The 121,896-nt window shown below is 39.6% G+C and overlaps 2 protein-coding genes across 6 annotated transcripts; one reads left to right on the top strand and one right to left on the bottom strand.

Annotated features, from left to right (window-relative positions):
* Positions 1-7,264: 7,264 nt before the first annotated feature.
* TLK1 (tousled like kinase 1) lies at positions 7,265-78,307 on the top strand. Of its 5 annotated transcripts, none has more exons than XM_074829088.1 (21): positions 7,265-7,452; positions 33,263-33,381; positions 37,208-37,279; positions 44,652-44,727; positions 47,292-47,338; positions 47,673-47,759; positions 48,873-48,962; positions 49,797-49,889; positions 51,125-51,235; positions 52,936-53,072; positions 54,307-54,495; positions 60,619-60,685; positions 64,368-64,465; positions 67,733-67,814; positions 68,080-68,171; positions 68,258-68,347; positions 69,099-69,268; positions 70,453-70,588; positions 73,089-73,200; positions 73,486-73,593; positions 76,551-78,307. In XM_074829088.1, the coding sequence occupies exons 2-21, from the start codon at positions 33,268-33,270 to the stop codon at positions 76,725-76,727; spliced, it is 2,148 nt and encodes a 715-aa protein (XP_074685189.1). In that variant the 5' UTR covers positions 7,265-7,452; positions 33,263-33,267; the 3' UTR covers positions 76,728-78,307. The 5 variants fall into 5 exon arrangements, with proteins under 5 accessions (XP_074685189.1, XP_074685192.1, XP_074685191.1 ...); XM_074829091.1 differs by lacking the exon at positions 7,265-7,452 and adding an exon at positions 7,825-8,249; XM_074829090.1 differs by lacking the exon at positions 7,265-7,452 and adding an exon at positions 7,887-7,907.
* Positions 78,308-100,747: 22,440 nt separating this feature from the next.
* On the bottom strand, positions 100,748-117,689 carry GORASP2 (golgi reassembly stacking protein 2). Its single transcript, XM_074829086.1, has 10 exons — positions 117,513-117,689; positions 108,703-108,783; positions 107,719-107,922; positions 107,222-107,308; positions 106,628-106,758; positions 105,928-106,060; positions 105,678-105,801; positions 105,243-105,329; positions 102,591-102,686; positions 100,748-101,797 (listed from the first exon to the last, which is right to left on the bottom strand). Exons 1-10 carry the CDS (start codon positions 117,573-117,575, stop codon positions 101,478-101,480), a joined length of 1,326 nt encoding a protein of 441 aa, XP_074685187.1. The 5' UTR covers positions 117,576-117,689; the 3' UTR covers positions 100,748-101,477.
* Positions 117,690-121,896: the final 4,207 nt, after the last annotated feature.

Here is a 121,896-nt window from a genome sequence, read left to right as displayed (position 1 = left end):
GCTAGTATATTATTTATGTATGTTTTTGTTACCTTGCAACTCAGAGTTGCTAGCAAGTGCTATATTAAAAAAATTATAAAGCATGTAGTGCAGTATATGGCTCAGGGAGACAGCTCTAATTCAGTGAGCCTCAAAATTGATTTAATCAAGATCTAAATAACTTTTTCCTATAAAAATATTATTGCTCTAAATCAGTTTTAGAAAACTTTAACTAAACTTGAAAATTAATGTAAGTACAATTGCAACATTCCTATTTGCTCATAAATAGAAATGCTATGTGAGAATCAGGTGCAGAAGCTGTTACAATCTGAGATCGTGTTCTATCACAGCAATGCACTTGCTGTCACAGTCACTTGGCATTTTACCTTGTAGTCGTGCCAAAACTGCATTTTGAATCTTCTGAGCTACAGGACACAGACTGGAAGATTCTAGTCGTCATTCCAGCCCAGACTGGCCAGGAGCACATTGGCCTGATACAGGGAGGGTCCATACATATGATCATCTGGGTCAGAAGAAGGAAGGACAGAGTATTTGAGCTACAAACTTCCATCATTCACCAAGACAGAAAACATTATTTTCTTCTCCCAAGTTATGTTTTCCCAGCATACTACATTCCATCTAACCTAGAAATGTCATAAATACATCTTTCGATGATGAAATCATTTAGGCATTTTCTAAAGCTACTGTACCAGTATGTCTATTTAGTTACAAGAATATTTTTCTACTATGATAGTTAAATCAGATTGTCTGCTGATGTTGGCATAAGTTATAGGGTGTGTGTGTATGTCCTTCTATATATGGGGTAGGTGAGTGCATGTGTACATCTGTGTATACGTATATCCATGTATAATATTCATACATATTGACAAATATACTGGCAACTATACAGTGTGGCATACTGTAATAGCTTATGCTTTAAGAAAATACTGCTACAGGTCTATTATCCAAAGTGCTAGGATGACAGGGAACTAACAAAGAATTTGAAGCCTTCTTAACAAACAAAACCTCAGTTTCACTGGCATTGCAGAAAACTGATGGGCTAAATCAAAGGACAATGAAACACAGACCCACCGTCAGTGAAGAAAGAGTTGGTATGCACACTATTACAGGAGCTTGACCCCTACAAATCGATGGGCCCTGATGTTACCCACCCAAGGGTGTTAAGAGAGCTGGCTGATGTCATTGCAAGGCCACTCTCCATAATCTTTGAGAAGTTGTGGAGATCAAGGGATGCCTGAGAAGACTGGGAGAAGGCTAATGTCACCCTCATCTACAAGAAGGTCTTAAAGAAGGATCCAGGAAATTATGGGCCCATCAGTCTTACTTCAGTCCCTGGGAAAGTTATGGAACAAATCCTCCTGGAGGCTATCACGTGTCAAATGAAGCACATGATTGGGAAAAGGTGGCATGGACTCACCAAGGACAAATCGTGTTTGCCAAACCCAGTCACCTTCTATGACAGAATAACCTGCTTGATTGATGTGGGGTGAGCAGTGGACATTGTCTACCTGGATTTCTCAAAGCTTTTGATACAGTTCCCCACAGCCTCCTCCTAGAGAAACTGATGCGTTATGGTCTAGACAAGTGGTCTGTGTGGTGGGTGGGGAACTGGCTGCCAGCCCGCACCCAGAGGGTGGTGGTGAATAGCTCTTTTTCAAACTGGCAACCTGTCACAGGTGGGGTCCCCCAGGGATTGATACTGGGCCCAACACTGTTTAATCTCTTAATAAGTGATCTGGGTGATGGGATCATTTGTACCCTGATGAAGTTTGCTGATGATGCCAAACTGAGTAAACTGAGTGGGAAGTGGACACTTTGGAAGGGAGAGCCACCCTGCAGGAAAACCTGAATAGGCTAGAAGTGTGGGCTATCAAGAATCTTATGAAGTTCAACAAGAATCTGAGAAGACATAATCCAGGAGTGCAGCACACGCTGGGATCTACCTGGCTGGAGAGCAGCTCTGTGGAAAGGAACCTGGGGGTGCTGGTGGACAACAGGCTTAATAGAAGTGAACAGTGTGCTGCAGCGACAAAGAAAGCCAACAGGATGCTGGGTCGCATCAACAAGGGCATTGCCAGCAGAGATGGAGAAGTCTTTATCTAACTCTACTCTGCTTGTCGGGCCACACCTGGAATACTGTATTTGGTTTTTGTCCCTGCTATACAAAAAAGATGTGGACAGGCTGGAGAGGGTCCAGAGAAGGGCCCCAGAGATGATCAAGGGACTGGGAAGCCTGCTATGTGAGGAAAGGCTGAGAGAATTTGGTTTGTTCAGCCGTGAGAAGAGAAGGCTTAGGGGAGACCTTATCAGCATGTTCCAATATTTATAGGGTGGCTACAAAGAAGATGGAGTCTCCCTTTTTACAAGGCGTCACATGGAAAAGATGAGGTAATAGGTACAAGTTACTCCCAGGGAAATTCTAGTTGAACACAAGAGGAAAATTTTTCACAGTGAGAACAATCAGCCACTGGAATAATCTCCCCAGAGAAGTGGTGGATTCCCCAACACTGGACACTTTTAAGATTCAGCTGGGCAGGGTGCTGGGCCATTTTGTCTAGATCGTGCTTTTGCCAAGAAAGGTTGGACCAGATGATCCTTGAGGTCCCTTCCGACCTGGTATTCTATGATTCTATGACTTCAATATCACTTACAGAAGAGAACTCCTTGTTTGAGAGAAGGATAGAAACAAGGCTGGGTTGCAATACTGTGTCAAAGAAGATACGTTGCTCCAAGTCAAGATGGGATGCTACATAAATATTTCTGATTAAATATATGAAAAGGAAAAAAGAGATGTAATACCCTTGTTGGACATGTTTTAGAACTGTTAATCAAAAGAAGCAGGTGAAGGAAATAGATACCAAAAGCATCTGAAATAAAGACACTAATGATCTCTGATTCCTGATATTTTCCTGATCTCTAGCTGAAAGAGACTGATTTAAATTTGGAATCATAATATAGTTTAATACTTTCCCAGGGATGTTGTAATTTATCATAATTCTGGAAACTCTTGACCTTCATTCCTAGAAGTACAAGCCTGCTAAATCAAGTTCCCCTTCTACCTCTACTTCTTCCAATCATCCCATGAACTTGAGGCCTTCCTTCTAATTATAGACATAATTTTAAAATGATCTTATTTATAACCTACATGTAAACATACGTTATTCATATAATTGATTACCTGACCAGATCAGTCACTAGTCCCGGGTATTACAGTATCTGCTGCTTGCATGAAACCTAAGCCAACAAATATCAAATTGATTTTGGTGGGGAAAAGAGGTAAGACATACCCAGTTATTAAGAACATGTATTATTTTATGTTAACAGAGTACATATTTTTCATGAGGACACCAAAATTATTTGGTGCCTGTGAGAACCAAAGTGAAGGTCTCGGAATAGGGGAGAAACTATAATTTCCCTGTAATTGATCCCACAATCAATTCGCTCAAGAACATCTGGGATGTCTCTGTTCTGTAAATGGTGTATGTAAAGGTTTTGAAATTGACCTTTGACCTGAATGTATGGTTACCTTTATAGATAAAATGCAGATGTCTCCAGAAACTCGCTCCTGCTGTAATCATCCTTATTTTCACTATGCAGCCTATCAATTCTTTTCTTTAAGCCTTTTCCTTCGCTGTCTGGCAGTTAACTTCTCTTACTTTTCTAAAGATTTAGGAGCAGCTTGTGAACTTACTGTGATAAAAGTTTCTTGCACAAATAACTCCTGTGGCAAAGTTGAAAACTCTCACAATTTTAATGTTTTTCAGGATTTTTGTTGCTTGGCTTTTTTATCTTTGGAATAATGAAATTTCATTATTCTGTTCTTCAGGTGTCCTTGATTCAATGGTGATAAATCTTGCTAACCCCCATTTGACACATTCTTATGGGAAAAATAGCACATAGGCATTTCACTCCTCTCTGTTCTGATCTGAATTTTGAGGTCCTCTTCCTTAGCAGTTAGCAAAACTAAATGAGCTTTCTTGGACTTCACCTAGAGTCAAGCTTTCCCTTGTAGGTAGGTATGTGGCACTTTCTTCATTATTCAGTACAATCCCTGAAAGGGATTTCCCCATATCTACTACCTCAAGTTACGCCTGATGATGATATGCAGTGTTGATATAAGAAACCTTGATATCAGACTATTCTGCTCCTTAGAACTAGAAGAGAAAAATCTAATATTTATGGTATTTTTTCAAAAGAATGACTAATATTTATTCGGTACTATTTGAGTTGGATTTAGTTTTGAACATTCTGGGTCGGTGACACTGAGCTGACTGCTCACCATGGTGAGAGAGAGGTTATCCATCTGGCCACCGGACCATAAAGTTTTACTGCAAAATGAAGGCAGGGCATTCAAGGAAGAGCAGTATGTACATTTATGATGCTGTGCAATAAGGGAAGTCTTTTAGAGTATGTTTGGAAATTTCTAAAAGGTATTAATGAAGATGCTCCTGCTGTGATACGATAACTGGTAACACTGAAGCAATGTGGCTTCACAAGGAAGGGGTTACCTTCAAATCAGTGTCAGCTCTAACACATTAAGAAAGTAGGTTTTCTACGAACTGCAGAGGGGAAATATACCAGCTCCATGTATTTTTAAAGTTATATAGTCTCATCTGGAGATGATCTATAGAATTCACACTCTGCTTTCCTGTATTTTGCAGCAGGTACCCATTTCTGCCAAGCAGCAGGTGCTGTTTAATGAGTGCTCTAGTGGGGAGTCCTGCAGTACGTGCCCACTCCCTCCTGGTTCCTCAGTGATATAGGATGACAGTAGGCTTTGGCCTGCACCAGGCCTTAAACCTGGACATTTCTGTTGCTAAAACTTGTCCATGATTGTGACTCTTGATACAGGTCAATGGTTACACAGAGCTGGGGAGCTAGCTCGGTGTTACCTCCTAGAGGACAGAAGCCACAGTCATACAACCCTCCTGTTATATCAAGGTTATAACAGAGCTAAAGGGCTAGCTGAGTGTTACAAATGAGCCACAATTATGTAAATTAATCCATATATGAAATTGATCACAGCCATGTAGCTGTGTAAGACAACAAAACCACAACTTGTATAAACCACCCCCCCATGAACAAAAATCCCACAACTGTCTAAGTGTGTGATGATTACCAGATCTCCGTGCACAAGAGTGATGATTACCACATCTCTCCCCAGAGAGTATAAAAATTGGGTACAAAGACCCCAAAATTGTCAAGATGCTTTGGGGACACTTTCTGCACAGAAGCTTCCACCCTACCATCTGTCCCGGGGATTCCCTTCTTGCTTGCCGTAAGGATCTTAAGTATGGAACCCTGTACTCTTGCATTGCTGCTAACCGTTTTACTTTACTATTCTTTCTAATTTTCCATGTATTCATTCTTAATAAATGTTAGTGTTACCCCTTAGTCTATTTGGATATATGTATCTGTAACTGGGACTGGCACTGGGGAACGTCGAGCCAGGGGTGAGCTTTCTTGGTAGACCTCACCAGAGACTACATAGTTATGGTAACCCAGCTGTGCATTTCAATGTATGATCAGCTGGCAAGCCAGGTGCTTTTAAGGCACCGTCCTACGTGTGCGAGGTGCCTTCTAACATGTGACAAGATACTGCATAGGTCTGATTACTTTTCATAACTTATGACAGTTTAAAAGACATCTTGGTGTTTTTATGATATTTAAACTGCATGTCTGAGAGAAGATGTAATGAATGGGATCTTCCTCTTCATCTCCTGTTACCCTAGTCAAAGCGACTGATGCTTTATTTAAACAAGGAGCCCCAACCATATCAGTGGAATGACTTGTAGGCAACAGTTTGTAAGCAAAAGTGGCAGAAAGAATGCTTGTTTATATAGGTTTTTGTAAGGGTAGCAGGGGTTTGTATTAAGTGGATGCAAATGAGTATAAACAAAGCTACTGAATTTCTTTAACTTACTGCTTCTTGGCAGATTTTAAAAGCAGCATACTGCAGCAGGATATACTTACCAGGAAATGAGGTTGCACGTTCACTTATGCTATCGTATGGATTGTGGGATTACGAGTATGTTTTGTTTTTAACCTTGCAAATAGTTTCTATGCCAGCTGCTAAATATTAATATTGCAGAGTGAACTAGCGCTGGTTTACTTCATGCCTAAGTACTAGCAATTTCCTGGTGTAATTTGCTTAGGTAAAGTCTGAGAAGTCTTCTCTGAGATCAAGTCCTTAAATAAGTTTTGGTTGAAGTATCAGATCACTTCTCTCTGCCAAAAAAAATGTATAGCTGTTACTAAATATACGTCCTGGAACAGACTTATTTAGCAAGTAAACATACTAATTTTTACTTCAAGTTAATACCAAATTGCTAAGAAACTTGCAGCTATGCTTTGTACTTGTGGGAGGTGTAGAACTTAGATAATTTGACAGATGTCACTTTATAAGGAAGAGGCAGAATTGGTAATATCTGTGTTGTGCACAGATCTGCAACCCAGCATTAGTAATCTATTCCTGCCATTCTCAAATAGAGGGGAAAGTAGGTTAGTGGATGGCCAGGATGTCGCTGTGCAGCAACCACAAAATAAGCGCCGTGCCTGGCTGATGAATATACTTCTTTATATATACAGAATGCAATGTATCTGCAAACCATAGTATTTTTTTAAGTAATCAAAGTCATTGTCATACCTAAGTTGCACTCATAAATTAAACGGCTTTGTCCAGAACTTTGCCATGTATCTCACGTTCTTGCTGAAGACTGTTGGTTTTAAGGAAGGAAAAACTGAAAATTGGGTTTGAATTCTGCTACGTCTGCACTTTAGTCTAACTCAAGGCAGAGGGGCACGTTTCGAAAGACGCAGAGGTCAGGGCTGGTGCCCGGCCGGGAGCCTCGGCCCGTGGGGTGAGGCAGGGCCTTGGCACATGGCTCCTGGCCGAGTTTCGGATCCTCTGGTGGGAGCTGCTGAGCAGCGAGGTGGGTTACAGCTGCGAGCAACACCTTCTCCCTGAGGACAGCAGCTTCCCTCGGGTCCCCCGCGTCTCCACCGCCACACCGTCCTGTTCGGCAAAACAGCCGCAATCCGGCATACCCCTGTGCGCCCCGGGGGGAACAGCTGCAAAACCAGCGCTCACCCGGACCGTGCCGGGAAGTGCCGCTTCAGCCCCGCTGCTCCGGCCCGTACTTACCGCCGCAGCGGGCTGGGCTCGCCCCGCGCGGTCCCACGCCGGGGTGCTGCCGGGTGGCGCGGCCCCGGCCCCGGCAGCGGCGCGTACGGGCTCCGCTCCCGCCCCCGCCGCCGCGCCTTCCCCCGCGCCCCGCCACCATGGCCGTGGTGGCGAGGCGCGGGGGAAGGCGCGGTGGCCGGCGCGGGGGCCCCGGCTCGAGCGGACCGGGCCGCCCAGGAGACCTGGACGGAAGGAAGCGCCGGGGCCTCGGGGGAGCCACCTCCGGCCCCGCCGCGGCGGCCGGCGGAGCGCTGCCCGCGGCGCGGAAGGTGCGCGCCGGGGCGGGGGCGCGGAGGGAGGTTCCCGCCGTGGGACGGGCGCGCGTAGGGGGTGGGGGGTGGTGGTGGTGGTCAGCCGGCGGGCGGCTGCGGGCCGGCCCAGGGCAGAGGCCGGGAGCGGCCGCGGGGGCAGGGAGCGGCCGCGGGGGCCGGGGCCGGCCGCGTGCCCAGGCTGCGCGGCGGGGGGCGGCGGGGCAGGGGGGTGCGCGGGGGTGCCGCTCCCCGCCCGCTGCCCCTGGGCGGCCTCGGCGGGGCTGGGCGCCGCTGGGCGCCGGCGGAGCGCGGCGCTCGCTCGGCTCGCGATCCTGTTTGCGCATGACCCCTCCCCGCCTGCGCCCTCCCCTCCCCTCCCCGGCGGCGGCGGCGGCGGCGGTGGCGGCGGCGGCGGGGAAGGTTAGCCTCAGACACAGGCGGCTGCTCGGCGGCGGCGGCGACGCAGTGCAGAGGTGCGGGCAGGTTGCGCTGGCCCCGCGCCCCGTCTCTCTCGCGCCCCGCCTGCCTCCGGAGCCCGCTCCCCGCCGGCGGCCTCCCCGCGCCGGTGTCGGGCCGGCCCCCCGGCCATGAGCGCGGCGCTGGGTGTCCCCCCGCCGCGCCGCCTCCCCCGCCGCCCCCGGCGGCTGCCGGGCTCCAGGAAAGTAGCTTGATGAGTGTCCAAAGTAGCAGTGGAAGTTTGGAGGGGCCGCCATCTTGGTCCCGGCTCTCCACGTCCCCACCGAGCCTGCAGGGCTGCTCCGCGGCGGCGGCCTCCCAGCTCCACGGCGCGCCGCTCGGCAAGCCGCCCAAGGAAGGTAACCAGCGCGCCGCGGGGCTGCGCGGGGGGCCCGGCCCTCGGGGAGGGGCCCGGCAGCCGCCGCCGGAGGCCGGTCCCGGGCTGGCGGGGAGCGGCGGCGGGAGAGGCTGGTGCCCCCGGAGCGGCGGCGGCGGCGCGGGGTCAGCGCTGGGCCCGGTGGCGGCGAGGGGAGCCTGGGGCGCGGGGCGAGCGGGGCCGCGCCGCCCGCGCCTCCCGCCGCCGCTCGTCAGCGCGGCGGCGCCTCGTTGTTCCCCCCCTGCCGCCGGGCCGCGGAGGGGGGGGGGATCGGCCGCGCTCCCTCCGCTCCCGGGCCGCCCGCCCGCCGCCGCTCGCCTCTCCTCGGGCGGCCGCCTGCCGCCGCCTCCCCGAAATCGGTTCCCCTCCGCCGGCGGCAAAGTAAAAGTGCTGCGCCGGAGGATGCGGCCGTTGTTGCTGGATGGAGGGAGTCGGGCACTTTTGGCATCATGGAGGTGGGGAGGAGAGAGGGGCCGACACCGGAGGGTTCGTCCCCGTGGGGAAGGCGCCCTCGGGGGCGGCCGGTTTTACGGCCAGAAGTGACAGGGCGCCTTACGGCCACCACGGAATGACTGCAACTTTCTCCTGTCCTCCATCACGCCTTAGATGATAATATTTTTCTCCTCCCTCCCCTGCTCCTCCCCTCTTGTGTTACACCGACAGCGACAGCAGGGTGTTGTGGGTGTTTGCAGGGAATATCTGTATGAAGGTTATGAGCAAACAAGTCCCTTCGCGATTCCCTTTCGGGTATTGTCTGGTTTTCCTCCTTGCGTTGAAATGTATTGCCACAAGATGTAGCAGTTATACAGCTAGTGAATTGCTCGGTGCTTTTAGCTAAAATAACTACTTGCTGAACGCCGGTTAGTGGTGGAGGAGAACTTTTATACACGGATACTTGCATACCAAGCAGTTGTATAATTTTACTTGATTTACTCCAGTTTAATGAATACCATCTAGCATTTCTTGTAGCGTCTGGAAACCGTCATCACCCAAGCAGGAAACTTGCTAACTTAAAATAGAAATAATAGTGAAAACGGGGAGTCTTTGTTTTTCAGGTCTTCCTGTATCTGCTTGCTTGCCTTTTTTTTTTTTTTTTTTTTTTTTTGGTTGATAAGCGATGTAAGGACTTGGTAACAGGGATTCGACATCCTGAAAACGTATAACGCAGTCCATGTTTCTCCATTTTCCATGCCAGTAGTTGTCAGACTTGGATCACTATGTGTCACTTTTGCACACGCTCCTGCAGGTAGATTGACATGAAATGCTCTAGAAAATACCTGGAAAGGAATTATGGTATATGTTAAAGATGCTGAGTAAAGTGGCAGGCATTTTGTGCTCGTCTTCTCTGGGAAACCGAAGCTCATAGAAAAACAACAACCATCGGCCAAATACATAGTTTAAGTTTATCAAGAGTAGGTTTTCTCAGTGTTGCAACACTTGTTATGAATATGCGTGCAGATAATATTTATGTAGAGTGTATACATGCGCTATTTTTGGATGTATTTCAGATGCACAGTATACAAGCCTGAAATTATTATGCAGCACAATTTACCTATTTATTTTGAAGAAAAACTGTGTTCCTTGAGTACCTCTATTTAGACAAGGAAAAATATTTTTGTGAAATTAATTTTTAATGTGATGACGGTGATACTTTTTACTTTTTTCTTTCTTATGACTCATGCTATTGGATTTTTCTGGGTGCTGTAATTGACATCCTCTAGTACAGATTCAGGGGTTACAGCGTAATCAAAACCCTGGTGTTTGCTTGGTACTACATTGTACTGTATTTGCACGGTTTTCCTGGGTTGTGATAATTGTATATCCTCACTAGGTAGTTTAAAAATCGGCATAAGCCACCAGCCACGCTTGGGTTTATATTTTGCATTCATGCTCGTGGGATGTTATCAGCACACCTTACTTTATATATGTATGTTTTATAATGAAGTATCTTGCCTGAAAGCAATGGACCCTGAAATATAAACACGTCAGTATGTTCATAGACACTGTCCTATATATGTGAAAGAATTATATCAGATCACATTAATAAGCGTGCAGTATTTGCAGTGCAGTGTATTTATAGGAGTTTGAGCTCTCACTCATTCTGAACTTGTGATCCCGTGTGATGTTAACAGAGGTTATGAGCTTTGGAGCAGTGCACGGGGCTGCTGGATCCTGTACTGGATCAGAGCTACATCGCTGCTAATGCCCATGGTGTTTTTGAATGGGTAATATTTCCAGATGTGGTACATTCTGCGCTTGGCCTGAGCTTGTGGCCCGTCCTGGACTTGTCATTTGTGGATTCAAATCCCTTTGGTTGGCTTCTGTGACAGTTATGCCCATGTTGCCTTTGGATGCCCACGCCTTCACTGAGTGCACCACATGTGCTGTGGTTCATACGACCTTACCTGTGATTCAGTGTGAAAGTTTGGCATGAGCCCACATCTCTCATATGATCAGAAAATGATCTCTCATATGATCTTTTAAAGGTTCTGATTTATTACGAACAGAAACCCCAGCACCCTGATTTAGGAAGTCCTAAAGTTATTCTCTGAAGCTCTAATATGGAGAAAGCAAGAAGAAAAGCTCTGGCATATGTAACTATCGCACAAAGTTATATTTTTTTAAAAAATGCAATGCCTTGTCAGTATCAAAAAGGAACTACTTGGGAAATACAGGTGAAATTAAAGAAAATAATCTTTTTTGAAATGCACTATGACAGACATTGCAGCAACATTTTTAATTGGATGTTATCTTCCATATCTTGACTTACAGGGGCGTCATGGCTTAGCTTAGTATAGATTTGAATTTATGTTTTAAGGCTTTAAAATGAAAGGACTGATGTGGACTTGAATCCAGTTGCATCTGTACACTTTTATTATTGTACCAGGACTGTCTTTTATTGCATTTCAGTATAGCTTGTAAATGTCTGTAGTTCTGTCAACTGTTTTATATGCCAATAACTTATGTGTGGGATATGTGGTCACTTATTCAACAGCCCTGCAGTAGATGCTATCAGGAATTTAGGAGGACTGTTATGCAGTATTATTTTACATACAGTATGTGATTGTGTGGCTAAATCTTGTGCCACAGCTCACATAATTGCAGTCACGCAACTTCATGTTTGAAATTTGTTGACTTTTGACTGCTTTATGCATGTAACTAAAAAGACCAGAAGCACATAGCTGGAAAAGGCTGTTTTGTAAATGGGGGATGTTCAGGCCATTGCTGATGAGGCAGAGAGACAGAAGAGATTTTGGGAGATACAGATGGGTGTCTTGGAATAGCTTCTCTTTTGAGGTTGGGGGTAGTGCCACGGTGTCTGGTAATCAAGCATGATGCTTTGCAAGTTATTCTTTTGTGTGCCGTTGGGTTCGAACACTTTACTAAAAGCAAAACAGAATGCCAAATACAACTTTGAATTAGCATGACAGTAACGTGAATTTCAGTTTTCAAATTTGAGCCCCAGTTAACATATGATGACAAAATTGTAAACAAACTCATGACGTGTATTTGACACTCTTTGAAGAACTAATGTAGGTGTAGCAAATTTAATTGGTGACTTTTTAAAAATTTGATAAATGTGTATTATTTGTATTTATTGTTACCTAAAATGTGGTGGTAGTTGTTTGAGCATAAAGGTACAATTTATTTCCCCTTTAAGTTTCTAGTCTAGAAAATGTGTCTAGATGCCAGGTTGTGTCACATATGATACATACAGTACATGAACATGAAAGCTACGTGATCCTAATAAAACTTCCGGGGTTATTTTTTTCTGTTGTTTGCTTTTAGTGTAAAAACTCAAGTGCTTTATTTGCCTAATCAGCAAGTTCTCAGTAAGTTTGGGGTTTTTTTATCGTTCAACTGTAGATTGAGAATGTTATGGATTTGGCTGGTTTATGTGGGAGCAGAGAAGAATAGGAACACTTCACATTTAAAGATGATCTATTTTTACTTAGGATGAGCACAGCAATCATAAAAGATTATTTAGGCTGGCTGTAGCATGAGCAGGTATTGTGTAAGACTTCATGTTGTCCCACTGATAGGCATAGATTCCAGCTTGTGATACTATTGCTGGTTTTGTTGCAGGTGTGTTTCTCATAGTGAGCTGATGCTTTTGCCAGATTCTTATGAGATTTTATAGCATGCCCAAATGAGAAATGGGAAAAGATGACTTTTTTTTTTTTTTTTTTTTTTTAAATACAGGCCCTTGTTTGAATCTGGTTTTCTAAAAGGCAAGTGCTACAGAGAATAGAGCATATTAGTACTTGGGTGATTGTTTTGTTTTAATTCTGTTTTAACTTGCCTAGAATGGAATTTCCCATTAACTTATTCCATTTTAAATAGAGAGAGAATCAGTATCTTTCAGGACAGGCTGTATTTATTTATTATTATCTCCATTCAAATAAAAAGCTTGTTATTTCTCTCATTGTTTTTTTCCCATACTTTTTTCTTGCTTGCTTTTTCTTTCAGCAAGTACATTTTTTTCTTCAGCAAGCTGAAGTAAACTTGCTTCTTAGTAATAACTCTGGTCTGCAATTAGTCTTGACATTTCTTTGGATTTTCTTAGAGCCTGGTAATCCTAAATGATTGCAAAATACTGTTGGGACTCCTGGGAAAGGCTACTGTATATATGTGCATCACAGTCAAAGTTAGATCTATAGATTTTTGCTACCTGAAGAATGGAGATTATGGAACTATGACAAGCTTAAATAATCCTTTATGCTTTCTGCGTTCTTGATACAAGGTTGTGTTTTGAAGTAATACTTGCTCCCAGTCCAGATTACTCCCATACTAAAGTTCTTGCCCCCATGCTGAGTTTTTTTATACAAGAAAATGTTGAAGTTAGTAAATTGTGTTTATGCAGTAGAGTATTTCCTGAACTGTAGCTCCCCTAAAACATAAAAGCACATGAGGGGGGAGAAAAGCTTTGTCTTTATGAAGTTTATGAACTTCTTTCTGTTTGGCTGGGTGTCTTTCAACTGTAAAAGAGGAGAAGGAAAATTTGGTTTGCCAAATTGCTCTGAGTGGGGGTGAAGGTGGGTAGAGGAAGAAGCATGGTCAGGGTTTCTGTTGAGAATGCTGGTGCTCCGGTTGTGATTGCTGAAGAGTGGTTAAGCAGAAGCTGGCCGCCATAATACAACCCAGCTTCTCGGGTGGGCTTGCAAGTGGAAAACTTGTAATGGTTGCTGAAGATAATGTTCAGTACTTAAGGATTGAGTTCAGTAGCAGTAGAGAAGGGTTAGTGAGCATCAGAAGGTGTTTTGGATCCCACGTTTCCCTTCATCTTGACTCCATCCTTATCGAAATGCGCTGTTGGGGATAGAAACTAAGTGTCTGCTTCCTTCCCGGACACCTTCTCTCTGGAGGTCTTACTCCTTTCTTTCGTTCCTGAGCAAAGCACCAGGATATGCCAGCAGAAGAATCCCGGCAACCAGCCTCTCCCTGGGGAGGATGCAGTAGGTGGTGGGAACACAAATACTTGTAAGCTTTAATCGACCTCAGTCAAACTTAGTCCCAGAAGAGGGGTGCAGAAGGGCTTAAGTGAGGTTGCATGTGCTGAAGATTGATGGGGGGAAGGCTGGGGCTGTGAGAGCCTTTGAGGGTGGGTCCATGCTGGAGGGATAGACTGAAATCAGAGTGATTATATTACTAATTTTAATCATGACTTAAATCAGTGAGCAGGAAATCCTGATTAAATAATTGTTTTTAATTTTATTTTGCATTTGTGCTTAATTATTTTTCCTAAAGAAAAGTTGATTCTAATTGGTCTAATTTGATCATACCTCTTGCTAGGCAGGAGGGTACGCATCTATATGCATTTATTTAAGTAGTTATGTAGCTTAGATGCTTTTAGCTAACTTTATTAGCTAAATAAAGTGAATCCTAATTGTGCTAGATACATAAGAAGAAACAAATATATCCAATGTGTTTTGCATTTAAACCAGATTAAGTAGAATTGACTGTAGTTTGTGAAATGAATCGGTTGTTTCTGGTCATCGCGCATTGCGAGATTCAGAGTTAATAGATCAAATCCACTCACCATTCCTTCCTGTTCATCATTCGGAAACGAAAGTCAGGCTTTCTTGCTTTCCAAGTTGTCAGTTGCTCTTTAGCAATTCTGAATGAACCAAGTGTTGAAGTGGTTGAACCAAACGAAAATGGCAGAAGCGGTTGCTGGCAAAAACCAGTTGAGGGCTTCAGAGCTCCCATACGGGTGGCTCGCTGGCAGCTCCCGGCAATGTGATGGTTTGGCTGCCAGCAGAGCATTAAAGTTTATGTTGTTTGAATGTATTTTTCCCTTGTATGAATTTAATAGATCATAAACTTCAAACCTCACCATAGATTCTTATTGTTCCAAGTTTAGCTTAAACATTTAACGCTGGAGCATATTTTTAAAATATGCAAATAAGAAAAATTATCCACCCTGTGCTCAAAAGGCCTTTTTAGTTTTACCCAGAGAGGCTCTGAGGCCGACAAGTGTCTTCCAAGGATTTAGAGGGAAAGAGAGAGGTTGTTGGATGATTACACAACTGTAACGGGAATCTGGTCGCTTTGGAATGGGAAACTTAATTTACTGGAGTTTGTACGTCAACTGAACGTTACAGAGAAGGTCGGTATTGCCTGGGATCACCACCACTTCTGAGGGGTGGCAGCAGGAACATTAAGTAATGTATGTTGCCTCATCGTATCTTCACATTTTTAAGTGGGTGGAAACTTAAAGGCCATGGTGCTTTTTTAATAACGTCCTTAAGAACAAAGCACTCTGCACTTCAGATTTTAAGAGATAAGGATAGTGGTAAGAAACTCCAGAGTGCCTTTTACAGGAAATGAAGCCCGACCATAATTACTTGGAGACTGGCAAGTACTGGATTCCCTTTCTTTGGGCTTCTAAGACAGCTATACCTGTAAGAGAAAAGGAATAAAAATATATTTTTGAGGAATAACAGGAAGTCTTGATGCTTTTAGAAGAATCCGTTGTATGATGTCACATACACCCAGCCTTTTAGATATTTAATTTTATGACTCTGCCTTGAGCTCAGAGCATATAGATGCATCAAGCACTGTGTCCTGCAGCTGTAGCTTCTGGTTTGCAAATTTTTATTTATTATGGTGTTTTCCATTTCCCCACCACTGAACTCTCAGACCTCTTCATTCTATGGAGACAAACTGAGATGATGCTACAAGTAGTATTTCTAATACTTCCTTCTTTCACTCCTGTGTCTTGGGCTAATCAGGCCTGTACACTGCACAGCTTTATTAAATATTGTTTTTTCTGGTAATGCTGCATTCTTACAGGTTCCACAGTTTTGTCCTAAATTTTGCATCTGTACTTCAGCCAATGTGTTTTTTTTTTTTTTTCCCCCTTGTAATTTTTGTGCCCTAATGTACCCTCTTTCTAGTTATTTTGGCCCTCATGGAGGTTATGGTCTTTGCTGTTTCTTAGCTTATTCCTAGTAAAACTGATGAGAGAAGTAGTGTCCTTTAATAAGTTGATATTTTCATTGTAAAGCAGTTGAAAACAAAATCCACACATTATTGATATTCTCTTTAACATCAGTAGAAACATGTATTTTTAATATATACAGAATTATGATATAAAATATATTTATTTGTTTAGAAAGGACAAATTATTTTTGGTTGACACTGGTGACTTACAGCAAGCTTTGAATTTTTCTAAGGGGTATCATTGTGAAGACCAGCTGTATTTGCACATACAAGATCGTAGTGAAACCAGTTCTCGTAATAAATATGTTGTTTGTATGGTGAGAAATAGAGTAACTTTGAAATAGCTTTGGTTTTTATCTTTTACAAATACTATGTTAGTTTATGTAGGAAAGCATTTTGTAGGTATTACGCTGCAGGTCTTAATTTATTGGCCAATTCTTTTAGTCTTGATGGGGAATGATCTGTTTTTAACAGTTCTGTTAAAAGTTGTATTAAAAGATGTATCAGAAATTTTAAAACTTTTCAAAGTAAAAGTCCTTTATTATTGCTAAGGAATATCCAGGAAAGTGTCCTGCTTCCCTTTCGCAGCTCTTTTCCCCACCATGTGTTCCCTTCACCAGCGAAGTGAGAACTTACACTGCGGTGAGAAGAGTGGCGGTGATCATCTAAGTGGTGTGATTATCTTCATAAATTAACTTTTTGTTTGTTTTAGTTGTGGTAGTGGTGTTTTATTAAGAGTAGGTTTATCAGTATGAGTCACTAGGTTTTTTATTTGGTTTTTTGTTTCTTTTGCAGATCGGTTATTCCTTGAACTGGCTGTTTGGGAGTGGTTGCTGTGTCTTTGATACATGTTTTAGAAACTTTATTAGTGTTGCATTTCAGTTTCAGTAGTTTTATTCACTACTGAACTATGGTAAAAGGCTATCTTGCAAGTTTTCTACAAGCTTTAACTTTGAATGGAGTAGTTCTTGCTACAGTACCTTTGTATTTAGTATTATGAAGGGCCATTATGAAGAGTGGGATTTTCATATTTTAAAATTTACTACAGGATACAAATAGAACTAATTCCTAAAGATGCAGGTTTAGAATTTTTGAATGAGATACAAAAACCACTTTTTGCTGTGCATGTTATTGCCTCAGTATGTGATTGCTTTTTGTGAAGTTCATTGCCTATTTAATATACCTCTATTTATATAATCAGATTGCATATTACCTCTTTCTAATTAAATTGTATTATTAAATGATTGTGATACTAATAATGCCCGAGAGGGGTAACACCAGTATTCAAACTATGGAAGACAAATATGGTCTTTGCTTCCTTGTTAGATGGTATTTTGTGTTGTGCATCCATAGATTTTTATTTTTTTTTCAGCCCCTTGCTTGAAACATGCTGTTACGTCCAGAACATCCAAGTGGTTAGTATTAAGAAAGAGGCAGTTTTATAATTCATGCATGTACACACTTTTATATATACACAAAATGTGTGTGTGAAGTCATGATGAGCTGTCTGTTTAGTCATTAGGAATACTAATGTTGTTAGGACCCCCATCCCCCATAGCAGTCTCATAAACAATCTAAGTTTACACAAAAACTTAATCTGCTTTTTAGTAAAAATGTTGTAAATTCCTGTTGTCTCTTATTACATACTTCTTAAAAACTTGTTTCATTTTTTCAGATACGTAATTTTGTTAAACCTGCTGATGAGTATTGCAGATGATACAAAAGTTGGCTGCTAGATTAATCATGCTAGTTTTCCCATGTCTTGAGTTTTAGCTTTTTTATGTTGCTGTTTGCTTTTAAACAGAACAGAACATGTAGAGTTCACAAATCAGAATCTGGTTGTGTATTAGGTTAGATATTAATATTATATTTCTTGTATTTTTTTCCCTATTTGTTATACTTGCAACATATAATTTGGGAGTGGAATATTGAAGCTATGACAACAAAGTAATTCCAGTAAATGACCTTAATAGTGATTTCCCCCCCCCCCATGTCGTGTGATTGAAAGTTGACCTGATTTGTTTTCCTGGCTAAATCGCAACGTGCTGTTCTCTCCGAGCCTTTCACTTGTTTTTCTCTTCTAGAGAAGTGCAAACAACAGGCACCAGTCTCTGCCAGCGTCTGACACCACCTTCCTGCTGTTTTCCTTAAATCTCTCTTTTTCTTCAAGTTTGTTCTTACAAAAAAAGAGAGAAAGAACCCGCTATTTTTACTTTTTTGTTGTTGTTGTTCTTGTGACTTTGAAATCCCATCTTTCTAAGGGAAGCAAGCGATGAGGCAGTACCAGTGACTGTCAGAAGTTGCAGAATTTGGCGCTATGCCACCATCCCTCTGGCTCTCCGCGTGGGGTGTGTGCTCTCTCCTACACCAGGTCCCTTGGCCTGCCTCCTCCCACCGCTGGTTTCCCTTCCTGACTGGTGCTGGGCCACAAGGGTGACCTCCAGTCTCGTCCTGCTCCCCTGCTTCCCCTGTGCTTCTCTAAACTGTAGTTTTCTTCAAATCACAGTCCCCCTGCTCGGCTTTCATTTGTGCATGCTGTTGATTTTGCTGGAGGGGAGGGTAGTCATTGATGAAGGGAGCGGGTTGATGCGGTAGAAGCAGGAACCTTCTGGATGTTCAAGTGTTGATCGCCCACGCTCAGCTGGAGGTGTGCTTGGTGACACGGTTTTGCAAGGATGTAGCTGGGAGCCTCTCCTCTCGTGTCTTGTGGTGCATCACCGCACGGGACCTCTCCCGCTGTAGTGCCGGCAGCAATGGTGAATGCTTTGTACAGTCAGGAGGGCGTGGCTGCAGGCGCCGGTGTCTAGAAAGACTAGAGAGGAATGTTGATTTATCTGGCGTGTCAAAATGCTGCTGGACCACCAGTTACCACTTGAGAAAAGGTGAAGTCCAGTTTTAAGATGGTTGTGGATAAAGGTCCAAATGAGGGATTTTTGGGAAATAGTAGATTTTCTTAGTATTTTTTCTGTCTTTAATAATGGAAATTCTTCATACTTCTTAGGTTTAAGTGGACAGGTCATTACAGTTGCTTTTTGTTACATCCATTGAGTCACTGATTCTATTGGGTTTGTTGTGTGATTGATCCAAAGATACTGAGTGGAAGAGTTTATTTCTGGCAAAATAAGATATTTTTAGTATGAGCTCTCTCATTTGGTAAATAACTGTGCTAGCATATAGTAGTTACAGAACAATATTTTTTTGTGTGAAAGCAGTAAATTAAAATAGTGAATTAGTGATTCAGATAACTACCAAAATAAGGTAGTGTGACTAGCTGTTAGGGATGTAAAAGGGTTTCATTAGAGATTAAACTGATTTTTTTCTAACAGTTATAAAAACCTGCATGGTGTACTGTCATTTGTATTTGCCACCTTATATTTAGAAGTTTTCCTGTGTGTAGACTTTATCACGTGTGCATATTAACTGTGGCAATGCAGTATCTGCAACAGCCGCGGATGCTGCCTCTGGGGGCGCATAGTGTGCCTCGGCCGTGGCAGCTCCCGCTGGGTACAGGCAGGGCAAGGGGGACGGCCTACCACTCAACCTTTTTTTTTCTCCCTAGGAACTGCTGTTGGTGAAACTTTCTCCTTCCTGATGTGTTTTTATTCAGTTGCTTTTACTGGTTCTTACATTTCAGTTGTCTTTTCGTCACTGAGATAGCCTGCTAAAGCAGCGGGCTGGGGGAGGGAGTGTGGTGCATGTGGCAGGCACCCCTGTGCATCTGGAGACTCATCAGGGCTTTAGCCTTTTCTGACTGTACAGGCAGTGGTCTCATTTGGACTGTCTGCCTTTACTAACTGATGGAAATAAGCCTGGCTTGGTTCTGGATCCTCTCTAAGGCCATCACAGATTTGTTGATAGATTTACTCAGTGTCTTTAAAATTTCCCATGTGGTTAGCTTGATGTTTAGTTACCCCGAAAGTCAGGAGTGTGGAAGCAGTCGTGTTAAATGTACGCCAGGTGAAACGCATCCCAGTTTGTCAGCCATTGGCAAGGTGTGTTGCTGCCCTCCGGTAGCACTGGCTGTTCTGTCTCTGTCAAATTGGCTGTAGGAAGTAGGCTCCAGGAAGCCTGCTTCAGCTATCCAAGGAATTTCATGGTCCTCCCCTCCCTCTGGTGGGAAGAAGTCCTGCTTTATCTCCTGTCAGTTGGGGAAGAGAACTTGGATCACACTTGGTTTTGCTTGAATTATGGCCACAGTGGTTCACAGAAGCCTGTGTAGCATCCTTGTCCTTTAACTAGGAAGAAATGTGGTTAGTTTTGTAGGGCAACAAGTACTATGCAGCTGAGTATTTGGGTGCTTCTACATGGTAGATGATGTTAATTGCACGTAAGTAATTTTACTGGTGTCTTGAAATATGTTTTGAATGTATACCTGAAAATATTTTTTTCCCCAATTTGCAATATCAGAGATTTATAACTTTGCTCTTTCCTAATTTCTTGGTGCCCTCAGAGCTTTAACTGTATTAATGTTTGGAAATTTTATTCACGTGATCACAGACTTTGTTCCATGAAGCCTGTTCTTCACTGACCCTGCAAGATGGACAGTTCTCAGGAAGGGACTGTGTTGAAAGGAATAAGAATCCCTTCTTTCTTCTAAAACTTGAGTGAAAGTGATAATATAGCAGAAAATAAAGCTGGTTTAAAATTAGATGATGAGCACTGGATAGGATAAATGGCTGTAATGCAGATTTCTTTAATGATAATGCTGAGCAACACTAAAACCGAATTTTTGACAGATGATTACATAGGATGTTTCTTTGTCTGTGAACTGGGTGGGTGCTGAATTTTTAAAAATGTTCAGTACACAAAGTTGCAACTGAATTTAATGTATGCTATTGATATCAACAGGCTTTGTAGCTGTGCTGTGAGAAGTACAAAGTTTAAAATATTTTCCCCTTAGCCTTAAACTTGATTTTTTCACTGATTCATGTGTGATTTCATACAAGTCTCATTTTTTTCCCTATCTGTAGAATGGGAGCAATGCTGCAGGGTCCTAGGAAAATGTAGGTGTAGTCATTAACATGTCAGCTTTATGTGTGTGTAATTTACCTATTTAGAGCTGCATTCTGAGAGGTTCTTCTCTACTAGGGACTTTGAGGAAATGAGTTTCTTCCCCTATTCAGCGAAGTTTGGATTGTCTTGTCACTTCAGAGACTGATGGTTGGGTTATGAATTTTAAAAAAAAAAAAAAAGAAAACCCACAAAAACCTAAGGATTCTTTGCCTGATTCTTTAAGCACCACCTAGCCTCTAGACAGGGTGCCGACAGGAGAAAAATAATGAGTCATCTCCCAGGTAGCATCACCCTACTCAGCTCGGGGGGTGCAGGGTCCCCACTGCATGAGCTGCCTGGTGATACGGTGGTTTTTCACAAAGCTTGTGATTGTGCAGTCTGAATCTCTTAATGTAATTTTTTTGATTCAATTTTTAGTATTTTCTATGCTGTGTGCACCATATAGGTATTTTGAAAGGAGAAAATTGGCAGTGTTATTTGAGGTTAATAACTTTTTTGTTCCTTAAAATGGTGTAGTTCAAAAGCCAAAAGAGTTCATGAGTCTTGTGGTTACAGTTAGAGGTGAATTTACTGTCCCAGTTTAATCTAACTTAGAAGTATAATAAGCTTTTTTGCATGTTTGATGTTAAACTGTGGCCTCTTTTGTATAAGTGTATGGGGGTTGAAGTTCTAGTTGATCACAATGTTGAGTGAAATAGATTAACGTATTTGGAAAGACTTAGGATTTTTTAAATTTCTTATTTGTAGCAAGAGTTAGGTACTGTGATTGACAGTTCGTTATGTCCTGTGTGCTCCAGGGAGCAGAGCACTTGCCTCAGCCTCGAGGGCCAGTAGACTGTCTGCGCTGGGGAGATTTGGAAGATCATGAGGGCAGAAGTGGCAGTAGGAGCTACAGAAGTAAGAAGATTAGGAAGTTCAGGGAATTAATAACTGAAACACACTCCTATTGACACAAATACAGCTTTCAAATACCAAATGACTGGTATTATAACTCAGAAAAATAAGATAAATTTATTCTATGAAATTGTTGGGAGTTTTTGGACTGCCTTTCTACCCTACAGGTAACTTCCAGAAAAATTTATCTGGGCAAAAGGTGCACAATTTATATTTGTTCCTTCATGGTTTACTTTTTCTGAGGCATGAGGGTGAGAACCAAAAACCTTGTGGGAAGGGGCATTGCTTGCTCTCTTCCTGCTCAGTAGGTGACCTCTACTTTTAACTTCCTTTTCACTCCTTCCTTAGATAGCAGAAACTACTGTTTATTTTTGATATGTGGAGAAGGCCTGTGCCATTTTAAATTCTTGCAGAACAGCCATTTCGTGGACTCCAGCATTTAGAGCTCCAGGTTTGTTTCCTTATAACTGAATGCAGCGAATGAAATTTGCTGTACTTTCTGGTATTTCTCTAGATAGATGTTTCTTCTTCAGGACTGCTCCAGGCTTTTTGTCCTTTCCAGCATAGAAATAGATAGAGGAATGGAAAGTAGTGAGCTTTTGTTCAGAGTGTGATGCAATTTTTGAGTGTATCGTAAAACTGATGTTATCTTGTGACCTGTTAGTCTGCATCACCAACAAGCAACCCATGAACTTGCAATGTGCTTCTACTTGCTCGCAGCCTCTTCCTCAAGGGGACAGGGAGCGTCTGGTTTTGCAGCAAATGAAGCTGAAATGGGCAAATTCTGCTTCTCTCTTTCTGTTTAGATACCTTTTACAGAGCTGTCTGAAAGCACAGAAACTGCTACAGATTCCTCTACGTAGAGATGAAAAGGACACTGGTAGAGATAGGCAGCACGTCACCTGCATGTGTGCAGCCCAGACTATTAGTTTTTATCTCTTGACATAATGTGTTCAAGGCAGATGTTTGTTGCCTAGGTAGGCAGTCTTTTAGTGTTCCTGCCACAGATGTCTTGTGTAAATTTGGCCAATACCTTAGGTGCTTTCTGTAAAATATAAATAGCCTTTTCTTACCTTATAGGGGGATTGGAAGCATAAACTTCTTGTCTGTGTATTGTATATTTGTTTATTGATCATAGTAGTACAGTGCAATACAGCAACACTGATACTGCCCTATGGGACACTTAACAAGGATTTCTTTACTTTTGATTGACCAAGGATCTCCAGTAGGCTAAAGCAACCCAAAGGGGTGCCATCCTATTTTCTTCTAATCTTTCTTCTCACTTAGTAGCATGCAATCATAAAGCATTGCATTTAGTGTAGTTTTTCCTTAACCAGAACATTGTTCTTAACTCTGAAGAAATAAAAGTGACTGCTTTTGACCCTACAACTGTGTAAGGAATCTTCCCTTTCCAGGAGAATGCTGCATGGAACCTAGATGTGATTGTTTAAGGCTTTACAGGAGACTTTAGAGAGGTTAGTGTCACGTTTATGCAGGCACAGACTATAGTAATCAGAGACGACAAGAAACATCAGGAGGATGTATTAGTTGGTTACCCAGTTCCTGCCAAAACTGACAGTTGTCTTGAACAAACTTTATTAAAAGCACTTTAAATGAGTGCTTTGTATCTCTGATTATTCCGTCACTGTAGCAGATGTTCACATCAGATGCTATCATTAAAAAAAGAGTTTTACTGAAGATGCATTTATTTTTCAGTATCTATACATTTGTTCTAAATGGACTAAATACTTAGAGCAGTACTTCAGACAGTGAGATTCAACTAGTCAATAAGCCTGCTTCTCAGGTATCACTGTCTTTAGCTGTGAGGAGTGCAAAATGGTCAGTGAAGACTATGTTAACAAACCTGCTTGTTTCTTTGAAACACTCTGGCTCTGCCACTTCACTATTAAATGGTAGAAGTTGGTGGTATTGAAGAGCCACCAAAATCCTTCTGCTATATCAGAACCTGCTCTTTGGCTGCTCTTGGCAGTTCAGAATAATTTAGAGAACAATTGCAAGTGAGTAATCCAGGTTTTTGAAAAAGCAGGAAAATGGGACACTTGGGATTACAAAGTGACAAGTTTCAAAGAAATGGATGCAATTCCTTGTAACGAACATGTTCAGGATATCACCCATTTAGTTTGTGTATGTTCGGAGTGTTGACTTTGTCAGGCTCATTCTGCATATGGTATTGTAGCCAACAACTTGGGAAATCTGTTTTTAGCAATTTTTTTAAGCTCTTACTTGTATGAGTTCAGAATAAGCCTTTTAAAGTAGGACATTTCCAGAAGGGATATTACTCCTTTTCTGTGGAGTAGTTTTTGTAGTGGCTTTTCTGTTTGATTGATATAGGAGGGCTCTCACGATGGGGAAGACTCTTGCAGTTTGGGATTTTGATGTAGGAAGTACATTCTGGTCTTACCTAACTCAACTCTGGTCAAACCTAACTTGTTTTTAAGAGCCTAGAAGGGATAACTGGACATGGGTAGGGATTTTGGATGTGGGGAATTCTTTTTCCAAGTAGTCTGTTCTGCTCTTGGGCACAGCAGATGTTTCTGTTACTACGCCCATGAACTGATCTGTTGAATTCAGTTTTTGTCTAGTTAAGGTGTGCAGAGGAGAGGAGAAAATACAGTGATAACCAGTTTTCAAAATGAGCCTCCTGACTGCTGTTGTGGTGTGGCAATTCCAAGATAAGCAGCTTTCAAGATACTAGTAATGTACTGCATGTTCTTTCAGTTGTCCTTTTTACCTTCGTTCCTCATGCTAAAATATTATTCAACAGACTCAGGAAGGACCTTGCCGTGGTTCTGTTGCTCATAGCGGTATTTGCTATGCTAACGCTTCCTGTACATGGTGCACATGGAGTTATATTAGAAGTTTGGGAAGTGAATAGGTAGGTGCCATGTTGAATGTTCTATGCTGTATCTTATCTTCTCTTTATTAATTATTCTGTATTTGCCAACCCCTATCATTAATAGGGGAAAAAAAACCCACTGCAAAAATAATGGCATAATAATTTCCGGAGCAGGATAGGAAGAATTTGATCTGTGAATAATTCCTTCAGGAAGAGCTAGCATAAAGAGAAGTCTGGCTAAAAACCGACCCGTTACAAGGATTCACATGCCAAATAAAACTAAATGTTGTCTCCTTTTCTGAATAGTGAGCAGGATTGGTATGAGACACAGCATGCCGTTGTTTCAGTGAATATTGCAAAAAAGCTTCAGTAGCTTTCAGACCCATCAGCACCATTAATTGTTAGACAGACTTCAGTCTTGAAAACTGTCATAGGCATGCACGTTATCTTTTTTCTGGTTTGGGATGTAATTTTAAAAGGTGCTCAGTCAGTTGGGTTTTTGCTTTCAGATCTTTCAGTTGCCTACATTAGTGCTTATCTTAGGTACTGTGCTGCACCTCAAACACATTGTGTTTACACCTGTGCAATAGGTTTGTTGTCTGTGGTGTTGAAGGCAAGTGCAGTTATTTATAAGCAATATGTAGGGAAAATGCTGCCACTCAGAAATAAGAGCTCTTCGTTGCTTCAGGAGGCCGGTGCATTGCTTTTGAGCCATGTGTGGCTTTCAGGCAATTCAGCTGTACTTCCAAGGGGTAGAATTGGTAGAGGGACTCATCAGAAATGAGGCATCACTGGCTTGCCTTGGACATAGTTGCATGCCTGGTTCAGCCCAAATTACAACAGAATAGACCCTTTGGGAGCTATTGTCCTCTCTGTTGTATGAATCACTCCCTAAGCTCTGGATGAGCCATTCTGAGTTGCCATCCTTGTGGCATATACCCACACGCATGAGTATATGTTGTTGGTTTGTGGCCAGATAAAGGCATCGGTAGGCAACTTATAAATTCATTCTGTCTCTGCTGGCTACAGCCATCTGATGAGACACATAATGGCCAAGGGATCTTTAGAATAGGGTGCCCAGCTGAAAGGTGGGGAGAAGAATTAAACATTCTTAAATTGTTACCCACAAATGTTTCCTAGCTGATCTGGAGTCAGCCCAAGTGGTTTTTTTCATAAGTCTTTCTTCAAGGCATTAGCAGAGGTTCCCTCAGGAACATATTTCTCTGTAATTCATTTTTACTTTACAGGTTGTTGGCCAGACGAATGAAATCCAAAAACTGGCAGCACAGAGATGAAGTCTAAAGATCATTACAATTTTTTTAGCGTTAAATAATTGATTTCTGTTGTAGAACGATTTGCAGAAAATTATCTATCCAGCAGCCAAAGTTTTCTTTGTTTTCGATCAAATTTCTGGACTGTTGAACTGTTAGGAAAAGTGAAATAATGTTCAAACAGCATTTTTAAAAAGTGAGCTATGGTCCTTTCAAAAAACCTTTGAAAAAGACTTCCAAAAAGAAGTATTGACTGCATTTTGGGGAGAGAAGGGACACACGGAATATTTTCCTGTTCTTTCAGCACCAGAAGAATTAATGTTGGGTTACCTGGACTCTACCATTCAACAACCTATGCAAAGTGCACTTCCTTGTCAACTTTGTAGTTCATGGGAGATTGGTCAGAAGTTATTGTGTTTGGGTTTTTTTTTTCTCCCCGTCAGAAAAACCTTATTTTCTCTACTTTGTATTTGAACAATTTTGCATCCAACAATCATACAACTGTAATCAGCAGACACAAATTTTATATTTGTCAAAAACTGCTGTCTTCTGATGTTTATGGGGAAGATTTTTTTCCTTATAATTTGTTAGATTTACCATAGTTGTGCTTTTTTTAGGCCAACATTTGCTAGTTACTTTATTTCCCTCTCACAGGTTTTATGTAGACTAAAGCCTGATCTATCTGACTGCTAATTATCCAGCTTTTTCCCTCCTTTCTTTTACTCCCCAGCCTCCCATAAGCAGTAGTCACCTTTTGCTTGGTGGCATCCCTCTGCCCATTCTTTTGGATGCAGGCTTTCTCATTTAAGAGGATCAGTTTGTGGAATAAAAACTTTCTTTAGATTATTAAGAAAAGCACTTTAAGTTCACCTGAGCACCTTAGCAGTGGTAGGGGGTGCATTTGTTAGGAAACAGAAGTGCCTAAATAGAGAAGATAACGTCAGTGAGAAATACTGGTTTTCTACTACTTTTTCTGTGTTGTGTGCTTCAGTGTTAACTGCCTCAGGTATTAAGAACTGTTACCTTTTCACTGTGCATTTAAAGTGACTCTCAATTAATTAAATGGATTCTGTTCTTTCCTGACCCTGGGCTTAAATATGTGTCTCTCTCATGAGGAATTTCTTCTCACTTAAGATCTTTTCAAACAGCTAGTTTCACTTGATCAGTAGGATGTGTTTTTCCCTTTTTCTATTGTATCTACTGCTGCTGTTTGACTTTAGCTACAGCGAAGGTTTTTCAACTCGAATGTAGTACCCTGACCTTTTTCATGTTACCTGTTGTTCGGAGGTTATAGTAGCTACATAGTCCTCTGTAAAAAGTTAAATCCTCTTCATTGGAAAGCCAGTGTTTATACGCATTTCTAGGTTTCCATGTTAAGCTTTGTCATGGGTAATCTGTAGCTGGTGTTATTCTGTTAAGTTTTTTGGAAGAGCTGGAACCCTGGGGCCTTGGTAAACAGTGTCCTCTAGGCTTTGGTTATGTAGCTATTGTTAGGAGGTAAATACAGTTTTGGGATTTTTTTTGTTTGTTTTACTTTAAATCTCAGAGATTCTATCTTGCTGTCTGCCCTATTGAGTACTGATTTAGGTTGAGTGGGACCTTCTTGACTTCTGAGGCCACAGTACTGAATGACTGTGGCCTCGGGATTGTGATTCACGTGGAATAGTGATGCACTTCAAAGCCTTCTGCTAAGGGCAGGCTGTGTTTTTGCTGTTACCTTGGAATTGAACTCTTCTCAAATTACTGCTGCTTGGCTTCATGCCATCATCCTAGCATCTCAACTTGTTTTAGCACATTAGTAGTTTTCAAGGCTTGTTTCCATTTCTGTTTTCTGTGATTCCCCAAAATATGCTGTGGAAGAAAGACTATTCAAGACATGGTTTAGTGACACAGGTCAACTTTGTGTTGTTTTTTTTTTTTAATTCATTTCTCAATCTTGCAGCCCAGATGTTCTATTTTGAATGGAACAGGTGTAATTTTTTCCAATCTAAAAATCAAGAAATTTGTATTCACTCTTACAGTTTGATGTCTTACTGTGTTTTGGTTTGCAGTGCTTTTTCACTTTACACTTGTATTTTAGAGCTCTGTACGTGCCTTCACTGACAACTTGTTTTGAGTTGCTTTATTCCCCATTGGCTTTATAGGGTACTGAAACATATATAAAGTATAAGCTGTAATAAATAGAAAGTTTTACTATTAATAGGAAGAGACCTTGATCAACATGTCAATGACTTGCTAGTTTTACCTAACTACAAAATAGTTTGTTACCAAATAGCTTGTTTTCTTGGAGACAGAAATGTTAGCTTCATTACCATATTTTCCTGGAGAATTAAAACTTTCTGGTTGGTGCTGCAGCACCAACTTTGGTGCTGCAGTAAGAAAAGTCCAGAGTTTCAGAAAGGTAAGGGAGAAGAATGAAGTTGAGCGCATGGTTTGGTTGGTTTAGTTTTGTGTTTGTTTTTCCCCAAGTGAGACAAGAGATTAGCACGCTTAAAAGATAATACATGTGGATGCAGAGACAAGATGCATCTTCATGTGGGTGAAAGAAGAAAAGTAGTTGTTTGGCCTTTTTTTTTTTTTTTCTTTTTAGGAGACTGCTTAAGGATTTTAAAATCTGTATTTTTAGTAATTTTCTGTAGTCTGCTTTGCATTTGGTATTTTAAAGCTTTCCTTTTATCTGCTGGTACACGTGTATTCTAGAATGACAAGAGCTGTCATACTGAATTGTTACGAAGTTAAATTATTAGAGCATCAACATAATGGGATAAATACATATTTAGGATATTCCAAATAGAAATAAACAGTACTTAAGGACTTCAGGGATTACATTGCAATGCTGTTAAACAGTGGTTTCTATACTTGGAATTGTTACCATGCTTAAAAGTCTGGTGTTCGTAACTTCAAAGACTGCTTGATACCTTTAAAGGAATTTTGATTAAAAGAGGGAGGGGCAGTGGGGAAGGTGCTTTCCAGGCTGGTTTTTTTGCCATTTGAAATGTGTACTTTTTTCCTTTTAATTCTTTTCCCATCTCTTGCTCTTTTAGCTGGATATTTGTTAGATTTACTGATCTAAAGGATGCTGCTGTCAGTGAAGACACTATATGGTGGTAATATTATAAGTGTTAATGTGAAGTGTTCCTAAAAATATGTTGGACATAATTCTCATACCATGTGTGTTGCCTAACTAGTAGCACATCAGGAAATTTGATTTATATTTGGGCTATTGTTGAGCTGTCTTTTTCTCCTCAATAGATGGGTCTCCATGTTGAAGTACTTTGCTTTGGCATTAAAAGCTGTATGCATATAAGTCTGTTAAATAAACTAGACCAAACCAGTATGCCTTTCATTGAAGTGAAAGGTGGTTTGTGCTGGCCTTGAATTCAGGAGAAGGAGACCTCAGTCTAATCTGGAGGATTCTAAGAAGAATCTAGCTTCTGCATAATGAACTTTATCTTCATTGTAGAAAACTGACAATGTGTGAAGCTGTTGATCTTTCTTCATCTCGAAGCTGTAGTTGATTGCCAGATAACAAGAGTCCATTCAGCGTAATAAGAGAATTGAAGATAAAGAATGAGTCTTGGAGCTTGATTCCATATTTAGTGGAAAAGAAAAATATATCTGATCTGTCAAGCCTTTGTGTTTGGGTCTGCAACACTGCTCTGTAGTCTAGCCAGTGTTCCAGTTTTATGAGGTGAAGACTTGCAGTTGCAACAATCTGCTAAACTTTTTCTCCTAAAATCTCAGTTTTACTGAGGTATGAGCAAGTATTTTGATTAAATAACAGTATCTTTTGCAAGTATTTGTATATTTGGAGGTGTGGGACCTTTGGGGTACAGGTGTAGTTGCACATTATTATTTTCTGGTCACCAGTTCTGAAAAATTCAAACTACCATGGAGAATTCTCTGATTCCTAACATCTCTGTTTGCTAAGGTAGAATATGGTATAATTAATTATACCAAATGCCAGAAAAAGCTTATAAATTGCTTCTCTGAATTTATAACTTTGACTTTTGACATAACCCATTGCTTAACAAATTCTCAGAGGAGTTTGGAGTTCTATTCAAAACAGTTCTTTCAAAAAGTGTCCTTTTCAGGACAAGAAATCTGTATTTTTATCTTAGTTTTTAGAGGAGAGGCTGTATATGGTTCTGAAAGATAAATTAATATGGAAGATACCACCACTCCCAAAAAGTAGAACAGCTGGGTTGTGTTGGTAACTTTTAATAAACATTGCTAGAAGAAGCATTCAAAAATCTAGCAGTTACAAGAAATAAAGAAAAGTAGTTTTTTAGGGCTCTTCTGTGAGTTTCGGGTAATCTTTCAGGTGTTCTTTTTGGAAGATAATAGAAGTTTGAATGGCAGTGGGTGGTAACAATGTCAGTTTCTTTCTTTTAGTGTCATTGTAAATATGCTGTAAGTACTTTTGTAACATGATTGTGTGTTCTTTGAGTTAGTGAGTTGTCTTTCAGGGGCAGGAATGACGTTAGTTCAAGTAAGAAGTCTGGGTATATTTTCAAAACTGTGAGTTATGTCGATCTTGTGGGCAGCAAGGTGTTCTGTGAGCAGGAGCATTTATGAAGTTTGGTGTTTAAAAAAATTGTACTTTTTGTCCCTTACATGAAGTGCCTTAAAGCTAAGTACCTTTAAAAGTAGGTAACTTGTGCTGAGAACTGAAGGATTGTACAGAACTGTGTGTTCTTGAAAAAACAGCTGTGTATCTGGAACTGAATGGTGTATTTTAAATTACAGCATGAACGAGGAAGGCAGTTTAGTAGATCTTCCTAGGATTTTCTCTGTGTTGGAAGAAGGTTTGAATCCAGTTTTTCTGTCTTGTCCTTCAGATCACAAGGATGTCGGAGTGTGTTATGCTTTTTTGGTTCTGGATGTTTAACAACAATAACAAAAACTAAACCAAACCCCCTGAACATAACAACAACAAACCACTCCAGCAGAAATAATGAAGAGAATACAGTGCATTCATTAGCGTATGTAGGCTCTAAAATCTGAGCAGGAAAAAAAAAAATGAAGGCTTGTATTTCATCTGTGCTGTGGACTACCATTCTGACTGGTAAGGTAACCCAGGGGTGCTGAGCTATTTAGTGCATTAGTATCTAGATACAGTGCATGAGACCTGCAGTAGCAAATTTACCCTGCAGCACTTTGAATGAACCTTAGCTATCCACAGTGATTATTGCTTTCCTGTATTTCATAAAATAAACAATATAGGGTATGGTAGTATCTGTTTCTGTAATATATGCATAGTTTGTAATTGCTAGAATTATGTCAGTTATTTTGAGTAAACTTTGTGGGCAGTGACTATCAAGTAGGCTAGTAAATCAAAATAGTGCTAGTCCTGCTTCATTAAATGGGTTACTTTAGTAAACTAATATTGGTTTTTTTGGAGTGGCATACACTTAAACACTTCTACTGTTACAAAGCAAAACGATAATCATTTAAACTCGCCTGACAAATCTGATGTGATTAGTTTCTTATGCTTTTTCAGAGCAATACTTTCCCATTAAGGTATAGATTACGTACATACTAGGAAAGGTATGCTGTACACATCTGCTCTTTTTTTTAAAAAAAAAAAAACCTTATTGCACAATGTGTAAATTGTGCATATGAGAAGTGTATGATTTGTTTTTGAAACTCTTGGAAGCAGTACACAAGCACATTTTAGGAAGCAAGAGTTTAAAGAGGATTCCTGATTGTTCTGTACTGCACATATGCATAGTAAAACAATCTTCACCCCGGAGAGCTTACAATCTAAAATATGTAGAAATTGAAGGAATTACGACTAGGCAAGTTCAGAAGTGGCATTGCAACTGCTGATAATAAGCCAGCTGCAGTTTCAAACTGGGTAATTCCTCTGCATTACTGGAAGAAGAGACCTCCAGCTCCGTATGTAGCTGCATTTGGGTAAAGTCCCCCACCTCCAGAAACAAAATGCAGTATCCGCAACCTGCCACTTGTGGCTTGATTTTTCAAAAGAAGGCTCTGCCAACCACATATTTTCCAAATGTTTCCTTCCCAACCGTTTTTCTCTTGGTGTGGGTTTTTTCCATAGAGGAGCTCTGGGTACCAGGCTCTGTGGTAAAGGAGCACTGAGATGTTCACCATCATCTGCCGCCTTGTGGGAGCAAGGACAGCTTGAATTGGCCAAATAGCAGAGCCAGGGTTTTTGCTACCAGGAGGGTTAGCTGCATGGCCAGGAGTGGCCAAAATGTGTGGTACAGAAAGGTCTGTCTCACTCTTGAATGTTAAAGGTTTGTGAGATACCCGAGAATCGTATAAGAAAGTTTCTCATGTCTTATTAATGGTGAGGAAAGCTACGCTGATGCCTTTGTTGTCATGATGCTTAGCTGATGGGTAGAAGTTCATAGGAACACTTACACTTTGCAAACTGTAGTTTTCATAAAAAGGATATTCCAAAAGCTTTTTTTCATAGCACCATTTGAATATACATAGTTATTACTTGCAGTCCTTTCTGAACTGCTGTGTTGTCCTGTGGGACTGAAAAGCACGAACTTGTGTAGTTGTGTCTTAGTTGAAAGAAATGAGGCTGTATATGGTACTTGAGGGATGTGCTATTAAAATAGTGTATAAAGACTTCAGCATTAAATATCTTATTCAGAATAAAGCAACTGAAATGTTTCCAATTGAAGATAAACTGAATGTTCAAGTAGTTGAAAAGATAAAAACAAAGAATGCAGTTTGTGTAAATACAGAAGAGTATTTGTCTAGATCATCTTTCAGACTCATTAAACAGCCGTAAGTGATTTAAATACAAATTAGAAAGCTGCACATCATGTTGCAGCCTACTCATGTAGGCTGAGCTCATCAGAAACTCCTTTTGTTCCTCCATTTCCTTCTACCTTACTTTCCCTGCTGATGCCAGCAGCACTGCTTTACCCCATTTAGCAGGGCTCTGTCGGAGGCACCACCTGTGCAAGGTCGGTGTTACTCCTGGCTCCTTTCCTATTGCTGATCCTGCTCCTTGCTTCTCTCCCTTTGAACCTCCATATAACCCTGCATTCCCTTGCATGTGTTGGGGACTGTGGTCTACCTTCTGATTTTCATTTTTTTCCTATGATTCTTACTGATTTGTCTTGGATGTTAATAGCCTAAACAATTTAAATAATATGGAAAGCTAGGGGATTGCAGAAATTGGGAGATTTTATGCTGGAAAATATTTTAGTCCTGTCAGCTATTTTTTAATCTAGAAATAATTGCCTGATTGGTGTATTGCACACTGTAGACTCCATGTCTCTTAGACGCCTTCTAACAGGTTCTAATTTTCACTAAAATTGACAAGAATATTCTGATACACAGAACTTTCCCCAGAATTTCTGGAATTCATTGAGTGCATTCATTATTAGGAAACAGATGGTGAATCATTGTCAAGTTGAGGGTATAAATCCTTTCTTTGTATAGGCCAGTGGTATATTTGGCTTGTTTGTAAAATATTCCACTGCAAATATTAGGGAATATAATTCATTTATTTATCTTTTTTAGGAGCAATGGATGAGCTTCATAGCCTGGACCCAAGAAGACAAGAATTGTTAGAGGCACGATTTACAGGAGTAGTAAGTGGCAGCACTGGGAGTACTGGAAGTTGCAGTGTTGGAGCTAAAGTAAGTTCTAAGAGCAGTCATCCAGATCTACCATCTTTGAAATACTAATTTATCTCGCACTGTCTCATTTGTATATGGCCTATGTGATTTACCTGAAGTATGAGTTGGAAGAGGATCTTAAGAAAATCCTTGTTAGTCTGTTATTTTGCTTTGAGAAAGGTTCAGGATAAACTATCCTATCTGTGACATGGACATTGGATTGTTCTTAAAAACACCAAAGAATGGGCTTATACAGGCTCTCTTACTGTTTTGGTGTAGTGCACATGTGATCAGAGATGGAAGGTTTTGCCAGTATTTAAGCGAAGTTGTCCTTTCTGCAGATAGCCAGCTGCTTGCAGTTCAGCTTGACATAGACACAGGGAGTCTGGTGTGACCTCTGTTTTTAAGATTAAACTTGTTTGAAGATTAATATAAGCAGATTAATAAAGCCAAATTATTTCAACTTTTCCAGATGAATCAATTTTACCTACTTTCATTGTAGACTTTCTGCAGTCTGTCAGTATCTAAACCAGGATGCAGCACTTGAGGAAAAACCTTATAAACGTTGAATAGCGGGGCTTAATTACTTTCCATATGTCATATATTACCCCTCAGTTGATACATTGACAGAATAAATTTGCCTTTATTACAAATTCTGTTCAAGTTACTAGCTTCTACTTCCAAGACTGGTTTCTGCAATACTTGCCTAGCCAGAAGTACTCCGTTTTGTATTTGTGCATTTGAATGTTCTTCATTGAGTGTAGTATTTAATAAACTGATGTTAAAAAGGTAATTTTTTTAGGCACATTTCGCCCATGACCGAAGTACTTCTGGATTCTGTTTCCAAAGTGTTTGCAGTGTCCTGTATTTTAAGTATTTTACACAAATTTGATTAGTATTTTTCACTTCCTATTCCACATTTTAATTACCATTACATTTTTAGTTATCTAGATTACAGAACAAAATACTACCTGATAGCAGATGTTGATGAAATTTCTGGAGATGTGTGATGTGTTGATGACTATTAACAAACTATACAGAATTGAAATCAGTGCATAGTGATCTTGCATCATATCTTCTTAATTTGCTTTGAGAGTGACATGAAGGAACTCACAAAGCTGTAAAAAAGGTGACATAATTCTTCTACCATCTTAACTAAGAAGTGAGTTAAATGGTCAGGGAAAGTAATCAGGTTAGATTGACACAGTGTGGTTGATGCACTGTTGTTTTCTCTTTTAAATTTAATTGCCTTCTGACTGCAAAAATATATACTTGCGGTATCTTATGATTAAAATTAGATAGAGATGGACCCAGTAATTCTGGCACAACTTTGTTTCTTTCTTCCTTGGGTTCTCTAGTACTACTCCCCTAATTTATTATCTCATTATAATTGCTCAGGTAATTGCTCATAATTCAAATGACTGTTCGTCCTTTTTCATAACTAGATCTGTACCTTCTTTTAACTTTTAGTGTGTTTATAAGATCTTCTATTAGTTTTTGATATGGCTGTGTTGGTCCCTTGCCTTAGTGTCAGTCTTTCTTCCTCAGAATCTGTCTACTGCCATGTGTGTAATACATTTTCTTTAAAAGTAATTATCAAGCTTCTTGAGGTTCCTTTTCTTTAAACTTTGATCCCTTGTGAGTTACTGCTTACGGTTTTCATAAATCTGTTCAAGTCTTTTATTGTTGTCTGTTGTTCACCTGATTTCACTTTTAGCCAAATAACATTTCACTTTCAGGTTCTCAGTTTGTTCATCCAAAGTAGCCAGGAAAAAAAAAACAACAGCTGATTTCCTTTTTCACTCTAGCATGTAAAACATACATTTCTTGTCCATGATGCATTCCAAGATCTGTTCGAAAAGGTAATTGTATCTCATCCAGTTGGTTTTCCAAATGGATAGCTGGATAAAGTGGCTTTTTAATACTATCAAATGCTTTGATAATTGTTTGCAGAAGGTACTAATACCACTGTCTTCTGATTGATGCAGATCCTCACATAAGACACTGTTCTTCTTAGCTTTGACCAGAAATATTCCACAAATTATCTTCAGTATACAGTGCAATATCTCTTCTTTCTCCTGCTTACTTTTTGTTTGGTTTTGGGAGTCAGGAAGGAAGAGGGGAATACCAGTATCTAGTCCTGTGATTTATCCCACCATCAGTAAAATGGCAATTATATCAGTTTTGTTTGTATTTCTTTTATTTCTGACTGTTCAGCATATCCGAGCAGATAACATGAAGTGTAGTAGCTGATCTAGGCTGCTTGGCATATGTTGTTGGGTTTTTTTTTTCCCCAATATAGTCTTTAGTCTTGGTGAGGGATGTTGAGAGAGGCTTACCTGGTTTTTATTGAAAAACCTGATAAGACCTTTTTGATCTAATGTGCAGAGGTAACTGGGAAAATGTTACTGTATAAATATAAATATATATATAAAATAAATGTTAATGTATAAATATGATCTCCATTGGTCTGTTTTCACTTTGAAGGCAAAAATGACAAAACTCCCTCTTCATGTACATAGCCAAATCCATACGTACCAAATTCTCATTTTTCTAACCTAGTAAGACAATACAGAGGTTGCAGCTGCACTTACTGGTTATTTTTGGAAACATTCTAGGTCATTGTTCTTCTATTAATTAAATTGAGATGGACGCTTATTTATTGGGACTAGTATATTGAAAGCCTCCCCTCATCAGCTGTTTTGCTGAAGAGTTCTGGAATCTTTCAGGGGAAAAAAACCTATCATCTTCAAGCTTTTTCAGTCAGCAAGGGTGGAAATACAAATATAGGTTACTGAGTTCATTGTCTTAGCTGATTCCAATGACCAGATACTGAGACATCTCAAGGAAGAACTACATATAGGCATTTCTGTACTGGATACTGCCTGGGAGGGCAACACACATGGAAATGTTGTGGTTTTAGTTATCATTTCTCCAGAAATTTTAATTCAGAGATTATCTCATTAGTCAGAAGATATCACAGATCAGTATTATCCTGCAAACTGATACAGTGCTGGAATTTAGTGCTTTGAAGCAAGCTGAGTGTTTGGATTGGAACTAGTTGTTTTCACTTCAGAGTATTTGTTCTGCCTTCCTATATGGAAGAGAATAATCCAATGGTATAAGATTTTCTTTCTTTTAATAAAAAGAAGCTCAACTGATGTTGGCATTTTTTGTTATGTGAATGTGGAACAGACTCTTTTAATAAAATGTCCTTGTTGCCATTCTGTGTTCAAAAGATCTATGAATAAATCAGCCTTAGAAAATTTCTAAATAAATATTGTAACTTGAGGCGATTTCACAGTTTTTATCCTTTTTTTTTCTCACTAGTTTAAATTTGTTATTTTGAGGGAAATGATTTGTTATAAGAATGTAGAATAATATTGTCAATAGATCATAATTTTCTGTCATTGAATGGATTAAAAAAATAATCTCTGCAATAGCCTAGTATCCATCTTGGAGAAAATTAAACCCTCTTTTTCTTCAAAAAATGAAAATTTTCAGTAGTCTCCAGCACTTTCAGCAATACTGGCTTTTTAAGCCTGTTCTGTGGAATCATTTGGTAGGGTTTTTCTATATCTTGCTATTCCCAAATAAGGCTGAAACATTTTTGAATATTCTAGGGTTTTACCTGGCTTAAAAACAAATCAAAGTACAGAATTCACTGTGCCCTGTCAAAACACGATCCTGTCAGACTTACCCCCTTGCAAGTCAATTGCTCTATAGTTAATAAATTTTTTGTTACAAGCATGAAATGTTATAAACTGTTATAATTGTGAGTGATAATAGTGGGTTAACTGTTTTATAAATCTGTATATAATGTCTAGCATTTTATTTGTCTTGGTAGGCCTCAACAAATAACGAAAGTTCAAATCACAGCTTCGGAAGCTTGGGATCTTTAAGTGATAAAGAATCAGAGGTAAGTATATGGGGCAGATTCATTATTACCTCAAAATTGTAATGCTAACAAGTTGTAATTTTATATTCTACTTTGTTTTACTTTATATAGAAACTTTCAAAGTAAAATGCAAAATACACAGATAGGTAGGAAGAAGAATACATTACTAAAAGATACTGTCTCTTGTAGGAGGAGACATGACTTCATAAAAGTTTCTTTGGAGTTTTGGTCCTGAAACTAGCTGCTGCTTCTTCATTATCTATATAGTCATGCTGTGAGGATACATGCAGCTATTGGAGCGGAAAATGCTTAAGACATTTTGCTGTCTTTTGTTAAATAAGTAATAAGGTTTTAATCCGCAAAGATAAACTTTGACTAGGTGCAGTCTTTGATTGCATCTTTGAAAATACTCTAGAAACTAGTTTGTTGTGTTTTCTTTAAAAATACAGATTTATTCCAAGGTCAGACAGTAGCTGTCATCTGCATTTGTAAAAGCTGCAGTTGTCACTGTATTTTCTTACCTAGTACCACTTCATAATCCAAAAAAGGATTCATACTCTTACTAGGTTTTCATGTGCAGAGTACATACTTCCCTGAAGTAGAAGATTTTCCTCTTAGTGACCAGCACTGATATAGTTGCACTAAATGCAGCTCTTACTATTTACCTATTTTGGGGGTTGGTGAGTCTCTCCAACACTTTTGCCTGTGTACATCACAGATTGTATCAATAAGGGTGCTGAAAGAGTTGGCAGATGTGCTCGCCAAGCCGCTTGCCATGATTTACCTGAAATCATGGCTAACTGGGGAGGTCCCATTGGACTGGAGGGTGACAAATGTAACACCCATCTACAAGAGAGGCAGAAAGGAGGCTCCAGGAAACTATAGACCTGTCAGTCTGACCTCAGTGCCAGGGAAGGTCATGGAGCAGGTCATCTTGAGTGCATTAAAAGTCATATAATGGACAACCAGGAGATCAGGCCTAGTCAGCATGGGTTTATGAAAGGCAGGTCCTGCCTGACAAACCTGATCTCCTTCTATGACAAAATGAGCTGACTATTGGATGAGGGAAAAGCTGTCGATATTATCTACCTGGATTTTCGAAAAGCATTTGACACAGTTCCCCATAGGATTCTCATAGAAAAACTGGCTGCCCATGGCCTGGATGAGTGAACGGTCTGCTGGGTCAAGCACTGGCTGGAGGGACTGTCCCAGAGAGTGGTGGTCAATGGAGCTAAATCCAGCTGGTGGCCGGTCACAAGTGGTGTTCCTCAGGGCTCGGTGTTGGGACCATTTCTGTTCAACATCTTTATTGATGATCTTGATAAGGACATAGAGTGTATCATCAGTAAGTTCGCAGATGACACCAAGTTAAGCAGGAGTGTCGATCTGCATGAGGATAGGGAGGTTCTACAGAGAGACTTGGATAGATTGGATCGGTGGGCCAACGTTAACGGGATGAGTTTCAACAAGGCCAAGTGCCAGGTCCTGCACTTGGGCCACAACAACCCCATGCATAGCTACAGGCTTGGGGAGGTGTGGCTGGAGAGCTGTCTGGAAGAGAAGGATCTGGGGGTTCTAATTGACAAGCAGCTGAACATGAGCCAGCAGTGTGCCCAGGTGGCCAAGAAAGCCAACAGTATCCTGGCTTGTATTAGAAATAGTGTGACCAGCAGAAGTAGGGAGGAGATAGTCCCCCTGTACTCTGCACTGGTGAGGCCACACCTGGAGTATTGTGTCCAGTTTTGGGCACCTCAATACAAGAGAGATATCGAGGTGCTGGAGCGAGTGCAGAGGAGGGCAACGAAGCTGGTGAAGGGCCTGGAGAACAAATCCTATGAGGAGAGATTGAAGGAGCTGGGACTGTTCAGTTTGAGGAGGAGAAGGCTGAGGGGAGACCTCATCACTCTCTACACCTACCTGAAAGGGCATTGTAGAGAGGTTGGTGCTGGTCTCTTCTCACAGGTCATTAGTGACAGAACAAGGGGGAATGGCTTTAAACTGCAACAGGGGAGGTTTAGACTGGACATTAGGAAAAAAATTTTCACAGAAAGAGTGGTCAGACAGTGGAATAGGCTGCCCAGGGAGGTGGTGGAGTCACCATCCCTGGATGTGTTTAAGGGTCATTTAGATGAGATGTTGAGGGATACGGTGTAGGGGAGAACTTTGTAGAGTAGGGCTGATGGTTGGACTCGATGGTCCCAAGGGTCTTTTCCAACCTGAATGATTCTGTGATTCTGTAATAAGATTATACCTATTGTAAGCAAGAGTGTATTTCTAGCCCACGCTAGACATGTGTTTGAGCACATGTCTTGCCGGAAGAGTTATTTCGAGTTATTCCAAAAGAGTTGCTTTTGATGTTATTCTTACTTGTAAAAGCTTTATTTTGGGGCCTAATTGTTCGTTCACTCAGTCACTATGAGACACTGTCTGATGTTTGCTTTTATGCTGGGCTGACCAGCAAGTGAATTTAGTTAGTTCCCAAGACTGATACCTTATAAATAAATGTTCTGTATGTGTGATTCCATGTTTTCCTCTTTGAAAAAGGCTCTGCTATGTTTTTTTTCCCCTTGCCTTTCCCAGCTGGAGTTTCATTTCAGTTGCATATAGACCCTTTTCTTAACCAGAAGAATCTGTCTGCCTGTTGTTTTTCTCATGGCTTTTTGTAGAAATACTTTGGGCAGTGTTGCAGTGATGCAGTTCCAATGTGGGTGTGGGAATGGAAATGTGCTGCAGTAGCTTGAAGGTTATGATGCATTATTGCAATTCCTTGACAGAAAAACACGTCTGTGAGTAGTTGAGTGATCTCAGAACACTGACTATACGTGTAATAGCTTTTTGGTGTAGAAAAACATTATTTTACAGTTGTATACATGAAGTATGGATGCAGTGTTTTTCCAAGGCGTGGAAGTTTGAAAGTTCAACCCATATCTTCAGTCTCTGCAGTGTTTAACCTCAAGCCATGGTTCTGGGAGAATTTATTATGTTTTTTAAAAAATATTCGAAAATTTGGATTCTAAGGTAGAAATAGACTTTTTTTTCTAAAAAGTGCCTGCACAGATCTTCAGTGCACAGTGCTCCAAGTTTCTTTTGTTTTCTGAAAGATGAGTCTTAATGACATTGAATAACTAAATATGATTTCTTGACCCATTTTCAGAAGCTGTTGGTTGTATTCGCTTAAATTAAAATTGTTATAGCAAATATGTTAATAAGTTTTTAGATTTTCTTTCTTCAAATAACATCTGGTTACTTATATGCTGTAATCCCATGAAAAGTACACTTTAGTTCTTAATATTGCAAACAGGTGGGATTTTTTGTGTGGGGTTTTTTTTTTTTATTGGTGTGACAATGAAGTTTTTGTAATAATAGGAAATTCCTCTTGTGGATGGTAGTGTAGAAATATTAAAAACTTACTCAGACGAGAAGCAGTGCCATCATTTGAGGTTGAGAGAGAACCATTGTGTTACAGTAGATTTTGGGAGGGAAAAAAAAGTAAAAATGCAAATCTCAGAATCATTGAAATTCATTTCTAGCAAGAATGTCAGGTTGTAATCAAATGGTGATGGTACATTCATGTCATCATTCTGTGCTTTCATCACTAAGTGGCACATTAAAAGAAAGTCTTTCACACTTAGTTTTCAAAATAAGGCAGGCTTCCCCCACACACCCCCCTTTTTGTTTTTCTGGTGTGAATTTTTTCTTTTTTACTTTTTGCACACAGGACTGCAGAAAATACAGCTATTAGAACTGTAGTCTTTTTTTTTTTTTTTTTTTTGTCCTGTCTGATGGATATACAAAGAGGGGCAGTTTATCTGAATAATAGTTTTAATTGAGGTACTTCAGAGTTAAACTTTGATCTGCAGAATAACTTGAAACCAGGCTTTATTCTGAATTCAATTTAGCGTTGTGAGCAATAAACATTAGCTGGATGTTTGATCTTAATATCCACACCTGTATTCCAGTTTCTTTTTAAATATATACATTATTTTTTATTTTGTTAAATGCTTTGTTGCTGTGGTACATAGGTCTTAATTCGAGTGTGTATTAGCTACTTGTAGTTAAGATAAATCCTAACTGACTACCTCAGGTTGTGAACAAGTGCTTCCGGTAGTCCTCCAATATTTTTGCCTTCCCCACCATTCCTCTTTAAAGTACGTTACTCCTTGTTTTGGTTACAAATACATTCTTCTGTTTATAACAGGTATTTTCTATGTAGATAATGAAATAGTTAAAGGAGGACAGCTTTGTCTGTGGCTTGATTTGTCCAGTTTGATTAGTTATTTAAATGTTTTGCTCTGCTTGTTTGTAGCTGTTCAGTTGCCGCAGTTCTCAGTAATACAGAACCCTCGTTATAAATGTAGTTTCAGAATTAACTAAAGGTTTGATCTAATTGGAATTTATAATGTGTTGCAGAGGAAAACAGCACTGCTGTATTTTTTGCTGTAGTTGTAAAGCTTTGGGAGGAGGGTAGGATTTAGAGGAAAATAATTGCGGAAAACTATCAACTCATTCATTACGCATATGAAAAATATTAACAACTAAAATGTCATAACTATTAAGCATACTGAAGATTTAAGTGCTGAGAGACAAAAATTAAAACTTTGATTTTATTACACATTTTTATTTTTCTTCCTCTACAAAAATAATGTCCTAAGTAATGCTGTTATCAGTTCTAGAGTAATGGTAGAAAATACTTAACTATACATAAAATATATAAAAATACTTCTCTGAGGTTTTTTTAATGGAGATTAACTAGTTGAGAATTGGTACTTACTGTTTATTTTATAAAAGGGGATGTGAAGAGCCAAGATTTAAAACTATAAATGTGAAGAGAAGACTCAGGGAAAGCACATTAAAATCGAGGGGTAAACTGGGATCAAGACCATGATGTACGAGGCTCTGCTAATATGCCAAGCTGTGGGTAACTTCAATACAGCTTTACAATCTAACTTTGGATAGCTTAAAGTCTATTTTGTCTTGCTTATGAAATAGTGGGATTTTAATCTAAATCTTGGCTGTATGTAAATCCTTCTGAAGTGACTGAAAGCAGCTTCATTCTTCGTTTATCAGGAGGATACTCCTCGGCCCCATTAGTCTTCAGGTTCTTGTAATTCGTATGATTCCATTCATTAGAAAGGATTTTGGAGAACATTTTCTAGTGATTGATGTATGCTGTACATTACCATGTGAATTTTATACTTAGAAAAGGTGAACATGACCTTGTTGGGTAACCTCATTAATAACCTCATTAGTGTGCTAATACTTTTTAGTTTGGAAGGTTAAATTAAACACTGAAAGAAATCAGAAGAGATTAAGGAAATAGACATTTATGAATTATTTGAGTTTCAGTTTTAAAACTATAAACCTTTAAATGTCTGGTTTTTAAATAGAAGACACCAGTCACTGCAGTTGGAAACTAATTTTATTGGGGGAAATCTTAAATGTTTAGTCATTAATTAGCTATTAAACAACTTTTTTTGCTTGATATGGTAGGTAAAACTGACTACATTAGAATGATAACTGCAAAATTGAAAGATGGGAAATAAGAATAACATGAAAATGTTTGGTTAAATAGTTTCAATTTAGTTTTGTGGAAAGATAGCTTAATGTTGCCTATTTACCTGGCAGTAATTGCAAATTATTACAGTAATATTTCTAAGCTATGCTTTCTGCTTTTAGAATCATACAGTCTTAAGATAACTTCATTTCCAGGAGTCTGTGTTGTACAGTTTGCTAATGTACAATAGCACTGCAAAAGATGCAGATTTTGGTTGGAAGAGTTTATTTAAAAAACAATGTATGTAATTTGAACTTAATTTGTAGCCTAATAATACAACAGTTACAACTGTAAATCTTACAAAGGTGTTTTTATGAAGCTATCCACAGAGCTAAAACTTCTAAAAAGTACATAGTACAGATAAGGAAGACCTTTCTTGTCCTGACTGTTCTTTTATGGACTGATAATTTTCTGTGGATCACCAGTAATTTAAAGTGGTTCTTTGCCAAAATAAATGCTTTAGGATATTTGTAGTAAATTTATATTTGAAGATACCCACGTGAAGTATTTGGAACTGAAACATACTTGAAATACTTTTAGTGATGGGCTGAAATTTGAATTTTGATGTGATTTGCTGAGTTGAGAAAGAATATTTGGAGCACAAAGTGAGAAATACGGTGAAATGATGAAATGATGGTATCATTAAAAAAATGAAGCATCTTATCACTGATCTCAAATTTGGTTGGAGATACAAGGGACCATTGATTTCTTGATTGTAAAACAGAGTTCATGTAATGGCGTCGGTGCATTCTCTAGTTACTGGTATGAGGTTGCTTGGAGGCTGAATACACACACAGCTGCAGTATCTTTTTTCTTGAACCAAAGCAGCTTGTAGAATTTAACTTACAGTGGGGAGACTAACTGGGTTGAATCCTCAGATCAGGGGACAGCAGATATAATTTAGAGATGCTACTGATCACAGCCCTTTCTTGTTATCTGTGTTGTACATGCTGATTGTAGTTTCTAGGCAACTATATATAATATTTCTGGAATAAATTTTTAACAGATCTGTATTTTTTCACTTATCATTGATGTTTTTCTTTGACTTTCTTGAGATACAGATATGGGGAGGGGATGACAACACTTTCCAAGTGGATAGATATTCAAATTTTGAGCAATTGCTATCCTCTCCCTCCCCTCTCCCTCCCCTCTCCCTCCCCTCTCCCTCCCCTCTCCCTCCCCTCTCCCTCCCCTCTCCCTCCCCTCTCCCTCCCCTCTCCCTCCCCTCTCCCTCCCCTCTCCCTCCCCTCTCCCTCCCCTCTCCCTCCCCTCTCCCTCCCCTCTCCCTCCCCTTTCTTTCCAGATTCTTCTAGAAATCTACAGTTTATATTAGTTTGGAGATGACTTATGAACTTCTGAAAATGCATAACATTATTGGCTTCCTATTGAAGCACTAGAACTTTTGTGTTTATACTGTGGCAATGTGTAGAAAACATCATCAAGAATCAGCTTATTTCACTAAGTACTAAGCTTTAAAACACCCACGACTATAATATGAAGATGTTGGTAAAATATAGCCATAAGTGAAATCAAATTGGCTGTTCATAAACCCCAGAATGGATGAAATGGTATAGTTGCTTAACAATTAATATGTAGAATTGCCTTTTGGGAAATTATTTAAGAATTATTTCTCACTTTCTTAAATATCTTTTCTAGCTTGTATTTATCTGATTGATCAAGGATCATATTATCTACTTTAACTACGATCTGAAATTACATCCCTGCTGAATTGTGAAATCATGTTTTATGAATGAGGATTTAAATTTATTTCACAACAATATAGCAATAATACAAACAAATAGAGCTACTGTTGGATTGTGTTCTTTTTGTTGTTTGTAGACTCCAGAGAAGAAACAGTCAGAACCTTCCAGAGGAAGAAAAAGAAAAGCAGACACTCAAAGTGAAAGCAGCCAAGGTAAACTAAAATGTAAATTAATTAGATAGTTATTGCATGTGTTTAATCAAATTATAATACACAAAGTTTTGACTGTTAGCCTTAAAAATTCTGTGGTTTTGCTTGCATAAGACAGGTGTTGCATTTTTGATGATAAATTATGTTTTGTCCTGCCCCCCACGTCATTTGTCACTGGAAGGGATGGGCAAGTAAAACCTGGACTGGTCTGGTAATTACCCATAAGAATCATGTGCTACTGTCTGTGTAACTTGCAGCTGTGATACAACTCTATACTTTTTGAGATTTGTAGCAGCTCTTCTCATCCAAAATACCTTTGTGGTTTGCATTTTGTTTCAGTAGGTAAGGGGGAAAAGGGATTACAGCTTATAACATCTGATTCCTTGTTCTTCAGGTATATTTCAAAATTGAATTTTATTCTTCCTTTTCTATGGGTTAGTGTACAGTGTCGTTGTCTAGAGGGATGGGAAATTGGGATGAGACTAATTTTCAGTTTAATATTTACAAAGCATAGATTTTGTCATTCCTCTCTTTAATGTGACTTTTGGGGGAGGGATGGTGGAAATTTAACCTCAAGACAAAAATTCATCAAAAGGGGAGAGGAATAGTTTTGATAACATCTGTATTAGCTTTTTTTTGTTTCTGTCTGAGCTAGGAAATGTCACTTTAGATACATATCAGTGGGCTCCATATCTGGAAGTCTTCATGATGCAACATGCTATTAGGAGAAGAATTATGTAGTTTGACTAGAATTAATTTCTTTGTAAGTATTGCTTCATAGAGACCTGCTTTGTTCAAAGAACTTGAATGAAATTTTCTATTTCCATTGTTCTAGTAGCCTATCCTTTGTACTACCAATGAGAATTGAAATTGGAGATTATAGAAATTTTAGTAACTTTCTGGCTTAGACAACATGATTATAACTTCTTCTAATTACTATTTTACTGTCAGCAGCAGTGAAACTGAATAGTATGCACTGTAGTGTTCTCTAGGAACTGGCCTAGGAAATGGCAGCATATTGGAGTACAGTTGAAGCACAGCAAATACTGCTATTGTATTGAAAAGAAAGGAACAAGAGATCCATCTCTTGTATATTGCATACCTAGGATTTTGACTTCGTACTATGCAAAATAATCCATAAATGCTGAAGAAAAGTACTGTTTAGAACAAGGAGGTAACTGGAAAGTGGGATAAAATCAGTGTTAATCTACTCATAATTGGCTGTGCCAAAATAATTTGATGTATTTTTTCAGTGCAGAGTTCTGTAACATGACATAGAATAGATTTTTCTATACTGAAAAGGAATACAGTCTCTCATTTATCTGGATGAAAGCAAATTCTAATTTGATAAAGCAGTATATGAGAATTAAGCATGAAGATAGAAATCAGTAGCAGAATTATAGAGTAGGTAAAGAACTGGCTAGAGGGCAGTAGCAGTGGTAAGTACGCTAACTGGGTAGCTACTGGAGGAGTTAGCTGTGTGCTAGGTCTTTGAATTATTTTATCTAAATATTTCTGTTAAAAGTTTTGACACAAAAACGGCTGCCAAACATTTCTTCATGGTATTTCTTAGTGACACAAAGTTATGCAGCAGTGCAAATATATAGGCATATTGGACTAGAAAGAATTCTTCAGGGCTGAAGCAATAGAAAAGCTTGAAAATCTTTGCTGAAAAGTCCAGCATTACATTTTTGGACTTATGGGTAATGATCTAATCTATCACAGAAATTTATTTCTATTAGAAAAAAAGCTTTGAACAGTGGTTTATTTTCAAGATGTCTCGTAACAGATAGTCTGACCTGTACAAGAGACAAATACACTCTTAAGATTTATCAGTCATCTTAGGGCTGAATAGAAGAAAGCATTTTTGCCATTGGGTAAGGCATTGGTACAATCTCTGGAATGCCTCATATGGGTCAGGTGCTCATGTTGCAGAAATATTAAGTTATATTGGTGCTCCTGAAGTCTCAATACTGATTAAGATAAAAGAAATTCTACTCTCTCATTCTGCTCTATTTATCTCCCTAGTTAACCCTGTGACTTAGCCGATTCATCATCAGGTTGGAAGCAACGGAAATACTTGTCATTCTCCATGCCCACACTGTTATTGGCACTTAGGGAAATCCTTGGGCTGAACATTTGGGCACAATAACTCACCTGGAGCATGTGAAGTTATAGACTTGGTTAATTTGATATTTTGGAAGAGGGTGAACTTTGAGATAGTGCTTGAAAAGGGGAGGGACTTAGAACTAAAGGTTTGATCTGAAGGATGAGAGATGAGTTTCCTGTTATCTAGAATAGGTCTAGGTTTACTGCTAAATCTGCACTAATCTCGTTTAGGAATTAAAATGTGACTTAATTTCTGATTTCTCAGTGAATGGAATATGCAAATCTCTTTGTTGTGGCCAATCCCTTAATTATCTACATAGATCACATATTAGCACATCAAAGAAAACCAATTAACAAGTGATAAGACTTTGCTGTAATTACTGTATAGCTGAAAAAGTAAGACACATCTATAAGTAATTTGTTTAATCAATTCTAATGTATTAATGTATTTGTTTCAGGAAAGAATATTGGGGGACGTGGTCACAAGATCAGTGACTATTTTGAGGTAAGGTTTTTGTGTGTTTGTAAAATTTACTTTTAGTTTTTTTGGGATGTTACAAATTTTTTGCTTGTAATGGACAGGCCTCTTGAGAGAATACTTTTTTTTTTTCTTCTTTATGTAAGTATTAAACCTTGAAGTAGAGATGCAGTGGTCTCTTGGTGCAGCCTGAGCTAAAATACAAAACCCGTTTTCTTTCACACGTTTGTTTAAATGGCTAATAAAAGTAATAGAGCCTGATTTACAACTTCTGTGTACAGATGAGCTGTATCGTTCAGTAGATGTGTAATGTATTTTGATAAGAAGATTGACTAATTGGAGGGCCATATCTTCTCTACAGTACCAAGGTGGAAACGGCTCTAGTCCAGTGCGAGGCGTGCCTCCTGCAATCCGATCTCCTCAGAATTCACATTCCGCTCCTTCTTCTGTAAGTCTGTGAACTTCATAACTTCTGGAGATATTTTCATTGTCTAAAAGTAGCATAACTGAAAAGAATCTATATTCAAGTGAAGACTTTTCAAAGGAGGGAATCCTGGGAAGTCATTCTTTCAACTTTAAAAAAAAAAAAAAAAAGGATCAAGTTAAATATTAAAACTTTTTCTGTTAACACTGAGACCTTTTTTCCTAAAACATTTTAAAATGCAAAGTAATTATGTAAAAAGTTGAATAAATGTTAAAACATTCTAATGACAGCTATTCACAAGTCTCACACTAAAAAGAGGAGGATTTTTGTTTCTTATGAGGAAACTGAACCCCTAACTCGGGACTTTAAAAGAGCTGGTTTTGATAAATCATAAGGTTTTCAATAATTGACACCTCATTTGCCTGTGTCCTTTTAAATTCTCTTCGTTAGTCATGCTAATTAATTTTTTTCTTCCTCATATGCACAATTTCAGTGTTAAGCATACACACATGTGATTCTAAATGGCCAAACACATTCTGCCAGTTACAGAAAGGATTTGTTTTCTTTGCTGGTAGACCTCAGCTTTTATTCCATGTACTTTCAACTTCAGGCATCCTCTTAGTCTTACTAACGGTATGGAGTGTAATATGGATTGTGGAAACTGGCTTGAAAATGGTCTCATTCACACAAGCTAGTGGGTTTAGGGAAGTTTCATTAACAGGATTTGTGTTCTGATCTGCACTAGCTTCCACTTTCTGGTTCCCCTATGGGAAATAACTACTCCAAAAATAACTCGCATTATTTTTGAGTTGTGAAAGCTTAGAATCAGAAAAATAAGTCTGTGTAAGACTGACATCACCTTATGTCAGTCTTGTATTGTCTTTAATCTTTCAGTCTGTTTCCCAAAAGTGAATCTTAGTATTCTCAGAGAATATATCGCATCCTTTCTAAACTGCAGGTGATATATAACAGCATAGTGATAGCTCTCAATGCAGTGCTCCAGGTAGTATCTTCTTTAATAAAGATACCTTATTTCGCTATTCTATATGATTTTCCTGCTAAGAGTTGTAAACAAGGCTATGTTCATAACTGAATATTACAGTTGTATCTAAAATCCTTTGTTTTCATGCATTCCAGGTTCGACAGAATAGTCCTTCTCCTACTTCATTAGCTTTTGGGGACCACCCTATCACGCAACCAAAGCAGTTATCTTTTAAAATTACACAGGTAACTGTTTTGGAGTAGAGCTATCCTATATCACTTCAGACTGTAAAAAAGCTGGATAGATATGTTTGTTTATTTGTTTTTCAACTTCTCAACTCTTAAAGGCTTTCAGAAGCTTTGCTTTTTACAATCTGCCAAGGCATTTTTCTGTTAAGTTCAGCAGCTCATAATTTAAATCTCTCTGATTAGTTTTGTATTCTGCACTTGCTCTGCTTTGAACATTGTACTTCATGAGTAGCTAGATGACCATGTCATTGGTAGGCTTTTGCTCAAGATTTTAGTTGTTGTGTGATATTAGTAGAGGCTGCTCTTTCAGCCAGTATTTGAAGTGACAGCTGCTGTTGTCATATTGCATTTAAAATATGACATTGAAGAAGAAAAATGAGATGGTAATCAAAATGATCAAGATATTGTTCTGTCATGACTTTTAAAAGCCAAAAGCAACTGTTTTGTCCTCTCTGCCATTTCTGATGTGATGCTTTATCTTTCACAAGTTAGAACAGGGTTACTTCACCTGCTGACCAAATACAGAGAATTTAAAGTAATTAGCTGACATGGTTATATGGTTCCATATGCTTTTTTGTGAACAATTTTCAATTAGTGATGAAATCTTTTAACACTGTTAGTGATTTGTTGCAACTGTTCACAATCATCCTTGTGAAGAGGGAAAGCAGTTTTGAATAAGAACCTTCCATGTCACTCTCAAAACATGAAAATAAGATGTGCTGGTCTTGTTGAATGTTTTAAAGTAGTTTATTTCTCGAAGTTACAAACATGAGAAAAATAATGCAGTAATTGTTAAAGGAAACGATAAATATTTCAAAATGTTCTTTTTAGACTGATCTCACAATGCTGAAATTAGCTGCACTAGAAAGTAATAAAAATCAAGACTTGGAAAAGAAAGAAGGTCGTATAGATGACTTACTCAGGGTAAGTGTCAGACATGGGGTAAAGATACTTATTCAGATCAACAGGCAGTGAATCTGAGGCAAATATTATAAATACTTGAATAATCCTAGTTTTTGAAAATTACCCTGGAGTTACCTAAATTAAAAGGTGAGACAACTTTTTAATTTTTGTAAATTATTTTTTTTCTGCAAATCCAAGAAGTCTATAAAATGAAATGCATAAGGGGTTTTTTTCTGCTTCTGTGCTACAGCTTCTAATTATTAAGTATGTTTATAGACTTTCTGAAGGTACAAAAAAAGCTGATGCTGATTTGCAGGCAGTTGATTAATTCCTTAAATTCATAATATAATTTCACATAACAGGTGGGGGTTTTTTCTAATTGTGAATAGTAGTTGTCAGTAGGACAACTGTTGGCAGTTTCAGAACGGAGGTGATTGTGACAAATTATTATAGGTAATAACTAACTACTTTTAATAAGAAACCTATGCTATACTGTGGTCTAAGACCTGTTTTCAGAAAAAAAAATCTCAATGCTTGTGCTCTTGAAAGAAGTGTTGGAGAGGTGATATATACAAAAATTAAACAAAAACCCCTGTATTCACAAGTCTGTTTAGTGTTTTTATGTGGACAAGTACATATTAACCTGTGCAATCATACATTATAAAATTGTACATGTAGACTGTTCTAGCACATGTTCAACAGTACAGAATAAACAAACCTAAACCTTTGTTTAAAAAAAACCCCACACTTAGTTTTAAACAAAATAATATTGCTGTGCTTTTTTTAAGGTAATAGTGTAAATGTAATTGGAACATAGGGAACTTGTTAAACTTCCTACTCACATAATTGAAACTTTTCTAATTGTGAATTTTTTGTTTCCTTCTAAATTAGACATTAGAATTCCACCTGACTTCAGCAATCAGATACAAAAGATCTGGAGCTAAAATTAAACTTCCAGTTTAAACTGAAGGACTGGAAAAGTCATTGGTATAATGCTTTTATATATTATTTATATGCTGAATGCTCTGTAATACAGAATGCAGTTCAGTGTAAAGGAAATAAAGGAAGCAAAGTACCCATCTACAGATTGGGATAGGACTCTGAAATGAGATTTTTTTTTTACTATATATGCACATTTATGCATGTTCCTTACTTCAGTAATGTGAAGGTAGATACCTTTATTTTCTGTGACGGCTGATTAAAAAAATTAGTGTTTAGATATATCTTTTCATATTTTGTATATATTTATTTATTAGGCTAACTGTGATCTTAGAAGACAAATAGATGAACAACAAAAGCTACTTGAAAAATATAAAGAAAGGTTAAATAAATGTATTTCAATGAGCAAGAAGCTTCTAATTGAAAAGGTAGGTATACTGCTTTTAAAATCTTTGTGATAAAAACTGAGAGTGCTGTAGAACTCTATTATGATCCCTTCATTTTCACTTTAATTTTTTCACATTAGTCTCTGAGACTGAAACTTCATATGCATATCTCTATCTGGCAGTAAGTGTTCTTATAAACCTGAATAGGAAAAATAAAATGTTGATCCTCTTTCAGATGTGCCTTTTTTAATTTAAGGGGGAGTTTTCCATCATGAGTAATTCAGATATAGCAAAGCATAAAAGTTAAGAATTTGGTATGTGGCAAATTTTCTGGACAAACTTTAAGAGTAAGATTACAGTGGATGAAAAAATTTCTGAACATAATCTGTTGTGGAGAAGAGAAGGATAAAGTCTCTTTCTGGAAGTGTCTGAGATAATTTTTGATGTAAAATGATAAAATGCTATGTTATCTCAGTATTAATGAAAACAAGGAAATGAAGATGACCATATACCTTCATATTACTATGAAATAAATATTTCTTTTGAATTTAATGACAATTTAAACTAGCAGCAATTTCTTAAAAGACAAGGGTAGCTTGTTTCTTTCCCTCTTCTTTAAAATAACCTTATTTTTTGAAAAAATCTAACAAGAAGTTAGTAGAAAATCAGCTAATTAGAAATTAGAGTAGAAAAAAGTTTAAACAGTCAAGTCTCTTCCCTAACACTAGCTGCTGCTATCAGATCCAAGGGCACAAACTGATCTGTTAGAGGATTAGGGAAAGTTTCCTCACTAGCATGCCATAAATAAACTCTTGCAGTCCTTTTTAAGTTCCAGCATGAGGGGAATGCAGGGAAAAGATATATTGGATCTGTTCAGCATGATGCTAGGTGGGCACCTTCAGACTGGGAGTATCATATAGGCCATTTTTCATGAAAGGCCATGCAGGCCTCCTCTTCAGTCTAGAAGTCTGTTTGCACGAAGATCCTTAATTCTGTCAACTTCTCAATCTTGTTTATGTATGTGTTTGATTTTGCACCATAGGCATTTCTCAAAAAGCAAGCATTTGTAGCTATTGAAGAAGTTTCTGTCCATCAGCAGTGTTCAGTGCAGCTCTTGTGCTGAAACAGACTAGGTAGTCGTTTATCACATACATCCCAAGGATGCTTGTGGTAGTAGTGACTGATTCTGAGAAAGGCATCTGCTTCTATTACTGCAAGTGAATATCTGATTGCAGTTAAGTCTAACTGCAGTGCAGTCCCACGTAGAGATTTCTGAGCTCAGTCAGTTTGGTACAAGTAGTAGCATAGATGCTCTGTCAAGGGAGTTTCCAGGCTTAAGTAGGTGCACTCTTTCTGATATCTAAGCAGGCTCGTTTAGTATCATAGGCACATACATAAGACATAATTATATGCCTGTATGATGCTGCTACTTTATCAGTTTTGCTGTATTTACAAATAAAATGTTTTGTTAATTATGAAGGACAGCAAACTTCATAGGAAAACTGAGTCAAACTCAGAAATTTTTTTTGCACAAATTGTCATTAGTCCCAGTTTTGACAACTGCAGATGTTTGAGTTTTGCAGAAATTAGAATAAATGTAATACAAGATATTTTCATGTACTCGCCTTTTATCCCTCCCTTAGAAAGTTGTTGGAGGAAAAAAACGTAAGTGTTTTACTGACTTTTTGAACACTTTAGTATTACTAAATATGATTTTTTTTGTTGTTGTTTTGTTTTCTTAGAGCACACAGGAAAAGCTGGCAAGCAGAGAGAAGAGCATGCAAGACAGATTACGCCTGGGGCATTTTACAACAGTTCGTCATGGTGCTTCATTTACTGAACAGTGGACAGATGGCTTTGCATTTCAAAATCTTGTGAAGTTAGTCAATGCTATGTTCTTAAAATTCTCACTAATTGTTAGTTCCCTCTAGTGGATTTTTTTATTACTAAGGTTCTAGGATTGGAGCAGCTTTTCATATGTTGTATTTTGCGTTGACTTTTGAAGACTTGAGAATACAGTACAGAACTCCGTTAATCAAATGAGAGAATACTAAGGCTGAGTGTCTTTGAAGGGACAGTTTGGTTTCACTTGATTTTAACTATCCTTAGAAAAGCATGAATGTACTAAATGAGCAACATGTAATTATTCAGCTCAGCTGGTAGAAAGACCTATAAAACTAAATCAGTGATTTTTCAAGCAGCTAACCGTGTATCTCTGGTGATCATTGGGACAGATGAGGTCTGTGAAGTTCTCATTGGTCACATAAGTGCTGCCTGTACATCCATCACTGTAGCAGCTTTTTCAGGCATCCAGCTCCTCAGTGCCATGAAGTAGGAGTGACAAATCTGACAGCTTCAGATAGGGTTTAGTGCAAGTGGATGGGGGAAAGCAGCCACCTGGAAAGGAGCTTCTGCAGCAGGTATTTCAGCAGAGATGGGACCAAGGAAAAGGGCTCTGGGAGATCCATCAATCAGTGTTGATGGTAAAATAATTATACAATGCCTCAAAAGGTGTTCTTTGGTAACAAGTCTGATTCAGTCTTTGGGGGGTGGGAGGAAAGAGAGAGAGAAGCAGTTCACCAAGACTTTAGTTTTTGAAGGGCAGTATGTAGTCTTAGTATTATGTGATTGCCTAGGGCGTTGTTTTTTTAAGACAATCTTAAAAACAATCTGTATAAGTGTTTTGTATAAAAGCTGTAATTGCCATACAGCCAAACTGATGATTTATTTGGGAATGGTCAGATCAAATTCAGTATTTGGCCTATAAAAATCAAGTACTTTTTATTGACTTTGTTACATTTCTTTTGATGGTATAAAAGAAAGTATCCACCAACACAGGTGCATTTTTTTCTTTTCCTAATGCAGAAATCATGTAACACTTCAAAACCAAAACAAAAAACCCCACACCACATATTTCAAAACTAAATTGTGCCAAAACTTTAGCAAAATTTTTCCACCTCATGAAGAACATTGTTGTTCTTTTTCCTAGGAAACATTTTCACATGTGCAGTAAGTTTTCTTAAAATTCCTTAATGCTTTATCAGTTAAAAATATAGTTCTTTAAAAAATGCAACATTATGAAACTTTAATAAAGCTTTCTTTGGGGTTTACAGGCAGCAAGAATGGGTGAATCAACAAAGGGAAGACATTGAAAGGCAAAGAAAGCTCCTGGCCAAGCGAAAGCCTCCAACTACAAATAATTCTCAGGCACCATCTGCCAATTCTGAACCCAAGCAGAGGAAAAATAAAGCTGTGAATGGGGCAGAAAACGATCCCTTTGTTAGACCCAATTTACCACAGCTGTAAGTTTAACATTTCAATCAGTCTTTTACATAAATTCTCAGATATTGTCTCTGTGAGTTCTATTCAAATAACAGCATAAAAAGACACTCAGTATATTCAGCAGCTATATTCTCACTGACGACTTGCTGATGTTAGGGAAATTTGCACCACTGCCTATGAAGATGTCATACAATTGCCCAATTTATTTTTGGTAAAGTCACCAGAGAAAAGCCCATTCTGTGTTTATGCAATGTTCCTTCTGTATTCCTGATCTAGAGGAGTCTTTATTCTGGTTTCCTACTCTTGTAATGTCACTGATACCTATTGAACTTTTCTTGGTCCACATTGGTTTAGGAGCCTCTCCTTCAGTTAAGAGATAATTTCATTTTTCATATAACAGTCTTTAGCTGACAAGAGAAGCTTTTGTCAGCCTTTAGGATTGGAAGACGTGTCTAAAAACAAACAGAAAAAATATATATTTTTTTCCTTTTCTGAATGTTAGATCCTGAGAGCAACTGTCAGAAGTTACTGATCCCATTTCACATATTGACAGTGTTGAAATTTTTTGTCATTTAAACATAAAAATTGAGAACTATCAAAGAATTCTTCATTTTTCAAGTGACATTTTTTCTGCAGACAGAAATGGTATAATTCAAAGCGCAGACAGATGTGTTCTTGACATTTGAGTATTTCAAGAAGTTGGTGCTTGGAGATACTAGTTATTGCCCTTGATGCTAAGAGGCTGCAGCTGATAGTGTATCTGTTCCTAGTCAATTAAATAAAAAGTAAATAACTAGGGTTAAAAAGACTAACAAATTAATATGTGTTACTTTGCAGAAGTAGGCTACATGTGTTGTCACCTCTCACTTGTGGAGGTAGTAATTTATACCTTGGGGGGTAAATAGATCACTCTGCTTAGATCTGCAAAATACATACGTTTGGACCATCACTTTGAAGACAGCTGCATATGTTTTGCGTAATGCATCATTCTTAAAGTTCATGTTGTTGAAATTGTTCGGCTGTAACAAAAGTATCATGAAAATACAGTAGTAAGGCTGATGTAAGTAAATCTTGATTAGTGTTACTCGTGTATTTTGGTAGAGAGCTGAAGAGTCACTGCTCAAATTGATTCTTTAGTCATACTTTGTGCCTACGTTTCTTCTTCTTAGAACATAATTAATACTTCTGAGTAGTACGGTAAAGATTACCATCATGTTAAAAATACCATTTTGTTTGAATGTAGTATCTCTTGTTATTGAAAGTAACATTTAAGTAATGGAAAAGACATGAAAAATTACAGAACTTTTAATTTGCCAGCTTTTGGCCATGTCTTCATTCATGTTAAATTTCCATTATTGCTGCTTTAGGAGGTGATAAAATATACATTTGGGAAAAAAATACAGAAGACATACTCTGATTGTTAAATAGGACAAGATGAATTCCTGATAATAACCTTCTGAATATTTTTTGATGTTACCAGGTTTTAAATAATTTCCAAATGACCAAAAACTTTTCAGATTTTCATTTCATTTGGCTTAACCAGTTACATTATAAATGGCACATGAAAATGCTTGCTGGTTATGGAATTGCCAAGAGAACAATCAGAATTGCCCGTTTGTATCTAATGCTAGCATAAATGTAAGCTGTTATTGAATCAAACTGTTGTGCCTTTAAGTATCCTAATTTATTCATTATATAATCTACATACAAGATTGCTTGCCTATATGATAAGCTTACAGATTTTGTTTCAGACCTTTGAGAAGGTCTGTAATGTGTCCTGAGATCACAGAATCATTAAGCTTCGTCATGCTAATCTTAGGCCTTTACTTGAAAAGTGTTTTAATGTTTGTATTTAGGATTTGTTATAGTTTTGTATCGTAGTATTACGTGTTCGTAGTATTACGTGTTGACTCCTCTCTGATTCTCAGTACAGAATTAAATATGTTTTGTGGATCTTGGGGAAACAATTATTAATTGTGCACTTCCGTTTTAGAGTAAATGTGTCATCTGCTGTATGTGATTCCCCTCTATTACATTGTACTTATCACTGTTCCTGCTTACTTTGAAAGTAATGATCTTAATTAGTATAGCCAAATGGAAGATGTTCTGTTTATATGAGGCATAGGGAAATGCAGGGCTACTTGAGTTAAATTAACTAAACCCATAGTAAATCAGTACAACATATATGCAAGTGATTAGGCAGATCTTTTTTAAACAAACAACTTGATAGCAGTTGTTAGCAACAAGTGTCTCCACCACTGCCGTGTTTGCAGGTACTGACAAGACAAAATGGTTCTATAGCTTTGTAACAAATAGTATTACTGAAGTCAATTCAGAAAACAGGTGTTAACTATTTTGAAATGGATTGAAGGTGTTGCCTGAGGCATTCTTAATAAGGGCATTGTTTTAGTTTAGCTGAATATACTATGGTCTGTGATACAAATTTAAAAGCAAAATTTTTGCGCTGAAGTTATTAGTGTAGAAGTGGCCATCTGCCAGTGTCCTGTGAGTGAATGGTGGGTTTGGTGTTTAAATAGCATGCAACAGATGAGTCTAAACACTGTCTTGGTTTTCCACCATTCTTCCCCTTTTGGTGGCCCAAACCAAAACTAAAAAGTAATTTCAATTTTGATAGTTTAGGTGACATAGTCCTTCCGGTGCAGCTTCAGCTGTGTCAGTTGTAGTCAACTCCCAGTCACCTCTTCCTCTGCTTCACAGTTCCTCCATGGGAGTCTGCATGCATCTTTGTCCCTGCATGAGATTTGTAATAGGAGAGCAGAGGGAGCTGGCAGATTTTGTTACTGTAGCTGAACAAATGCATCATTTACAGGGAGCATTCTGTTCTGTATGGAACAAATAAAAATATTTTCAGAAACTTTTTCAGGCTTAAGTGCCAACAATGTGTCTGGGCTTTACAGGACAAGTAAAGACAGCTCCTTTCCTGAGGCAGTCTCTTTCTAAGGCAAACATGGAAACAATGGGCAAAAAGACCTCATGGAAGGCTTTGACTTGGTCAGTATCTGCCCATCCTTGTAGAAATTCGAGGAACTAGAGTGAGAATAAGGTTGGGTCAAAAAAGGAGTTGCTCCAGAAATTGTAGCAAAAAACTTCTGTTGGATGTGTGTATGGCTGTTTGGGGTCATGGCTGCATTCTGCTGTGCCTATATATCCAGGATGATTTTTCAACTAGGAAAAGGTGGGAGGAGAGATGATTGTAAATGTGCCAGGCTTGATCATCTTGAAAACCAAGGAGCATGTGACCTTTCTGGTTATTTTGGTCTTGTCTGTACCCACTAGTAAGAGTGTTTTGATCATAGAAGAAGGTTTTGTCTGAACTTGTGAGGAAGAAGTGCAGAGAAGAATGGTTATGTCTACCCATGCATACTGTATCAAAACCTTTGAATTTGGCAATGAAAACATTGTTTAAATGACTGGAAGGCCTATTTTTGCTAATTTAAAAAAAGAAAAAAAAATGGTTAAATTGGTGATAATCGAGCCTTCCAGGCCAGGTAAGCTGTCCACTTTCTTCCAGCGACAAGTAAAGGTGGCACACCATGGCCCTACACGTTACAGCTAGATTACACTACATACACAGAATATGTCCAGTGCTTTTTTAGGAATTTCAGGAATTCATTGCATGTGTATGGTAGTTCCTTTGGCTGTGGACAGTTAAAGTACGGCACAGTAATTTTGAGCAGAAAAGATCATGGTCAGGACCAGACTGTTACCAGATTAATTCATGCAGCCTACTCCCAGCTGCCCTTCTTCCCTAGCGCTCCTCAGATTAGCGTCAAGCTTGACTGTCTAATTTAAGTTCATTTAGTGGTTGGCAGCAGCCTGTTTCTGGTCGATGTCCCTCCTCTGTGCTCTTCAACGTTTCTTCTACCACATCTGATGAGACCTGTGTGTCTCAGGTGGTGGAGGAGCAACCCCTTCTGTGGGAAATGATGGTGTCTCCTAGGTGACTTCTGTTTCAGAAGATGCCTCGAGCATGCTTCTGCCCTGCAAAAGACGGTAGGTGGATACATGTGGGAAGCGATGGGCTGATGGGAAGCAGTCTCTAGGATGGGTGTTTTCAGCCTGTGTGGCAGGGTGGTGGCCTATAGTCAGAAAACAGACAGCACGCACACTGTCACTGTTTTGCTGCTGTTTGTTGTGTGCTATTTTAATATGAATATAAAGTACAGTATATTTATAGATAAAAAGTAATAAACTCCTAAAAAAAAGACAAATGTTTCTGAATATGAAGGAATAAACTTTTGTTCTTCATAAATAAATGAACAAAATCCAAAGTGACTACGTCTGTACAGTTCAGCATTTTATATGCCTTCCTCCAAAATGTGGTGGTCAGTAACGACAGTTTCAAATTGCTGTGAATCATGCTGTGCCTCTAATAGAGTTAGATTTGTAAGGAAATAGAAAAATGGAAAACAGTCGTTTATTGGGATATAGCATGGAAACATGGAAAGAGTGACTTCGAATCTTAATGTTTTCAATATGACCTCTAACTTGTGCTGTGTGCTCAAGAGGGCTATTTAAGAACTTTTTGGAAGGCATTACTTGCTAGAGCTGTCTGGGCACTTTGTCATAACACTGTGTAGATAGCTGAGGTTTCATAAAAAGGACCAGATTTCCTATATTATGTTAGTTTTTCAGGGGATCTATGGTTTTAGGGCTCTGGGTGTTCGCTGAAAATTCTGGAAGGTCATATAATAAAATTCATATTTTTAGTGTGTTTTACTTGTGGTTCAGCTTTGCTAAGCCACCAAAATACTCTTCTTCCTGAGAAACACAGACTTTACTATCTGTGTTTCTGGAAATGCATAAACCTGTAATTTATACTGCAGACAATAATCTGGAGGGAATAATACTCAACCTCGTACACATTGGCATTGATCCTTTGCCTTTTTTAATTGAGAACTTAATCCGTGTTAAAGTAGTTTGCTGTTTGAGTAGAAGTATTGAAAAAATGTCAGGGATGCCACTGTGAGTTGTCTAGTGTGGCCTTAATGCTCTCTTTGATACGTCTAGCAGACATATTACAGCAGGATTTAGAGCATTGTTTTCTTAAGTTTCTTGCTGTTGTTTGGACTATAGAGAGAATGCATTGCCAGCTTTTCTAGCTATTGAGCCACCCCATTTCACATTTGCTTTAATGCCTCTTGTAAAATGTAGTGTAAATTGTCTAAAATTAGAGGACATTCTGCCAGGAAAGCAATATAAATGCTTGGTCTCAAAATCTGATACTAAGGGACCTTTTGCCTTTCTTGGAGAGGCAGATTTCCTCAATCTGTTGCCATTGTGTGAATCTTTTCAAGGAGGCCATACTTTTTTCTCCTTCCCCATCCCCTGTTCCCCTTCATCATATGTGTATGGTTTCTTCTCTGCAACTTGAAGTCTCTTTAGTTTCTTTTCTTTGGTAGCTTGTCTTCTATGTCTTTTTTGTTCATTTGTCAGCTGGATACTGCATGCAGTCGTTTCACGGGTTTCTTAGTTACTGAGCCGTATGAACAGTCTAGATCCTCTGTGTGATAACTGACTTTGTGTCTTAGCAAGTCTACAGGCAGTGAGGGACCACTGAATGAATTGTAGCCAGGAATCTTTTCTCAAAGGAAGATGAAAAGAGAACAAGCAAGAGTCGCATGCCAATTCAGAACTGAATTTGTGGTCTCATGCAAAATGTAGCGTTAATGAAGTTGGAATGTATGGTTTTGCACTACGTTCTTTAAATCAGAGCTCAAAAAAACAGTGTTGTCAGTCTTGTCTAGTTGGTTTCTGGATCTCCATCCTTTGGTTCGTTAAGTGTTAAGAGCTGAGAACCAAGCAGTGGAGTAGCATCAGCTGAAACACTGGGATGATTATATGATTCAGGATGCACCCAGATAATCTTAACAGGCTGAGAGAACAAAAATGGTCCAGTGGGAGAGGCAGGTAGTATTCCAGAATACCAGACACAGAAGCATTTTTTAAGTATGTTTTGACCCTGAAATTACAAACCAAGATGTTCAGATGGTTCAAAAATGTAGCCCTAGTAAATAATTAACATAAGATACTGTATTTTCTGTAGTGTTTAAGTAAGAATGTTCTTGTTTTGTTTACCATTGTATAACAGCTATAATTACATGTTTGGTCTGTTTTTTCAGTTTGACTCTAGCAGAGTATCACGAACAGGAAGAAATTTTCAAACTTCGGTTAGGACATCTCAAAAAGGTATGTATATGGTCTGTTTTTCTAAGATAATTTTTTTTTTTTTTACCATGCACAAATCCATAAAAACTAGTACTATCAAAGTATGGAGAGGTCTTGTTGAGAGCTATCTGATTAGAAAACGTAATACTAAAAGTGCGGTACAATTTTATGCCTAATAGTGGCTTTCCTTTTTTTTTTTTTCTTTTTGTACAACTTACATTAACACTGGGAGTACAGCGGAGTAGTAGTGAGTCCATCTAGTGTAATGTAACACTGTACTGATTCCCTGAATCCTTCTAACAGAGGTAACAGTGATGATGCCGCCAATACTGCTCGTGTTTCAGAGCTGAGGAAGTGGAGTCAGCCAAGTTTGATATATGGGCTTTTTACATTAGTTTTTGACCTTTATAAAGGTCCAATTTACAAAGCGTTGCGTTTCTGAAGAATATAATGTTTTGATCATCTACAGTATCCACTTCAGTTGATACCAGTTAGCATGCTACCTATCACAAGAGAGAATATAATTTTCCTACTTTTATGTAAAATCTTTCTCTGTATCTTACATATTTTTGCAGTTGGATATTTTACTCCAGTTTTGACTTTTGAAAAAAACAGCAGTACTTTTTTCTTGAAGCCCATCATTCTAATAAATCTGTGTAATGAGATAATTATGATATTAACAAACTATTGCTTATTCAAGAAAAGCTTTTGAGGAATAACCAGTGAAAAGGAATGACAGTTGAAGCAGGCAGAAATATCTCACAACTCTGGAAGGAAAGTACCTTTATGTGCTGAGCAGTAGTTCTTGAGATGCTCAGTCAAAACAGGTCATAGTGTTTTTCTCCTTGAAATGTTGTTAAGAGTCTGTTTCAGGCCTGTTCTCTTCAAATGTACAAGTCACCTGTTATAAATCCTACTATAATAAACTGAACTGGACCCCTTGAGAAAACTGATGCTGTTTTTAAAGAATATGACAAGAATGTACTTGTGGTAGGGAATCAGTGTATAAACTTGTTGGCACTAGTGAAGTAGAGTTCCCACATAGTTCTTCATTGTTAATGCTTTAGAAGTAGCACCAGCTTCACATGAAATTCTGTAGGTTTTTTCCATGCTTTAGCTTTTTTGAAGTCTAATGGAAATTTCCAGTGACATATGAAGGAAGCTGTTTCAAAGTTGTTTAATACCCAAATTCTGTTTTCACCTCTAGCATCAATGCTGGGGAACTCAGTATAAGAAGGGACTTCCCTGACTAAATGCCAGAGGAGAAACAAATGTTATTTCTTAGCAAATCATGTTTGAATATATCTGAAAATAAAAATAAAAATACATACTTGCATTTTAATATTTATGTGTGATACAGATTTTGTCGTTAACTAAGAAAAACAATGTTGTTATCATCTTTTTACGTGGCTATATTTCTTCCCTAGTGCTTCTTTGCTCGTTATGTTTTTTTTCTTTCCTTCTGCATATGCTATTTTGCTCCTCTTCCTTTTCACTCTCCAGATGCTTTCCTGGTGCTCTTATTTTTGGTGCCCTGTACATGCTGCCACCACCAGTTTTCTTTTCCTTCTGCTCCCCAGGAAATTCTTTTCTAGCTAGCAGCTTTGGTCCTGGAGAGAGGCTCTTGTTTCCTCACTTCCTTTTATATAGCAGTGACCTGAGGCAGCTAAGCTGGTTCATTCTTGCTTAAAGGTATTCACAGCCTGAGTGTCCTAAATAACAGCTGGAAACAATGCAACCAGCCAGTTCTCTTTGGACTAACACTGGCCTATGAACCACATTTTGAGAACCACTGAATTGCATAATATATGAACAAAAAAGCCCAAAAGAAGCATAACTGATGGATTTTTTTTTTTTTTTTTTTTTTTTTGTGTCAGCCTTTGGGAAGAACACTAACAATTGTGTGTGTATAAGTGTGTGGCCTTTTGTGGAGGAGAAGGGCTAGAATTTTTTATAAAGGACTATTGGGTTATGAGGAACTGCATATCATTTCAGGGTATTTAACAGAGAACTGCAAGGATGAATCTAAATATTTTTTGTAAAAAAGAGTTTAACATTGTATAAACAGGAGGGAAAAAAAAACCCTTGACATACATGTTAGGAAAAACAAATGGTCCACCCAGATCTTCTAGCAGATTAGTATTAATTTAGTCCATCTTTTAAATTAAGAATTTGATTTTTGGTTTCTGAACGGAGGTTCATTCATCTAGTGTCTTGTTTTGGGATGAGGTTTTTCCTTAGATTATGGGGAGGGATTCAGGATATCCAGTGAAATCATCTGGTCCGGACTCCTCAACTCATTGGAAATGTGATCATTTAATATGTGTTTTAGATTATATAAATACAGTTGTTGTTTCAGGATGTGGTTTTATGATATACAATGTTTGGAAACACCAGCTTTATGGCATTTTCTCTTCCCTCTGCTGACTTCTGCTTCCATTCCCTTGTGCCATGACTCGTTGCCCTGTTGCTTTTACCAGTACCACCAGGTTGTGCAGTCACAGTATAAATTGGGTTGGAGAGCTGATCTAGCTTATTTCAAAAGTGAAGTATGTATCTTTTTGTGAGGCTTGTTCTTCGGGGTTTGTTTGTTTGTTTGTTTTGTTGTTTAGGGGTGTTTTGTTTTGGGTTTTTTTTTTCAAAAAGAAAAGATTGATTAGTTTTCCAGTTTGGTTCACCATGTGGCTGTACAAGAAGCTGTGCCAAAATAACAAGAGATGATGTGGGGCACTGCTTCCACTGGCAATGCTACTAAAAAAATACATACCAGATGCCAGGCCTTCTTTTTCCTTTTCAGCTGGAATAATTCCATAATTATGAGCTTCTGATATGGACTAATTTTTTCTCCCCTTTATTCCATACTTTCAAGTTCTAGAGGTAGTAACTCTGATATAACCTTTTCTACAGTGTCTTTCAATGAGTGTACGTTTTTCACTTCAAGTATAGATACATAGATTTCCACAAATTAGGTATCATGAATTTTTTACTTTTTTAGAGAATCTGAATAAACAACTATTTCAGTGTTCTCTAATATGTAGCCTGAAGATGAGGTAATTTTAAGTGCTGAAATTAGTTAGAGAATGTGCTCATACCTGACATGCTTCTTTTGAAATTGCACTCAAAATCTTAGGCAATACACATTCTGTGTTTGTAATTTTAATAAAATAAAATGGAAAAATCTTTTTAAATTAGCTTGTTTTGGTGTCTTGTATCAACAACTTAAGAACATTTCTGCTGTAATGACTTACTCTTTTATTCTTTTTTTGATTTGCACTTCAGCCTCAAAATATTTTAAATGTCTTTTCTTAATTTGTCGGTTTGTACAAAATCTATAACTGCACATATCTCAGTGTTTTCTTCTTTGTACATCAATTTCAGACCGCTTCCCAGATAATTTCTCTCCTTGGCTGAGGTACAAAACCCAGCTGCCTCTCATTTCAAATAGCATCCCTACAGTGCAGAACAAAACTGTGAACATCCCATTACCTGTGGGTTCATGGACAGAGAGGTTCCTTGAAACAGGCTTTTGCCTTATCTTTCTGAATTTTTCTGGCTTTAAGAGAAAAGCAGTGCTTTCTTCTAGTTCAGCAGGGTTTTGTAATGTAATGTTCCTCCATCACCACTAGTATTGATGCAGGGGTAAAAATATCCTTTTCAAACGGGGAGTAAATGAGCTTTTATATTCCATTCTTTTCATTTGCAGGAGGAAGCAGAAATACAAGCAGAACTTGAACGTTTGGAAAGAGTTAGGAATCTTCACATAAGAGAACTGAAAAGAATAAATAATGAAGATAATTCACAGTAAGAGACTTACCGTCTTAATTTTGCATGTCTATTTTAAAAATAATGCTCTAAAATCACTTTTTACCTACAGAGAGGCTTATTCATAAATTTTTCTTTGGTTCTCTTTGTTTATGTATCTACTTTAAACACCAGCTTACTTCAGAAAAAATAGAATTACTTATAATTTGGTAAACTTACTGGTTTTATTGAATATGCAAGAAATAACATGTATACACAGTTTATAGTGCAGGTGACCTAAAACTTGCTAGACCATATTACTAGGCTAAAAAAAAATACTTACAAGGGAGCCTAATGCAATTCACTTAACCAACAATAATGCAAGAAAATGGCAGGGAGGTTTGATGCAACAGCAGCAGTTTTGTGATGCAGTTACAATTAGTTTTGGTTTTATTGCACTGTCATTTCATTCCTACTAGGTACCTAGTAGGAAAAAGACAAATGCAAAGTCTTTTGTATTATATTAAATGTTACCCTGTACTTCAGCTTGCATGACAAAATATCATAATGTTAAATTGTTATTTAATATTAGCTATTACTGTGTAGATTTGAAAGTAATAATTACATAACTAAAAAAAATAGTCTGTTTTCCATGATGACAAATACAAAAACTAACACTACAGTTTCACCAGCACTTTAAGCTTGAACTGGTTCTGCCTATCCCTTACTGCTTCATTATGCCCTTGCCCTGTTTACTTTCATATGCTTGCAATGGCCTTTCTTTACTGAACAGAAGCTGGAAATTGATCCAAGTTAAAACCAGCTCCTGTGGTTTCTTTTTCTGGATTAATTCTAACCCCAGATCTATTTCCTGGTCTAGTTCTTTGCCCCAGTTGCAAAAATGCTTACGCTGCCATGAGGAGAGAGGGCAGTGCAAGGGTGGAATGAGCAGCCAGGAAGGAGGAGTTGATGAGACTAGGCTTCTTTCTTTTTGCACTAGTAAATGTTTATGAAACAGTAGCTTAAGACTTCAGGATTTTATTTTATTCTATAATTTTTAGACACAATAGAATTATATATACACTAAGACTTTTAAACATTAAAGCAACAAGATGTGAAATTGTACTTAACTGTTTTAATGGTCCCCATACCTACCCTGCAGGAATACAGAAAATTTTTGTTACCATGTGGCTATAATGCTAATTGATGGCTAAACTGGTGTTGTGTTTTGGATATGAGTGTTGATGCTTACAATTCAATGGCAGAATATTTTATTTTAAAAATAAATGTCCTACAACAAATAAACAAGCAGTTCTTTGTAGATTAAATTATAACCTTTTTTTAATCTTCAGTGTTTGCATTAAAGGAGTTTTTTTTTTTTTTAAAAAAAGGATCCTTAACAAGAAGGGATAAATGCCACAGAAAAATGAGAGGCTTTGACTGTGTAAATATTGTGTATGTGGGGCAAAGAATGTCCAAATTACAGGCCCTATTGAAAACGGAGTTACAGGACATGGACGAGCAGAATACTGCAGCTTCACTGCTCATTTTTTGCAGTCAATGTTGACACATTTTATGGTACAGAAGGAAAAGCTTTAAACTCTGTGTGTGTGTGTGTGTTCATGTTTCTGTGGGACTTTAGACTTGAGTATTTACCAAGTGGCCAAGCTGCAGCTTACACTCATAATATAGAAGACAGAAGCAACTGAGAAGTAGTTTAGGTCTGTAACCCCTGCTGTCTTGGCCACTTGGCCATTTGATAAGGGAGAGGATTCTGAAGTGAAGCAGCTGTTGGGTCCTGAATCAAATCCTGTTGGGTTTTCAGCTTCCGGCTGTGGTGCAAAGTTGAGCCCTCTTTCTTCTTCTAGCAACATTGCCCTCTACACCCTTCTACCCATGTATGTCCTCCTCAAGTGTCCCACACATAAAGTAGACAGCAAACTCACCTGTTTGGGGTTACAGCCTTGACGATGAAGAGTAGGAAATATTGCCCAGTTTAGAGATGGGTGAAGTTATATGTCTGCATTTGTTCTTTACAACTGCACTGGGATAACAAGACAAGGTGAGAGTGTGGGTTAGGGCTTCCCTGTCTGAGTTTAGAGCCCACATGATGCTGGGGCTACCTGCAAGGTGCAGGTTCTGAGCCACAGAGATCCCCATGGAGTAGCAAAAGCAGCAGTGGAGACAGAAGGTTGTAAGGTTAACAAGATTGGCCCTACTATAAGAATACTTGTAATAGAAGGACCAAGAAATCTAAATTTGTCAAGTGTGTTTTTAAAGAATTGGCCTGCTAGTCACATGACATCAATCGCCTAATGATGCTACCTCTAAATTTGTTATTTCTTCCACACTGAGTGCATCACTTACTATTTATGATTTTTTAAAATGTCTTTATCATTGAAATATGTATTTTCATAGGAAAAGGAAAGTTCTATGTTTAAAAGGAGCACAGTAAGCAAGAATATGCATCTTCCCTCAAATGCATGACTATCTATGACCATACCTCAAAAACTGTAGAGAACATGGAAGGATGGGATGACCTGTTGGCAGACTAGCCCTAAACCCTTCCTTAAAGTTTTCTGTGGAGTAAAATTGGCAGTGGGCCCTAGATTCATGAGTATAGTTGTCTCATCTTTGCCCTAGAAAATGTGATGAGTATTCACCTCCCTTCCCCCTGGTTGGATGGAAGGATATATTTTGTCTTAAGCATGTTTCAGGAGAGAGTGTGGTCCTTTTCTCTGTCCTGCAGCATCATTTTGTGTTTAGGAGTGTTTTCTTCTTGCTTTTGATTAGAGTACGAGCAGATAGTGTTGAGTGTTTTCTCCATATTGCTGCTTGTTATTTGTTAACTTCTTAGTGTTGTATAAAATCCATTTTGTTAAAAAGAGACAGGTATGTACAACAAATCTGGTCATGTTTCATGCGAAATTGGAAGAATATCCTCCTCATCTGTTCCAGAAAGCTGAAGTTTGAGACTTGTCTAAAATTTGGCACAAGGAAGAGAGAGCCCTTGTATCACATGTTTAAATTTAAGGGTGCTTTTCTTATCCTCAAAGAAATAGAGAAAAATAGCAGGAAGTTTGGCAAATTGTCCAGTTTGACAATGGTGTTATGATAGCATTTGTATACTGAATAGTCAAAAGGTACTGAAATTGGCCATGTTGTGTAGTTGTGCCATAAGGTTACACATGGTGTAATATTGTTCAGCATATTATATATTGCTAGTCAAAAGAAAGCTCCATTTGAGAAGTAATATTAAGAGGTTTACATTTTAGACTATTTGTCTACCTCAAATAGAATTAAATGAAATTTTTTTTTTCTTTCGAGATTTAAAGATCACCCCACGTTGAATGAACGATATTTGTTACTCCATTTACTTGGCCGAGGTGGCTTCAGTGAAGTATACAAGGTAGAGTGTGTTGGGTCTGCTAAAACTAACGTTTGATCTATGTACGTTTGTACATGTGGGAAGGAGGGCATCTGAATAGGCAGAAGGATTGTAATGTGGTATACTTTTTAAACACTGGTTGAGCAAACTTCCATTAACCCATGGAGGGAGGTAGCATTACAGTAGACTTGTGAATTACATGCCAATTTTTTTTCCTCTCTTTTTTGAGTGTTATTTTTATCACCTTCAGTTATAACTTTCCCATATTTATGGGTTTCTTTTTTAGGCTTTTGATCTTTATGAACAAAGATATGCTGCTGTGAAGATTCACCAGCTTAACAAAAGCTGGAGGGATGAAAAGAAAGAAAACTACCACAAGTAAATATTAATGACTTACGCTTCATATGTTAAATTGAATAGCATTTTATTGATTGTAGAAGGTTAATGTATCCATCTTCTTTTAGACATGCCTGCAGAGAGTATAGAATACACAAAGAACTGGATCACCCCCGGATAGTTAAACTATATGACTACTTCTCCCTGGATACAGATACGTAAGTACATAAAATGATACATTTTCTAGAACTTGGCAAGGGTTTTAGTGCTGTATATTAGATAAACAGAATGAAGAGTATTTGAACAAAAATAGTATGTTCTTGCTTTCAGCCAAAGCGTTTAGGGTTTCCTTAAGGGAACTTAAAAACAAAACACACTAGTTGCAGAATTTTGTCTCAGCTAAAGATTGCAAGCCTTCTATAAAGTGATGAAAACAGTGTTTTGCAACACCTGACCAGCAAACCCTACAGGGTGTCCTGAGGGTGAAAGGAATATGCAGTGCTGTAAAAGTTTTTGGGCAGAGTGAGGGCTGCTGCAGGGCAGCTCCGAAAGGCTGTTGTAGCTTAGGCAAGTTTCCAAGACTAAATGACATTAGGAGTCATTAGCATAAGTGTAACCCATGGTCACTGGACTGCACCTCTTTGCATGAAATTGTGTCGCATCTTAAGGGATAGTGAATAGATTTTTCTATTGAAAAACATGCATACATAAATAAGGGTTTTTTTTAACCTAATGCCTCGTCAGTATGGATGCATTTTCTCTTTTGGTGAGTATGAATGTTCTTACTGATGCCAGTTTTCATAAGCTAATAGATATGCCATGTGTTCTATTAACAATTTCACTCATATAGTTTAATATTCAGGCAGCTGTTCTTAAACTTGCCAGTATCAAACTAGGTTGTCATACCTCCATTTCTGATTGTGCAGTTTGATATGTTATTTAATTTTGTCTCTCTGAATTCTACCCTAGGTTTTGCACGGTGTTAGAATACTGTGAAGGCAATGACTTGGATTTCTATCTCAAGCAACATAAATTGATGTCAGAGAAGGAAGCTAGGTCCATTGTAATGCAAATAGTAAATGCACTACGGTATCTCAATGAGATCAAGCCCCCTATTATACACTATGATCTTAAACCAGGTAAATGAGGAACGTTATGATTGAAAAATGTCATCTTTTTTTTATTTTAATCCTTCACTTTGTTTGTAATTCATGCCTGAAAATACCGAAGTTATCTTCTGTATATCAGGCTTATTGTAAACAACTGAAAAAAGTGTGTCTTTTTCTTTCTAGTTTCATTGCCAAAATCATCTGTCTTTTCTTTGGAAAAACATTAGTCATAACTCTTCTACTTTGTATTATTTTGACTTGAATTTGTAGAAAAAAAATCATATAGCACATGGATACATACCTTGGCATTTAGCAATATAAAACAGATAAGATCATTAGTTGGCTCAATCCTGTCTGATTGTGGAATGCTAATGTGTAAATAATTTTTCCCTTATCTATTTCTTAGCCTATAAAGGATGTAAATAAGTAACCAATTGCTTTGAGCACCCCAGCATAAGCACTTCAAAACAGGACTTTGCAGGAGTTTTCTTTACAATGACTAATAAGTGTTGTCATAAACCATGTATTCTGTCCTGATTCCATGGCCTTTGTTTTACCACCTTACATGAATGAGGCTTGTATTCATGTATTTTACTCTGCTACACTTCCAAGTGTGGGGTTTACAATGTAACTCTTGGTGCCAGCCTGTTTGCTTCCTGCTGTGTAATAAATTGTTCTTATAGATTTCTCTCACATTACAGAACTGTATGGAATGTCTTCTTAGTCTCATTAGTTTTTGTTCTCAGAGGAATTTCATCAAATAACTTTTATATCAAGAAATTATTGTACAACTTTAACACAGGGAATAAGATTCATAGTATTGCAGTAATTTCTTGGCATAATTTTGTGGCATATACAAGCCCTGAAACCTCTAGTGTAGGATTTGTTCTGGGCAGAAAAACATGAAACTTCATTGTAATTGGGATACTACTGTGTTTTGGTGTTTCCTCACTACATTTTGGTGTTTCCTCACTGTCCAGCCAGCTCCCAGTTGAGGGAGCCATTTCAGACGATGATGATAATCTCGAGAGAGAGTCCTGAGACTGCACTGAAATGTGTCATAGTCAAGTTACTCCAGACTTGGGGATATAAAGATGATGTAAAGTTGTCACTTACCCCTCATGAAGTTAGATGTTCCTGAAAAATGAACCTGGTTTTGAAAATAAAGTGTTCTGTTAGCTTTTTGAGGTAATTTTTTTTTTTTTCCTGGATAGGTAATATCCTTCTTGTAGATGGAACAGCATGCGGAGAAATAAAAATTACTGATTTTGGCCTCTCTAAAATAATGGATGATGATAGCTACGGTGTGGATGGAATGGATTTAACTTCACAGGGAGCAGGAACTTACTGGTAATGCCTGGTTTGATTTTGCTGTTTAGACTCTGGGTTGTTGTTCAGATTTCATAAATATTCTCTTATAAAGCCAATTTGGAGAGAGAAAGCTAGGATTAAAAATACTAACATGGATGACAAAGATTTTTGTGCAGTACTGTGAATGTTGATATTCCCAAATGTTAGAATGGTAATGTAACGAGTAAGATCAGAGAGTGTGAGTGTGTGTTGTTTATTTTTATACATATATCTAAAAATGTGGAGATGATCACTATGATTTAGAAACTTGGTTTCCCTGAAGAAGCAGGTGTTTAATCTTTGGCTGCAGGTGGTTGAAGATGTTTGACAGAGCTATGATGATTAAGTGTGGGTGCTTAGTCCTTGGAAATCTTAGAGCAGGGATTACCAGCAGGTAATGTCCTTAGGACAAAAGAGTATTTACTCTTCCATCCTAAAGGTTAATGACAGCTCAGCAGCTGTGATTTGTTTTCTGTGTGCACTTTCATGCTTGTCCAAAAACCTGAAGTTTTAGAGCTGCCTACAGAACAGGAATGACAATAAGCATTTCATTGCTTACAGAAGAGCTGTTTCTAGAATTTGCTCTCTAAAGATGCAGCTTCTTCATGGCACAGTAGCTCTCTGAGCCTGGGTGCATGGTAGCTGTGTCAGGGTGGGTGGAATAGAAAGCCTATATTGGCCAGGTTGTCACTTGTGAATTTATTTGCTTTCTCCTTATTCTGCCTGTAGTAAGATCAGAGTCAGGAGCTGAAACTTAACTAAACAGAGAAGCCAGTGTCATTCCCATTTGCTCTGCAACTTTTCCCATATTCAGAAGTTGTGCGTAATAAAGTTTTTGCCTTTTCCTTCAGATATTTTAGAAAAGAAAACACACGTACTCTTGCAGAAATGCCAATAGGCACATGCTGGGAAAAGATGATTATTCAAGTTGAAGCATTTTAGAAGTGGTAGGCTTTTGCTACTCTTCTTAATGCTTTATGTATTTAAACACCAATTTAGATATTTTATTGTAGGAATGTATGTCAAAAAACATTGACCTTTGAATTTCATCTAAAATGTGGCAGGCACTAGTGGTGCTGTAAACTAAGAGATCAAAAAAGGTCTTTGTGACCATTATAGGTTCATGATGAATCTCTGTGTTTCTAATTCACACTTTCTCAGAGCTCAGAATTTTCATTAAGGAGGGAAATAACTTTGAGTGAGTTTGAGATGGGGCACGAGTCTGTTCAGAGCAGATGTCACAAACTGTCAGCAGCATAGACCTGGAAGGGATTTCCTCAGTCACTGGGTCTGGTTACCTGCCTTTCCCGGCAGTTAGGTCACATAATCTCTTTTGTAAACTTACAGACGTTTGTATTAAATTTAGTTAGTGTTTTGTCCCCAGTAATCTTATTTGAAGTATGTTCCGTAACCTCAGTTCTCTGATCATTAGAAACCTAATCCTCTAATTTACAGACTGTGTTTATTTGTGGCCAGTTTATACTTGTTTGTTCCTGTGCCAACACTGTCCTCCCTGAAGTAGGTTGTTTCCCTTCCTAATACTTGCTCCTTGGTGTTTTTATAGCTTTTTTTTCCCTGAATTGTAGGCTCTCCATTCTTCAGATCATTTTAGTAGCTTTCTTTGCACTTGCATTACTTAAAGCTCATTTTTCTTGATTGTTGTAATCAGAATTGTACACGAGTATTCCAGAAGAGATTTGTGATTCTGTATGAAATTCATTTGTGTTGCATTCTTATCTTATTTTTCTGCTTATTTCCATTTCCACAAATATTTCTTCAAAATTTCTTTTAAAAGAATGTCTATAGTCTGTAGTTGCTCTAATAGCCCTTAATGCTGTTTTCAATTTTAGATATTGCAGTCAATAATACTTTCCCACATATTGATATGTTTAGGAAGTTTTGTTTGGTTTTTGAAGGAGGTTCCATTTCACCAGTTCTTTTGTAATTCAGGAATGGCACAGACACTTCCTCAACTTTCAGCTCTTTAAGTATGGCTTCCTGCAGATTATAGGAATGGAAATAGCAATCACCTTTGTCTACCATATACCGCTCTGGTTAATGTCATCATTCTTACTAAAAACTTAGATATCACATAAAGACCCTTTACGTACATTATCTTTGATTCCTAATCAGGCCTTGCTGTAAAATGCCCTTTATGGCTTTCATCTTTTCTTTATCTGATAGATGGAGAAGGTTCATATTTAACCTAGGATTCCAACTGAAAAAAAAAAAAAAAAAGTCATTATTAGTGATTTAGGTAAAGAATGTTAGTATTTGTGCTTGTATGAAATAGACCGTCTCTTTGACTGACTGACTATACAAAAAACCTGTAATCTCAGTTTTGACAGGTGTGCAAGGTGTTGGAATGTGGATTGTAAGGCAACTGTACAGTTGTCAAAAGATCAGAGATGTGTATGTGAAGTGTTTGTATAATCTGAGCAGGTTCTAGTGATGTCATACATCTACTTGCAGACACTGAGATGCATGTTTTGTTTTCCAGGTACTTGCCCCCAGAGTGTTTTGTAGTTGGCAAAGAGCCACCAAAGATTTCTAATAAGGTTGATGTATGGTCAGTTGGAGTAATCTTTTTCCAATGCCTTTATGGTAGAAAGGTAAGGAAAATGTTGTTTGAAAATCTGAGTTTTAGTGTACATGCCTGTTTCCAGTAGACTGTGAATTATAAAGATGTGAATCCATGTGGAAAATTACTTGTGCTGCTTTTTGGTGGTGTGCATTGATATTGCAAGAAATGTAGAAAATCTTGACTGAAACTTTTTTATTTACAGAATGATTAGCAGTTTGTATTAACACTGCAACAACTTACTATAGCATAAATATTTATGAAATCAAAGTATTTGGATAACTCTCATGAAGAAAATCATGTGCTTATTTTTCAGCCATTTGGCCACAATCAATCACAGCAAGATATCTTACAAGAAAATACAATATTAAAAGCCACAGAAGTTCAGTTCCCTGTCAAACCTGTTGTAAGCAATGAAGCCAAGGTAACTTTTTGTATGATTTCTGAGTAACAGTTAAAACATTCATCACAAAGGATGCAACTGTAAAATTTCTGTTAATTTAAGAGTGCTGTGGAATGTAGTAACTAAACATATAGGAAAGCATAATGGAGACCTAGCATTTTGATGATTTTATTTAAGCAAAGTTACTCTGGAACTTCTCAAAATCATGTACTTCAAAGTGAGACTATATATATATATATATATATGTATTCCAGAAATTTGCAAGCAGTTTTAAAGTAGGCTGCCTCAAAAATTGTCTGTTTTACTTTTTCCCAGAGGACCTTATGTGTCTCACTCAGGCTGTCTCACTAGAAGTTCTTGTGAAATACTTCTGCTAACAGTAACAACCTCTTTCTGAAAATAGTGAATGTTATTCTCTGAAGCCTTACTGGCTTGAAGAACTATTTGATTACCAAATACCTGCAGGATATGCCTGCTAACAGTCTTCCCCTTGAAAGTTCATAGGATGTGTATTAACTCAAAGCTGAGTTATAAACATAAATTCTTAAGATTAAGAATCTGTAAGATATGTTGATGCTGATTCAGGAAATAAGACTGCCAAAATAGTTGATCAGCCACAAAGGTGTGGATGGCAATGTTTCCTGTATTTAAAATTCTTACTTTGAAACATCTGTAGTACCAAACTCATCTCCACAGACTAGCTATTCAGAAACAGATTAAGGTGGTTTCCCAAACGATTGCTGCTGTGATCGTCCATAACACAAATCCAATTCTGTGAATATGGAAGAAAATATAATATGTGTGTTACTTGTTTGTAAAATTGTCCCAATTTTTGAAAGATATAGTAGATATGTGATACATTCAAGTTTCAACAAAACATACTTAGATTTGTGACACAAGCTGCAAAAAATTTAGGAATATTGCGATTTAGCTTCTAAAGATTAAAGGGAAAGGAAACCTATTTCTAGAGGCTGTAACTTTCCAAGATAATAAGTCTTTTGAGTACATAAACCTACTGTTACGATTCATGGTATATTTCCATTGGTTATACTTTCTAAAAGTAGTGTTAGTGAGCGAGTTGCAGTTAAGGTTATTAAAATTCGGTTGAAGAATTGTATTTTGTCCTCGGGCTTTTGTTTGTTTGAGGTTTTTGTTTGCTGGTTTTATTTTTTCACCCCCATTTGGGAAAACTGTGTCCCTTGAATGCAGTTGACAAATACGCATCATATAACTGATGTCATTACATGTTAACAGTTTGTATCCCTGTCTTTTAACTTTGTGTTTCTTTGTCTTTAGTAGTTTTTACATAGAGGATGTTGGGAAAGAGTAGACAGTTCAGCATGGAGAATGGGCAACTTATTTTACATTCTCTGTGCATTCCATGTTCTGTTTGTTTGTTTGAAAGACTGAAATAAACTTCCAGTGTTCTCCACTCTTATTAACATTGTCACGATAGCTGTAAGAGAGGGGGAGAAATTATTCTCTGGTGGAAATGCTATAAAACAATTTCAGACTAACTTGTAAATTCAGACCATTTATGATGACTGTAGAATCCAAATTGTCTTTCAGATTTATAGGCCTGGCAGTTGGAAAAGAACAGCTTGTAAACTGAAATTCTGATTTGGAAAGCATGGAGATGAAATAAATATGGAACCTGAAATGGCATTGTTAATTAGTTTTCAGACTGTAACTGTCCTTTGCTCCTCTTCACTTTTTCCGATTTTGTGCAGTGTTCTCCTTTGCATCGCAGTAATGTGTCTGCAGTGCCACAGAAGCATCAAGTATTTTACAAACATTTTACACACAAACTCTTACTCTGAGGATCTTGCAAGCAACTCTTAACAATTCATTTGTTATGAAGGATTTATTGTTAAGAACTTGATTAAAGTCCATAAAGTCCAAGAACATGTGAATATATATTAACAGATGTACACAATTTTTGTTTTGTACCTTGTTCATGCTGGATATGTAAATGATAAAAGTAAATTCTAGCAGGTTTCTTTGGAACTTGTATCACAGATTTTTTCCTTTAATCTCCAGTTTTTAATTGGAGCAAAGAACAAACAGCTGAACAGATTTATCAAAGAAAAGATATGTAATTCTTTTAAATTAAGTTCTAAATTAAGTAATGATGTGCTGCTCAGTTCTGCAGCAATAATAAGGATTTTCTATCATTAAATGTTGCAGCCCAAGCTCTCGGGAGACCAAATGTTCTGTGTATGCTAGACATAAGACTTGACAGAAACTTTGAGCACAGAATGATTGGCATATGTCATATGGACCTAAACATAGGATAACATAGTGTCTCAAGAACAGTCCTGAAGCTAACTACAGAATTTTTCAACTGATTAGATATTTTTAAGTGGATGGGATTGATTTTTTTCTGGGAAAGGAGTTCCAGCTAGGTAGTGGTTTCTTAAATAGTCTATTAGTTATTTAATCCCTTTGGAACATATTGTCAGATTTCACGTTTTACTCTATTCCGTCATGACACATGTGGTAATGCCTGTTTCAGAGGTCAGCTAAAACGTTGAAAATTCTGTCCCTACATCTTCTATATACTCTTCATCTACCACACAGCTGAACAGCTTTAGAAGCTCTGTTGAACTCTTTTCTACTTTTTCAGTCCTCTGACATTTGCTCCTGGTTTTTACTAAGCTGTTCAGGGATAACACAGGCAGAATTCTAATTGTGTGAGATGCTAATGTTTTACTTGTAAGTATAGTTCCTAAGCACAGAAATACATATTTGAGGTGTGATTATTTTAAGCCAATTATTTTGATGAATTTTTTTTCTGTGGTGACATTACATTTTTTCATTGGACTCAGTAGTAAAATGTTGCACTGTCATTTGAATTGAATTACATAAGAAGAAGAATTTGTTTAGAAACTAGTTTATTCAGGAGGGCATGCATGTTTACTTGTAAGCAGATGTAATTATTTGTAATGGTATTGTAACTTTTTACATTTCTTTTCTAGGCCTTTATCAGACGCTGTTTAGCATACCGAAAAGAGGATAGATTTGATGTCCACCAGCTGGCTAATGATCCTTATCTTCTCCCTCATATGAGGAGATCAAATTCTTCAGGAAACTTGCATATGACTGGGCTAGCAGCATCCCCTACACCACCTACTTCAAGCATTATTTCATACTGAAATTTCTCCAACTGAGGAATGGCATGATACCTTTGTGTAGTTTCCAGATGCAGACTTGAGCTTGAAAGCATATGAGTGTTTTTACACAAGACAAGTTTGATAACTGTGTTTTCAGACTGAAGTCCTCCTACATTGTGTCATTTGTATGATTTGAATGGATCATGGACTGTGAATAAATGTACCCTTCTGAGAAACACCTTTAAACGTTGAAGGATGACACTGCCTGTTACACACTAACAGGTATACTGTGTTTAAGACTGAAGAAAAGGTTTTTAGTTTTTTCTGGGGAACATTGTAAATAATCTTTTTAATACTTAAAGTACATTTGGTTGATACTGGAAAGTTCTAACATGAAGGGTAGTTTTTCATTATTTAAATAAAAAAGGGTAGTGAGCAAATTTGAAAACACAGGAAAAATTCCGTGCCTGGTTATAAACTAAATAAACTGCCATCTTCCCAAGACACTGATCTTTTGAAACCAAAGTAAAGAGTGTGAAATGGTCAAAGATATGTTCTGTATCAGATTCCTCAGATAAAATTGTAGTATTTTATTTGGCAACTCAGGCTTGTACCTCCAAAAACGTGGTGGTATTTCACTGAATTTAGATTGGAAGGGTGATATGGAATTCCTGGTACTTACTTCTCAAATAGATTGCTAATTTTGAAATCTGCTCAGTTTTCTAAAAATACTATACTTGCTGTGGTATTGAAACTTGTGAAACTTGCCAGGCTTTTGATAAAAGCAAGCAACAGTATGAAACCAAATGCAAACAGGTCATGTATAATGTTCTATGCAGGAATAATGATAAATTCCCTTCTAGCTCTATTGTAAATTGTTGTACAGATGTCACATTTTCAGTTAAATTTCAGCAACTTATTCCTGTACAAATGTTTAAAGTATGGCTTTTTCTAATTGGATATTGTATTTTTTTTAAGTCTCCCTCAAGGCGCTTTTAATTGCTGCTAAACGATGTTGCTTTTACTTTTGCGAAAGAATCAAATGACCTCCTTAAGGTGCAAGTCAACTGTACGTTATAGAGAGATTAAGAGTAGGTAATTCATTAACAATCAAGGCATGTAAAACTGATCTGTGTTGGCAATACACAGTACAGTTCTTTAAGTCAGTTTATTGCGTTCTCAACCTGCAGAGCGCATTGATACTACATGTAGAAGTTGCTCATGGTTATTCTCTATTTCTGGAAGTTCCTATCAACAAGGAAATGTTTCTTGTGGCTTGTACAGATATTTTAAAATATGAAACATTTTCTAACTGCCTTGTATGGTAGAAACTTACTTTTCAGAACAGTGTATCTCTCTCCCATTCACTATTCTTTTTACTATCCCATTCTTGATGCTGAATACCTATATGTAATTTTGTCCATGTTGCAGAAGGAGGAGGCTGTATTACCACAGGTTTTCATTTAGTATTGTACAGTTAAACTGTTGCTCTTGTTTCTGATGTTGCAAGCCATTTTGTTTTCATTGTATATAAAGAAACATTAACTGTCTCTTTAAGATGCTGCTGAAATTGTAGAGAATGTAGCCAAAACAGTAATAAACAATGACAGTTGAAATTTCAAGGTTTTCATTGCATGTTTTTGCATTTCAACAACGAGCAAATCAGCTAACCATATCACTGAGCTACACTTAGCTATTTAAAGCAAACTCTCTTTAATTACAAACAAAAGGCCAATAATAGAATAATAAATTTAAGTAACATTGGAGGTGAAGGGGGAGAATTCCATGAAACTTAAAACATCTGTTGTAATGAAGTAACCAAAACATCATTTCACTGAATAGACCTCACCGAAACAATTTTAAGTATTCCAATGGGTCCTTCTAGAATTCTTTAACAGTGGAATAAAATTAGCTCATAGAATAAAAACAGACTCAAACAGTGAGTCTTTCTGCCTTATACTGCACCAGAGTACTGGGACTGCATCCTTTTCACCCTTTATAGCACAAGACCGAGTACAGGGTTCAAGGAGAATGTGCCATAGCTGTAGGCTCACGTTAGATTTTATTCCTCCTTATTCTGCATGTGTCGATATCGGAAGTTAAATCGAAGAATGTTTTGCCTGAGGAAGAGATGTAGGATTGTGTTAACTGTATTTTTATCTCAAATGTATTATGGTTACCCCTAGTAAAGGGAAGTTTGGCAATATATTAGAGAACTACTTAAGTAGCTGGAAATTTTACAGCTACCTAATAATAAGGGGGTTTATGCATTGCACTGATTACATACAGACTTGTTTTTCCTGTTGTTAGCATCTGGGAATAGGCTACTGTGGCTAAATACATGGCACTTATTCCAGCTTTACAAATACACATTTCTGAAACCTAAATACTCACTTTAAACAAAGTTTCATACAGAAATACATGAAAGAAGAGTCACCACCTCATCTTTTGAATCAAAGTTGCAAGGTTTTTACCTCCAATATACACAGTTGTGTTTGTGCTAGCACCTTACAGTGCTGTTAATAAAAGCGTTGTACTCCACATGGAGTCATTCTGTGGTCACAAGATGACATCTGAGTTAGTATTTGGTCCAGCAGTTTGTGCTTGGGATAGAAGTACCCCTGAGGCTGAGTCTAGAAGTCTGAATTACTGCTGCTCATGGAGGAATGCTGATCCACTCCTAGGTAATTCATGCATCAGTTGTTCAGTCTGTATTTCATGCACATTTTACTGATTACATTACGTGTCCTCCATCACTGGATTTTTCTAAGCTCTCTTGTTTTAGCAGCAGGTAGACAAAAGGAATGAAGTTAAACTTCCATCAGGCAGTTTTTAATGAACCTTGGAAATAAAAGGCTTCCTTTAAATTCACAAATACTTTAAAATTTCTGCATTAACTGGAAGATGCTAAAATACTACATTGCTGTATAATAAAAAAACTATGTATGAAACAGAGGTGACTGTAAGAGAAGTTCTGCAGTTTTAACTGTGATTGTAGTGCTACAGGTCATTGCAGTCATTGTTAACAATGGTTGGCTTGATTCTGGAAAACAAATCATGTTTTGGCACTTCTTTTATTTATGTTTGTGCTGCAGTTTATCAGATTTAAATGTGGAACATTATTCATCCTTAGCTTGGTCTATGCTAGTTGATAGATACAGTTTTCATGTAGGCTAGTTAATATTTTAATTTTCTAAAAAGGGCCTTTAACACTCGAAAGAAGACTGGAAGGGCATTGCATCGCTGGCCGACTGCCCAAGTGCTACTGACCCCACACACTATGGCTATGAGCAAACCGCTGCATAATTAAGAGAGGCTTTCAAAAGCCCACAAAGCCGGGAGCCCTCTCGATATGCGAGTCACGGGCGCACGAGGTGCCGAGCCGCTGCCGAGGGGTGCTCTGTGCTGCTGGGACCCCGTGTGAGAGCTGGGGGCTGCCGATGACAACCTAAGCAGGTGACTTAAAAATGAGCAAGCCCTGGAAAGGTAAACACCCTGGGGTTTGAAGTATCCTGGGTGCTCCTGCTCCAGCTTTGATGTCTTCCTGAATGTGAGGAAACCACAGGTCTGAGGCAGGACCACCAGCCTGACCAGGCCTGTCCTCCCCATCCCATAGCTCTCCCGGCCAGGCAGGACACAGCACATCCAGTTTGTGGAGGGTGTGCAGGTCCTCAGTAGTACTGCTTCTCCAGCCTTGCTCTGGATTTCAGCTCTGCTGGAGCTGAAGCTGCTCCTGTCATGTCACAGAGGAGCTGCAGTAGCTGAGGGGCCCCGGCTGGGCAGGTGGTGGCAGCTGTCCCCTCCTCACCTGCCACCATGTTTTCTAGAGGGCTGTAATGGCAAGGGATACTGCTGGGTGGAAGGGGGCTGCCAGGAAGGGTGAGAGGTGACTCTAGGATGTTTATTTCTTCTCAAAGAGCCACTGGGAGTTGCTGGTCTTCCCCAGCAGTGCAACATTGTGTTGGGAAGGGGGACAGGGGAGCCCAGCCTGGTGGGAGGCCTGGGCAGGGTGTCAGGGCAGGGACGGCCTCAAAATTTGGAGGCAGAGTGGTAAGAGAGGCTCCCAGTTTCAGTGTCTAGAACACTTCAGTCTCACAACGACTGTTGTATTTTTTAAAATTCTTTTTCTACCTATCAACTGCTGTCAGAGGGAGGACCCTAGTTTCCCAGGTGAGGGGTGCCTGGCAGCATGGACTGACAGTATTTCATTGTCATGGTCTCACTGTGTGCCCACCAGCCCACCATGTCTGCCTGCTGCCATGTCACTGGCGCCAGGACACCATCATTTCCACAGTCCCAGCACGATCCTGCCACGGGCTTCAGGGTGTAAATACCTCTCCTGAGGCCTGGAGCATAACCAGCTCCAGGCAGCCATGGATTGTAGAGTTGAGGACTGAGTAAGGTTTTCAGAGAGATAATGAATAATCCAGCAATTTAATGTCCCTGAGACCACAGATTGATTAAAGGAGTCTAATAAGCAGAGCTCCGCCTGAGTCACCAACCTGCAGGCCTGGCATTACATACCTGCCACCTGAGGCCAATATGTTTCCAGGTGCCCCTTCCACAAACAAAACAGGTTTTACTTGATCCTCAATGCTTACTAGGCAAGGGTCCCTGAAAAACTTTTTAGTGTCTTCCAGTACCCAAGTTTGGCTCAAGTTAACTTATATCCTGACAAATTTGTCCAACATCATCTTAAAGATGCCCATCAGTGGAGGCTGCGTTACTTATCCAAGTAATCTACCCCAGCTTTTCCTAGCAATCTACTCCAGTTTTTTCTAGCATCTTCTCTTTCTTGCTGCTTATTAAGCCTATTATTTCCAGTCCTATGTGCTATGGCATGAAGAACAATTCCCTGCCATGTGTAGTACATGAGCCTTGCCTTCTGTGCAGCCTCCGTGTATTTAATTTTTAACTTCATGCATGCTTCTTGAGTATCCTTTGGAGTTAAGATTATTACCCTCTGAACAAGTGAGGTTCTTGCATTATTTATTTCAGATATTCAACTCCTAACAGAATGTTAGGAAAACTTTTGCTGTCGAAGAAATTATTTTTTTCTATTTTGCTCTAAGTAATTGAGTCATCTTGCAATCTTTTCATTGCACTATATTTTCCAAGCCAGTGAAATTCTTTGCATAAATCAAGGAAAAATGCTTTCCCTAAAAATCTACTTTTGTATCTAGTGTCTCTAGAGCTAATCAGGTATCATTAAGAAATTACATGATGTTTGAATTTCAGAATCCTCTTGTGCAAATCTGTGGGTATCCTCTTCTGTGCATCATTAAAACATGCACAGGGACGTTGTTTAAAAAGTTCTGGAGATCAAAATCACATTTGCTCTATCCTCAGAGGATGTGCTACCAGCAGGTCACCAAGCAATATATGGTCTTTTCTTGCTCTTGTGTGGAAGCAATGCCATGGTATTCAGCAGAGCACAACTCTGCAGCTCAGTGAAACAAATGTGCTTCCTGGGAAGAGAATGCCATAGCCTCAGCCCTGAGCCCCAAGCCCAGTACTGTTTCTGTAGTTTGGCAATTATGCTTTCAGTGTAAAAAAAGCATAAGCAGTCCCTGGACATCACCCCTGTGTTCGCTGTTACTCTTGGGAAACCTGTTTACCCATACACAGGGTTTGATCATTTTTGCAGGTGGCCTGGGGTTCTGGCTTCCTGTTATTTTCAGTATTGATACACACAGGGGTTGAGTAATTGCTTCCTTCATCGAGACTGGTAGCACGGTCCTTAGTAGAGTCATTGACTTCAGTAAGGTCTGGGAGCAGCTATAGCTCAAAGAGGCATAAGCATGATCCACGGCTTCAGTGCTTAGAAATGCCTGTCAGTACCTTGCTGAATCAATATCCTAGGGGTTTTTTGATGTTGAAATTATGAAATATTAATGGTTCAGGACAGAAGGAAAGTAGTCTTTATGCACTCTCAAATCAGCTTCTTCTAAATGTTGTTCACTAATAAACAACTATGATAATTAAAAAATCAGTTGTGTGCAGCTTTATGAAAGACAGTATATTATGATAAATACATTGGCTGTACATACAAGCATAGGGTTTATTTTCTTGATGATTCTAGTTGAAGGCACTAAAGTGCCACACACATCTACAAGTCTATGGCTTGTATATTATATATGCAAAGATGATCATTTCAGATTGTAGTACTCCTAGGTAGGATCTGACAATATGTCTCTCTTATTGACCAAATGCCTTTTAACCTAAATTTATATATTGTCTGCACAACTTTCACTGCAATGGAATAACTGGAACTGGGACCTGTACAGAAGGAGATTTAAATATGCATCTTCCAGCCCTCAGGCATTGGTCTTGCAACTTCTAGGATAGCTGGGCTGGTGCTGTGTCCAGGAGTGCTCCACTGTGTGACCATGCAGCCGTAGTCCATGAAGTGTAGAGGATGCATTCCTGAAACATGCAATGGTTAGCAACTGGATGGGTAGCAAAGATTCCTGTAAGAGTCAGTGTGATAGTGGGGTGATGTGTGCAGGGCCTTGAGAAACACTATTTGAATACACAGGGATGTATTTTTCGACATGAGATCCTTCCTATTCATATCCCACTAATGCTTCCAGAAAAGAGTTCTCAGTGGTGTGAATGCAAGATAAAGACAGGAGAGATGGTTTCTTGTGTCTTAACCCATTGGGACACACTCAGGACTTTAGCAGGCCTGGAAGGAAAGCTGAAAAAGGGAACTGACTCCCCATTAGCATTGGTGAGAGCTCTGCAGGACAGAGCACCAAGAACTGCGCTTCTCTGTATGTGTGTGTGAGCAGGTCCAACAGATCTTTGCTTGCCTTCATTGGTAGAACAGCAGTTTCCACTAAAACCGATGAGACTAGCAAGGACTTAAAGGATTCAGAGACGTAAAACATGTTCCCCCATGATCCCAGATTTCTACCTTCTACCTCATCTGACCTTGGGCTAAGCATGACAGAAAGAGGACCTGCCAAATGGTCACATACGTGGGGCTGACTTAGTGAAAAGGTGCAGCTTCTTTCATTCGCCTAGCTTTGTCCTTCTAAACAGCCACATGAAGAGTCGTTGCACAGCTTTGTACATTTGCATAATGGAAAACTTTCTTCATGACAAAAATAATCACCCTAACTAGTGTACAAATGGTTCTTTTCAGGCTTGCAGCTGTGGCTCATTGGCAGCTGGCAGAGCTCTCATCACTGATTCGAGCACTGGAATACCTTCCCTGCATGCCCTTCTATTGCAAAGCCAGGTAAGTTACAGATTAGTTGGCAAACTACACATGAGCGCTTGCTCATAGTGAATTTGGAGCACCTTATTGCATTGGTTAAATGTCAATTCACGTACATTTCTATGATACCACAAAATCCTCATGTTGCTTGTAGGGTTACATAAGGATGTATCAGATGCTGACCCTGATCTCATAAATTGTCTTAGAGCTGTCAGATGTCAGGACAGTTTTATTACTGAGCCCAAACACATTCCAATCTAACAAATTAGCATATCATAAAGGTTATTGTCCTATCACCCTGTCATTAACAAAACCTGTACAGATAAAATAGAAGAATTACTCCTCTCTCATCCTTTATCATCTGTCAGAATTCCTGTGTTTTTAATGAACCTCATCCTTTTCCACTTATATTAATACCTTAATATATTGGTAACATGAAAACCTTAATATATAGGTAACACATTAAATAAAACATGGTCATAATGGTGAAAACTGTAAAGACTGGTTTTTTCCTCCTTATCTCAGAGACCACTGAGAGGAGTTCAGCTGAATTACATTGAGATAGCTCTTCTATTTTGGGGCATGCTTTGATGTGCTCTGTTAACATCAGGCAGTGATGTGAAGGCCTCTTTTTTTATTCAGTGAGTTAGGTCATGTTTTTCTCCTTTCGGGTTTTGCAAAGGATTACTTAGGTTGCAAAGGATTTTGCTAGTTTTGTGCTAAGGAGCAACACAGATGGGGCACAGAGATCATGGAGAAAAACCAATATGAGCCATGCCTATTTGAAATTGGGGAAAAGCAAGCAGGAGTCAGCTAGACGAGGCTCCAGACGGATGGTTTGACTGAAATGATACTTCAGCTGTGCTCACTTAGGTAAGTTGCTATATGTCCAGAGCACTTTCAGACTCGGCCACTATGGATATAAAGTGGTGGGTGGATATAAAGTGAACTGCTATATAGGAAGTGGCAAAATTTTATATTGTGTTTCATATTCAGATATACAGAAAGCAAGCCCAGGGCACAAGGGGAAAAGTAGTGGTACCTGAACCATCACAACTTGATAAGCAGCACTTTGCTGCTCATAAATTGGCCTCAGACCAAAATCAGGGAGGTACATCAAAACTCTGCTTGCCGCTGGAGATCTGCATCAGACATACTTGCCAGCAGCCCAGGGAAGAAGGAAGCAGACAGTTTTCCAGCGCCCACTAGATGGCAAAGCAAGGTGCTGTATTCAGACTGCTAAATACCTACCTGCACCTCACACTGGCAGAGTTTGACACAGAGTTTGGGCATGGCAGTATCAGAGCAGCTGATGCTGTGACTGAGTGGTCAAGACTGCTCATCCCTCTGGGATATTGAGCCAGGGCTTCTCCGTCTCCTGCAGGCAGAGGATTTAAATACTAATGACATTAATTTTCCTAGAAATTGGCATGGAGTATCAGTATTTGCTAGCATTTGGCTGTGCTTGGCTAGATATCGATTCAACAAATACTAAGAGAAAATTGTTTCTCTTATAGCTTATGTAAAACAGGGAGGAATAACTTGTAACAAAGGGTGGAGGAAAACTTAATGGTTTATACAATACATCTGATTTGGAACAAGATTCTTGAAATAAGAGTCTAAGCTTCTGGAGTGAAGCTTGACTTCTGTTTGGAGTTCACGGCAGTATTGAGTTGCAGTGTTTGAGAAAAGGATCTATAAAATAACATAACTCTAACAATTCTGAATTTTGTCTCCTCAATTTTTTGTTAAGCTCTAGCCTGTTATTAAGAAATTCTGACTTTTAGGTGCTCAAATACTACAAAGCTGAATCTATAAAATGCATTGATTGATACTTAATAGTTTGAAGCAAGATTCACAGAATATATTTATAATTGAAAATGGCTGGAAATATTGTAATTCAGCTCTTCTCTCTGCTCTTATTACTGCCATTCTTGTCATTTGAAATGACACAATCACAACTCAGAAGTCTTTTAAAGTATCATTTTATCAATTTCATCACACATTTACTTGTGATGGTCACTGCTTATAATTTCTAATGCATTATTCATAGGACATTGTGCTGATAAAGGTGAATTAATGATAGGAGGTAGTTCTGAACTAATTTCTAATATGGTGAAAGAAATTGTGATAGTTACTACAATATATAATCTGCGAGAGAGTTTTTCACTTAAAAAGTATAATGTAGTAGTTACTAATCCTAATACGATGGCTGTTGTGTTTTATGGCAATTAAATATCCTTTTACTATTAAAGATTTTGTTGTATTTTTGACCCAAGACAAATATTTAATATGAAAATTATCTGAGTGTTTCACATAAGTTAATTCCATTAGGGTGTGGTTGTACATTAGAAGTTTTTGTCTTAATAATTAAAAATATTGTTTTGTGCTCATTTGTGTGTCTGGAGAGAAAAATGTTATTTTATAGCTACTGGACTAAAGTCACAAAAGATGTGAGAGCTATGATGCTCTTGGTTTGGCCCAGGATTTAATACCACTTGGTTTTACATTTCTAGCTAGAGATGTGGTTTTTGCTGTCAGTGTAAGCTAAGCCAGGGCTCACCCCTGAGCCCTTTGCACCCAGAGCCTCCCTTGCCTCCAGAACAATGAGCACGCAGCTGTGTGCTAGCTCTCATCAGCTGGCAGGCCTGGGTGAAAATGCAGTGCTCTTTTGGGTTCGGTTACTTCTCAGCCAGGACTGAGAGCTGACCCAAGGCCCTGATCAGCTGCACAGGTGCAGGCACCAGCATTGGGCAGCAGGTGTGAGCATGGGGAGCAGGGGAGAGACACTTCTGGAAACACCTGATGACACCAAGCTGTGTGGTGAGGTTGACATGCTGGAGGGAAGGGAGATGCCATCCAGAGGGACCTGGACAGGCTGGAGAGGTGGGACAGTGCAGACCTCATGAAGTTCAACAAGGCCAAGTGCAAGGTTCTGCACATGGGTCAAGGCGTTCCCATGCACAAATACAGGCTGCACGATGAGTGGGTTGCGAGCAGCCCCGAGGAGAAGGACTTGGGAGTAGTAGTGGATGGAAAACTGACTATGAGCCAGCAATGTGCACTTGCAGCTCAGAAAGCCAACCGTATCCTGGGCTGCATCAAGAGAAGTGTGGCCAGCAGGTCAAGGGAAGGAATTCTCCCCCTCCACTCCACTCTCGTGAGACCCCACCTGGAGCACTTTGTCCAGCTCTGGGGCCCCCAACATAAGAAGGACACGGACATGCTTGAGTGTGTCCAGAGGAGGCCACAAAGATATCAGGGGGCTGGAGCACCTGCCCTGTGAGGCCAGGCTGAGAGAGTTGGGGGTGTTCAGCCTGGAGAAGAGAAGGCTCCAAGGAAACCCTATAGTGGCCTTCCAGTACTTAAAGGGGGCTACAGAAAAGACGGGGAGGGACACTTTATCAGGGGGTGTAGGGATAGGATGAGAGGTGATGGTTTTAAACTGAAAGAGGGTAGATTTAGATTAGATATAAGGAATAAATTCTTTACTGTGAGGGTGGTGAGGCACTGGCACAGGTTGCCCAGAGAAGCTGTGGCTGCCCCCTCAGGGGGGGCAGGTTGAACAGGGCTTTGAGCAACCTGGTCTAGTGGAAGGTGTCCTTGCCCATGGCAGGGGGTTGGAAGTCTATGATCTTGAAGGTCCCTTTCAATCCAAACTATTCACTGTCAGCATCTTAGTTTAGTGCAGGACAGGTCTTCATTTTCAGCTCAGGCTGCCCTGCTGCCTGGCTCTGCTCACTCTAGAGCTCCTGGAGGAAAAGGGGCTTCCCCAGAGGCAGGCTTACCCTTACAGCTGGGCTTTGGTGCGTTGGCTTTCCCTCAGGAGGACCACCTCTCTTAATGGTGGCAATCGGCTCTCTACCCTACCAGTATTCTCAAATTTTCATTGTGTGGACATCTTGCCAGAGATTTTCTCCTTCCCTCTACAGTTACACAAATAACTTCCTCTCCAGGCATGATCCAACAGTGTGCTGTATCCAGCTGAAATGACAGGGGGAAATTCAGACACAATGCAATAAAGCAACTGGAATTTGTTTGTCATAAACCCCAAGGGCATGTTCTCATTAAAGCAACGAGTTGTATCCAGCAGTTATGTTCTTTCATGTTTGCATTACACCCCTCTAAACTGCCAGAGATTAGAGTCTGCTTTCAGTGCTGTCTGTGGGTCTATGCTCGGTTTGACAGGGAGGAAACTTTTCAGCCAGGGCTTGGAACAAAGAGCATTCCTCCACACAACAGCTATTAATCCTACCCTTGTGGGTGGCATACTAGCTGCATTCACTGCCTAAAATCAGTTGTGTTAAGAGGAGGGCAAGGTGGGTGAGGAGAGATTATCTCTCACCTGCCAGACAGCAAACAACGGAGATGTTCTGCAGCAGCAGGCAAAGCCACCAGTAGGAGATGTAGGAAACGTTCCCCTGCGAGTCAACTTCCCATGGGGCCTTCAGGTAGCTGGTTAGTTTAGTGTTTCTTTTGTGCCATCACACAAATACTTAAGCAAGCCAATGCTTTTTTTTTTTTTTTTTTAGCATATGGGAGAGACGTAGCACACAGCCCTGGGCTGTGCTGTCTGCTGAGGGATTAAGAAGAATCAAAATTTCCACGAAACAACAATCACAGCAGCCACTACAGTGATCTGGGTGCTACCAGCACTTAATCACTCAGTGCCATTTGTGCATAATTGTCTCTAGAGAGTAGGAGTTACAAAAACCCACCATCTTTTTTAAGTGTTGCCTGGCTAAACTAATGTAGGAAGAACCTCATGTTCTAATTATCCCATATCCCATAGTCATGAAAGTGATTATTCCTGTAGGTCATGCATGACTTCAAGCATCTGAAGTTCATACCTGATACTGCATCTATGTTCACTATCCTTTGGACACACAAAGCTGAGCCTACACTGAGCATCAGATGCCTTTGCGCACTGTGACTAAGTAATTACATCTGTTCTTGGCAGATACGTACTAATCCAGGATGCAAATGTAAAATGTGTTCACAAGTGCAATAAACTTGTAGTTTTGAGGGCAGTAAAATTCTCACTCAATCAATAGTTTTTATATGTGGTTAGATTAATTAATAGTCTTTCTGAGTCAAACAAAACCACTGATAAAAGATTAACAAAGACTGGTGCCATGCTAGGCAGCATGTTTGCACTCACTGTGCTGTTAGAAATGCTGCTGATGATTTGGAAATCTCTGTCTTCTTAGATGGAGCTTCTTAACACTGTGAATTTCTAACCAGACTTGGAAGGGACAAAGGGTATTTGCTTCTCTCCTCCCTGTCAAACTGCCTCATTCCCTCCTTTTAGCATTGGCTGGTACAGAAATGCTTGTTTAAATCCCACCATTCTCAAACTGGAAAGATTCCCCCACTGATGTTTTGGACAGGTACATTGTACTTGATCTAAGAGTAGGCTTCCTCTCGGTGCACAGACAACTAGCTCTGAGGGCATTTTCTCGAGGAAGTCAGGGAGTGGGTCTCCTGTCTTTCTCAGCTGAACCTCTTGGTAGAAGACCCAGATATAGGGAGGCTTTCTAGAATCCTGCTGAAATCTACTAGTAACTAACTGGACTGAGTCAAGTAGTTAGAAATAATATTTGTTACCAGGTTCATAGTGATAAACTGGTAAAGAGGTTAAAGTGAATTCCAACGAGGGATGGATTGAGTCAAGTGCTTGACAGAGACAGGGGAGATAAGACTCAAAATCTTGTAAACTTTTGCTGGTTTGCACTTATAGGGAGAGAGACAGACAGACAGACACATACATACATTAATACATACACCATGCATATTGAAAATATACTGTTTCTGCCTTGTTAAGAGTATAGGACCCTGTATAGGACTCTCTCCACATGTTCACACAGACCCAGCACAGGAAGCTGAGAAGTCACCTGAGACCTCTGGACTCTCACAGCAAAGAAAATACCAAACATAAGCTGTTGCTTAAGCAACATTTTTCACTTCTAAGGGATGAAGTGTCAGCATCTTCTTTATTTATGACTCAAGCAGACAGGTCCTTAAAACTGTTGCTCTTATAGGAGAGAGAAGTATTAGATATGGAGAGGATTACAACAGTGGAAGCAAACACTTGCCCTTGTGAATTCTTACGAACTATATTTAGAATTTAAATCCAAGCATAATTAAACAGTGCTAATGAGACAGAGGGACTTATCTTCATTTGGCGTATAATTGGTATCACTGATTTCCTCATTCATTTTTTCCTAGTTTTAAAGCCTTCTTGTTCCAGTGAGATTTGATGGTAAAAGTTACCCTGCAGAGAGAAAGTATCTGGCCTGGAGCTTAAATTCAGCTGGAAGCCTTTTAAGGGATGTAGCTTTCTTGATAGCATCAATAACTGACAGCAAAGACACCTGTGAATGTGTAGCCAACAGTCAAGCAAGGCACTCTTTCTGCAGTGATGCTTGAAAAAATGCCATTTCACACAGTATTAGAAAGACAATAATGGGGAAGAAAAGCTCACCCCTTACTTCCAGTGAGGGAAACAAAACACGGTAAGAGTTCTAATAGTTGTAGGTATATAATCCACCACTATCAACTGAGGTTTGAATTCCTTCTCAAAATATGCTCCAACTCATCCAGGAACGTGAGGCTTGCTCAGGAACTCTTGGTGATATTTTGTGGTGGGCATACTGCGGCAGGTCGGGGTGGAAGATGGTCACGATCTTGCCCAGCCTTAGTAGCTCTGAACCCATAACCAGAGCAGCAAACTCTGTCACAGCTCTGCTCCAATAGCTGTTTTTATTGCCGAGCAAAGAACAACAGTTACCTGCAGCAGCAGGGCCTGGACATCTTTTTTGACCTAGTCAAAGCCAGTAGAGAAGTGGGTGCAATAGGCAAAGTTGAGTTTACCAAAGTCGCATTTTGCTTTTCAGTTGTGTCTTTGATTGGACTCAGGCTCCTTTTTGTTATGTACTACTGCCTCAAATGGCTACAAATTTTTGGAGGGTTTAGTCCACATCTGTTGCTGCAAACTGTAGCAAAATCAGCTGTTTCCTAAGACGTGGTACAATAATGACTATGACTCTACTTTTCAGTGCTGCTATGGATGCCAGGGCTCTTGTGCTTACTGGTTGACAAGGGTGCTCAGAAGCATCATTCACTTAAGACTTCACTGTGCTTCACATCCTAGTGGGAGTGCTTGCAGCCAGCTGGAATCTGTTCTCAGTGACTGCCTGTAGAATAAAGATTCTCCAAACCCTCCTCCCTCCAAAGTGACCACCACTAACTAAATGCCTGTCCACCCACTGAGCCAAACCAGCTCAAAGAGGAGCACTACAGTGTCTGTGAGCAGGCTCTGCTGGATGTGAAGAGGGTAGAGCGAGATGAATCCCACAAAACAGCATATGTTTTTCATCTTGCTCCAGTAATTCAGCACAGGCTTATTCTTTGGGTTGCTGAACCCAAGACACTGCTTTGTCCATTTCTGGAAGGGGATTTGAACATTTCCCTGCTAAGACTGTTATGCAGATTAATCTGAGACATAGGAATTATTACAAGCATTTGGTCTAAAGTTCCCTTTGCTCAGTTTCACTGGACCGTTCTGACTATATCACCCACAGTAAATACCCCTCCTGCTTTTTGAGGCTGCCTCTTTTGACCACTGAGGGCTCTGATGCTGTTCTAGGAGGTGAGACTTGCAGCTGTCCTTCCCCTTCATCACTGCCTATTCGGTCAGCCCACTGGCTCCTCATTCATAGTCAATAATACTGGTTTTAACTTTTCAGGGGAACAGATCATTTTAGAAGTTGTTCTGCACCCCAAAAAATATCTTCATCTGCTTATATATTTGACAGAATGACAAGTCTGCTCATGCTGCTTTTTCACATTAATAGTCCAAGTGTTCAAGCACTTCACACTGCCTTGCGGTTGAATAGCAATGAGCAACACCATTGGTAACCAGAAGAACTGAGAGCAGCAGCAAGTACAGCTGCTCTACTTGTGAGCAGTCCAGAGCCACAACAACTTGTCCCTTGAGCCCAGCTGAAAAGATGTCCTTTTTCAATACCAGGATTTTTCTCTGGTTGAGCTGTGAAACAGAGGTCCTGACTGGCTATGGCCATGATACATCCCACGGTGCTCAAAGTATCAGTGACTGAAGTCTTATCAAATTTGAAGCCTATCACTGCTTTCTGCTGCCTTAAACATAATTTTTAATTATATTCCTTTTTAACCATCTTAGCTTAACTGCTGGGGAGTCCCACTGTCAGGATTAAACAGATGTTTTATTTCCTGCCAAAGGTGGGTGAAATTATAGTCACCAGCTCTGCCTCATTGGCTGTCATGTGGTCTGGAAAGGTGCCATATGCCCAGCACTTGGAGACTGCTGCAGACGAGAGGCTGAGGGCATTATTTATTATTTGCCTAATCAATTTAAATACTGTCTTTCTTTCAGAAAGCGCATTTCTAGTCTTTATAAAGAGATATGTACAGGACTCATCAAACACACTCCTCTAGTGAAGTGCACCTGCTGTTTAAACAGCCAATACCTCCCTTGCATGGCACATAGGGCTAGAAGGAAAGGCCTTTCACTTGAAACTGCACTGTGCTCATAAGCCATTCTCAGCATCACAGTCAGTCATAGAGGTTGTTCAAGTTCAGTCCTCTATGCGATAACAACAGATTTCTATTACTCTTAATCCTTTTGAAGAGAGAACGGTGCCTCTCCTCCAGCAGGCAACAGACGTGAGTGCAAGCAAGCTGCTTGTTGCTAACCTGCCTCTTGAAAACTACTGCTGTGCCTTCACAGTGACAGGATGTGGTGTCTCAGGTGTCAGGCGCAGGGCAATGTCTGCGGGCGCTCTCTCCTATTGGCTGACCCATAGAATCACAGAATCATTCAGGTTGGAAAAGACCCTTGGGACCATCGAGTCCAACCACCAGCCCTACTCTACAAGTTCTCCCCTACATCATATTCCCCATCATCTCATCTAAATGACCCTTAAACACATCCAGGGATGGTGACTCCACCACCTCCCTGGGCAGTCTATTCCACTGTCTGACCACTCTTTCTGTGAAAAATTTTTTCCTAATGTCCAGTCTAAACCTCCCCTGTTGCAGTTTAAAGCCATTCCCCCTTGTTCTATCGCTAATTACCTGTGAGAAGAGACCAGCACCAACCTCTCTACAATGTCCTTTCAGGTAGGTGTAGAGAGTGATGAGGTCTCCCCTCAGCCTTCTCCTCCTCAAACTGAACAGTCCCAGCTCCTTCAATCTCTCCTCATAGGATTTGTTCTCCAGGCCCTTCACCAGCTTCGTTGCCCTCCTCTGCACTCGCTCCAGCACCTCGATATCTCTCTTGTATTGAGGTGCCCAAAACTGGACACAATACTCCAGGTGTGGCCTCACCAGTGCAGAGTACAGGGGGACTATCACCTCCCTACTTCTGCTGGTCACACTATTTCTAATACAAGCCAGGATGCCGCTGGCTTTCTTGGCCACCTGGGCACACTGCTGGCTCATGTTCAGCTGCTTGTCAATTAGAACCCCCAGATCCTTCTCTTCCAGACAGCTCTCCAGCCACACCTCCCCAAGCCTGTAGCTATGCATGGGGTTGTTGTGGCCCAAGTGCAGGACCTGGCACTTGGCCTTGTTGAAACTCATCCCATTAATGTTGGCCCACTGATCCAATCTATCCAAGTCCCTCTGTAGAACCTCCCTATCCTCATGCAGATCGACACTCCTGCTTAACTTGGTGTCATCTGCGAACTTACTGATGATACACTCTATGTCCTTATCAAGATCATCAATAAAGATGTTGAACAGAAATGGTCCCAACACTGAGCCCTGAGGAACACCACTTGTGACCGGCCACCAGCTGGATTTAGCTCCATTGACCACCACTCTCTGGGACCATCCAGCCAGGCAGTGCTTGACCCAGCAGACCGTTCGCTCATCCAGGCCATGGGCAGCCAGTTTTTCTATGAGAATCCTATGGGGAACTGTCAAATGCTTTTTGAAAATCCAGGTAGATAATATCGACAGCTTTTCCCTCATCCAATAGTTGGGTCATCTTGTCATAGAAGGAGATCAGGTTTGTCAGGCAGGACCTGCCTTTCATAAACCCATGCTGACTAGGCGTGATCCCCTGGTTGTCCATTATATGACTTTTAATGGCACTCAAGGTGACCTGCTCCATGACCTTCCCTGGCACTGAGGTCAGACTGACAGGTCTATAGTTTCCTGGAGCCTCCTTTCTGCCTTTCTTGTAGATGGGTGTCACATTTGCCACCCTCCAGTCCAATGGGACCTCCCCAGATAGCCATGACTTCAGGTAAATCATGGAAAGTAGCTTGGTGAGCACATCTGCCAACTCTTTCAGCACCCTTGGGTGTAACCCATCCGGTCCCACAGACTTGTGTGCATCCAAGTGGTGTAGCAGGTCTCTGACTACCCCCTCTTCAACTGTGGTGATCTCAATCTGCTTCCCCTCCCCATCTCCCAGCTCATGAGGCTGCGTGTCCAGGGAACAGCCAGTTTCACTGCTAAAGACTGAGGCAAAGTAGGCCCCCCCTCAGGCCAGAGAGTGTCTTCCACCAAAGCCACAGAGGTGAAAAAACAAAGATGTTCTGAGGTGGAGCACAGGCTGTGGCTGAAGGGGGTTCACCAGGGTGTGCAGAGCTCACCAGCAGTGGATGTGGGTGCTGACTTCTGCTCCTTTCTTGGAAGGGCCAAGAAGTAGTCCAAAAAGCATTGGCATTTCCCGTGGGAGGATGGCAAATGAGGAATCCTAGGCAAGAGGTGACAGTAGGACCCCCCTGCTCTGTGGAGTAGCCAAGCAGAGTGTCAGATGCAGTGATTAGTAAGGAGAAAGCCATCTGGCTTCTGCCCTTTAACAACTCTCTTTCAGCATCACCTTTCCTATACACCACAAGAAATCTCCTTGTGTTTTTAGCAACCCTTTCTAGCCTTTCTGAATGATACTACAAGACCCCATCTAGAAACGACATGAGAAGTAAGCCAAAGAGAGAAAAAGGGGAGGAAGGTGATATAATGGACAAGAATCTGAGATGCCTTCAGGCCTTATCCTGAAATATTACCTCCATAGTGTGGGATATGGCAGCAGTCACTGAGGCAGCAAGTCCTTTAGAGAAGGGGCCTTATTGAGAGATGGTGTTGAGTTGTTGGGCTGACAGGTAGGCATTGCAAGGGCAGGATTCAAGGCTGAAGCAAGTACTTCTGCAACTCTGGAGAAGACTATGCTTATACTGAATTCCAACAGTGCACGGCATGCCTCCATATGAGTGACATATGGCTGTTTCCAAGGAGCATTTGAAAAATAATTGGTTCCGTTCCTCAAAGTTCTCGATATTTCACCCCAAATTCCTCAAAGTCTTCCTACTCCTTTATGATGTGTACTTTTAGGCTAAAATATTCAGATGCACAGTGCAATCCAGAAGAATGTTGTTTTTGTTACTTTTTTTGTAGTTAGGAATGAAAATGGTCAAGAAGAGGGTTAGGAACAGTATGCTCCTTTTCATTATTAAAGTTAGTGTCCAGAGAGCAAGTGTGGGTTTTGGGTGGTTTTTGTCTTCTCTCTGAATAGGTGTCACTGGTAAGATGGGTAAGAAACGTTTCAAATAAAAATGTAACCTTGAAACAAAAGGTAATTGTTTTACAAATTCAGCCATTTCCAGTGCCCAGCATGTTATTTGGCAATACACAGACTTCCAGTTGGTTTCTATTTTCTTAGCAGTTGCAGTTGCTCTCTAAGAGGATTTTACCCAAGTACTGTTTATATGTACAAAACCATCTCCTATTGTCAGACTTCTGAGCCTTAGTAGTGTCACCACTAAGTGTGCCTGAGACCATGCTTGTTCTGTTGCCTGTTTCATGTGAAAACAAACTCACCTGAGGGCATAAACAGTGCTGAGAAATAGCTTCTCATACCTTTTCTTACAGTTCTAGCTTTTAGCATCATAGCTGATAAAACTTGACTGATGTCTAGTAACTGTTAATACTGAGCTGCTGTTTATAAAAACTTCAACTTTTGTTTCCAAGTTTTAACATTTCTTAAATAAATTGCACTACTTAGCTGTGTTAGCTTTAGTTTCCAGATTATTTCTTTAAATTGTTTAAGCACTGTCTGATGATGGTATGTGCCAATCCAAGCACATGGTATGTGCACAGCTCCAACTCCATACAATGGGTACTTAGAAATGCCAGGATGGGAGGTTTGAAATCTTGTTTGCTTTTAAAGAAGGCTATTTTGAAGACTCAAAACCCAGAATTTCAGGGGAGATCAGCTTGAAGGATAAGGGCAAGATGGTAGCTGCTAAGTCTGAGTTACTGAACTGTATGCTCTCTTTCTTTCCAGTGCAAAGAACTGGAAGCTATTTCTCTTATACCAGGTGAGAATGTAGTGGTGGTGGCTGAAGACTTGTTATTTGTGACTAATGTTCATTTAGGAGTAAGGACACTGAAATGAGCCGTTTGTTCATGAAAGCTGCCAGCAGACAATGTTGGCTGATAAATTGCAACGGTTGGGAAGACATGTCTTCAGGGAGCAGGATCTGGGCAGCACTATCATGTCCTTTCCGCACATCAAAAGGTCCAGGCAAGTCAACCCTCAGTGACTCCCATTACATCCAGCGCCCCTTGTCAGAAGTAAAGCTCATAGCTCTGCATTGCTTTTGCTAATATTATAATTTTCCATTGCAAGATTTTCTTACATAACTAGCAAGCCTGTGTTGACTATAGGCTTTGTGGCTTGAGTTCATCACTCATGTTTCTTTTTTTAGCTTCTGTTGGGGTTTCATAGCTCGCCTAAGCTCCAAGGGCCATGAACCAAGCACGTGAATAAGCAACTGCTTGCTGGCAAAGTAAACAGCTCTCAGACAAGAGGACTGTTATTAAATTGGGTTGTTTTGTTGCCAGAAGTGGCTTTCACTGTTGCCACGGGTTGCCCAAGGTGAGCCTGACCTCTGTGGTCTCTGAAACTCTCTCTTTTGGGTGAGCTGAGCAATGCTGGAATGCAGCTTTTAAAAGATTAACTGTGAACCTAACACAGTAAACTTCTGAGAGAATAAAAATACTACATTGCACAACTAAGGATGAAGCATACCTTTTGATCCCATAGGGTAAAAGTTCCAAGGCTGAGAACATAATTATTTGTCAGTACAGTTCTGCTGTCTCCACTTAGGGCAAAATTCTGCCTTTCCAGGTGCAAGGAAGAGCTGTAGACAGGCAGGCATGTGGCCCATGGACAGACGGGACTGCACTTTCCTGCTGTGAGTAAGGTAGCAAAACCATGCACCCCACCTAACCCTTCTCAGCCAGAGCAGGTCTCCTCCACATGCCAGGTCTGCGGCCTTTGAACTTTAAGTCTTCATGCCATTTCACATGCCAAGTATGTCATAACACAAAACCAGCACTTTGGTACTAACTTGCAACTGAAATTATGTGCAAAGTCTGTTCCTCAGAAACACCAGTCATTCACCCAAGTGAAATTCTGATTTGCTAGCTGCATCCTGGCAACGTATTCACAAGGCCTAAGGATAGACATGAATTGAGGCTTCTGGAAAAGGATGTATTTGTTCCTTGCTCAGCTTACTAGCTCTCTAGCCCCCATCTGCAAATCTCTTAGGTATTCTGTAAAATGGCAGATTACCATGCTTTAACTCTTTTGCCAGCGCTGCAGGGCAGAACTGTTGAAGATTTACCTGAGCTAAATGAAGTTTTCTGTTTGTCTGGGGCAGTGAGTTGTTTGGTTTTGGTTTTTTGAGACTGGTTCTTGCACCTTAAGTATTTCACTTTAAAACTGTGCTATGGTAGGCGCTGGCTCCCCATTATTGCACAGCTAAAAAAAGTTTCAACCACAGAAGTTACAGGCAAATCAGTTTGAAGATTTTCACTTTCTGAGCTAAAGTTACTACAGGAAGGTGCAGCATAGTGCAAGACACTGTGTGCTGGGCTGCACAAATATGTATTAAACCATTGGCACTACCATGAAGAATGGACAGAGTGGGACTACAAAGCATGCATTAGCTATAAACTACAAACACAAATGAATAGATGCTTTTGCAGACTGATTCTCGCCTACCATTACAGGGTTCAGATCTAAAATGAGATGGATTCTAGGTGTCTAAGTCTAAGGGATGGACCAAAGAATCTGAACTTGGTGCCAGTGGGGCCTCCATGGTAGGGAGTAATTGTGAACACGTTTATTTGACTAGTACAGACAAAACCTGTGTATAACTGAGGAAGACAGGGCGCCACAATCAAACATCACTGATCCTTATCCTGCCCCCTTCAACTTAATTCCATAATCAGCACTTACATCACTGAGAGGTTGGAAATATTACCCAGGCCTCTTTGTCAGCATTACAGTATCTCAAACGAGTCCCTGCCTGTAAGGATCTGCTTTCTTCAAAACAAACTTTCACCCTGTCCCATGGTTAGCATGGCTTAAGTCAGCAAACTGCCAGCAAAATTCTGGAATTTAGAAATAGCTTAAGCTCAGCCCATTTCTGCCTTCAAATCAGTGGGTTTTAGTTATCTGCGATTCCTTAAAGTATTATCATTCAGCATCCAGCTGGCATCCATTTGACTACAGTTGCTGCTGGGGGGGGGTGGGCGGGAACCAACCACCCTCATTGCTGAGCCTAATCCTGTAAATTCAGCAGCAAGAAACTATTGAGCGCCATCTCGTGGCCCTGAATAGCTATTTCCCAAGAACAAATCTTGGAGCTCTAATTGCGAGAGGGAGGTCTAGCGTTGGACAGGACTGATTTAAAAGATGGCTGTCAGGGGCGCAGAAACAGCCCACTATATGACCCCACCAAAGCTATGAAACGTTCACCGTTAACGCTTTGTCCACACTCCTGCCTCAACCTTGCAGCTTGGGCAGCTGCTTCCTGGAGCAGCAGCAGAACCTCAAGCTGCAAAATGCGCCACTTCAGCTGTCGAGACGGCCCTGCACTCACAACAAACACACCACTGAACACCACTGCCCCCAGAGTGGCCTTTGGTGGAGCAGGAAATTACCTTATTCCTTTTACAGTATGTCACATACATGTTAATCATTCTTAATTAGATACAAGGCTGGGGATGTTCATGGTACATCTGTCTCCTTGTCTGCTGTCAGTGCTTGTTAAAGAACTTCATGTGTCAGTATTTTAAATAAACCTAATATGCCTATTTGTAACTGTTCATTAACAGCTGAATACATGAACTCATGGAAACAAGGTCTTAGTCCGCATCCCTCTATACTCTCTTCTTTTTTGTGAAAAAATAATTAAAAGACCCTTACCAGAAGTGATTAAGGTACAGTTTCATTAAATCTAGTCGAGGGAATTAAAAACAGGGACAGAGTACAACAGTATGACTTCAAGGTCCTTGCTTCAATTTTAAGTGTTAAGTTTTTGACTTTTCAATGTTTATGACTTTTTAGCAGGGAGGTTACAGCTTAGAATCTGCATCACTGCCAAATCTGAAGTCATGTTATTTTCAGTAGAATTGCTGATGGTTACACTTAAACACTGCCTTACTTCCACCACACTCAGACCTATCAAAAAGCTGGAGCTATAAAGTCAGCAACAAGGGACTTTGAAATAGCTAACAGAAGTGTACAACTTCAGAGTAAGCATCTTATTTTGTCTGCTACTACAGACAACTGCACACCTAAAAAAGCTTGCAGCTTGCTGTTGGAAAGCATAGAAACATGACAGCTAATTTCAGATGTTACTCCAAAGGACACTGTGCCATACTGTAAGAACAAAAAAAACTACCCGAGGATTCTAGTTTAAGGCATCTGATTACAATCAGCCATTGCTCTATATTTGCTATGTAACAAAACTTCTATTTCTACTCTTCTTGGGTGAGAAAAGGAAAACAATAATAACGAGGATTCTAGCTGTGGAAGCATGTAAGGGAGTTACAGGAGAGACTTAGACCTGTGAGGTTTGATGAAGCTCAATACTAACATACTTTCTCTGTATATAGCAAAGAAAAGAGGGAACATCCTTCTTCTCATGCCAAGGTTTAGTTCTGAGGTATATGACACCGGATTTACAGAGGTCAATAAAAATACATTCTGAGAAACGGTGGGCACCCTACTTAACAAGGCAGAGGGATTTTACACTCCAAGCAGCTGAGAAAAGAAACTGCTCACAGTGTGAAAAAAAAAAATATTTGGAGTCTGGCTTTGACATAGGCTTTTGACACAACAGATGATGAGGAAATGTGCAGTAGTGGGGCAGAGGAAAAACAAATACTGAAGTGATAAAGAGGAGCCCAGACAAGAGGTATTAGGATAAAGCTTCCACTTGAGCTAATTCTTTGAGACATTATGACCAGCAGTGATCAGGCACACTACATTGCCAAAAGGGATTAAGTAGCTGTTGAGACAGACTTTTAGCTCCAGCCTGCTGATGATATGGTTAAAGTTTGCACATGCTTGTAGAAAACACATATAAATGAAATCCCAGTAGTACAGAAGGACTGAAGTAGCACAGAAGAGTTTTCCACATCAATTGTACCTGATACCAGGAGTGAATGCTATCACCTGGAGTACAGCACACACAGCAGTTTATACAAGTGTATAATCTACAGTTAATCTACAATTTTCAACCTGAACATCAATTTAAAAAGTCAAGTATGACTCATATGCAGGCAGATTTCATGACTCATTGCTGCAACGGATCTAATCGCTAGTGCTAATCCTGCCTGCCATTAAGAAGTCTGGCATTCCCTCTTGGATCCATTCTTCTGGGGGGGAGCCCTTTCACAGATCTGTGCTAGAGAGAGCTGAGCTAAAAACAGGTAAATGAGAATTTAAGCATTAAACAAATAAATGTGCTATTTGGTCACACAAAGGATAAAATTCCAGAAATTTATTGCTGTATGTATGCTTAAATCCATTAATGTGTCTTACAGTAGTCATGAAGTGCCAAATTGTGTGCTACATTTAACATTTCCTGCATTCCCTTCCAAATGCCATTTTACAGTGGGCGTATGAAACAACGCAGCAGCAGTCACAAAACATGGCTTGAGCATCTCTCAAGAGCTTAAAAATAAAGATTTGTGTACAAGCTGAATAACGAGATGTCAGTTAAAGGTCACTCAGCAACTTTAATAGAAATATTTTTAGGTGGAAGTTTTGCAATGTTAAAATTTACAACTCAGACTAAACATTCTCATCCCCACTGTAGTAACAATATACTTGCAAAGAACAAGAACTATGGTACGTAAATGTCACACGCAAGAACCGCTTCATTTCTATCAGAAGCAAAAATTGCTAATTATAAGCAAGGACAGGCCTAGCAGGCTAAGGCTGTCAGCCTATATTAAAAACATATACCTCCGAGTTTGGCAGTGGAATTCTATTTACCGTCTTGACTTTTTTTTGGTTACATACAAGTACTCTTCCTCCCCTCCCACCACAAACACTTTATAAATCCCCTTTTATTTTTATTATACCTCCATATTATTTACAGGACTCCTAAAGATTAAGTACAAACTAGTATGAAATTAATGACAGCTTGCTCTTCAAATATGTATCCCATGGCTAAATAAATACCAAGCCAATCCAACAGAGTGATCTGGAGTTATGATTCAGAAGCTTGTGTATCTGTGACTCCAGATGTTTTCTCATTAACTATAGAGGATTCACTTGATCTGTCAACAATAGTTGCCTTAGAAGTTGGGGTAGCGCTATCCAAGGTGAGTGTAGAGGTCTGTTCCACATTTACAGTAGTGCCAGGGTTGACGGAAAAGCTTCCGGCTTGAGTAATGGAGGGAAGCAAATCTGTAGGCACTGTAGATGCCTCTGTGACCAAAGGAAGCAAAGGAACACATTTGGGTGGCATTGATAGAGGTGTTATTCCCATTAGATTCAGAGGCGGCAAGGAGGGAAGAGATGGCAAACCTAAGAATTGGAAAACAAAACAAAAAAAGAAAGAAAAGAAAAAAGGCAGTGAGCTGCTGCATACCACAGACAGATCTGGAGAGATTCTCCTTTTGCTTGAAGTTTTTACCTTCTCTAATCTCCTATTTACTCTTGGAGAGGAAGAAGCTTTTTGAACTTAGTATGAGCATGATATACATGCAGCACTGACTCAGCAGGCTAGTTTCAAGCCTGATACTTTTCAGATTTCAGAATTGAAGAATTAGAATAAACTCAAGTTTGTTTCTACCTCCCCAGAGGACTAGGTATTTAATGCATTAATACTGATGATTAGATTTTTCTGGCATTCACTGAAACTGCCAGAAACAAGAAGTTAACAAGAACCTTATTCTATATAAGCTTCCAGTTTCTTTTTGCTTGCTCCATGTCCACCATCAGCAGTTTTGTTTTATTCAAAACTATAAATCAAGTATCAGTTTGTACTTTTGGCATTCAGTCAGGGTGCTTCGATCTCCTCATCTAGCATACAAGAAACACCTCATAGTTTCTTCTACCCATAAAACTATATACTTTCACTCTTGGCACAATCACTTTTGAGATCATAAATCAGGTAATATGAGACCAAACAACTAAATACAGACACAGGTTTAGAATTAGTTTACCTAAAGACATATTCCTTGTCTACCTAATCTGGGTACTACCGTCAACTCCCATCTCAGACAAGCATTCAATTTATCCTCTTCCAGATGAGAATGTCAAGGATCGTCAAGGAGAGACCCATTATTAGAGCGTTTCAGTTTGCAGAAGCACATACCAGGCTGTATGATTTCTGGAACAATGTGTGGTGCAGGTAAATTAAGTTTGGACAGATCAGTCAGGTTGGGAAGCCCTGCTGGTAATGGCATCAGACCTAAGAGAAGAGTGGAAAAGTTACAGCTGAAAACTTAAAATTGTTTTTTCCTAACTGTTTCTGAGATCTTACTGATAACAAAGTTATTTTATATTGCTTTACATCTTGATTATAAATCTTTACATATAAGAATGCAAATACATCCCGAGTTTCAGCTTTTGAGTTGCACAGTGAAAACAGATACCTATTGCAGGAAGTCCGGACTAGCAAATACATGATCCCAACCTTTCAGATTTTTGAGGAAAGCAGAATCTCATTTCAAGGAAATTAGTAGGTTTGCATTCCAAGTTCAGCTTTTAACAAAGGTAGTTATTTCACCGCAGCACTATACCAGAAGCCCTTCATTCCTAATTTGAATGGCAGAAGATAATAATAGGACAAAATACATAGTATTTCTGATCTCTAATATTGATTACTCTATTATTAGTCTTTTCTACTTAGTTCATAACTAGAGTTAAACATAAAAATATATAGAAAAGGCAAGACAAAGTAACTTTCAGAGTCAGGAAGGACTGAAAATAGAAGAGAAACATATGATGAACACAACACATGCCCTTCCATCACTGTGTTTGCTATGGAACATCTTTCCACTCCTGAATTTTCTGTCTTAGAAGAGCTGCGTTTCTGGGATAAAGGGCTCTATTCCTACTTTGTGCTTAGCTCAGGGAAGGCTATTTCTGAAATAAACTGTTGATACTACAGTAATAAGACAAAGAGGAGAAAAGTCTTAAAGCAAGGCCACTGCACACAGATTTCGATTAAAAACCAGTCATCTTTACCTACCTGTGAATTCATTAGCCACAAAGGCTGACATAATCTGACTCAAAGAGCTTTCAGCTCAGCTACAAGCAACTTGGGTTTGAACTCTTTTTAAAATCTGAAAAAAGCTGAACTTCAAACAAATTCACTCAAATTTTAAACCTCTTGTATATTTATTACTTACAATTTCACTAGTATGACCATGCAAATTGCAAGAAATATTCTAATAGCTTTCAAAAAATCAATAATACTATTCAGAGAACAAAGTGAATGGAAAATTCGTATGTGCAGATTTTGGGAAAGGGGAAGAAGACTACATTAACAGAAACTGAACTTCTTAGTAGTTTGCTATTTTCTCTAAGCAGTACAAGATTAAAGTTCTGTGCCCTGGTTTGCATGCACTTAGCTCTACTAGGTATTTTTAATACGTTAGAAAGCATACCTCCAAGCATTACTTAAAACTTTTGGACACATCTTTAGCTACTTGTCACATAACATTAGAAATACAACTAGAAATACAACTCTTTCAGTGTTTTGGAATGCACAATAGAGTCCTGCACCAGTGCACCAATTACATGGCAAAATCCTACACAATCCTCACCTTACCCACTGTGAATAATTCTGGAACACTACTGCTTGAAATGTTCATTATTATCACGAAATAATGCACACCACTTTGTAGACAGACTCTTCTGTTATACCAGTTTAAATCACTAAATTCAGATAGATTAACTGCAACATACAGTTCTATATTGTTAGCCCTCTATTTATACTAGGAAGAATGATCAAGCTGAGTATTAAAAAGGAGTTTCCTAAAATGGAGGTTTTACATGTAAAAGGAATGCAAAAAATAGGCAAGACATGCCTTCTCGGATCTTTCTTCTGTCATGATGTCCGAATGCAAAGGACAAACCAGAAACTGTGAAGTTATTTACAAAAGTATTTTGCAACATACAATTTATGAACTATGGACAGTAACTATATATCAACTCAGGAAATGTTACAAATAGGAAAGCTAATAAGAAATCCTGAATGCTGCATCTATTGTGCAGGGGGCTCTAAAAGTAAATGATTGTAAAGATTGTTGCCAACTGCCATAGTTTGAGATAAAAACAGCTTAATAATTGATATAAAACAGTAATAAAAAGTACAAGCAGGTAATGCACAATGTGACTGCTCACCACCCACCAACTGATACACAGCCCGTTCCCAGCTAATGATCCTGAAAAACACAAGATCCCAAAACCACAATCCCAGAAGCAAGAGAGAAACCTCCCCCTTCCTTGCTGACTGTCTATATATTGAGCATGACATTACATGATAGGGAATATTCATTGGTCAGTTTGGGTCCAGTGCTCCGTCTGTGCTCCCTCCCAGCTTCTTGTACACCTGCACATGGGCAGGACATGGGGAGCTGGAAAGTCCTGGATCTCTTGGCAAGAACTAAGACCATCAGTGTATTATCAACATTCTTCTCATACCAAATCCCATACTGGATCCAAAGCACAGCACTGTTCTAGCAACTAAGAAGAAAAATTAACTCTGTCCCTGCCAAAACCAGGACACCAACTTAGTTGTCTGTGTTACAGACATGCTGTGCACATACTCTAAAAAAAAAAAAAAAAAAAAGATTCTTAAGATTGTAGAGGTTGTACAGAGATCTTTAACATGAAATGTGTATGTTATATGAAATTATACCCTCCCACCCCCAAAAAAGCAGTGGAAAAGACAGCTCTCTTCCCTTGCTCCCTTACAATTCTTGTTTCAGATATGTTTTAAGGAATTTAACCTACTCACCTGGTAATGTAGTTGCTGGGTTAACTGGTGGCACAGAGGTAAGAGACTGACTGACTTGTGGTGGTAATAATGGAACTGTTGGAACACCTGGTGCAGTATACAGGAAAAGAACATTAATTTTAAGCATACAACACTTCAGCTCCCTTCCTCAAGGAGTACAAATAAATATTTTTTTACTATTGGCCTTAAACATAAAATGTTGATGAAGAAAAATAGTGATGAAGAAAAATATGCATTGTATTTCTCATAGAAGTTGTTTGCAATTATTTTGTGAGCAAGTAGGGCACAATTACACTACTCTAGCCTTTGTTGTTGAGAAAAGTTTGGGGAAAATGTTATTCTCTTCTGCCTTCTACTAAATTGCTAGGAACACCTATGAATGCAAAGAGGTCAGAAACCCCATGCATTTCAGAAATCAGTTATTTCCATACTAACCTGTGCTGAGAACGTTACTGACAGTAGTTGAGGGCGAACTAATAGAAAGTCCTGAAAGACTCTGCTCGAGACCAGCTGACCCAGGGGGTAATGTGGCTGAGGGATTAACTGATGACAACTGAACCTTATGGAAAGGAAAAAAAGAAAGTTGTATCATTACGGTTTGTTTCCACAAGAACCAATAGAAGCAGAAAAGCAATATAACATCATAATTCATTTTTACCAAGCCAAAGAAGCAACTACAACTTACCTCTGTGAAGCCATCTTTGAGGGGACTGAGAGATGCACTAGGCAACTGTCCTGGGAGAGAAATTTTTTTTCCCTCTTCAAATGGGCGCGTAGGTATCCTATGCAAATATCCATAACCAATGCCACATCCTAGGCTTTTAAAATATGAACATTTAGAAGTCAGTTAAGTGACTTTACAACTACAGACTCCATAGCAAGCAATGCATGAATGACTCAAGACACCAAGAAGTTTCAACATCAATTCTGTACAACTTTCCCCTCCCCATCAAAATGTTGCCTCATTTTCTATGACAAAATAATCAATATGAGCAATAAACATTTAGCACAAAATAAGTTTCATTGTTATTTAAACCAAGCAGCTGTATCAGGTATACAGCTTGGAATTCAACTCACAGTTGTTACTTGCAGTCCTCTGTTCTGGCTACTGCATACCATTTTAAGAATATTCTACAGCCTAAGTACTATTTGAAGCCTAATGCAGAAAGCAACCATTTTTGCACTAGCTAATTCACTGCGTAAATACACCCCCCCCACCCCACTAGTAACTAAATCTGAATGCCAAGTAAATATATAATTTATTATAGCAGAAACACCTTTGATATAATGATGCTCTTCTTCTGTCTTTGTAGAAAGCTTAAGCAGCTTTAGGCTAGTGCTATAAGAAAGTCACCCCATCCCCCTGTAACATATGGTCTCCTTACCTGCCTTCTCCACCCCACGCAGAATTTGGAGTAATCACCACTTCCCGACAATTATCTGTATCTGTGTTGTATACATAAAGCTTTAATGGCTTTGCTTCATGAGTTTCAATAAGAGAAAAGAGATCTTCAGACTGCAAAAGGATAAAAACAAATAAGGGTTTTCTTGTCCTTGTTTTATCGTTTGACATTAGAATGATCATCTTCCTTGTCCTAACTTTCTGTAACAGAACCTGGTAACTGCTACATGTTGCAGCTGTTGCAGTGCTGCTGTTTTATCACAAGGCCAACTTTAAAGTGTGCTTTGCTAGTGAAACTTAGAAGACGTGGTAAAACCCAGATTTCAAATGTGCTATTTGAAATATTAATATTAGAGTACAAAAAAGTTTCTACCTTCACGAAGATATTTAAGAGCAGTTTTTATTTCCAGAATTGCATTCAAGCACAAAGAAGAGGCACCATGCCAGAGCTCCTTCCTCTTTGCATTAACTTACTTCCATTAGCACTGAACAAACAGAACTGAGGATGTTTCAAACTGCCCTGGTACAATTTTTTTTTAATTTAAAAAAAATCCAAATCTTATTTTTATATACTTACCTCATTCATGACAGTATCTGCTCCAATGATATAGTCACTATGAGGTCTAAGTCCAGCTAATGCAGCAGGAGAATTTGGTTCCACTTCCTAGTTTTAAGATGGAAAGTTACAAAACACTACATAACTGTCAGGGTGTAACAGAAGTTAGACATGCACTGCACACAAGCTTTGAGTCAGATAAACAGGTCAAGTTTTCAACACAGTTAGTAGAACAGTCACTGAACTAGTGAAACAGTGGATAAATGACAATCTCTTTTGATACCTTACAATACTCAGAGCTCCTTGTAATAAAACCATGGATTTAAATACAAGATTTGATAACATACTCATAGACATACAGGTCTAGTTCAAAAGTCTTTCCAAAACCAAAATCAATGAAGAGAAAACAGACCAATTTGATCTCATAGTTTATGTACCCCATACTTACTTTTCAGTAAAAAGATAAAAAGTTTAATAGTAAGCAACAGTAAGAGAAATACTTGGAAGTCCATACGTACCAAAACATGCCATACATTTTCATTGGCCCCATCAAAGCTGCAGAAACGAATGCTGACACCCAGCAGGCCCTGTCCACCCCACATGTTGCTGGGGGTCACTGATGTTTCTCTCAGTTCCAATGTTTTGCTACTGTACACTAGCATTTTTACAGGTTTTTCAACATTTGCTTTCAACAGGTCCTTGAGAGTGTCATTGTCTTTATTCTGTGAATGTTCAAACAAGAGCTTGGATTAGTGTTTAGAACAGCAAGCATCCAGTTCTATAGCACCACTTTTGTATTTCAAAGGTCCTATAAACACTGTGCATTATCAGAATAGTATCAACAGCTACTTTGTAACAAGCTCCCAGTCCCTTCACAATTCTAGAATACAACTCCAGCGAAACCTGGGATTTCACTGTAACAGGTCATGCTTTCCATACATGAAAGCACTTTAATTAAACCTGTGATACAGTGAGCCTTGCAGCTTTTCAGAGGCTTTCTTGAATCCAGCGGTACTGGTGGGAAGACCTTACCCACAGCTGTTCTTTTCCACTGTTACGATGGTTTGCTGTCTCACTACAGCTCTGCTGGAAAATTTTCTCCCATGATTCCTGCCCCACTAATATCTCTGACAACAGTTCTTTCAATCAACCTGTTTTGACTGAAATGAGTTTGCAAGTTCTCATACAACTTACAGACAGAACTGGGGGGGGCAGTAACACAAGCAGCTAGTGGTGGATCAGTAAGTAGTACTATCTTCTGCTGGCACTCATTTCTGCAGAGAGCATGTCTGTCTGCATCTTTATTCTCCAGCTAAATTTTTGATAGAATTGTAACCTCAGGGTGAAGGAAATTAATTTCTGATGAAGTCAGGCTTTCTCATTTTAAACTAAGGAGAAATATTTTATATATATTTGAATAAAACAAATGCGTTGGCTTACCTATATTAATAAGATTCTCAACACATTGTTTACATTCAGTTATAAAATAGCAATACACTTACCAATCTTGAACCATTGATGGACACAATGAAATCAAAGAATGGCTCCAATCCAGCTCTATATCCTGGTGAGTTTTCTTGTACCTAACAAAATTAAACAAGAATTCACCAAAAGGGTACCAATGCTGACTCATAGATTAGGAATTATATTTCTACTCGTGCAAACTGCAGTTCCAGAAGCAACTGCTGTTTGTATGTATGATTTTTAAATGTTAAAATACAATCTTTTTGACCAAAAAATCCCTCCCTTTAAAAAAAAAAAAAAAAAAAAAAAAAGAGAGAGAAACAGTTAAAAAGAGTCAGTAATTTATAAATTATTGAGGAATGACACAACAGTAGTCACTCCCTGGGACAAGCACTGCTTAATAGTTGCAGCAGATAAATTGTTGATATTTATTTCAATAAAGGCGATTATGGTCAAAGGACAAAAAAAATCTGAATTCTGAAAAAGTTGGTTAAAAAAGCAGTATCCTTCCACAGAAGTACCAACGTTGGACGTTGCTTTTTATCTTACAAGAGGAAAAAGAGAGTCACATCTGCATAAGCACGGGTTATCTCATGATTAAACATCACCTGTTGACATTCTTGAGACATAGAGGGCCAACAAGCTGGAAGAAAAAGGACACATGCAATTTTGCAGCCATGGCAGCTCAAATAATTCAACCACTCCACTAGGACATGGCGTAAGTATTAGATACACATTGCTCCCAGAAGCTTAAAGTATGCTTTTAATTACAAATTGAGTAACTGAAAGACATTTTGCCAGTGTTGTTTTTTACTATTACATGCACTGCTGATAGACAAAAGTAATTCCAATATGGTTATCAGATTTTTCCTACAACCTCTGTAGTAAAGACTATCTTTATTTGTAAGCTGATTCATTTTACCCGCTGGCTTTTTGTTTTATGTGCTACATTCATCTTTCAAAAAGATCTAAAAAGTGTTACCCTTTACAGTGTCGTTTCTTATTATGTGTTATTCTATCTGACAGAACCGGTACAAATCTGTCTAATTCTGCAGGAACTGAGTTTTCTTAATATGACTCATCTAGAACAAAATATTCCAATATGGAAAAAAAAAAAAGCTTGATTACTACTAAACCAGTCCTCAGAGTCTATTTATCTCTGCCCAACATATTCACAAAATCAGAGCATGGAAAAACTCAAATTACTTGTGGGTAGCTTTCTTTAACAGATGCCAGAAGCTTAGAACATCAGTGTCACATAACCTAAACATTCATTAAAGAAAAAATAATCTTCTGGAATCAGTAGTTCCAGAGTCACATCACACACACTGATTGCTGTCCAATATTTGAAAAGCAGCAAAAAAGTATGAAACCAGCATTATCCCAAAGTAGTAAAAAAATCACTGAGGCAGCAATAACATCCCCAAACCCCACATTTATAATTTCTAACTAGAACATGAAGTGTGTCTGCAGAAGTGTGTCTTCAAGATGCCTGCATGCTCCTTGGAAATAATTTCCTACAACAGGGGTTACAGATATTCTCCCTCTCTGCCAAATATTAACTGTATGGAACCACAGCTCTCAATCACCAAAGTAACTTGCAGTCCTGCTAACTAGATCCAAACTACTGCCTCCATATTCCTTAATCTGTTGGTTCGAGATGCCTCTCACCAAGAATAACTAGAGATCAGATAGCAAGCTGGGCACCAGGTAACAGGGTAAAAGTACAAGCTAAGCTCCATGTAGCAGACCCTCTGCATAGAAACTCTCAGGCACATTGTGAATGTTGCCTTGACATTAGTGGACTGTCCCTAGAGCTCATTTTTAACTTCAGATATTAAAACTTTCAATAACGGATAGCTACCGCAGAACAGCCTTCACAAACAGAAATTTTAGCTTATGAGAAGAGCCACAGAGAGGCTAAAATCACTATATGAATTATTTTTCTTAAATGTAGAAAGTATTTCCTTACTAAGTTGGGTACTCAAGACCTTCCTGCCAAAGAAAGGCCAAACGACCAGTTTCATGAAAGCAGAATTAAAGAACTCTGGTTTCCTATGAACATGTTCCATAATTGCATTCTCAGGCTTGAAGTTTCTCCTGTAATTAAGTCATTCAAAACATACAGTTTTTCTAGTAGCAAATGTAGGATGATCTTGTGCTGTTTGTTGTTCTTCCCTCTAGTTTAGGGAGGTGATGTGAAAATACTTTAATAGCCTCTCTCTCTTACCACCACATATTGCACGTGACATACGAAAACTTAAATTTTGTGGTTTTAATGAGCCTGACAAAGGCTTTATACCAAAATGAAATCAAGAGATGGTTTCAGAAGTTATTGGGAAAACAAGAATTTTAAACTTCATCATTTAAAAAAAATCAGTAAATCCAGCAAACTGACACATTTATTCAGATAGCACATCAGATTGTTAGGACTGGATATATGTCACGGCCTTGAAACCATGAAAAGCCAGACTTCATTCACACAGTAGGACAGCTGCAAAAGCAGTCCTGACATGGTCCACTCTTTATTCACAGGTTTTCCTCCATTTCCAAATCAACTTCTTAAAAAACCTAAACAACTAAACCCATACACTCTGACACAATATCCCTTCCCCACAACCTCCGATAGATTATATCCTCAACACTGTGAGCCAACAGTGACCAGTATTCAACAAGGTAAACTTTTAAAATAAGAAGAGGCACCTACAATAAGTGAAAATTACGTATGTTCAGCATCCATCAATGTCAAGCTCACTGACATTAGGATGTATAGATTTGATATTCTAGGTAAATTATTTATAGTCTACCCCAAGCTGATGAAGGAACTGCAGAAAGTATCTTCAGGTGTTGAACACCTTCCCCCAAATCCATCACAATCCTGAACATCTCTGCATGGTTTGTTTCTAAGTGGGTATGTAAAAAATATCCAGAAGCTGTATCTAAAAGAAATCAAGCTCTTACAGTTACTTCAACCATACACACACCTCAGAAGCACGTAGCTGCATCCCTTCTGTCATAACATTTCCTCATGCTGCCCTGCACAGGTTCAGTCACAGTTTCCTATTTCCCTAGTTTGTTTGGGCCCAACATCCCTGAGAGAAAAGCATTTTTATGCCTGGCAGTCCCAGAAATGCAAAACAGAAGTTCCGAGTTCATTCCACATGAAACATCTCCTCCTTAAAGAAGCTAAATACTCTGCCCTGCACAACAATCACACTGACCCCATATAGTTTTTGTGTCACACCACCTCATTTTCAGCCAGCTACCTGCACAATTCATCACCATCACACAGTGCCAAATGCACAACACAGCTCTCTGCTCAAAGCTCTGTGGCCATTGTTCACTCCCAGGAACTACAGCAACAGAGGATAAGCAGGGACCATAGAAAATACAAGGGCACAAAAAACTTATTAATGATGGAAATAAAGATTCCACGTATACAAACTCTAGGCCTCCTGAGCAATCTGGCTTCATGCAGCTTTGCTGTATGCCCCAAGAAGGTATTCAGTAACTTGCCTTTGTAATTGAATAAGGACTGAGAAATAATCAAGTAATACCATTTACAACAGATGCCACAGCAGGCAAGATACCAGCCACGGCAGCTTGGGAAGCCTAATTCTCTCAAAACCAGGTGATAGTTCAGACATATAAGTTATAGACTCCTGTGGGTAAATGCCATGACTTTCTAACAGAGAAAAACAGTGGAACAGACTACCCAGAGAAGCTGTGGAACTGCAGCTTTTAAGAGCAAGCAGAGAAAACCTCTATCAAGAATGCTGAATGTCAGAAGGCAGAAAACGGCTGTATGACTTTTTCAGCCTCGTACAATGCTGCAGAAATTCAGTTTCTCACCAAGATAACAGCAGGGATGCTGAGCACATAGACTACACATTAATTATTTCGCTTTTAATTCACTGTCAAGAATTAAACAGGGAAAATATTTCAAGGTCAAGACTCTAATTTTAATCTGTATTACTTAAAACATTTTTTGGTAAATATATAAAATTTCTCTTTGCTGAAAACCTTTCCCAACACTATCGCTCCATGCCTACACAGTATATCTTGTACATTATACATTATAATAAGGCTGCTCAGCAACACAACAGTCACAAATTTAAGGTCCAAGCAAGCAGTGCTACAGTAAATGGAATCAGGCATGGAAACCCTGATTTTCAGAGGCAGAAGGCAGCTCTCACGACATCTAAACATCAGATAACTTACACTAGTGTCCACTTAAACTTTCAGAAGCTTAGCTTCAAGCACTAAATACACAACTTCCAAGGAGCAGAAGCTCTGAAGCTTTTTTCCCCCAACATAAGAAATGCTTACTAATATTTACTTTATTAACAACAAAATGCTGGAAGTTTGTTTGTAGTTCTCCCACCCGTTCTGTAATTGGTAATAAAATTTTATTATGTATCATGTAGAAGCAATTCCTGTTAGGTCTGACAATCTATTTTATTTCTGTCAGCTATTCTAACACATTACACTGTATAACCATACTGAATCTCCTTATTAAACGTCCAGTTCTCAAGAGAAAAAGCTTTATAAGCTTTTTGTAAGAAAATAAGATTCCCTATATGTAGAATCAAATTTTATTTTAGCACAGAGAATTTAACCCAGGCTTTTAAAATGTGAGCCTCCCTTAAAAAATAAGTCATCTCTTTATGGCAACACATTTGTATCTCTATTACAACGAACCAAAGCACTCAGATTATAATTCTAAACTTTGGGCACTGCTGTTCAGTATCTTTTAGGGAGAACAGCACATAACACAGTAGCATACAAATCTCTTGCAAATAAAAATTCTTACATAGAATAGTTTAGGTTGGAGAAGACCTTTAGGATCATCAAGTCCAACCACAAACCTAGCACTGCCAAATCCACCATGGTTTACATGTCCCTAAGCACCACATCTACATGCCGGCAACTTCCCTGGGCAGCCTGTTCCAACACTTGATAACCCTTTCAGTGAAGAAATTTTTCCTAATATCCAATTCAAACCTCCCCTGGTACAACTTGAGGCTGTTTCCTCTCATCCTATGACTTGTTACTTGAGAAAAAGACAGTGACACCCACCTTGCTGTAACCTCCTTTCAGGCCGTTACAGAGAGCGATAAGGTCTCCCCTGAGCCTCCTTCTCTCCAGGCTAAACAACCCCACTTCCCTCAGCTGCTCCTCACAGCACTTGTCCTCTAGGCCCCTCACCAGCTTTATTGCCCTTCTTTGGACATGCTCCAGCACCTCAATGTCTTTCCTGTAGTGAGGGGCCCAAAACTTTATCTGAGGTGTGACCTCACCAGTGCCAAGTACAGGGGGTCGATCACTTCCCTAGTCCTGCTGGCCACGCTATTTCTGATACAAGCCAGGATGCCATTGGCCTTCTTGGCCACCTGGGCACACTGCTGGCTCATATTCTGCCAGCTGTCAACCAACACCCCCAGGTCATTTTCTGCCTGGTGGCTTTCCAACCACTCTTCCCCAAGCCTGCAGTGTTGCATGGGGTTGTTGTAACATCAGCTATTAGTTGAAGAAATTGTCAATTACATCAGCCTGGGCAAACTATAGCAGTTTCACATTGCTGAACAAGAAAGTTATTCAAATTTTTCCTTCATTCTGTTTTGAAGGGCAGAAACAAATGCATACTGAGCAATACACAGAGTCAGACAGTTGCACTAATCGGCCACACAACTTATGTTAAAGGAAACTTATAGAGGAGAAAAACAAACAACAAAGAAAATTTCTAGAGGTTAAAGAGCATTGCATGCTACCAGCCTGGGAGGTACTAGTTAAAAGAATGATTTATGAGCACATTACATGAATCAGTAAATGGAAGTCTAACTGCAAGAGCACATATAATGAATAAAAATGTATTCCAAAGGATTGTTTCAAACAAATCACTGATTATTAGGTATATCTATGAAGAGACTAGGGCAACAGTTTGTAATTGTCTCTCCCTCTTAAAAAAGGCTACATTTCAGTGTCTAGAAACCCCAACAGTGCAACCCACAGCAACTTTTCCTCTCAAGTGTGCACTGTTACAAGCGTACTGATCATAAAGCTCACAATGAAAGCAATCTTGCACTGAGTATTAGCAGGAGCAGCAAAAATTATGTCAGAAATTAATGATGATATTGTTCACTTGCTGTATATATTTCTGCTCCTGTTTGAAGTGAGCAGAGCAAGAGACTTGCTACCAGTTTTGTAGGGAGGCAGCACGTGCAGTCTGAAAGTCTCACTGTGACTTGCAACAGTCTCAGTTTGCTCATCCCTCTGGCAACTTGTACTTGGCTCCTACAGTCATTCTGAACAACATTAACTCATTTGTTTCATGGTCTTTTAACAAATATTTTTCATTTATCTGCACTACCTAAACAAATTCTTCCAATAACTGAAAATATTTTCTGACATTTCTCTAGTTTTCCAACAACTAATGCAGTCTTAAAAATGACCACTATATACTATTGACAGAAATTTGGCATTACCAAAGAAATCTGACCTTATCTGAATTAGACCTGTAACACTGAAAGTCTACTGCTGTTTTCCTTTTAGCATTCTCATTTATCCGATTAAGATACTGAGCTCAGAAAGAAAATCTACTTGAGAATAAATCAGAAGAAAACAGCAGTATTGCTTGACCCCGAGTTCTACCAGAGTTCTGACTCTGTCCATGCAGACAGAGTGTTTGTGCAGAGTTCCTCTAACAGTGTGAGCCAAAGACACCTGTCTGTAACAAATTTACTACAGAATACCAACTGGAAAATTAAACTTGGAAAAACTATAAAAGAAAATTCTAGTCACTTTTATGCCACACGCATATCAATGTAAACATTCCAAATTATAACTGTGAAACCAGAATTCTTCTCTATTCTGAATCTACACTCCCAATTACATATAAGTATAACCCTAATTCCTGTTAGACTGGGATCATGATGCCATTTAAGATGCCTGTCCACAGAAAAAAAAATTGCTCATTGTTGTGGCATCTAAAGATATCAGCATGAAGATAAGGCAGTGAAAAATTGAGACATCAGTCTGTTTAAGACAACAGGCAGGTCCTTTCCTGCATTTAATGTCAATACAGCTGTAGTCTCAGAAATCAACTTTTTTAATGTGCACCTACCAACTACATTTACAAAGACTGGCAACCAAACACTGCCACTTCAAGTCACAGCAAAAACATTACAACCAAAAGGTGCCAGATTCAAGCAAGATTACAAGAAAAAATAAGTAGATTATACTTCATAAGAGAGATATACCTCAGTTTACTAACGTGCGTCAGTCAAACAGTATGAACTGATGAATCCGACACAACTGAAACTCTAACTGCAGAGTACTTACTGATTTTACAACCCTCAAATGTAAAAAGCACATGATATTTACGCTACAGTATGCTAAAAAAAAAAAGTGTGCCACTTTTACCAAACTGCGAAAGTGTTTTTTTGTGGAGGAAAGGGAAAGATGAAATGGGCTGTCATTTATTAGAAACACTGGATTGTTATATATTAGTAACATTAAAAGGGAGAAACAAAAGACCACCTATGACTTTAGCCTATATGTAAATTTTAACACATGAATGTTCAGATTTGATCAAAACATCAACATTTGCTTCTTAAAAGCATTACAGCAAGCATTTTTTAACACCTGACAAACGATCTGTGTTCTTTTTTCACCACAGTATTCTACATGTAGCTGTAGCTTGCTGCTAGCAAGCTAGACCAAGTAAGGAAGTACTAATTCATATGAGCTGAGGTCTTGTGCTCTTTCACATGTGCAAAATATGGGGCTAGCTGATCTGAGCTAGAGCTGATCTGAGAAGGTCCGACGCCAAGGAAAAACCAGCCCAGCTCGGTGCCTACAGTAAGGGTACTCACGCTCCGGCTACGGTGGCAAAGCGCGGTGGCGTGGGCGAGGCTATTAAGTAACTCCGGCAAAGTTACTGTATCACCCACTGCATCAGATTCAAGGACACAACCCAGGCACCGTTCTGCTCACCGAACGGGAAACACAGGCTACAGAAAGGACTTCCAAAAGGCTGCTCACAAGACCTTTAATGCAGTCTACCAAAGTATTTTGTTGCACACAAAACCAAAATTCTGTGGCCACAGCATGAACAAAACCTATGTAACTATGAAAAATAGCAACACTGCCCTCACTGCGAATGCGGCTCAGGCAGGTGTGACGCCTGTCATTTAAATACCTTGATCTAACACCCCTGAAACTGCTGTCGAGGAATGAAGCTGCTACAGTTTGGATCACGGTGCAATGATCAAGATAAAGCCGTCAGGGCTGCAGCTGTTAAGCAGCAGCTTGAACGCGTGCAAGCTGGTGTGCTAACAGCATTTCTAGAGGAGAGGCAGCCTTACCCTCCGCAGAAAGCAGCGTCACCCCCACGCACCGTCCCTCCCGGCCTGTTTACAACCGAAGCGCAGGCGGTGCAACCGGACGGCACAGTCGGGGCCACCGGGATCCCTCCAGCCGGGGAGAGGCGGCTCGGGGCCGGGACAGGGCGCGGGCAGCGGCAGCGCGGAGCTGAGCCCTGCTGGCGGGGCGCCCGGAGAGCCCCGCGCGGCGCGGCAGCCCGCCTCCCCGCTCCTCCGGCAAAGGGAGCCGGCAGCGCCCACCCCGCCGCGAGCTTCACCGCTGCCACAAGCCGCGGCGGAGACCCGGCCGCGGGCGCCGGGAGTCCCAACCGCCGCCGCTGCCCGAGCGCCTCCCCGCCGAGAGGCCTGGGGAGCCCCTCGGGCCGCCGGAGCGCGGACCCACGGAGGGAGAGGCCGCTGGGCCCAAGGGCCGCCGCCGGCCTAACGGACACCGGGGCGCACGCCCGCCTCCCCGCCGCCCTTACCCGCAGGACGTGGTAACCCTCGGTGCCCCCGCCGGGGATCTCGACGCTCTGCGAGGCGCCCATAGCTGGGGGCGGGCGGCGGCGGCGCTGTTCCCCGCACAAAGCCCCGCGCGCCGGGGACGTGGCACTCGCTCCCTCCCTCCCCGCTTCCGCCCGGCTCGGGAGGGGCGGGCGAAGGCCGCGCGCAGGGCATGCCGGGAAGCCGCACCGCAGCGCCCCCTAATGGGCGCCGCCGGGAGGAGGCGGAGGCCTTACGGTGGCCGCCCTAGGCCAGACCTCGCCGGCTCGGCTCCCGGGGGGCGGGGCGGTACGGTGGCCGCGAGGGACCACCGCCCTCCCGCTCTTCTCTGGCGCGGCGGCGCCCCCTGGCGGCTGAGAGCGGCGCCGCCAGACGCGGGGAGGGGGCGCGTCTCCGCCCGCCCGGGCTCCCGGGCCGGGAAACGGCGGCGGTGCTGGACAGGAAGAGTTAATTAACGTATGTTAGTGTTAATTATATTCACAATGTATAGCAAACGGTGCACAGGACATAAAGAGGGCAAGCTGGGGCAGGTCATACCTTCTGCTGCTTCTCTGATCCTGCAGCGCCCTGTGGAGTTCAAGGCAAAACTGAAATGCCGGCGGGCGCTGGACGCTGCGCTTGTCCCCGGGACGGGGCTGCTCGGGTGCTCCGAAGTGAGGCAGCAGCGCCGGGATTGCCGGGCGCCCCTGAAATCCTCCGGATTGGAAATCTCTGAAATCCTCTGGATTGAAATCCTCTAGCTGGAGCTGAGGTGAAAGGAAATCGGTACAGAACAGCTTGGGCGGGAAATGCTGCCCAAGAGCAGCACTTCGGATCAACCTGTTTCAGGGCATGCATCCCCTCGCAGACATCGACAAGATAACGGGATGGATTCTCATTGCAGGTGCGTGGTGTGTCGTGACATGCAGCAAACAGACCTGCTCTCCGGCTTGTTTCTGCGGTGAGAACCGCCAGCCGGTGAAATGCACCCCACGGCCAGCGTCAAAGCCCAGCCCTGAGCCAAGCTGATGCCACAGCATAGCTGGAGGAGGTGGATGGTGGTTTAACAGGGAGCGTTATGAATATAAGGTTTAGACAATCTCTCTCTGAGAGTGTCCCTTGTGCCTGGAAGGCCAGATGAAGTTTTTGCACAGCCTGCCCACACAAATCAGTGCCTCCTGGTTCTGGCACTACAGATCTCCAGAGAAGTGACCTCTTGAAGGAGTGCTGTCTCACCGGTCATTTTCAGTAATGCAGAAACAGCATTTGTTGGTGAACTGGAACACGGTGTTAAAGATCAGCTGAGTACAGAGAGGAAATTCAGATTAGCATACCTCACTTCTTTTGGACTCATTTCGCTCTGTATTATCATAGCTGTTTACTGATTAGTATCAAAAGCCTCTCTGCACTGTGCTTGGGATTTACCCCAGAGCTGCATGCAGAGATGGGCAACCTCCTTCCCACCCTTGGCCACCTCGCTGTGCCCAGGTGTTTCCACCAGACCAGCCAGCCAGTGTTTCTCCAGGCACCCTCATCAGGCATGGCCAGTTCTGGCGTGCTTACATCCCTACACAGTGTCTCTCCTCATCATTACAAGAAGAAATCAACTCTAGGATATCCAGAGGCAGCAATACAAAGCAAGAAGGCAAACTGAATAATACATAAATAAACTATTACAAGAATTTCTGTTCTCTTAATACAGTAAGAGAACATTTGTTACAGTGAGCTGATAAAGTCACACAAACAAGGCTAAAAACTATACCAGCTTAAGCAAATCTTATGCTTCCAGGCACATGCCATTTAGATTCAGGAGGAAAATCCCAGCCATATTAATTTCTTTTTTGTTATTAGAAGTTCATGATAGACCGCAGGATAACACAGTGTGATACAGGGAGAGCAGCTGTGGTTCACCACTCTTTATCCAAAGCTTCCTAAAGGATCCATAGCTGGTGGCAAACTACCATCCACAGTCATTCTTTTGCTCTCTTCTGGGAGACTGGCTCCTGTATGACACCTCTCCTTATGCTGCTAGGTAGGTGTGATCAGTTTTGTGGATTGCTTGTAGGTTTTATGTGCCCATGAGGCAGATGCTAGCCAGATGTTGTCCTCCTGGCTGACAGGCTCTGTGATGCCAGCCCCTCCTTTGTTGAGAACAAATCTATGGGTGAAAACCTTAATTTAATGAAGGTTTCTCTAGGGTATATTCGGTTGCATTATCTTGCTTTGGACTGGAAGACCCTTGAATTACTATTGCTGTGTAAAAAAAAAAACCCAAACCCACAACTCAAGCAACACTGCAATGGGTTGCTTCTCTGCCTAGCCAAAGCCCCATAAATTCCAGAGCGTTTTTAGACCACACAGTAAATTTCAGTGACAATCCTGTTTCCCCAGAGATTATGAAGAGGTGAGTGGCTCTGGAGCTGATAAACATTTCATTAATGGCAGGCATTTCCTACTCAGAGTTTATGTTGGGTCAGATGTAATAATTGTTCATGTGCTTCATTGAAGACACTAAATCCTCACTTCAGCATGTTGCGTACCTCATCCTTAAAAAGTTATCTCTCAGCAGTTTACTATAATGTGAGTACTACATCACAGTGAAACACACTGTAAAATATCCCTTTAGACGCCCTTTCCCATGTCATTAAAGATTGTAAAGAAAAGATCTGAACTTTGATTTCTTTGTGAAAAAAGGTGCCTGTTATCCCAAACTCAATATTTCTGTCCACCAACACCAGAAAGAGTAACATTGTTTTGCCATTGAAAAGTTGACATTTTGATGAATATGTGCTCGAAAATCCTGAGTGAATACTAGTCTTTCACACCTATCTGGCCTCTAAACACATAAACAGTATTAAACCTGGGACTGGCCAAATTGTACAGTGCTGATTTTATGAGCCTAACTTCTGATTATCCAGTTCCCAGTAAGTGGCAAAGCCAAAAGCACCATGTACAAAGTAGAAGGTGAAGAAAGCCCGTGACACTGGCAGGAACACTTCTATGGCTGAATTCTGCTCCTGTGACCACTTTGAGGTGTGTGAGGGACTAAAGAGGAGGTAGAAGCACCCTGACAATTTGTAGCAGCTATTGCATCCAGCTGTTTGTGAAAGAGAATACAACTTACATCTGACTGTGGTTGCAAGAGTAAAACGTTATCAAAGGAGGAATGCTCTTCATGTTTGCTAAAGGTGTTAGTAGGGAAACAAGGTGACAGAGATTTTGCAACTCCATGAGCCTGCTCAGACATTACACCCTCTGAGAGCCTGTCAGTACCGTTGCATCAGTAGTCAGTTTGTCTTACTCTCACAGAACCAAAGAAATTCTACTTCCCTCTTCCTCAGGAGATCTGTAAAAGTTTCATGCCTGCATGTGGTGAACCCAGAAATGGGCAGCCATATTTTGTTCTTCTTAATCACTCAAGTCAATCCTTTCAGAGAAATATGAACCCAGCCCTTCTATGGAGACATAAACTACATCCATTGCTGCAAGACCTGAGATGCTTTTTTTAGGAACATTTGCCTTACCACAGTATCTCAGCTTTCCATCAAAATGCTGTCACTCTTTTTGGGCTGGTTCCACTTCAGTGAAGAAAGATGTTCTCTGCAGACATCCATTGATTCCCATTAAGGGCTGAACTAAACCACCAGATTTATCTGAGGAAATATCTTTGAACTTGGTTCAATGTTCTATGGCAAAAGGCTAGTCTGTAAAGTAAAAGAAACATTTAGAACCCTCTTAGGTGAAAAAGACACAAAACTTACCTGGGAAATGGGGAACAAGATTGCCTGAAAGTATCACTTAAGACCTAATGACAACAAACTCAATTTGCAGATATTAACTAACAAATATAGCCTACCTGTTCCTTTCTGTGTGTGTCTCAGCAGCTGCATTTCAAATGTAATTAAAGTTAATGAGCTGTGCTTTGTGGTAGAATCATGAAAACTTAATTGGCATAATTAGTTGTGAGATAGAAAGTGCATCTTCCTGGATAACAACATGTCATCATTTGATAAGAATAATAATAAATTTAATAAATAAATCGAGGCCTTTCTAATATGTTAATAAAATAATGAAGTAGAAGGCATATATGTGCAAATGATGAGTTATTAGTTTGGACCTGCATGCAATTGCCTGAGTAAGACGGATGGGGAAGTGGCCTTCTTGAAACTGTCAGCTACGGCTGTTGGCTAAAATCCAGTTTGCAATAGATGAAACAGTCACTCTGCCCTTTGCAGAGAACATGTCGCAAACGCTTTCAGCGGGGGCCAGCATCCCTCCACAGAGCAGGATATACAACTACTGAAGAAAAGCAGCTGCTTTTTTTTTTTCCCCCCCTCCCTAAACCCTTCTGTATTGTCAGTGATGGGCAAACAGGAATAAAGATGG

The sequence above is a fragment of the Strix aluco genome, chromosome 6 (assembly GCF_031877795.1).
Source record: "Strix aluco isolate bStrAlu1 chromosome 6, bStrAlu1.hap1, whole genome shotgun sequence".
NCBI classification, from domain to species: Eukaryota; Metazoa; Chordata; class Aves; order Strigiformes; family Strigidae; genus Strix; species Strix aluco.
The sequence above is the reverse complement of the archived record's forward strand: the minus strand, read 5'-3'. Positions and strand labels throughout refer to the sequence as shown.

Coding starts and splice junctions, on each gene's coding strand:
- GORASP2 (XM_074829086.1), bottom strand. CDS start 117,575: ATGGGCGCCTCGCAGAGCGTCGAGATCCCCGGCGGGGGCACCGAGGGT. Junction 107,309..107,718: donor AAAATGTATGGCATGTTTTG/GTACGTATGGAC, acceptor TCTTAAAACTAG/GAAGTGGAACCAAATTCTCC. Junction 106,061..106,627: donor GCGTGGGGTGGAGAAGGCAG/GTAAGGAGACCA, acceptor ATATTTTAAAAG/CCTAGGATGTGGCATTGGTT.
- TLK1 (XM_074829091.1), top strand. CDS start 8,105: ATGAGTGTCCAAAGTAGCAGTGGAAGTTTGGAGGGGCCGCCATCTTGG. Junction 47,760..48,872: donor CACATTCCGCTCCTTCTTCT/GTAAGTCTGTGA, acceptor CATGCATTCCAG/GTTCGACAGAATAGTCCTTC. Junction 67,815..68,079: donor GCTTCAGTGAAGTATACAAG/GTAGAGTGTGTT, acceptor TTTCTTTTTTAG/GCTTTTGATCTTTATGAACA.